This window comes from Lucilia sericata, unplaced genomic scaffold, assembly GCF_015586225.1.
Source record: "Lucilia sericata isolate MDLA Ls3-8-SP2 unplaced genomic scaffold, ASM1558622v1 Contig001055F_arrow, whole genome shotgun sequence".
Lineage (NCBI taxonomy): Eukaryota > Metazoa > Arthropoda > Insecta > Diptera > Calliphoridae > Lucilia > Lucilia sericata.
The window spans coordinates 18,633-162,811 of NW_023995033.1; the positions used below are offsets into that span (position 1 = coordinate 18,633).

General features: G+C 30.5%; 10 protein-coding genes across 12 annotated transcripts; 5 read left to right on the forward strand and 5 right to left on the reverse strand.

Annotated features, from left to right (window-relative positions):
- The first annotated feature begins 9,217 nt into the window (after positions 1–9,217).
- LOC119609756 (FH1/FH2 domain-containing protein 3) lies at positions 9,218–78,708 on the forward strand. The gene is given in 19 exon segments (XM_037964659.1): positions 9,218–9,403; positions 33,078–33,187; positions 43,643–43,701; positions 47,337–47,378; positions 47,381–47,520; positions 47,975–48,202; positions 49,477–49,700; positions 49,778–50,034; positions 50,097–50,246; positions 54,384–54,588; positions 64,427–64,871; positions 64,932–65,078; positions 71,299–71,514; positions 71,599–71,721; positions 71,884–72,039; positions 72,101–72,420; positions 72,482–72,721; positions 74,901–75,127; positions 78,299–78,708. Coding segments are annotated over 19 exon segments (3,549 nt in total). The 3' UTR covers positions 78,373–78,708.
- Positions 54,584–55,155, reverse strand: LOC119609751 (acyl-CoA-binding protein homolog). Its single transcript, XM_037964654.1, has 3 exons — positions 55,099–55,155; positions 54,976–54,994; positions 54,584–54,918 (listed from the first exon to the last, which is right to left on the reverse strand). The coding sequence occupies exons 2-3, from the start codon at positions 54,979–54,981 to the stop codon at positions 54,673–54,675; spliced, it is 252 nt and encodes an 83-aa protein (XP_037820582.1). The 5' UTR covers positions 54,982–54,994; positions 55,099–55,155; the 3' UTR covers positions 54,584–54,672.
- On the reverse strand, positions 57,559–57,981 carry LOC119609754 (acyl-CoA-binding protein-like). Its single transcript, XM_037964656.1, has 2 exons — positions 57,888–57,981; positions 57,559–57,825 (listed from the first exon to the last, which is right to left on the reverse strand). The coding sequence occupies exons 1-2, from the start codon at positions 57,891–57,893 to the stop codon at positions 57,580–57,582; spliced, it is 252 nt and encodes an 83-aa protein (XP_037820584.1). The 5' UTR covers positions 57,894–57,981; the 3' UTR covers positions 57,559–57,579.
- Positions 58,559–58,979, forward strand: LOC119609755 (acyl-CoA-binding protein-like). Its single transcript, XM_037964657.1, has 2 exons — positions 58,559–58,613; positions 58,675–58,979. Exons 1-2 carry the CDS (start codon positions 58,608–58,610, stop codon positions 58,918–58,920), a joined length of 252 nt encoding a protein of 83 aa, XP_037820585.1. The 5' UTR covers positions 58,559–58,607; the 3' UTR covers positions 58,921–58,979.
- On the forward strand, positions 63,072–63,540 carry LOC119609753 (acyl-CoA-binding protein-like). Its single transcript, XM_037964655.1, has 2 exons — positions 63,072–63,127; positions 63,192–63,540. Exons 1-2 carry the CDS (start codon positions 63,122–63,124, stop codon positions 63,435–63,437), a joined length of 252 nt encoding a protein of 83 aa, XP_037820583.1. The 5' UTR covers positions 63,072–63,121; the 3' UTR covers positions 63,438–63,540.
- Positions 78,709–79,227: 519 nt separating the features above from the next.
- Positions 79,228–95,590, reverse strand: LOC119609750. The gene is given in 10 exon segments (XM_037964653.1): positions 79,228–79,271; positions 79,274–79,345; positions 91,592–91,667; positions 91,669–91,820; positions 91,883–92,105; positions 92,107–92,171; positions 92,236–92,363; positions 92,426–92,561; positions 92,617–92,748; positions 95,554–95,590. Coding segments are annotated over 10 exon segments (1,065 nt in total).
- Positions 95,591–102,758: 7,168 nt separating this feature from the next.
- On the reverse strand, positions 102,759–103,471 carry LOC119609758. The gene is made up of 2 exons (XM_037964661.1): positions 103,344–103,471; positions 102,759–103,267 (listed from the first exon to the last, which is right to left on the reverse strand). Exons 1-2 carry the CDS (start codon positions 103,368–103,370, stop codon positions 102,827–102,829), a joined length of 468 nt encoding a protein of 155 aa, XP_037820589.1. The 5' UTR covers positions 103,371–103,471; the 3' UTR covers positions 102,759–102,826.
- Positions 103,472–106,950: 3,479 nt separating this feature from the next.
- Positions 106,951–109,495, forward strand: LOC119609760 (threonine-rich protein). The gene is made up of 4 exons (XM_037964665.1): positions 106,951–107,148; positions 107,208–107,325; positions 107,387–108,143; positions 109,272–109,495. Exons 1-4 carry the CDS (start codon positions 107,134–107,136, stop codon positions 109,393–109,395), a joined length of 1,014 nt encoding a protein of 337 aa, XP_037820593.1. The 5' UTR covers positions 106,951–107,133; the 3' UTR covers positions 109,396–109,495.
- A 3,646-nt stretch (positions 109,496–113,141) lies between these two features.
- LOC119609757 lies at positions 113,142–123,146 on the forward strand. Its single transcript, XM_037964660.1, is given in 8 exon segments — positions 113,142–113,389; positions 113,478–113,589; positions 113,664–113,690; positions 113,693–114,152; positions 115,974–116,067; positions 122,242–122,613; positions 122,675–122,838; positions 122,896–123,146. Coding segments are annotated over 8 exon segments (1,440 nt in total). The 5' UTR covers positions 113,142–113,344; the 3' UTR covers positions 123,062–123,146.
- Positions 115,889–117,471, reverse strand: LOC119609759. Of its 3 annotated transcripts, none has more exons than XM_037964662.1 (5): positions 117,384–117,471; positions 116,917–117,303; positions 116,676–116,856; positions 116,171–116,326; positions 115,889–116,105 (listed from the first exon to the last, which is right to left on the reverse strand). In XM_037964662.1, exons 1-5 carry the CDS (start codon positions 117,408–117,410, stop codon positions 116,092–116,094), a joined length of 765 nt encoding a protein of 254 aa, XP_037820590.1. In that variant the 5' UTR covers positions 117,411–117,471; the 3' UTR covers positions 115,889–116,091. The 3 variants fall into 3 exon arrangements, with proteins under 3 accessions (XP_037820590.1, XP_037820591.1, XP_037820592.1); XM_037964663.1 differs by having other exon boundaries at positions 116,167–116,326; XM_037964664.1 differs by having other exon boundaries at positions 116,913–117,303.
- Positions 123,147–144,179: the final 21,033 nt, after the last annotated feature.

The following is a 144,179-nucleotide window of genomic DNA, read 5'->3' on the forward strand; positions in this document are numbered from 1 at the left end:
TATAGAATAGTCTATAGTCCAGACTATAGAATAGTCTATAGTCCAGACTATAGAATAGTCTATAGTCCAGACTATAGAATAGTCTATAGTCCAGACTATAGAATAGTCTATAGTCCAGACTATAGAATAGTCTATAGTCCAGACTAAAGAATACTCTAAAGTCCAGACTATAAAATAGTCTATAGTCTAGGACTATAAAATAGTCTATAGTGCAGAATGTAGAATAATATATATTCTAGACTGTAGAATAGTCTATAGTCCAGACTATATAATGCTCTAGAGTTCAGGACTACAGAATAGTTATAGTCCAGACTATAGCGTGACTAGACATTTGTTCTGCAAGAAACATTTTTTTATAATTTTTTTCTTTTCGTGTAACTTACTTTGCTGTTAGCTAGTAGGGTGTTTTTCAAAATACAAATATTTTACTTGCCAATCTGTCTGTCCGGCTGTCTGTCTGTCTGTTTTTTTAATTTGTGGTTTCGTTAGAGTAGTCAAATTTATGTTACAAGTTGAAAAACAAGTTTTTGTAGATTTTTTCTTCTCATGCATTTGTTTTTTTTTTTTTTTGGTTTGCAAAAATTTATTAACACAATAACAACATTAAAATTTTACAATAAAATAAAACCCCAAAAACAAGATAATAATAAATGTTTAAAAACAATGTTTAAGACAATATTAGATATTTTTAGATTTTGTAAGTTAAGCAAAAGAACACGTCAGTTAAAATTAAATAAATTGTAATGAAAATGTTAAAAATATTTTAAAATAACTCTTAAAGAAAATTTTAAATAAAATGTAAATAAATTCTTTTAAAACTCTTTGAAAATCAATATTCTCTTTGGTATCTAATTTTTATTAGGATTTTATATATCCCAAAAATATAAAAAAAAATTATTTAATTTATTACACAAACAAATAATTTGTTTTTAATATTAATTTTTTTCTAACAAATTTTGCCTTAAAGCTAATTTATATTTTTTTTGTGAAATTCTCTAATTAAGAACCTGTGTAAGTTAAATTAGAAGCAAAAAAAAATATAAAACTCTTAACAAAACTGGAATTTTATTATACGGAAGTTTTTTGCTGTTTTAAATTTATTTTGCTTGTGTTTTAATTTTTAAAAAAAATTGATCTTTAATCTTTAAAATGCGAAAAAACTTCTTTCATATGTTAATTGAATGTCTTTTTTTTTTGTCATGTTTCTGATTCTGAAGAGATTGCAATCAAAGGTGGTATATAAAGTTATTCTAAACGTTGGTCATTTGGGCAAAAATATAAGTTCTTCAACAGAAATTTTAGCTTAGAAGTTTAGTTGAAACTTAAACCACTTTCCTTGTAATGTGTATTAGTATTGTATTTGTTCTCCTTCTTTATATTAATATTTCTTACAAGAATTGCCATAATTCTAATCCAACCCGTTGTATTCTTATTGACGATTCAAACTAACAAAGTACTTCCAAAATAACTTCTTAGAAGTTAAATTGTAATATTTCAATTTTTAATAATATTCCCCAAAATCGGAATCACTTTAAGTAGAGCACTTAATAACCTTAATAACCCCCTTTGCTTTTTATATCAAAATTTCTTTAAATTTATTCAACAGCTGCCTTAATATGATTACTAATACCCCATTTGCTTTTTCGGGTACCACCTCCAATCTGACAACAATCATCATTAAGCAGTCAGCCAGTTTTTTTGCGCCAACAATCAAAGGAAAACAGAAACCACAACGAAACAAAAACAAGACTTTTTGACAAATTTTAATTTTAAATTTCATTAAATCATGAGAAATATTTTTTTTATTTGGTCTCTAATATTTTTGAATTTGATTTTTCGTTATGATTTTCAGTTGTGAGTGTGAAATTGCACGCACGCAACATTAGCTGATGATGAAGATGCCCCGCGGTAGGTTGACATAGATTGTGTCATCAACAATTTGTGACATGTGTCTTGTCTCGTTGTTGTATGTATTTTATATGACTTTTTTCATTAAGTTTTGGTATTTAATTTGCTATTATTAATAAATTTATGCATAAATGTATTGAAAAAAAAGAAGAAATGAATATTTAAGCCACTTTAGAGACAACAAAAACAAATTCAATTTACTATCATTAATATGAAATATGAAGACATAAGTAACACATTTAAAGTTAAATGAGCAAGATTTCGGTTAACCATTTTCGGAAAATCAATTAAAGCAAAGTCGAGACAATTTAAGAGATTTTAGTCACGATTCTAGCGGAAACAATAGAAGAGTTTACAGTCTAATCTACCACGCAAATTGTAGACAGACGAACAACTAGACCACCGACTAGAAACTAAAATATACTATACTACGGGACTACGCTATAGATCAGACTATAGACACACTATAGGCTAAACTATAGTCTAGACTAAAGGCTACAGACTAGACTTTAGACTTGACTATAAACTTGACTATAAACTAGACTATACACTTGACTATAGACTAGACTATAGACTAGACTATAGACTAGACTATAGACTAGACTATAGACTAGACTATAGACTAGACTATAGACTAGACTATAGACTAAACTATAGACTAGACTATGGACTAGACTATAGACTAGACTATAGACTAGACTATAGACTAGACTATAGACTAGACTATAGACTAGACTATAGACTAGACTATAGACTAGACTATAGACTGGACTATAGACTAGACTATAGACTGCACTATAGACTAGACTATAGACTAGACTATAGACTAGACTATAGACTAGACTATAGACTAGACTATAGACTAGACTATAGACTAGACTATAGACTAGACTATAGACTAGACTATAGACTAGACTATAGACTGGACTATAGACTAGACTATAGACTAGACTATAGACTAGACTATAGACTAGACTATAGACTACTAGAGACTAGACTATTGACTAGACTATAGACTAGACTATAGACTAGACTATAGACTAGACTATAGATTAGACTATAGACTAGACTATAGACTAGACTATAGACTAGACTATAGACTAGACTATAGACTAGACTATAGACTAGACTATAGACTAGACTATAGACTAGACTATAGACTAGACTATAGACTAGACTATAGACTAGACTATAGACTAGACTATAGACTAGACTATAGACTAGACTATAGACTAGACTATAGACTAGACTATAGACTGGACTATAGACTAGACTATAGACTAGACTATAGACTAGACTATAGACTAGACTATAGACTAGACTATAGACTAGACTATAGACTAGACTATAGACTAGCCTATAGACTGGACTATAGACTAGACTATAGACTAGACTATAGACTAGCCTATAGACTGGACTATACACTAGACTAGACTATAGACTAGACTAGACTATAGACTAGACTAGACTATAGACTAGACTAGACTATAGACTAGACTATAGACTAGACTATAGACTAGACTATAGACTAGACTATAGACTAGACTATAGACTAGACTATAGACTAGACTATAGACTAGACTATAGACTAGACTATAGACTAGACTATAGACTAGACTATAGACTAGACTATAGACTACACTATAGACTAGACTATAGACTAGACTATAGACTAGACTATAGACTAGACTATAGACTAGACTATAGACTAGACTATAGACTAGACTATAGACTAGACTATAGACTAGACTATAGACTAGACTATAGACTAGCCCATAGACTGGACTATAGACTAGACTATAGACTAGACTATACACTAGACTAGACTATAGACTAGACTATAGACTAGACTATAGACTAGACTATAGACTAGACTATAGACTAGACTATAGACTAGACTTTAGACTAGACTATAGACTAGACTATAGACTAGACTATAGACTAGACTAGACTATAAACTAGACTAGACTAAGACTTCACTATAAAATACATTATAAACTATAGACTAGACTCTAGACTAGACAATAGACTAGACTAAACTTGACTTGACTAGCCTAGACTTGAGACTAGACTAAGACTTCACTATAAAACACATTATAGAATATAGACTAGACTCTAGACTAAACTCAAGACTAGACTCAAGACTGGACTCTAGACTATAGACTAAACTTTAGACTAAACTATAGACTAGACTATAGGCTAGACCGCAGACTAGATTGCAAACTAGACTAGACCATAGATTAGACTATAGACTAGACTACATACCAAACTATATACTAGGCTATAATCTACGCTATAGACTACCCTGTAGACTACACTATAGATTTAAGTAGACAGTAGTAACTAGACTATGGAATATGCATTAATAAAAGATTTTCTTAAAAAAACTGCACCTACTTTATCTTAAAATTCTTTGGAATAAAAATAAATCCTTTCGTATAATCTCACCCACAATAAAAACAAACAAATTCAACCATCGCCGCTGCACTATTATCAGATAAATTATAGATACACTCGTAAATAAATCTTAATTCTTAATCTTACCCTTTGAGGTGCATTCAATAAACGCAAGATGGTGCCCAATTGTGTGGCCAATGGCAGGGTGGCGGCAAAGGCATACGTTGGTGCTCGTGTTGGTATGGGATACATTGATGTACAATCGAGTGGATCAGTATCGACAAGATACTGCACCCGAAACGTAATCAATTCATCGGGATCCATTTTAACAATCATATTGTTAAAACAAACACTTGAACACACTCAAACACACATAACACGTTTAAGTGTTTCTTTTTATTTTTTGCAAACTTATTTTTTCTTTCTTTACTTCTCTTTAAATAACAACGATTAAGATTTTAGATAAATAAATTATTTTTTACATTTATAGCGTTTTTTTGTGGTTTGCAATTTAAAATTGGTTGGTCTTATTTTTAAAGATTTCACACACAAATTATTACATGTTTAAAATTTGTTTATCGTTGTCGTAAATTTTATGGGTTGGGTATTTAAATTACATTTATATTTTATAAATATAAGACACACTGTAAAAGAAAAATACAATTAAAAGTTAATTTCAGTTTTAAGGAAAGTTGCATAAATATTTATCCTTTAAATTGTTACCAGGTTTGCAGAGAAAGGAAGCGATGATTTTGTATTGTTAAACATAATTTTAAACGCTTTTTATAAAACCTTGCTGATCAAAAACTCACATAAGGGGGTCTTAGTCTATAGACAATACTAGTATATAGACTAACTATAGAATAGAATTTAGACTTGACTATAATCTGGATTATAGATCTATAGACTATATGACTATAGACTAGACTATAGACTATATGACTATAGACTAGACTATAGACTAGACTATAGACTAGACTATAGACTAGACTATAGACTAGACTATAGACTAGACTATAGACTAGACTATAGACTAGACTATAGACTAGACTATAGACTAGACTATACACTAGATTATATAATGGATTATAGACTAGACTATAGACCAGACTATAGAGTAGACTATAGGCTAGACTATAGACTAGACTATACACTAGACTATATACTAGACTATAGACTAGACTATAGACTAGACTATAGACTAGACTATAGACTAGACCTAGACTAGACTAGACTAGACTATAGACTAGACTATAGACTAGACTATAGACTAGACTATAGACTAGACTATAGAGACTATAGACTAGACTAGGCTAGACTATAGACTATACTATAGACTAGACTATAGACTAGACTATAGACTAGACTATAGACTAGACTATAGACTAGACTATAGACTAGACTATAGACTAGACTATAGACTAGACTATAGACTAGACTATAGACTAGACTATAGACTAGACTATAGACTAGACTATAGACTAGATTATAGACTAGACTAGACTATAGATAGTCTAGACTATAGACTAGACTATAGACTAGACTATAGACTAGACTATAGACTAGACTATAGACTAGACTATAGACTAGACTATAGACTAGACTATAGACTAGACTATAGACTAGACTATAGACTAGACTATAGACTAGACTATAGACTAGACTATAGACTAGACTATAGACTAGACTATAGACTAGACTATAGACTATACTAGACTAGACTAGACTAGACTATAGACTAGACTATAGACTAGACTAGACTAGACTATAGACTAGACTATAGACTAGACTATAGACTAGACTATAGACTAGACTATAGACTAGACTATAGACTAGACTATAGACTAGACTATAGACTAGACTATAGACTAGACTATAGACTAGACTATAGACTAGACTATAGACTAGACTATAGACTAGACTATAGACTAGACTATAGACTAGACTATAGACTAGACTATAGACTAGACTAGACTAGACTTAGACTAGACTATAGACTAGACTATAGACTAGACTATAACTAGACTATAGACTAGACTATAGACTAGACTATAGACTAGACTATAGACTAGACTATAGACTAGACTATAGACTAGACTATAGACTAGACTATAGACTAGACTATAGACTAGACTATAGACTAGACTATAGACTAGACTATAGACTAGACTATAGACTAGACTATAGACTAGACTATAGACTAGACTATAGACTAGACTATAGACTAGACTATAGACTAGACTATAGACTAGACTATAGACTAGACTATAGACTAGACTATAGACTAGACTATAGACTAGACTATAGACTACTATTAGACTAGACTATAGACTAGACTATAGACTAGACTATAGACTAGACTAAGACTAGACTATAGACTAGACTATAGACTAGACTATAGACTAGACTATAGACTAGACTATAGACTAGACTAACTAGCTAGACTATAGACTAGACTATAGACTAGACTATACTAGACTAGAGACTAGACTATAGACTAGACTATAGACTAGACTATAGACTAGACTATAGACTAGACTATAGACTAGACTATAGACTAGACTATAGACTAGACTATAGACTAACTATAGTCTGTCTATAGACTACTATAACAGACTAGCTAGTCTAATCTAGTCTATAGTCTAGTCTATAGTCTAGTCTATAGTCTAGTCTATAGTCTAGTCTATAGTCTAGTCTATAGTCTAGTCTATAGTCTAGTCTATAGTCTAGTCTATAGTCTAGTCTATAGTCTAGTCTATAGTCTAGTCTATAGTCTAGTCTATAGTCTAGTCTATAGTCTAGTCTAGTATCTAGTCATAGTCTAGTCTATAGTCTAGTCTATAGTCTAGTCTATAGTCTAGTCTATAGTCTAGTCTATAGTCTAGTCTATAGTCTAGTCTATAGTCTAGTCTATAGTCTAGTCTATATCTAGTCTATAGTCTAGTCTATAGTCTAGTCTATAGTCTAGTCTATAGTCTAGTCTATAGTCTAGTCTATAGTCTAGTCTATAGTCTAGTCTATAGTCTAGTCTATAGTCTAGTCTATAGTCTAGTCTATAGTCTAGTCTATAGTCTAGTCTATAGTCTAGTCTATATCTAGTCTATAGTCTAGTCTATAGTCTATCTATAGTCTAGTCTATAGTCTAGTCTATAGTCTAGTCTATAGTCTAGTCTATAGTCTAGTCTATAGTCTAGTCTATAGTCTAGTCTATAGTCTAGTCTATAGTCTAGCTATAGTCTAGTCTATAGTCTAGTCTATAGTCTAGTCTATAGTCTAGTCTATAGTCTAGTCTATAGTCTAGTCTATAGTCAGTCTATAGTCTAGTCTATAGTCTAGTCTATAGTCTAGTCTAGTCTAGTCTCTAGTCTAGTCTATAGTCTAGTCTATAGTCTAGTCTATAGTCTAGTCTATAGTCTAGTCTATAGTCTAGTCTATAGTCGTCTATAGTCTAGTCTATAGTCTATATAGTCTAGTCTATAGTCTAGTCTATAGTCTAGTCTATAGTCTAGTCTATAGTCTAGTCTATAGTAGTCTATAGTCTAGTCTATAGTCTAGTCTATAGTCTAGTCTATAGTCTAGTCTATAGTCTAGTCTATCTAGTCTATAGTCTAGTCTATAGTCTAGTCTATAGTCTAGTCTATAGTCTAGTCTATAGTCTAGTCTATTCTAGTCTATAGTCTAGTCTATAGTCTAGTCTATAGTCTAGTCTATAGTCTAGTCTATAGTCTAGTCTCTATCTATACTATAGTCTAGTCTGTAGTCTAGTCTATAACTAGTCTATAGTCTAGTCTATAGTCTAGTCTATAGTCTAGTCTATAGTCTAGTCTATAGTCTAGTCTATAGTCTAGTCTATAGTCTAGTCTATAGTCTAGTCTATAGTCTAGTCTATAGTCTAGTCTATAGTCTAGTCTATAGTCTAGTCTATAGTATAGTCTATCTCTAGCCTATAGTCTAGTCTATAGTCTAGTCTATAGTCTAGTCTATAGTCTAGTCTATAGTCTAGTCTATAGTCTAGTCTATAGTCTAGTCTATAGTCTAGTCATGGTCTAGTCTATATCTAGTCTATAGTCTAGTCTATAGTTAGTCTATAGTCTAGTATATAGTCTAGTGTATATCTAGTCTATAGTCTAGCCATAGTCTACTCTATAGTCTGGTCTATAGTCTAGTCTATAATCCATTATAATCTAGTGTATAGTCTAGTCTAGTCTAGTCTATAGTCTAGTCTATAGTCTAGTCTATAGTCTAGTCTATAGTCTATCTATAGTCTAGTCTATAGTCTAGTCTATAGTCTAGTCTATAGTCTAGTCTATAGTCATAGTCTAGTCTAGTCTATAGTCATATAGTCTATAGATCTATAATCCAGATTATAGTCAAGTCTAAATTCTATTCTATAGTTAGTCTATATACTAGTATTGTCTATAGACTAAGACCCCCTTATGTGAGTTTTGATCAGCAAGGTTTTATAAAAAGCGTTTAAAATTATGTTTAACAATACAAAATCATCGCTTCCTTTCTCTGCAAACCTGGTAACAATTTAAAGGATAAATATTTATGCAACTTTCCTTAAACTGAAATTAACTTTTAATTGTATTTTTCTTTTACAGTGTGTCTTATATTTATAAAATATAATGTAATTTAAATACCCACCCATAAAATTTACGACAACGATAAACAAATTTTAAACATGTAATAATTTGTGTGGAAATCTTTAAAAATAAGACCAACCAATTTTAAATTGCAAACCACAAAAAAACGCTATAAATGTAAAAATAATTTAATTATTATCTAAAATCTTAATCGTTGTTATTTAAAGAGAAGTAAAGAAAGAAAAAATAAGTTTGCAAAAAATAAAAAGAAACACTTAAACGTGTTTATGTGTGTTTGAGTGTGTTCAAGTGTTTGTTTTAACATAATGATTGTTAAAATGGATCCCGATGAATTGATTACGTTTCGGGTGCAGTATCTTGTCGATACTGATCCTCGATTGTACATCAATGTATCCCATACCACACGAGCACCAACGTATGCCTTTGCCGCCACCCTGCCATTGGCCACACAATTGGGCACCATCTTGCGTTTATTGAATGCACCTCAAAGGGTAAGATTAAGAATTAAGATTTATTTACGAGTGTATCTATAATTTATCTGATAATAGTGCAGCGGCGATGGTTGAATTTGTTTGTTTTTTTGTGTGGGTGAGATTATACGAAAGGATTTATTTTTATTCCAAAGAATTTTAAGATAAAGTAGGTGCAGTTTTTTTAAGAAAATCTTTTATTATGCATATTCCATAGTCTAGTTACTACTGTCTACTTAAATCTATAGTGTAGTCTACAGGGTAGTCTATAGCGTAGATTATAGCCTAGTATATAGTTTTGGTATGTAGTCTAGTCTATAGTCTAATCTATGGTCTAGTCTAGTTTGCAATCTAGTCTGCGGTCTAGCCTATAGTCTAGTCTATAGTTTAGTCTAAAGTTTAGTCTATAGTCTAGAGTCCAGTCTTGAGTCTAGTCTTGAGTTTAGTCTAGAGTCTAGTCTATATTCTATAATGTGTTTTATAGTGAAGTCTAGTCTAGTCTCAAGTCTAGGCTAGTCAAGTCAAGTTTAGTCTAGTCTATTGTCTAGTCTAGAGTCTAGTCTATAGTTTATAATGTATTTTATAGTGAAGTCTTAGTCTAGTCTAGTTTATAGTCTAGTCTAGTCTATAGTCTAGTCTATAGTCTAGTCTATAGTCCTAGTCTAAAGTCTAGTCTATAGTCTCAGTCTATAGTCTAGTCTATAGTCTAGTCTATAGTCTAGTCTATAGTCTAGTCTATAGTCTAGTCTAGTGTATAGTCTAGTCTATAGTCTAGTCTATAGTCCAGTCTATGGGCTAGTCTATAGTCTAGTCTATAGTCTAGTCTATAGTCTAGTCTATAGTCTAGTCTATAGTCTAGTCTATAGTCTAGTCTATAGTCTAGTCTATAGTCTAGTCTATAGTCTAGTCTATAGTCTAGTCATAGTGTAGTCTATAGTCTAGTCTATAGTCTATCTATAGTCTAGTCTATAGTCTAGTCTATAGTCTAGTCTATAGTCTAGTCTATAGTCTAGTCTATAGTCTAGTCTATAGTCTAGTCTATAGTCTAGTCTATAGTCTAGTCTATAGTCTAGTCTATAGTCTAGTCTAGTCTATAGTCTAGTCTAGTCTATAGTCTAGTCTAGTCTATAGTCTAGTCTAGTGTATAGTCCAGTCTATAGGCTAGTCTATAGTCTAGTCTATAGTCTAGTCTATAGTCCAGTCTATAGGCTAGTCTATAGTCTAGTCTATAGTCTAGTCTATAGTCTAGTCTATAGTCTAGTCTATAGTCTAGTCTAGTCTAGTCTATAGTCTAGTCTATAGTCCAGTCTATAGTCTAGTCTATAGTCTAGTCTATAGTCTAGTCTATAGTCTAGTCTATAGTCTAGTCTATAGTCTAGTCTATAGTCTAGTCTATAGTCTAGTCTATAGTCTAGTCTATAGTCTAGTCTATAGTCTAGTCTATAGTCTAGTCTATAGTCTAGTCTATAGTCTAGTCTATAGTCTAGTCTATAGTCTAGTCTCTAATCTATAGTCTAGTCTATAGTCTAGTCTATAGTCTAGTCTATAGTCTAGTCAATAGTCTAGTCTATAGTCTAGTCTAGTCTAGTCTATAGTCTAGTCTATAGTCTAGTCTATAGTCTAGTCTATAGTCCAGTCTATAGTCTAGTCTATAGTCTAGTCTATAGTCTAGTCTATAGTCTAGTCTATAGTCTAGTCTATAGTCTAGTCTATAGTCGTCTATAGTCTAGTCTATAGTCTAGTCTATAGTCTAGTCTAGTGCAGTCTATAGTCTAGTCTATAGTCCAGTCTATAGTCTAGTCTATAGTCTAGTCTATAGTCTTCTATAGTCTAGTCTATAGTCTAGTCTATAGTCTAGTCTATAGTCTAGTCTATAGTCTAGTCCATAGTCTAGTCTATAGTTTAGTCTATAGTCTAGTCTATAGTCTAGTCTATAGTCTAGTCTATAGTCTAGTCTATAGTCTAGTCTATAGTCTAGTCTATAGTCTATCTATAGTCAAGTGTATAGTCTAGTTATAGTCAGTTTATAGTCAGTCTAAAGTCTAGTCTGTAGCTTTAGTCTAGACTATAGTTTAGCCTATAGTGTAGTCTATAGTCTGATCTATAGCGTAGTCCGTAGTATAGTATATTTTAGTTTCTAGTCGGTGGTCTAGTTGTTCGTCTTGTCTACAATTTGCGTGGTAGATTAGACTGTAAACTCTTCTATTGTTTCCGCTAGAATCGTGACTAAAATCTCTTAAATTGTCTCGACTTTGCTTTAATTGATTTTCCGAAAATGGTTTAACCGAATCTTTGCTCATTTAACTTTAAATGTGTTACTTATGTCTTCATATTTCATATTAATGATAGTAAATTGAATTTGTTTTTGTTGTCTCTAAAGTGGCTTAAATATTCATTTCTTCTTTTTTTTCAATACATTTATGCATAAATTTATTAATAATAGCAAATTAAAATACCAAAAACTTAATGAAAAAAGTCATATAAAATACATACAACAACGAGACAAGACACATGTCACAAATTGTTGATGACAAAATCTATGTCAACCTACCGCGGGGCATCTTCATCATCAGCTAATGTTGCGTGCGTGCAATTTCACACTCACAACTGAAAATCATAACGAAAAATCAAATTCAAAATATTAGAGACCAAATAAAAAAAATATTTCTCATGATTTAATGAAATTTAAAATTAAAATTTGTCAAAAAGTCTTGTTTTTGTTTTCGTTGTGGTTCTGTTTTCTTTTGATTGTTGGCGCAAAAAACTGGCTGACTGCTTTAATGATGATTGTTGTCAGATTGGAGGTGGTACCCGAAAAAAGCAAATGGGTATTAGTAATCATATTAAGGCAGCTGTTGAATAAAATTTAAAGAAATTTTGATATAAAAAGCAAAGGGGGTTATTAAGGTTATTAAGTGCTCTACTTAAAGTGATTCCGATTTTGGGGAATATTATTAAAAAATTGAAATATTACAATTTAACTTCTAAGAAGTTATTTTGGAAGTACTTTGTTAGTTTGAATCGTCAATAAGAATACAACGGTTGGATTAGAATTATGGCAATTCTTGTAAGAAATATTAATATAAAGAAGGAGAACAAATACAAATACTATACACATTACAAGGAAGTGGTTTAAGTTTCAACTAAACTTCTAAGCTAAAATTTCTGTTGAAGAACTTTATATTTTTGCCCAAATGACCAACGTTTAGAATAACTTTATATACCACCTTTGATTGCAATCTCTTCAGAATCAGAAACATGACAAAAAAAAAAAGACATTCAATTAACATATGAAAGAAGTTTTTCGCATTTTAAAGATTAAAGATCAATTTTTTTTAAAAATTAAAACACAAGCAAAATAAATTTAAAACAGCAAAAAACTTCCGTATAATAAAATTCCAGTTTTGTTAAGAGTTTTATATTTTTTTTTGCTTCTAATTTTAAACTTACACAGGTTCTTAATTAGAGAATTTCACAAAAAAAATATAAATTAGCTTTAAGGCAAAATTGTTAGAAAAAAATTAATATTAAAAACAAAATTATTTGTTTGTGTAATAAATTAAATAATTTTTTTTATATTTTTGGGATATATAAAATCCTAATAAAAATTAGATACCAAAGAGAATATTGATTTTCAAAGAGTTTTAAAGAATTTATTTACATTTTTATTAAAATTTTCTTTAAGAGTTATTTTAAAATATTTTTAACATTTTCATTTACAATTTATTTAATTTTAACTGACGTGTTCTTTTGCTTAACTTACAAAATCTAAAAATATCTAAATATTGTCTTAAAACATTGTTTTTAAACATTTATTATTATCTTGTTTTGGGGTTTTTATTTTATTGTAAATTTTAATGTTGTTATTGTGTTAATAAATTTTGCAAACCAAAAAAAAAAAAACAAATGCATGAGAAGAAAAAATCTACAAAAACTTGTTTTTCAACTTGTAACATAAATTTGACTACTCTAACGAAACCACAAATTAAAAAACAGACAGACAGACAGCCGGACAGACAGATTGGCAAGTAAAATATTTGTATTTTGAAAAACACCCTACTAGCTAACAGCAAAGTAAGTTACACGAAAAGAAAAAAATTATAAAAAAATGTTCTTGCAGAACAAATGTCTATTCACGCTATAGTCTGGACTATAGACTATTCTGTAGTCTGAACTCTAGAGCATTATATAGTCTGGACTATAGACTATTCTACAGTCTAGAATATATATTATTCTACATTCTGCACTATAGACTATTTTATAGTCTAGACTATAGACTATTTTATAGTCTGGACTTTAGAGTATTCTTTAGTCTGGACTATAGACTATTCTATAGTCTGGACTATAGACTATTCTATAGTCTGGACTATAGACTATTCTATAGTCTGGACTATAGACTATTCTATAGTCTGGACTATAGACTATTCTATAGTCTGGACTATAGACTATTCTATAGTCTGGACTATAGACTATTCTATAGTCTGGTGTAAAAACAATTCTATAGTTTGGACTAAAGACCATTCTATAGTTTGAACTATTGACTATTCTATAGCCTGGACTATAGACTATTCTATAGTCCAGACTATAGACTATTCTATAGTCCAGACTATAGACTATTCTATAGTCCAGACTATAGACTATTCTATAGTCTAGACTATAGACTATTCTATAGTCCAGACTATAGACTATTCTATAGTTCAGACTATAGACTATTCTATAGTCCAGACTATAGACTATTCTATAGTCCAGACTATAGACTATTCTATAGTCCAGACTATAGACTATTCTATAGTCCAGACTATAGACTATTCTATAGTCCAGACTATAGACTATTCTATAGTCCAGACTATAGACTATTCTATAGTCCAGACTATAGACTATTCTATAGTCCAGACTATAGACTTTTCTATAGATTGGACTATAGACTATTCTATACTCTCGGCTATTGCCTATTCTATAGTCTGCTATATTCTATAGTCTGGATTATAAACTAAACTATAGTCTGTACTATAGACTAAATTATAGTCTGTACTATACACTATTCCATAGTCTGTACTATGGACTATTCTATAGTGTTAGACTAGACTATATACTAGACTATAGGCTAGACTATGGGCTGGACTATAGGCTTGACTATAGATTAGACTACATATTAGACATGAGAGTATACCACTATGACTACACTATAGATTTGAGTAGACAGTAGTAACTAGACTAAGGAAAGCTATAGATCAGAACATAAGGTATATACTAGACTATAAACTAGTCTATTATCTAGACTATATACTAGGTACAAGACTATTGACTAAAGTATATACAAGGCAAGACTATAAACTGAACTATAGACTATTCTATAGTCTAAACTATAGACTATTTTATAGTATTGACTATAGACTATTCTATAGTCTGAACTATAGACTATTCTATAGTCTGGGCTATAGAATATTCTATAGTCTGGACTATAGAATATTCTATAGTCTGTACTATAGACTAAACTATAGTCTGGACTATAGAATATTCTATAGTCTGTACTATAGACTAAACTATAGTCTATACTATAGAATAAACTATAGTCTGTACTATAGACTATTCTATAGTTTGTACTACAGACTATTCTATAGTCTAAACTATATACTATTCTATATTCTGTACTATAGACTGTTCTGTAGTCTGAACTATAGACAATTTTATAGTCTGGGCTATAGACTGTGTTATTGTTTGAACTATAGACTATTCTATAGTTTGGACTATAGACTATTCTATTGTTCAGAGTATCGACTATTCTATAGTCTGGGCTATAGACTATTTTATAGTCTGGGCTATAGATTATTCTATAGTCTGGGCTATAGACTATTCTATAGTCTGGGCTATAGACTATTCTATAGTCTGGACTATAGACTATTCTTTAGCTTAGACTATAGACTATTCTATAGTCTAGACTATAGACTGTTCTTTAGACTATTCTATAGTCAACACTATATTTATAATCAGGACTGTAGAATATTCTTTACTTCGGGGTATAGACTATTCTATAGACTGGACTAAAGACTATTCCATGGTCTGAAATATAGACTATTCTATAGTCTCGACTATAAACTATTTTATAGTTTCGACCATATACTATTCTATAGTCTCTATTCTATAGTCCGGACTTTAGACTGTTGTATAGTCTCGACAATAGACAGTCTGGACGATAGACTATACTATAGTTTGGATTATAGACTATTATAATCAGGATTTAGGCTATTCTTTAGTCTGGTCTGTAGACTATACTATAGTCTGGACTATAGACTATTTTATAGTTTGGACGATAAACTATAAAAACTATAACCTTACCTATAGACTATTAAATAGTCTCTATTAGAGACTTTTCTATATTGTGTATTATAAACTATTCAATATTCTGGGCTCTACTATATACCGTTCCCTTAACTATAGTCCGTAGTTTTTATTTCTTCAACTATGATGTATAATCGTCTGTAATCTTCTCCAATTTTTCATATTAAAAAAAGTTGTCAACTAACCTGCTCTAAAAGGTGTTAAAGTGGCGTAAGCCAATATCATCTCAAGCACAAATCAGCTGTCAAACTGTCAGTTTAAGTATTACCAAATAGTAACCACTACTACTACTACCAATAAAGTATATAACCAAGTCGTACCCTATCGTTTACTTTTATTTCTCTATCTCTGATCTTATACTTAAATCTGTTTATTTAATTTGATTTTTATTAATAATTTTTTTTGTACATTTTCTTTCCTTAATGCAAAAATTATGCACAATAAAAATGCGGTTAAATAATCATATTCAATTTTATTTTTATTTGATTTTAGATTTCTTGAGGTTTGGTTGTGTTATAAAATCCATTTGATTTAGATGATTTTAAAGTATTTTTGTTTTTTATTATTTTCTTAGTTATTGTATTCGAATACATTTTTGTTTATGATTTTTTAAATGAAAATTGATACATTTTATGTTGTTGGGTTAAGAGATTTTTATTTTTACAACCGTTAAATAACCAAATGCTGTTATTTTTGATGTTTAGAATTGTTAAACGGACTGCCAGACGTTAGATTAAGTGGGTGATTTAGAAAAAAATATGTGTTTAGTTTTATGGATAGAAAAAAATGAAAATTTTTATAAAATTATATTTATAAAAAAATATAAATTTTAATTTGATATTATATTGGAGAATCAAACATTTTTGTAGTAAAAATTTTCTAAAAAATTTGGATTTAAAATAGTGTTTTAGTGCATATCTGAAATCTTATATTGTTTAAAAAATTAATTCGCAAAATGTTACCGTACGTAAGAATCAATATCACCTGTTAAAACAAAATATTTTTTTCGGTTTTAAAAACAATATTTCCATATTGCCAACGAAAATGTTAATGAGGGTATTAAATTTCCACCTTTTTTGTGTAATCTAGAGAATTTTTGTGGTCTAACTATAGAAAATAGATTTCATTATGTTTACTATGTTTACTATAATTATTTTTTCTAATTACAATCATTTCTATTTATTTCATTTTTTTCTTTGATAACAAAATCAATTTGTGGGTAATTAAGTTGTAAATACTATACTTTAGTAAACAAAAATCACAATATTTGTTTCACAACAATGTCTTTCTATTTTAAAAATTGCGTTTTAATTTAACGGTACATTGCGTTTTTTTTTCTAAAAAAAATCTACCAAAATTAATTGTTTTGTTTTAAACTCTTTATTTCCAACACGCACTTTAAATTGAAATTATAAAAAAAGTGCTAGCAAATAATTAAATTTTATTTATTTGTTGAATATTTAATGAAGTTTTTTGTGTAATTGTGTTTTTTGTTTGTTTGTATAAGTTTAGAGTGTTAATAACAAGTCACACCCTAAAGTGCGAAAACTTTTTCACACACTACACTTTAAAGCCTTAAATAATTTGAATGTAAAAAATTTATATTTAATTTATGCCAAAAACAATTACTAAGTTACAAACTATAAGCCAACGCCTCTTCTATATTTAATTAAGTTGTCATTAGAACTTTCTAAAGTTTGTTTAAAGCCGACAAGTTTTGAAACTATTTTTATTATTCCAATTCTATATTATATAAATATATAGTTACAAGATTTATATACATTATAAACTAGACTAAAGTCTGAGCTATAGAAAATTAGACTGTAGTTTGGAGTATAGTTTAGATTTAGCCTGTACTATAGACTAGACTATCGTCTGGACTATATACTAAACGATAGTCTGGCCTATAGGCTGGACTATATACTGGACTACATGCTAGCCTCTAGTATAGATTAGACTTTATTATGGACTATAGACTAGATTATAATGTGGACCATATATTAGACTTTATTATGGACTTTAGACAAATTTATAGCCTTGCCTTTAGAATAAATTGTTTATAGTCTGGACTATACTCAGAACTAAAAACTAAACTATAGTCTGGACTATAGACTAAACTATAGTCTGGACTGTAGACTAAACTGTAGTCTGGAATGTAGTCTAAACTATAGTTGTGATTATACAATAAGTAGATTATAATCTGTTCTATATATAAAACTATAGACTAAACCATAGACTAGACCATAGACTAGACTATAGACTAAACCATATACTAGACCATAGACTAGACTATAGACTAGACTATAGACTAGACTATAGACTAGACTATAGACTAGACTATAGACTAGACTATAGACTAGACTATAGACTAGACTATAGACTAGACTATAGACTAGACTATAGACTAGACTATAGACTAGACTATAGACTAGACTATAGACTAGACTATAGACTAGACTATAGACTAGACTATAGACTAGACTATAGACTAGACTATAGACTAGACTATAGACTAGACTATAGACTAGACTATAGACTAGACTATAGACTAGACTATAGACTAGACTATAGACTAGACTATAGACTAGACTATAGACTAGACTATAGACTAGACTATAGACTAGACTATAGACTAGACTATAGACTAGACTATAGAGTAGACTATAGACTAGACTATAGACTAGATATGACTAGACTATAGACTAGACTATGGACTAGACTATAGACTAGACTATAGACTAGACTATAGACTAGAATATAGACTAGACTATAGACTAGACTAGACTATAGACTAGACTAGACTGTAGACTAGACTATAGACTAGACTATAGACTAGACTATAGACTAGACTATAGACTAGACTATAGACTAGACTATAGACTAGACTATAGACTAGACTATAGACTAGACTATAGACTAGACTAGACTATAGACTAGACTATAGACTAGACTATAGACTAGACTATAGACTAGACTATAGACTAGACTATAGACTAGACTATAGACTAGACTATAGACTAGACTATAGACTAGACTATAGACTAGACTATAGACTAGACTATAGACTAGACTATAGACTAGACTATAGACTAGACTATAGACTAGACTATAGACTAGACTATAGACTAGACTATAGACTAGACTATAGACTAGACTATAGACTAGACTATAGACTAGACTATAGACTAGACATAGACTAGACTATAGAGCTAGACTATAGACTAGACTATAGACTAGGACTATAGACTAGACATAATAGATAGGACTAGACTATAGACTAGGACTATAGACTAGTAGACTATAGACTAGAACTACTCCAGACTAGACTATAGGACCTCGACTAGAGCTAAGACTATCGACTAGACTAGTAGACTAGACTATAGACTAGACTATAGACTAGCACTATAGACCTAGACTATAGACTAGACTATAGACTAGACTATAGACTAGACTATAGACTAGACTATAGAATTAGACTATAGACTAAGACTATTAGACTAGACTATAGGACTAGACTATAGACTAGACTATAGACTAGACTATAGGACTAGACTATAGACTAGGACTATAGACTAGCACTAGAGACTAGACTATAGACTAGACTATAGACTAGACTATAGACTAGACTATAGACTAGACTATAGACTAGACTATAGACTAGACTATAGACTAGACTATAGACTAGACTATAGACTAGACTATAGACTAGACTATAGACTAGACTATAGACTAGACTATAGACTAGACTATAGACTAGACTATAGACTAGACTATAGACTAGACTATAGACTAGACTATAGACTAGTATAGACTAGACTATAGACTAGACTATAGACTAGACTATAGACTAGACTACAGACTAGACTATAGACTAGACTATGACTAGACTATAGACTAGACTATAGACTAGACTATAGACTAGACTATAGACTAGACTATAGACTAGACTATAGACTAGACTATAGACTAGACTATAGACTAGACTATAGACTAGACTATAGACTAGACTATAGACTAGACTATAGACTAGACTATAGACTAGACTATAGACTAGACTATAGACTAGACTATAGACTAGACTATAGACTAGACTATAGACTAGACTATAGACTAGACTATAGACTAGACTATAGACTAGACTATAGACTAGACTATAGACTAGACTATAGACTAGACTATAGACTAGACTATAGACTAGACTATAGACTAGACTATAGACTAGACTATAGACTAGACTATAGACTAGACTATAGACTAGACTATAGACTAGACTATAGACTAGACTATAGACTAGACTATAGACTAGACTATAGACTAGACTATAGACTAGACTATAGACTAGACTATAGACTAGAATAGACTAGACTATAGACTAGACTATAGACTAGACTATAGACTAGACTATAGACTAGACTATAGACTAGACTATAGACTAGACTATAGACTAGACTATAGACTAGACTATAGACTAGACTATAGACTAGACTATAGACTAGACTATAGACTAGACTATAGACTAGACTATAGACTAGACTATAGACTAGACTATAGAGTAGACTATATAGAATATAGACTTGACTATATACAAGACTATAGACTTGACTATATACTAGAAAATAGTTTAATTACAATGAAAATGTTTAATTACAGTATTGGTTATTTTATCCAAAGTTTTTTTCATTTGAGATTTCAATTGTTTGCTGCTAGAGTTTTTACACATTTCCCTAATTTGTCTCACAAATCACTAAATGATTAATTGCCTCCTGTACATGTTCCTCATAAAGCTTTCTTTACATTTTTCTAATAAGAATCTTATAACTAAAACCCTTTTTATATTATTCCCCTTTACAAATTTATATTCAATTCCAGCTGCTTTTACTGTTTCCTGTAGTAATTCTAAAACATTTTCAAACTAAATATATTAAGGTATTGTTGGGTGCTGAGAGTAAAACCTGCAATTGTTGTTGCATTATGTATTGCATCTGCATTATTTGTTTGCATATTTGCATGTGTGTCTAATACAAATAATCTTGAATCATTTAAAATTTATGGCAACTTTAGAAAGATTTACGCATCCTTTAAGGCAAACATTTTACTTTCAAATGCAGAAGAAACAGAAACCTTCAATAGTTTCTATTTTAAACAAAAAATTTTAAAAGCTGCATTTAAAGGTAAATGCAACATATGCAGTTTTCTAACCAGGTGTATGGCTGGCTTAAAAGACTGCTGAGGGTATCTTTAAACCAGGAAATAAACTAAAAAATAAATATAATAAAGCAAAAGGGTTCGTTTTGCTTATTTATAACTTTTGCTTCTTTTGCTGTCTTCACATCATCGATTGATATTATTGTTAAATTTGTTAGCTATTCTTTGTAATACTTTTATTGGAGAGGGGGAACGAACCTTAAAGTCATAATAGAAAATATTTTTTTCTTTTTATGGAAAATTTTCGTTAAATTTTCTTTTCATAGAAAATTTTCGTTAAATTTTCTTTTTATAAAAAATTTTAGTTAAATTTTCTCTTTACAGAAAATTTTCTCTTTATAGAAAATGTTCGTTAAATTTTATTTTTATAGAAAATTTTACTATTCTACAGTTCAGACTATAGACTATTCTACAGTTCAGACTATAGACCATTCTATAGTCCAGACTATAGACTATTCTATAGTCCAGACTATAGACTATTCTATAGTCCAGACTATAGACTATTCTATAGTCCAGACTATAGACTATTCTATAGTCCAGACTATAGACTATTCTATAGTCCAGACTATAGACTATTCTATAGTCCAGACTATAGACTATTCTATAGTCCAGACAATAGACTATTCTATAGTCCAGACTATAGACTATTCTATAGTCCAGACTATAGACTATTCTATAGTCAAGACTATAGACTATTCTATAGTCCAGACTATTCTATAGTCCAGACTATAGACTATTCTATAGTCCAGACTATAGACTATTCTATAGTCCAGACTATAGACTATTCTATACTCCAGACTATAGACTATTCTATACTCCAGACTATAGACTATTCCATAGTCCAGACTATAGACTATTCTATAGTCCAGACTATAGACTATTATAGTCCAGACTATAGACTATTCTATAGTCCAGACTATAGACTATTCTATAGTCCAGACCATAGACTATTCTATAGTCCAGACCATAGACTATTCTATAGTCCAGACTATAGACTATTTTATAGTCCAGACTATAGACTATTTTATAGTCCAGACTATATATAGACTATTTTATAGTCCAGACTATGGACTATTCTGTAGTCCAGAGTATAGACTATTCTATAGTCCAGACTATAGACTATTCTATAGTCCAGACTATAGACTATTCTCTAGTACAGACTATAGACTATTCTCTAGTCCAGACTATAGACTATTCTATATTCCAGACTGTAGACTATTCTATAGTCCAGACTATAGACTATTCTATAGTCCAGACTATAGACTATCCTATAGTCCAGACCATAGACTATTCTATAGTCCAGACCATAGACTATCCTATAGTCCAGACTATAGACTGTGCTATAGACCAGAATATAGACTGTTCTATAGACCAGACTATAGACCATTCTATAGACCAGACTATAGACTATTCTATAAACCAGACTATAGACTATTCCATAGACCAGACTATAGACTATTCTATAGTCCAGACTATAGACTATTCCATAGTCCAGACTATAGACTATTCTATAGTCCAGACTATAGACTATTCTATAGTCCAGACTATAGACTATTCTATAGTCCAGACTATAGACTATTCTATAGTCCAGACTATAGACTATTCTATAGTCCAGACTATAGACTATTCTATAGTCCAGACTATAGACTATTCTATAGTCCAGACTATAGACTATTCTATAGTCCAGACTATAGACTATTCTATAGTCCAGACTATAGACTATTCTATAGTCCAGACTATAAACTATTCTATAGTCTAGAATATAGACTATTCTATAGTCCAGACTATAGATTATTCTATAGTCCATAATATAGACTATTCTATAATCCAAACTATAGACTATTCTATAGTCCAGACTATAGACTATTCTATAGTCCAGACTATAGACTATTCTATAGTCCAGTTTATAGACTATTCCATAGTCCAGACTATAGACTATTCTACAGTCCAGACTATAGACAATTCTATAGTCCAGACTATATACTATTCTATAGTCCAGACTATAGACTATTCTATAGTCCAGTTTATAGACTATTCCATAGTCCATACTATAGACTATTCTATAGTCCATACTATAGACTATCCTATAGTCCAGACTATAGACTTATCTTCTATAGACTATTCTATAGTCCAGACTATACACTATTCTATAGACCAGACTATAGATTATCTTAAGCTAGAAGAATCTCACCTTCCCATTCCTGTTTCCTCATAATTTTTGTTTCGAAATTTTCTGTTGCAAATTAGTCGACATTTTACAAATAATTTAACAACCACCATCATCATTCTTTGGATTTTCCTAAGGAAAAAGAAAATTTCCACAAAATATAAATCTATAAAAACTGCACACAAACAACAAACATTTTCAACTACAATTCTATTGGTTATGCGCCTGTAAGCTTACAGTCCGGCAAAAAAAATCTCATTTACCAAACCAACGATCAACGAATGAACAAAAAAAGTTAAAGGAATAAAATGGTTTCTCTCTTTCTTAATAGATACAATTTTAAGATAATTTCAAGCAGAAACAAATAAAAGGGTTTTATGGTTTTTTCTAGAGAAATAAAAATGTTTATAGATTTAGTTTCTACTAAGTTTTGATGATGGCAAGCATTTTACTGGGATTGCCAGACTATGGGACTAGAAAAGAGAAAGGTTTTGTTTAAGGAAGTTTTGTTTTATAAATATTAGTGATGCCTTAAATAAAATTTAATAATTGAAAACAAAATTCATAGAATGAAAAAATTAAAAAAATCTCTAACAAAAGACTCAATATATCTCAAAGTTTCTAATATGAATAACATATGTTGGGTGGCAAAATCGCAAGAACTTTCTTCTGCTTCTGAAAGAAGACTTCATTACCTGTTAATAAAAGAAAAAACAATTTAAATATTTCAATAGTTATTTGTTTAAATAGACAGCAAACTTTGCACATTTTCAAATATCACCAGTATATCTTTTAAATCACGCTTATATTCTAACCATACATAATTATTAACACTTTACTAAACTCCAATAATTTCTTTTAAATTTCAATTATAGAATTCTTTTATCTAGGTGCGTCTTAGTTTAATTTATTCAAAATTTTCTACATATGTTCAATTTCCATTTTAAGGTGTTTACTAACATTGTTTTCTAACTCAATACACCCTACACTCCTTTGGCGGTCGCTAGACGTGTATTTGAGTGTCTGATTGAACCGCGAAAAAAAACTGGGAAAAACTATTATTCACTACAACCATATTTAGTATTCATTGTATTCTTGTAAAAGTCAAAAATTCAAAGTTTTTATCTATTCCTTTTAGACTTTTTAGTTTGTTGTCGTATTGTGTAATACATCATTTACGCAAATAATACAAACAATTGTACAACGAAAGAGAAACACTTTTACTAAAAATGCACTATAAGCTAGACACTTAGAGAAAACCTACCGCTAAGAACAAAACAAACGCACCGATCATTTCAAAACTGATCTTGTTGGATCTCTAATCAAACCTCTTTCAACTCTTCAAACTTCCATAAATATCCCCTTGTTTTTATATTGTAAGACTTTTCTTAAATTTAAATTCTGTTATAACCTCAATTCATAATGCCTTAGTTTTCAACCTGACTTTTTCTCCCTGTGTATGTTTATTATTATTGCATTTTGTTTTCTTTCATCTCACTTTTTTTCGGCGTTTTTTTAACAACATAAACTATGTACAATTTTTGTTTTCATTTGTCTTGTGTTGTTGTTGTTTTTTTTTCTCGAATTTTGTATCTTTAAAACATTCTTGTATATCTTTATATGGTAAACAAAATCCCCATTGAACCAGTCTCCCCATTGTTACATAAATCCAACACAAAATGTTTTTACACAAAAGAAAAAAAAAAAAACAGAAAAAATAAACAATAAAAAAAACATTTTAAAATAAGCATTTAATATAAAGAAAATAAAACTGAACCTACCTCAAAAAATAAATAAATAAAAAACTTTGATAAAAATTTTAAAATTTTGCACTAACAAGTTGTTAAAATAATTTTCATAAAATGTCTTTTTATAGAAAATTTTTAATAAATTTTTTCTATATAAAATTTATAAAAATTGTGAACTATTCTACAGTACAGACTGTAGACTATTCTATAGTCCTGACTATAGACTATTCTATAGCTCTCTCTATAGACTATTCTATAGTTCTGACTATAGACTATTCTTTAGTCCAGACTATAGACTATTCCATAGTCCTGACTATAGATTATTCTATAGTCCTGACTATAGACTATTCCATATACCTAAATATAGACTATTCTATAGTCCAGACTATAGAACTATAGACTATATAGTCTGGACTATAGAACAGTCTATAGTCAAGACTATGGACTATTCTATAGTCTCGACTACAGACTATTCTATAGACTATTCTATAGTCCAGACTATAGACTATTCTATAGTCCAGACTATGGACTATTCTATAGTCCAGACTATAGTCTATTCTATAGTCCAGACTATAGCCTATTCTATAGTCCAGACTATAGTCTATTATATAGTCCAGACTATAGTCTATTCTATAGTCCAGACTATAGTCCATTCTATAGTCCAGACTATAGACTATTCTATAGTCCAGACTATAGACTATTCCATAGTCCACACTATAGACTATTCTATAGTCCAGACTATAGACTATTCTATATTCCAGACTATAGACTATTCTAAAGTCCAGACTATAGACTATTCTAAAGTCCAGACTCTAGACTATTTTAAAGTCCAGACTGTAGACTATTCTTTAGTTCCGGCTATAGACTATTCTATTTCAGACTATAGACTATTCTATTTCAGACTATAGACTATTCTATAGTCCAGGCAATAGACTATAAACTACTATATAATAGACTATAGTCTATTATATAGTCCAGACTATAGTCTATTCTATAGTCCAGACTATAGTCCATTCTATAGTCCAGACTATAGACTATTCTATAGTCCAGACTATAGACTATTCTATAGTCCAGACTATAGACTATTCCATAGTCCACACTATAGACTATTCTATAGTCCAGACTATAGACTATTCTATATTCCAGACTATAGACTATTCTAAAGTTCAGACTATAGACTATTCTAAAGTCCAGACTCTAGACTATTTTAAAGTCCAGACTGTAGACTATTCTTTAGTTCCGGCTATAGACTATTCTATTTCAGACTATAGACTATTCTATTTCAGACTATAGACTATTCTATAGTCCAGGCAATAGACTATTCTATAGTCCAGACTGTAGACTATTTTATAGTCCAGATTTTAAGCTATTCTATAGTCTGTACTATAGAATAGTCTATAGTTTGTACTATAGAATATAGACTATATACTATTCTATAGTTCAAACTATAGACTATTCCATATACCTGAATATAGACTATTCTATAGTCCAGACTGTTCTATAGGCCAGACTATAGACTATTCTATAGACCAGACAATAGACTATTCTATAATCGAGACTATAGACTATTCTATAGTCTAGACTATAGACAATTCTATAGCCCAGAGTATAGACTATTCTATAGTGCTGACTATAGTCCTAACTATAGACTATTCTTTAGTCCTGACTATAGACTATTCTATAGTCCAGACTTTTAGACTATTCGATAGTTCAGACTTTTAGAGAATTCTATAGTCCAAACTATAGACTATTCGACAGTCTAGAGTATAGACTATTCGACAGTCTAGACTATAGACTATTTGATAGTCCAGACTATAGACTATTCTATTCCAGACTATAGACTATTCTATAGTGCAGACTATAAACTATTATATAGTCCAGACTTTTAGACTATTCGATAGTTCAGACTTTTAGAGAATTCGATAGTCCAGACTATAGACTATTCTATAGCACAGACCATAGGCTATTCTATAGTCCAGACTTTAGACTATTTAATATTCAAACTATAGATTATATTAAATTTTTTCATAAAATTTTTCTTAAATTTTGTATTTCTTTCACTGTATTTTATTTTAAATTAAATCTAGATTTGTTAACATACTTTATTTGTTTGTTTGTTTCCTAACGAAATTAAAGTATAACATTACATGTCACAGAGGCATCAAACAACTTGACACACCACACGCGATGTATTTTTCCACTCGTTGACTGACAATTCAGTTTCAGCTAAAAAACGTAAAGGTGTGATGACTTTAATAAGTTTTTTTTTTATAGAGAACGTGTTCAAAGTTGTTTTTTCGACAAAAGGGTTTAGAATTACAAATAAGAAGATTTAAAATTGTAAGCCAAACTTAAGTTTTATGATGGAAAAGAAAAAGAAGGATGCTGAAAACTACGTATTTTATTTGGTTTTTAGCTTTTGGTGGGTGTGACTGTTAGAAAACCAAAAATTTTTTTAAATCTAAACAGGATTTGTGAACTTAATAGTTGAATGTGGTAAAAGTACACGTTTTATAACTTTTGCTATTATTATTTGTCTGAAAAAAAGAGCTAAAATCAAAATCATTACTTTTAATAGTTATTTTGAACTTTATTTATAAAATAATCAAAAAGGGTGGGGTACTTTTATCTGGTTTTCTTTATTAGACAATATTAGATAAATAGAATTATTATTATAGAAAAAAGTATTTAAGGTAGAAATACACTGTCAAAAACTTCGCTTAGCTATTAAAAGAACTTGAGATTTCATTGGCTACAAGTAATGCTAAGGGTAGATAGTGTTGAAAATTTGCATCTCTAGTTCATTCTTAAGTTTAATAGAGACATTCTCCCATAAACTTCATTGTTCAATCCAAATAACTTTCAAAATACATAAAACTATAAAAATTTACTACAAATTACAAATGTTTATTTCTATTACCCCTCTAATACAATAGATTTAGTCAACAACCTGTCAAATTGTTAATTAAAGCTGTTGGCAACATGTTGATTGCTTCATTTTTCTTTTTTTGAAAACATGTTGAAAGAAAATCAAAAATTACATAAACTCATTAAAATAATTCTTTCTCCTTCTCATCCCCCCCCCTCCTTCCCACTTTATTACGTGTTCTCTGTTCTACGAGCATAAATTTAAATAATCACAGCATGACTGATGTTAAAATAAACTGCATGCAGATTTTCCCATTTAATGTCAGTCTTAACTGACACTTGGAAAATACTGATGCCTGACGACTGCCTGTGCTTCTGTTAAACGTACAAAAAAAAAAAAAAAAATAAACAGATTTTGATTTTGAAGAGAAAAACGATCATGGTTAAATATGTATGCCAAATAATAAAGATTGACAGATGTGTAAATTAAAAACAAACTGTAGCAGTAAGAAAAAATGAGTAGATATTTAGTTAGAGGAATTATTGTAAATACGAGGGTTGATGAAGGAGAATTTATCAAACCGGTTTTATAAATAGAGAATTTATGCAAATATTAAAGAATTTTTCAAATATGAATCGCTATTTAGGGAGAACATTTTTCCAAAATTTTTTACAAAGAGAAAAATGATCATCAATTTAGTATAAAGAGAAAAAAATGATCATCAATTTGTTATAAAGAAATGAATGATCACCTATTTTCTCTATAGAGAAGCCGATCATCAATATGCCTAAAAAAGAACGATGATCGCAGTTATAGATTAAACTGATCGACAATTTTTCATAACGAGAAATTTGCTATAAAGAAAATGATGATCACCACTTTACTCTACAGGGAAGACAATCATCAATTTGCTATAAAGAGAAAGATAATATCCAATTATCTATAAAGGCGAAACTGATCGCTAGTTTTAAAGAGAAAATTAATCGGTAAAATTTCTTTAAAAAGAAACTTGATCCCTAAAGAAAAAAATCACTAAAGAAAAATCATCAATTGGAAAGATGATCTCCACTGATCGCCAATTTTTACACTCACCATCAAAAAAGATGGTGTTACAAACGGAATGACATGATCTAAATATTGGTCATAGACCCATAAAAATATATATATTTTGGGTCCTTATTAAATTATAAGACGATCTAGCCATGTCTGTCCGTTCGTCCGTCTGTCTGTCTGTTGAAAGCACGATAGAGTCCGAACGGCAAGAGCTAGAATTTTGAAATTGTCCATAAATATATCCTATAGATAAGGTTTGTTTGGTATTGAAAATGGGTAATATCGGTCCACGTTTTCCCACAGCCCCCATAAAAGTGGCCCCCAGAAAACCAGATTTAACAGTTAACAACTCTTTTAAAAATGTGAGTACAGAGATTCGACATAAATGAGTTTCTTATGAGCAAAAATCTCTCTACCGAATTTTATGATGATCGGTTCAAAACTGATCCTTCTATAAAAAGAAAATATAACGAACATTTTCTATAAAAAGAAAATATAACGAACATTTTCTATAAAAAGAAAATTTAAGGAAAATTTTCTATAAAAAGAAAATTTAAGGAAAATTTTTTTTAAAAAGAAAATTTAAGGAAATTTTCCATAAAAAGAAAATTTAAGGAAAATTTTCTATAAAAAGAAAATTTAAGGAAAATTTTCTATAAAAAGAAAATTTAAGGAAAATTTTCTATAAAAAGAAAATTTAAGGAAAATTTTCTATAAAATGAAAATTTAACGAAAATATTCTATAAAAAGAAAATTTAACGAAAATTTTCTATAAAAGAAAAGTTAACGAAAATTTTCTATAAAAGAAAATTTAACGAAAATTTTCTATAAAAGAAAATTTAACGAAAATTTTCTATAAAAAGAAAATTTAACGAAAATTTTCTATAAAAAGAAAATTTAACGAAAATTTTCTATAGAAAAGAAATTTAACGAAAATTTTCTATAAAAAGAAAATTTAACGAAAATTTTCTATAAAAAGAAAATTTAACAAAAATTTTCTATAAAAAGAAAATTTAACGAAAATTTTCTATAAAAAGAAAATTCAACGAAAATTTTCTATTAAAAGAAAAATTTAATGAAAATTTTCTATAAAAAGAAAATTTAACGAAAATTTTCTATAAATCTATCATTAATAAATATTTTTTTGGCATTTGTTTATATGGACGATTTTCTTTTTCCTTTCTTAAGCCATAAAAATCTAATAATTGTATGAGTGTGTTTTTTCTACTAGACACACGTAGTCGCAACATCATAAAAATGCAACCTCATGCATCAATCAACAACATTAAATGAAAGTAATTATTTGATTTGTTATTGTTTGAAAGCTGCAACTTAATGTGGCAGCAATGAAATGTTGTTCTATTGCTGTTGCAGTTAAGCAAGTCAGTCACTTGTGGCAATTATGACTAACGACGACAGTTTATTGCTTGGAAAAGAAGATTGGAAAAACAATTCTTTTAAAAATAAAGACAGATTTCACTCAATCATCATTTCTCTTTCTCTCACAGTGTTGCGTCTTTTTTTATTTTAGAATAAAAACAGCAACAAACTACAACAACTACAACGTTTTGAAGAAATGAAAATTGCACAAAATATCTTCTGCCACATTACTACATACAACAAGTGGTGACTTGTTTGTATGTAAGTTGTTTGTTAACGTGTGAAATCCACATTTGTTCTTTCTTTTCGTTTCTTTTCTAAATAATTGACTAAATATTTTTTTTTCTATGTCTGAGTCTATATTTTTCTGGCTTTGTTGCTTGTAATCCGGGTAGAAAGATGTTTAGTTTGTATGGATTTTCTTTTTTGTTGAGTTTTGTCGTTATTTTTGTTTTCTAGACTTATTTTTCTTTATTGTTGTTTTCTTCTTTTGTTAAGAATAATTGCCAGGCATTAAGAAAATATGTTGCACGGTTATGAGATTATAAGCGAAAGCTAAATGTCCATAAAAATTCTTAGTTGAACAAAAGAAAAAAAAAGCACTTTAAAACATTTGTTAATGGATGGAATTAAATATAGGTTAGTATCGGCTGAAAAAGTACACTACGTGGAAAATTTGGAAATTTTCGTTAAATTTTCTTTTTATAGAAAATTTTCGTTAAATTTTATTTTTTTATAGAAAATTTTTGTTGAATTTATTTTTTTATAGAAAATTTTTGTTGAATTTTCTTTTAATAGAAAACTTTGTTAAATTTTCTTTTTATTGAAAATGTTCGTTAAATTTTCTTTCTATAGAAATTTTTCGTTAAATTTGCTTTCTATAGAAATTTTTCGTTAAATTTTCTTTTCATAGAAAATTTTCGTTAAATTTTCTTTCATAGAAAATTTTCGTTAAGTTTTCTTTTATAGAAAATTTTCGTTAAGTTTTCTTTTTATAGAAAATTTTCGTTAAGTTTTCTTTTTATAGAAAACTTTCGTTAAGTGTTCTTTTTATAGAAAACTTTCTTTAAATTTTCTTTTAATAGAAAATTTTCGTAAAGTTTTCTTTTTATAGAAAACATTCGTTAAGTTTTCCTTTAAAAAAAACTTTCGTTAAGTTTTCTTTTTATAAAAAACTTTCTTTAAATTTTCTTTTTATAGAAAATTTTCGTTAAATTTTCTTTTTATAGAAAGTTTTCGTTAAATTTTCTTTTTATATAAAATTTTCGTTAAATTTTCTTTTTATAGAAAATTTTCGTTAAATTTTCTTTTTATAGAAAATTTTCGTTAAATTTTCTTTTTATAGAAAATTTTCGTTAAATTTTCTTTTTATAGAAAATTTTCGTTAAATTTTCTTTTTATAGAAAATTTTCGTTAAATTTTCTTTTTATAGAAAATTTTCGTTAAATTTTCTTTTTATAGAAAATTTTCGTTAAATTTTCTTTTTATAGAAAATTTTCGTTAAATTTTCTTTTTATAGAAAATTTTCGTTAAATTTTCTTTTTATAGAAAATTTTCGTTAAATTTTCATTTTTAAGAAAATTTTCGTTAAATTTTCATTTTTAAGAAAATTTTCGTTAAATTTTCATTTTATTGAAAATTTTCGTTTAATTTTCTTTTCATAGAAAATTTTCGTTAAGTTTTCTTTTTATAGAAAATTTTCGTTAAGTTTTCTTTTTATAGAAAATTTTCGTTAAGTTTTCTTTTTATAGAAAACTTTCGTTAAATTTTCTTTTAATAGAAAATTTTCGTTAAGTTTTCTTTTTATAGAAAACATTTGTTAAGTTTTCCTTTAAAAAAAAACTTTCGTTAAGTTTTCTTTTTATAAAAAACTTTCGTTAAATTTTCTTTTTATAGAAAATTTTCGTTAAATTTTCTTTTTATAGAAACTTTTTATTAAATTTTCTTTATATATAAAATTTCCGTTAAATTTTCTTTTAATAGAAAATTTTCGTTAAATTTTCTTTTTATAGAAAGTTTTCGTTAAATTTTCTTTTTATAGAAAATTTTCGTTAAATTTTCTTTTTATAGAAAATTTTCGTTACATTTTCTTTTTATAAAAAATTTGCGTTACATTTTCTTTTTATAGAAAATTTTCATTAAATTTTCTTTTTAAAGAAAATTTTCATTAAATTTTCTTTTTATAGAAAATTTTCGTTAAATTTTCTTTTATATAAAATTTTCGTTAAATTTTCTTTTTATAGAAAATTTTCGTTAAATTTTCTTTTTATAGAAAATTTTCGTTAAATTTTCTTTTTATAAAAAACTTTCGTTAAATTTTCTTTTTATAAAAAACTTTCGTTAAATTTTCTTTTCATAGAAAATTTTCGTTAAATATTCTTTTTATAGAAAATTTTCGTTAAATATTCTTTTCATAGAAAATTTTCGTTAAATATTCTTTTCATAGAAAATTTTCGTTAAATTTTCATTTTATAGAAAATTTTCGTTAAATTTTCATTTTAATGAAAATTTACATTTTATAAAAAATTTTCGTTAAATTTTCTCTTTATATAAAATTTTCGTAAAATTTTCTTTTTATAGAAAATTTAAATTCTCTTTTATAGAAAATTTTCGTTAAATTTTCATTTTTCGTTAAATTTTCTTTTTATAGAAAATCTTCGTTAAATTTTCTTTTTATAGAAAATGTTCGTTAATTTTTTTAGAAAATTTTAATGAAATTTTCGATTTTAAAAATTGTCTTCCCCTTTAAAGAAATCTTTTGTTAAATTTTTCTATTTTTATTTCGTTCAATTTTCTTTTATAGAAAATTTTCGTAAAATTTTCTCTTTATAGAAAATTTATATAAAACTATCTCTTTTTAGAAAAATTTTCCTAAAATTTTAGATTTTTAATACTATTTTGTCTAATTTCACATCCTCTTGTGTTTCATTACAGATCGATGATGCTGCCATACAAGTCTATAAAGATGGTGATTATGGTTCCTATTTGGATTTGGAATCATCATTGGCTGAACAGTCGGAAGAAATTGAAGGTCTTAATTCTAGGTAAGTCGACCTAACAATTCCTAAAAAATTCCTATCACTTAAATGCTAAAAAAAACTTGTTAATTTGTTTTCAAAACGTACTTATACGTTTTCTTTTTCATACAAAAGAAAAAAATAAAACACTTCAAAACCATCAGAATTAAACGTCTGACCAATTTGTTTTTTCGTTGTTCATATTTTTTTGAAAGTGTTGTTTTTACAAAAACTATATTTAACAGCCCGTTTTTATTTTTATTACTTTTCGGTATTAGTTTCACTTTTCTGTGTCGGACACATATTGAAGCTTGATGTAATTTACCTTGAACCCCACTTTGTAAACAACATCAGCAACCGCAGCAACTGAAAACTGCAACATTTTTATTGTTTTTTTTTTGCTTCAGCTAAATGAATGATGATGTTTAGCTGAAGAAATGATGTTAAATGTTAAGTTTTCATTGTATTTGCCGGCTTGATAATTGAGTTTAAATTTTCTTTTCTTTTTGATTTTTTAATTTTTGGCTCATAAATTTTGTTTCAGTTTTATTTTTCGTTTATATGCCAAAATACGTATGTATGCCTATGTTGCAAGTAACTTTTTCTTGTCTTTCTCTGTGTCTTTGGGCCATGATCACTTCGATCGTTTTACAAGTTTATCGAGTTGCAGCAACTGTTTTAAGAAGTTTCGTTTTGCGGCACTTGAAGTCAAATTAAATTTGGTTGGTAGCCCAGAACAATTTCTTTGTGTCAACCTTTTTTTTGTTCGACCTTATTGTGCTAACTTTGGGTCCTAGTAATCATATAATCCAAACCATATAGATTAGACTATAGACTAGACTATAGACTAGACTATAGACTAGATTATAGACTAGACTATAGACTAGACTATAGACTAGACTATAGACTAGACTATAGACTAGACTATAGACTAGACTATAGACTAGTCTATAGACTAGACTATAGACTAGACTAGAGACTAGAGTATAGACTAGACTATAGACTAGACTATAGACTAGACTATAGACTAGATTATAGACTAGACTATAGACTAGACTATAGACTAGATTATAGACTAGACTATAGACTAGACTATAGACTAGACTATAGACTAGATTATAGACTAGACTATAGACTAGACTATAGACTAGATTATAGACTAGACTATAGACTAGACTATAGACTAGACTATAGACTAGACTATAGACTAGACTATAGACTAGACTATAGACTAGACTAGATAGACTAGACTATAGACTAGACTATAGACGAGACTATAGACTAGACTATAGACGAGACTATAGACTAGACTATAGACTAGACTATAGACTAGACTATAGACTAGACTATAGACGAGACTATAGACTAGACTATAGACTAGACTATAGACTAGACTATAGACGAGACTATAACTAGACTATAGACTAGACTATAGACTAGACTATAGACTAGACTATAGACTAGACTATAGACTAGACTATAGACTAGACTATAGACTAGACTATAGACTAGACTATAGACTAGACTATAGACTAGACTATAGACTAGACTATAGACTAGACTATAGACTAGACTATAGACTAGACTATAGACTAGACTATAGACTAGACTATAGACTAGACTATAGACTAGACGATAGACTAGACTATAGACTAGACTATAGACTAGACTATAGACTAGACTATAGACTAGACTATAGACTAGACTATAGACTAGACATAGACTAGACTATAGACTAGACTATAGACTAGACTATAGACTAGACTATAGACTAGACTATAGACTAGACTATAGACTAGACTATAGACTAGACTATAGACTAGACTATAGACTAGACTATAGACTAGACTATAGACTAGACTATAGACTAGACTATAGACTAGACTATAGACTAGACTATAGACTAGACTATAGACTAGACTATAGACTAGACTATAGACTAGACTATAGACTAGACTATAGACTAGACTATAGACTAGACTATAGACTAGACTATAGACTAGACTCTAGACTAGACTATAGACTAGACTATAGACTAGACTATAGACTAGACTATAGACTAGACTATAGACTAAGTAGACTATAGACTAGACTATAGACTAGACTATAGACTAGACTATAGACTAGACTATAGACTAGACTATAGACTAGACTATAGACTAGACTATAGACTAGACTATAGACTAGACTATAGACTAGACTATAGACTAGACTATAGATACTAGACTAAGACTAGACTATAGACTAGACTATAGACTAGACTATAGACTAGACTATAGACTAGACTATAGACTAGACCTATAGAATAGAGACTAGACTATAGACTAGACTATAGACTAGACTATAGACTAGACTATAGACTAGACTATAGACTAGACTATAGACTAGACTATAGACTAGACTATAGACTAGACTATAGACTAGACTATAGACTAGACTTAGACTAGACTATAGACTAGACTATAGACTAGACTATAGACTAGACTATAGACTAGACTATAGACTAGACTATAGACTAGACTATAGACTAGACTATAGACTAGACTATAGACTAGACTATAGACTAGACTATAGACTAGACTATAGACTAGACTATAGACTAGACTATAGACTAGACTATAGACTAGACTATAGACTAGACTATAGACTAGACTATAGACTAGACTATAGACTAGACTATAGACTAGACTATAGACTAGACTATAGACTAGACTATAGACTAGACTATAGACTAGACTATAGACTAGACTATAGACTAGACTATAGACTAGACTATAGACTAGACTATAGACTAGACTATAGACTAGACCTATAGACTAGACTATAGACTAGACTATAGACTAGACTATAGACTAGACTATAGACTAGACTATAGACTAGACTATAGACTAGACTATAGACTAGACTATAGACTAGACTATAGACTAGACTATAGACTAGACTATAGACTAGACTATAGACTAGACTATAGACTAGACTATAGACTAGACTATAGACTAGACTATAGACTAGACTAGACTAGACTATAGACTAGACTATAGACTAGACTATAGACTAGACTATAGACTAGACTATAGACTAGACTATAGACTAGACTATAGACTAGACTATAGACTAGACTATAGACTAGACTATAGACTAGACTATAGACTAGACTATAGACTAGACTATAGACTAGACTATAGACTAGACTATAGACTAGACTATAGACTAGACTATAGACTAGACTATAGACTAGACTATAGACTAGACTATAGACTAGACTATAGACTAGACTATAGACTAGACTATAGACTAGACTATAGACTAGACTATAGACTAGACTATAGACTAGACTATAGACTAGACTATAGACTAGACTAGACTAGACTATAGACTAGACTATAGACTAGACTATAGACTAGACTATAGACTAGACTATAGACTAGACTATAGACTAGACTATAGACTAGACTATAGACTAGACTATAGACTAGACTATAGACTAGACTATAGACTAGACTATAGACTAGACTATAGACTAGACTATAGACTAGACTATAGACTAGACTATAGACTAGACTATAGACTAGACTATAGACTAGACTATAGACTAGACTATAGACTAGACTATAGACTAGACTATAGACTAGACTATAGACTAGACTATAGACTAGACTATAGACTAGACTATAGACTAGACTATAGACTAGACTATAGACTAGACTATAGACTAGACTATAGACTAGACTATAGACTAGACTATAGACTAGACTATAGACTAGACTATAGACTAGACTATAGACTAGACTATAGACTAGATAGACGACTATAGACTAGACTATAGACTAGACTATAGACTAGACTATAGACTAGGACTATAGACTAGACTATAGACTAGACTATAGACTAGACTATAGACTAGACTATAGACTAGACTATAGACTAGACTATAGACTAGACTATAGACTAGACTATAGACTAGACTATAGACTAGACTATAGACTAGACTATAGACTAGACTATAGACTAGACTATAGACTAGACTATAGGCTAGACTATAGGCTAGACTTTAAACACGACAATAGTCTCGACTCTATATCATATTATAAATTCGGCTATAGACCTAACTTTAGCCTCTAGTATAGATCAGGCTACAGAGAAGAAAGATATTGCAACAAGAGATGTTACATTTTCACTCCTTCAAAAAACAAACTTTATTTTTACAAATTCTTCGGCCCCTTTTGAAATTCAAGTTGGTATATCCGTTTTCCTTCAAATTCATTTAAGTACAGGATGTCAGTGTATAGAGCATAAATTTTGTGGGTTGACATTTGATGTGGGCATTATTTGTAAATAAACAACAAAATTTCACTGGGTTTCTGGGCCACCAAAAATATACATATACACACAAACATTGGATCCAGCTACACAAAACACAGTTTGTGGCAAGTTCTCTTTGTTGTTGGGTTTTGTTTTTCACCAACATGTTCACGTTTTCAACTTAATGCCAGTTTTGTTAACTGGACTGGACGTTTAAATGTATAGCGGGATTTGTATGTTTTTTTTAAGATTTTCTAAAGTCGGACAGCTGTGAGTGTGTGTTGCAGTTTTTTTTCAGGTATTTTTATACGTGGGAGTCAATTTCGCTGTATCCCGGCAGCGGTGACTTGTTACCATCATAAAAATGTGCTACAAAAAAACAACCGAAGCAACATACTAAAAAGTAGATTGTTGTAAAAAAGTAACAAGTTGCAAAATGCCTTTCACTTGATAATTTATTAACGATGATTATGTTACAGAGTCGCATGAAAAGGAAATTGAAGACGGACCAACTGACTGGTCGATGGACACATGGACGGACAGTTTGTATAAATCCATACATTTTAGTAAGATTTTTTTTTTCGCTAAAGAGAATGGCCACGTTTTGTGTTCAAAACAACATTTTATGAGCGTTTTTTTTTTCTTTGTTGTTCGTTCATAACTTCTTCATGTCGTCAGTCTTAATTTCAATTTTTTTTGAGCTCTAGAAATAAAAAATAAAAAATGCAGAAAAACTCAAAAATATAAAAACTGACACTGAAAATGTTCAATATCAATGTTTATGCGATTTTTTTGCATAAAAGAAATATTCAATATCATTTGGTTTGTTTTGTTTATTTGTAGTGATTTGGTTTTGTATTGAAATTTTTAATAAAATAATGGCCTGTTCGTTCGAATATATTTAATTCATGTTTTGTATGCACATAAAGTTATTTAATTTGCATTTAATCTGCTTTTTTTAGTTGACCATCTGCAAAAATTATAAAATACATTCTTCATTCGTGCAACGTTTCGGTTTTTTTTTTTTTTTTGGTTGTTTTCTTGTGGATGTGACATAAACATTATTGACCGAAATATAAAGGGTTTGAAGAGACTGCTGTGGTAGACAAGACTATGAACAAATCTGTAGCACTACATTAGACTTCATTATAGTCTGGACTATAGACTAGTCTTTCATGTATATTATATACAAGTCAATGGTCTGGACAATAGGCAGTTCTATTGTCTGGACTATAGATATTTAGGTCTATAACCTGGACAGTAAACAATTGTATAGCCTGGACTATAGACAAGTTCTTAACATGGACTATAGACAGATCTATTGACTGGAGGATAAGCAAGTCTATAGTTTTGACAACAGACGAGTCTATAGTCAGGACAATGGACTAGTCTTTAATCTGGACAATGGACTGGTCTATAGTCTGGTCTATAAACAAGTCTGTAAGCACTATAGACAAGCCTATAGTCTGAACTATGGACAAGTCTATAGTCTGGACAATGGACAAGTCTGTAGTGTGGACTACTGACAAGTCTGTACTATGGACTATAGACAAGTCTATAATCTGGACTAAAGACCACTCTATAATCTGGACTATAGAAAAGCCTATAGTCTGGACTATAGAAAAGCCTATAGTCTGGACTATAGAAAAGTCTATAATCTGGACTATAGAAAAGTCTATAATCTGGACTATAGAAATTTTATAATCTGGACTATAGAAAAGTCTATAGTCTGGACTATAGAAAAGTCTATAGTCTGGACTATAGAAAAGCCTATAGTCTGGACTATAGAAAAGTCTATAGTCTGCACTATAGAAAAGTCTATAATCTGGACTATAGAAAGTTTATAATCTGGACTATAGAAAAGTCTATAGTCTGGACTATATAAAAGTCTATAATCTGGACTATAGAAAAGTTTATAATCTGGACTATAGAAAAGTCTATAGTCTGGACTATAGACTGGTCTATATAAAAGTCTATAGTCTGGACTATAGAAAAGTCTATAGTCTGGACTATAGAAAAGTCTATAGTCTGGACTATAGACTGGTCTATATAAAATTCTATAGTCTGGACTATAGAAAAGTCTATAGACTGGGCTATAGAAAAGACTATAGTTTGGAATGTAGAAAAGTCTATAGACTGGACTATAGAAAAGTCTATAGACTGGACTATAGAAAAGTCTATAGTCTGGACTATAGAAAAGTCTATAGTCCGGACTATAGAAAAGTCTATAGTTTGGACTATAGAAAAGTCTATAGTCTGGACTATAGAAAAGTCTATAGTCTGGACTATAGAAAAGTCTATAGTCTGGACTATAGAAAAGTCTATAGTCTGCACTATAGAAAAGTTTATAATCTAGACTAAAGAAAATTCTATAATCTGGACTATAAAAGTTCTATGGTCTGGGCTATATAAAAGTCTATAATCTGGACTATAGAAAATTTTATAATCTGGACTATAGAAAAATCTATAGTCTGGACTATAGACTGGTCTATTTGAAAGTCTATAGTCTAGACTATAAAAAAGTCTATAATCTATGGACTATAGAAAAGTCTATAATCTGGACTATAGAAAAGTTTATAATCTGGACTATAGAAAAGTCTATAGTTTGGACTATATAAAAGTATATAGTCTGGACTATAGAAAAGTCTATAATCTGGACTATAGAAAAGTTTATAGACTGGACTATAGTTTGGACTACAGAATAGACTATGTTCTGGACTATAGAAAAGTCTATAGTCTGGACTATAAATAAGTGTATAGACTGGACTCCAGACTGGAATATAGACGAGTCTATAGTGTGGAATATAGACAAGTCTATAGATTGTACTACAGACAAGTCTATAGTATGGATTACAGACTATCTTATAGTTGAAATTATAGCCAAGATTGTCCTATTTATTATAAAAACTATGGACCAGACTAAAATCTCGCATATAGATAATAATCTCCTCTTCAGAAAAGACTATAGTCGAGAAATTTATATTTATTAGAGAATTAACAACTTGATATATAAATGAGTAAAGAACACGGATTTGGATATATGACCCTGAAATAGGTCATATATAAAATTGATCTCTTTTGATAATACAATTAACATATGAAAGTAATCTATCTTTAGTACTTTGTTGCAAAAACAAATTAATGTCTGACATTGTTGAAGATATTTTCTTACAACAATAACAACATAATACAATAAAAACAAAACACCAACAACAATAACAACAAAAAATAATAATAATGAAGAACAACTGCAAATGAAACGTGATGTTATTATAAATATCAAGTTAAAAAAAAAAGGATAAACTACACTTAGAGAAAAAGGTTAAGCCGTTATAAAACTTGAAGAATTAGCTTTCCTTTTACATTATTTTCTCAGTGTAAGTTTTACTAAAAATAGTTGATTAAACCATTTAGTTACACACTTATATGGTGCAGTTTTAAATAGAAACAAAAAAATTTTAGTAAAATATTTAAGCATAAACAGTTTAAAGGCTGCATATAGCCTTTTACCATACCCATATACATAGCTGCTACACTTTGTAGCTCCAGTTGTAGTTTTTCAAGTTATTTTAACAGGCCATGAATGTCAAATATTTCATAGTTGTAGTGGTCGACATGCAAATCTAGTGGATTTTTTTTTGCAATTTATAAATTTTATTTAACATATTTTTCGGTTTAAATCATTCATGCCCAGAAAGCAACAGATGAAAAGAGACAAAAAATAAATAGTTAAAGCGAAAAGAAATATTGTAATCAGGATTATCTATTCGTTTAGCTTAAGTATTTAAATTTTAATGCCGGCATGTGAATAATTACGGTGTGTAGTTAAAGAAAAGTTTATGCAAAAAAAAAAAAAAAAAAACAACTTTGTTTGATAAACACTTTAAAGAGTTTTAATGAATAATATGGATGATTTTAATAGGCTGTTGTGAATATTTGCTAGAAGATTAAAAAAGTGCACGTCTTATGGTCATTAATTAGTTTTAGCTACAGAAACTAGAGTCCAGACAATAGTCGAAACAAGAAACCAGACCATAGAGTCTATTGTAAATCAGAATGTAGTCTTGACTATAGGTCAGACTATAATCTTGACTATAGGTCAGACTATACTCTTCACTATAGATCACACCAAAGTCTTCTATAGATCAGACTATAGTCTCTACTATAACTTAGAATATTGTATCGTCTATAGATCAGACAGCATAGTCGAGACTATAACACTTCTATAGATCACAAAAGATCAAATTATTAATTAGACAAGATCAGATTATGAATCACACAAGATCAGAATATAGATAACCCATGATCAAATTATAGATCAGACTATAGTCTCAACTATAGATCAGACTATAGTCTCAACTATAGATCAGACTATAGTCTCGACTATAGATTATGCTAAAGACTCGACTATATATTAAACTAGATCAGACTATACTATCGACTGTAGTCTCGACTGTAGACCTGACAATAGTCTCGAATATGGAACAGACTTAAGTCTCGACTATAGAGCAGACTGAAGTTCCGACTATAGAGCAGACTAAAGTCTCGACTATAGAGCAGACTAAAGTCTCAACTATAGATCAGACTATAGTCTGGACTATAGATCAAACAATACTCTCGACAATAGATCAGACTGTATACCTGACAGTAGTCTCGACTAAAGACAAGACTACAGTCTTGAGAATATGTCAGACTTTATTCGTTACTATAGATCAGACTATAATCCAACTATAGATCAGACTATAGTCTCGACTATAGATTATGCTAAAGTCTCGACTATATATTAGACTAGATCAGACTATACAATCGATTGTAGTCTCGACAGTAGACCTGAAATAGTCTCGAATAGATCATAAATATCAGGCGATAAGATACTAGAACAGTCTATAGTCTCGTTTAAAGATCAGACTATAGTCTTGACTATAGATCAGGATATACTCTCAACTCTCAACTATAAATCAGACTATAGTCTCGACTATTGATTAGACTAAAGTCTTGACTATATATTAGACTAGAGCACACTAAACTATTGACTGTAGACCTGATAATAGTCTCAGATCATAGTCATAGTCTCGACTATAGAAAAGACTAAAGTCTCGACTTGATATAATACTAGATCAGACTATACTATCGACTGTAGTCACAACTGTAGATCTAGCAATAGTCTCGAATATAAATCAGTTTAAGTCTCGACTATAGATCAGACTGTGGAACAGCCTACAGTATTTATTAAAGATCAGACTATGGTCTCGACTATAGATCAGCCCATACTCTCGACTATAGTCTCTACTATAGATCAGCCCTTACTCTCGACTATAGGTCAGACTATCGTCTCGACTGTTGACCTATACATAGCCTACAATAGCCTCGATTGTATGAAGATCATTCTCCACTTTAGATCAAACTGTAGTTTCGACTATAGATGAGACTATATTCTCGACTATAGATTAGACTATATTCTCGAGTATTGAAAATTCTAGATCAGACTATACTGTCGACTATAAAAAAGTCAAGAACAGATTACAGTCTCGAGCATATATCAACTATATATTTGGCTATATGTATCTATATAGGTTTATAATCTCGACTATATATACAGACTATAGTCTCCACAAAAGTTTTATCTATAATCAAAATATTAGAGTATTGACCAGATTAAAGTCCTAAGTTTGGTCTCTAGACTTATATAACGATCTGAAATTATGTAAATTCTGTGATCCTCTCTAATATGGTTCAAATATTAAGATATTGAACTGTACCATGTGGCTGAATTACACTTTGTTTTTGTTATTTTTTTCCAGGAGATTCTTTTTTTTAATTCCAACTTACAAAACAAGTTTCCAATTATCAAGAATAATTCTAATTATTGTTTTTATATAGATTTTAAAATTTATTATTTAGCTTATTATTTTAGACAATCATTAATAATATCATTGTTAATGAAAATGAAAAAAAAAGTTACTCGTAATAATTTTAAATTAAAGAGGTTCTTAAGTGGTCAATGAACCAAAACGTGAACTCGAATTCTTATAAACTACGAATTGAACGAAATATAAAGAATTTAATAATAATAAAGTAATAATTTTTTTTCTACATCTGTAAGCTATATTTATTTTTCTATTCTTTTTGTTTTTTTTTTGTTTAATAATAAACTTGTATTATTTTTTTTCTTCATTTCAGTCGCAAAAATTCTTTAGTGGTACGCACCCAGTTGAGTGTCAGAGTACATGCGATTATTGGTAAGTGTACAGAGTTATAATAAATAAATAAAAAAAATATCCAAATATCAAATTATTTCAAGTTTTTTTTCATCCATTTATTTTTCAAAAATCGTGTTCACAACATAATAATTTTGTTGTTTGAATTCTTTATTTGTTTATTATAAACAATCGGCATTAGTTTGGGGAAAAAAATATAATACAAATATTTTAATTTTTGTATTACTAAATTCATTCATCTATAACGCTTAATTATTGTTATTTAAAATTCCTCTTATTATTTATTATAAATTTTTTAATATTTTGTTTGTTATTGTGTATATTTTAAGAATTGTTTAACAAAAATTTGATGAGTATAAATATTTATTTATTCTTTTGTTTCTTAATTGGTTATAGATATTTTTTCACTTTTTCTTTAAATTATTATTAAAAGTTGTTACCACACACTTTCAAATTGGCGCCTGATATTTGTGCTTTCAATAGTGATGAGACTAGATCAATCCACTAGATAAGGGAGGGATTAATTTAGAGCAGATTAAAGATAAGACTTAATCGAGTCTTAAGATCAGGGACAAAATTATTGGACATCGATCATTATTCTATTAGAATTGCGATCGATATGAAATCAACTAGATCAATTAAGAATAGAGTGAAAGGATTAGTTTAGACCTAATCGAGACTAAAGGCGAGAGATCAATTATGAAACATCGATCGCAAACACATTAGAATTTTGATCAATATAGAATATACATATATAGCAAACGATACTACAGGCACAAGCATAGAGACTATACTATAAAATAGACTTAACAGATAACATTTACATACATATCTACTTATGTAGTAGTAGTAGTAGTAGTTATGTACGATCAATTTTATCTCGTTTGTCAAGGAAAAACCTTACCATTTCTATTTTACAATTCTAGCAATTTTTTTTACATACATACATATTTTGTTTATAAACAAAATTTTTACAATAATTTAAAAAAATTAACTTCAAAGTATAACAGTATATTTTTTCCTGTTATTTTTGTTCGTGTTACACAAATATTTAATCAAGTGTACTCATTCATGATTGCATGATCTCATTCCAAATATTATTATTATTTTGGTGTGATTTAATAGTTTCTATTATTTATATTGTTTTGTTTAAAATTTGTTTTTTTTTTGTTATTATTCTTTTTCTCACTTTTTTTAAATATGATTAATTAAGTTTCAATGCAATACGGATGATGATTTGAAACATATAAAACGATTAATATCAAAATTTTCTGACAGTTCTAGGAATTTTCGAACTGAATAGCGAAATAAATAGTAATTGCAGTTAAAAATTGTATAATAAGGGAGTTAATGAAAGTAATTGGCAAATAAAATTACGAAACAAGTGGCAGGGTTATAGTAGGTTAAGACAACTATATTATACCCTTACGTCTATAGTTAAGCGAGTTTCGACTAAGCTCAACACGATGGTCGAGACTGGTCTACCAGAAAATGATTGAGACTACTTATAGACCATACAATAATTAACATTATAGACCAGACTATAATAAAGTTCCTACTATATAGCATGCTATATTCAAGCCAATAGTTGAGAATATTGAAAAGGCTAGACTACAGACCAGACTATAGTCAATAATATAAGGCAAACTATAGATCAGACCGTAGTCGATGCTTTTGACCAGATGATAATCAATACATTATGACACACTATAAACTAGAATATAAATCAGAGTATAGTGGTCCTTATAGATGGGAATATAACCACGACTGAACTCAATTTTATAGTCAAACCTTAAACGAGATTGTAGGCGACCAAACTATACACCAAACTATAGATAAGACTAAAGTCGAGACTGTAGATCCGACAATTGTTAAACAAAAAGTTAGACTCAAGACCAGACTATAAATTGGAGTGTAGACCAAAGAATAGACCAGACAATCGACTAGACTATAGTCAGAACTGTAGACCAGGATATTGACAGAACTGTTGGACAGGCTATATGCCAGAATGTGAAGGATCGTTAACACTATGTATAGTCGAGATTGTAGACAAGCCTAAAATCATGATATAATCATAGCTAAAGTGGAGTTTATAACCAGGATATTGACCGGACTATTGTGGGTGGACTAGACTGTGGACCAGACTGGAAAGCAGTCTGCACTTCAGAGGAGACTATGCAGAAGAGTATATTTATAGTTAGTCAGTCAGTCAGTTAGTTAGTTAGTTAGTTAGTTAGTTAGTTAGTTAGTTAGTTAGTTAGTTAGTTAGTTAGTTAGTTAGTTAGTTAGTTAGTTAGTTAGTTAGTTAGTAGTTAGTTAGTTAGTTAGTTAGTTAGTTAGTTAGTTAGTTAGTAGTTAGTTGTTAGTTAGTAGTTAGTTAGTTAGTTAGTTAGTTAGTTAGTTAGTTAGTTAGTTAGTTAGTAGTTAGTTAGTTAGTTAGTTAGTTAGTAGTTAGTTAGTTAGTTAGTTAGTTAGTAGTTAGTTAGTTAGTTAGTTAGTTAGTTAGTTAGTTAGTTAGTTGTTAGTTAGTTAGTTAGTTAGTTAGTTAGTTAGTTAGTTAGTTAGTTAGTTAGTTAGTTAGTTAGTTAGTTAGTTAGTTAGTTAGTTAGTTAGTTAGTTAGTTAGTTAGTTAGTTTAGTTAGTTAGTTAGTTAGTTAGTTAGTTAGTTAGTTAGTTAGTTAGTTAGTTAGTTAGTTAGTTAGTTAGTTAGTTAGTTAGTTAGTTAGTTAGTTAGTTAGTTAGTTAGTTAGTTAGTTAGTTAGTTAGTATAGTTAGTTAGTTAGTTAGTTAGTTAGTTAGTTAGTTAGTTAGTTAGTTAGTTAGTTAGTTAGTTAGTTAGTTAGTTAGTTGTTAGTTAGTTAGTTAGTTAGTGTTAGTTAGTTAGTTAGTTAGTAGTTGTTAGTTAGTTAGTAGTTAGTTAGATTAGTTAGTAGTTAGTTAGTAGTTAGTTAGTTAGTTAGTTAGTTAGTAGTTAGTAGTTAGTTCGTTAGTTAGTTAGTTAGTTAGTTAGTTAGTTAGTTAGTTAGTTAGTTAGTTAGTTAGTTAGTTAGTTAGTTAGTTAGTTAGTTAGTTAGGTAGTTAGTTAGTTAGTTAGTAGTTAGTTAGTTAGTTAGTTAGTTAGTTAGTTAGTTAGTTAGTTAGTTAGTTAGTAGTTCAAAGTGAATCGAACCCACGATCTCCGATCAATTGTTGAACTTATAGATCAGTCTGCAGTCAAAACTATTAACCCTACCCTAGAGGATCAAGGTTATATTCGAGACAATCTGCAGTCTATTGTCGAGATTATAGACCAATATAACTGCGATACTATAAACCGAACTACAGTTGAGTCTATACACTAGACTTTAGTCGAGACTGTGGATCTAACTATAGTCGGGATTATAGACTGCAATATAGTAAAGACTATAGACCAAAGTATAATCGAAACTATAAGCCAGAATATAGTCCAGACAACAACCAAGAATATAGCGTAAATCAAAACCAGGACTTTACTCGAGACCATAGACCATTCTATTATAGTAAAATCCATAGCCAAGACTGTAGCCATTTCTCAAGTCAAAACAAAAACAGGATAGTTTTAAAATATATCCCATTTCCTTCAGCTCATAATTTTTTCGTTATTCTTTGTCTTACTTAAAATTTCATTCTTTCTTTAGAAAAACTCTTGTCTGCTGAAGGAAGTGATTTGAGACGTGCCTTATCTCACTAAAACAAGTCTTCCAAGAGGATAAAGATCTTGTGCATGCCTTTGTGGCATTAGGAGGACTCAACTGTTTGGTGCGTGTTGGTAATGGTGCTGATCAAAACTATCAAAATTATATATTGCGTGCATTGGGCCAGGTAAGTGTACTACAACCAGCTAGTATTCTACATACACTGTGGCTATATGAATTACTAAATATTTATGATTATTTTTTAAAAATTTAATTTCAATGATCTATCATTCCATTATAAAACACTGAAACAGTTTTCAAACCGAAACCAAATTGCGTGTTATGATTTTTAAGTTTTTTTTCTTTACTAATAAACCATTGAACCTATATTTATTATTAATATTATTATGATGCATTTAATAATTTTAAACATCTTCACACAACATTGCGCTACACTTAATTGCAAACATTAAATTTTGTTAATTATATGTTAAATGTCGAAAAAAAAAAACAAAATACGTCTCAAAGGCAAAAGTTAAAAACTCGCATTAATCAATAATTATACTTGTGTTTTTTTATTTAATTCATTTTTTATAATTTATTTTCTATTAAAAAAGTTTTGTTAATTTCATTTTTCACAGGTGATGCTTTATGTGGATGGCATGAATGGCGTTATGAAACATGAACCCACAATGCAGTGGCTCTATTCATTAATCGCCTCAAATTATCGTTCAGTGGTTAAGACTGCATTAAAATTATTGTTGGTCTTTGTGGAATATGCTGAATCCAATTGCCATGTTTTGGTTAGTGCCATACATGCGGTGGACAAACAACAAGGCACATTGCCATGGTCAAATATTATGAGGTGTGTAGTGTGTTTTTTTCTTTTTTTTTTTTTTTTGTGTTATCTGGTTTTGTATTTCTCGTTTGTTTAACAAATAATACTAATTTTGTATTATTATGTTTATGAGTTTTATTATTAAATATTATTGTTGTTTTTTTGCATAACTATAAATGGTTAGTGTCGGCGAAATCTTAAAAAAACACTTTAAAAATTTAATGATGTGAATGAGTAATGCGAATTGAATGAAATATTTGAGAAAACAGTAATTTCATTGATAAAGTACTAGTGTAGATCGGTTCAATTGAAATGTGAAGTATACCTTAAGGAGGGCGAAAATAATTGATATGTATATAGCGTTGCCACATGGTAGTATGATCACATTTTCCTTATTAAATAGATCGCTGTTGTAGTCTATAGTCTAGCCTATAGTCTAGTCTATAGTCTAGTCTATAGTCTAGTCTAGTCTATAGTCTAGTCTAGTCTATAGTCTAGTCTAGTCTATAGTCTAGTCTATAGTCTAGTCTATAGTCTAGTCTATAGTCTAGTCTATAGTCTAGTCTATAGTCTAGTCTATAGTCTAGTCTATAGTCTAGTCTATAGTCTAGTCTATAGTCTAGTCTATAGTCTAGTCTATCGTCTAGTCTATAGTCTAGTCTATAGTCTAGTCTATAGTCTAGTCTATAGTCTAGTCTATAGTCTAGTCTATAGTCTAGTCTATAGTCTAGTCTATAGTCTAGTCTATAGTCTAGTCTATAGTCTAGTCTATAGTCTAGTCTATAGTCTAGTCTATAGTCTAGTCTATAGTCTAGTCTATAGTCTAGTCTATAGTCTAGTCTATAGTCTAGTCTATAGTCTAGTCTATAGTCTAGTCTATAGTCTAGTCTATAGTCTAGTAGTCTAGTTTCTATAGTCTAGTCTATAGTCTTGTCTATAGTCTAGTCTATAGTCTAGTCTATTGCCTAGTCTAGTCTATAGTCTAGTCTATTGCCTAGTCTAGTCTATAGTCTAGTCTGTTAGTCTAGTCTATAGTCTAGTCTATAGTATAGTCTATTGTCTATTGTGTCTTCTCTGTTATTTAATCAATAGTCTAGTTTTCAGTCTAATTAGTAGTTTTCTTTTTTGTCAAGTATTAGCCTGGACTAAAGTCTAATCTATAGTCTGAACTATAGTCGAGTATATAGTCATTGGATAATCGGTTGTAGGCAGAGAAAAGTTGCAATTTATTATAATTTTTCAACTCTAATTCCAAAAAATGTATGAACCACTTTTCAAATTGTTCTTTTTTACTCAACATTTCAGACTTTTTTAAAAGACTACGATAATGCCGATGCTGAATTGGTAATATATGCTGCTTCGCTTATCAATAAAACCCTAGAGGGTTTAAATGATCAAGATAGTTTTTACGATGAAAGTGATTTGTTGGAACAACAAGGTATGGAATCTGTGATACAACATTATATGTCCAAACCGGGAACGGATATGGATCTATTAAATCAATTGCAACTTTATGAAGCAGTATTGAAGTAAGTGTGGTTACGGTTTTTTTTATTCCATATTTAAGAAAAGATTATTATTTAAATTTATTTCTATTTTTTTTTAGATTTGAAGACGGTGAATCGGATGGTACCCGACTGCCCGACAACACTTTACGTAAGACTCAACGTTTTCGCAGTTCTACCGATACGGCTGAACGTCGAAAATCAAGACGTCATAGCACGGGCACTAGTCCTGGTAATATAAATAAAGTCCTACCCACTCATATGCGCTTAACACCCACCCAACCGGCCTTGGATGAGGATAGTTCGAGTTCAACGAATTCGGCGGAATTTAGTGGTGGGGTTTTTGCGGAAAAGAAACGTGAGTAGAGAGAAATTTGTTAAACTTCGGAAATTTCTTAAGTGGTTTTTTTTCAATTTTAGCCCGTGATGGTGCTGGTGTTACACCTGGTCTCAGACGTCGTCGTGAACGAGCCGAGAGACATCGTAGTTTCCTTAAAGAGCAACAGGAAGCTGCTGCAGCGGTGGCTGCTAATGGTTATATGAATTCGGCCGATAAAAGAGAAGATATGGGTAAGTTTTCTCCCCAAAAAACAATAAATACTATATAATAACTCTTGTGTTGTTTAAGAAATCATTCTAATTTTGGTTTTTCAAAAAATTTTATAAAAAAAATCAACATAATTTAACCCCTTTATCCTTCTACCGCCATATCATCCATGTGTAATCACTCTACATTTTTTCTTTCTTTTGTTTTGTTTTCGTTTTCGTTTCCGTTTTTTTGTTGTTGTTTTTCCTATTTAAACAAAATAAAATGTCATTTCACAAATTTTGTATTGGCTCGTTTAACGGAAAAAAAATCATGTGAATGCTTATCAAATCCCCCTCGTTCAAAAGGACAACTTGTTACCGCCATACCAGTGACATTGAAAAATGGCGACAGTCCGCCAGAATCATTAAATATCATAAATGAGAATAATTGCAATTACAATAATAACAACAATCATATCACCAATACCAACAACCACAATAATAATAATAATTTCAAACATTCTTATCAAATCAATAGTAATAATAATAATAACAATACAATCAATCATTCTAATGTTAATGCCAATTTAAATGTCATTGTCAATGCAACTGCCAATGCAAATGCTACTAACAATAACAATGCTCTTATAACCAACAATCACAACAACCACCACATCATTACCAATTCCAATACTACAACACACAACAACAATCACATCAATCTATTGAGTCCAACGAAACAATTATTGGGTACCAATACCATTTCAATTATCAACAATTCCTTTGATAAATCCAATACAAATAAATTGCAACATCATCAACACCACCTCAACCACCATGTTAATGCTACCGCAGCTACATCACCAGCGGCGGAATTTTACAATAAGAAAAATCTATTCATGGAACGTAATGCCACTGTCATCAATGGCCTCATGAAGAATATTCAACGTCACAATGTCACCGCAGAGACAAATAATCTGGAGGGAGTTGCAGTCGTTAATGGAACGAATCTTCATGCCAATCACTGTGATAATGTTGTAAATTATAAGAAATTTGAAAATGATGCGAATCGTTTGAACACCTACTACAATCAAATCAACAATAGTACACCAAAGAATCAACTACAACACCAACAATCTATACAGTCACCCACCACCACGACCACCTCGCCTATAAAACACAATTTATCCTCTCTAAATTCAAGTCCAAAGAAAACTTTAAATTCTACCACAACTTCTACAGCAATGACTAATCCTACTTTAGCATCTGGTTTTGATTATATACCTCAAACCTCTACACCCCATACTACGCCTGTGAAAGCCTCAGCAACAACAACAACAACAATGGAGGATAATATAACAACAGCAACAACATATAGTACCCCTTCAACAACACGACAGCGCGTTATGTCACCTACAGTTTCATATCCTGTACAAAATGCTTATAATAACACAATAACGACCACAACATCAGTGGCACCACCGCCTCCACCTCCGCCACCTCCACCACCAGATTTATGGGGTTATGCTAATAATATGCGAATGCCTCCACCGCCTCCACCTCCACCACCACCACCTTATTTTTACCACCAACACAGCAACAATATGAGCTACAATCAAAATACAACTACTAATAATATAATTCCAAATTCCAATCAAGCCAATAACGCGGTAAATACTACTAATAATAATCTTAACAGCAACAGTGATCAACCAGTTGATCTATTACAAATTAATGGTAAGTTCTTTTTTTAGGTTAAATAAACAGGGAGATTTAAAAATTGCAATTGCAAAGACAGGAGATTATATTCGCTTCGCTTCACTTCTATTTCTCTTTTATTGATTTCCCAAGATATATATTTTGTTATAGGTATCTCTCCAGCGATCTTTTTCCTAGAGAGAACTGTTAACTGATCTCTTTAGTGATGTATTTCATAAAGAAATTTATGATCTGATCTTTTCAACCATTTATTATTATTTTTTTTAGCTGATCTCTTCAGCGACACACTATCTAATGAAAATTGTTAGCTGGTATTTTTAGCGATCTGTTTCCTATAGTTAAATTTTAACTGATCTCTTCTGCGAACTGTTTTATTTAGGAAATTGTGGTCTGATCACTTCAGCGATCTTTTCCCATAAAATGTGAGCAGATTCCTTGAGCGATCTGTTTCCCAAAGAAATTGTTAGCGTTCTGCTTCATATAGGAAATTGTAATAGATCTGTTCAGCGATATGAGCAGATTCCTTGACTAATCTGTTTCCCAAAGAAATTGTTAGCTGATCTTTACAGTGATCTGTTCCCTACATGCAATTTTTAAATGATCCATTCCTTGGCCTAAACATGAAGCAAATTTGTGGGCAGAAACTGTCCACTGATCTTTTCAGTAATTTGAGAGCTGATCTCTTCAGCGTTCTATTTCTTATAGAAAATTGTATGCTGTATCTAAAGGAAATTGTTAGCTGATCATTTTAGCGATCTGTTTCCTATAGTAAAATTTAAACTGATCTCTACTTCAAACTGTCGTATAGATAATTGAGTGCTGATCACATCAGTTATCTTTTTCGTATAGAATCAGATCCCTTGAGCGATTTGTTTCCCAAAGGAAATAGTTAGCTGATCTTATCATTGATCTTGTTTCCTATAGGAAATTTTTAGCTGATCTATTTCCAGAGCTGTTTCATGAAGGAAATTTGTGGACTAAAGTTGTCTACTGATCCCTTTAGTGATTTATTTCTTAATTCTAAATTCGAGAGCAGTTCTCTTCAGCAATCTATTGCTTATAGAAAATTATATGCTGATCTCTTCAGCGATCTATTATTTAAAACAAATTATAAGAGAAATCTGTTTTATAAAAGAAATCGTTATCTGATCTGTTTCCTAAAGCAATGTTTAGATTATCTATTCCTCGACCTGCTTAATGAAGGTAATTTATTAGCAAAACTCTTTAACGATCCTTTTACTAAAGGGAATAGTGATCTGCTATGTTCAGTGATCTGTCTCCTATAGGAAATTGCTAGTTGATTTCTTCCACAAACTATTTCCTATAAAAAATTTCAAGGTGATCTCTTCCGCAATCTATGAGCGTATCTCTTAAACGTTCAGTTTCCTATAAGAAATTGTGAGCTGATCTCCTAGGCGATCTGTTCCTTATAGGAAATTGTGATCCGATCTGTTCAGCGATGAGTTTACTATACTAAATTATGAGTAAACGTCTTTAAAGATCTGTTTCCTATAGCAAATTGAGAGCTAATCTCTTCAGCAAACTGTTTCCGATAGAAAACTATGAGCTGATTTCTTAGGTGATCTGTTACTTATAGTAAATTGTGCACTGATCTGTTCAGCGATGAGGTTCCCATAGGAATTTGTGAGTTAATATCTTTAAAGATCTGTATTCTATAGGAAATTGAGAGCTAATCTCTTCAGCAATCTGTCTGCGATAGAAAACTATGAGCTGATCTCTTAGGTGATCTCTTACTTATAGTAAATTGTGCACTGATCTGTTCAGCGATGAGGTTCCCATAGGAAATTGTTAATCTCTTTAAAGATCTGTATTATATAGGAAATTGAGAGCTAATCTCTTCAGCAATCTGTTTGCGATAGAAAACTATGAGCTGATCTCTTAGGTGATCAGGTACTTATAGTCAATTGTGCACTGATCTGTTCAGCAATGAGTTTCCTATAGGAAATTTTGAGTTAATCTCTTTAAAGATCTGTATCTTAGAGAAAATTGAGAGGTAATCTGAGATCTGTTTCTGATATCATTTCAGCATTCTGCTTTCTATAAGATATTTTTTCCTACAGGAAATTGTGAATTAATCTCTTCAGCGATCTGTTTCATTTAGGTAACTATGAGGTGATCTGCAGTGATCTGCTTCTTATAAGAAATTTGAACCGATCTATTTGGCGATCTGCCTTAAAAGAAATTAAAACTCCTTTTCCTTGTCTTTGCAATTGTAATTTGTCTCCTTTTAAAATATTTAAACGTTTTAATTCATTCATATTCATATTTTTTAACTATATTGCGGCTTAATAATGCAATTAATTAACGATCAGCATCAATATATGTTTTAACATTATTTTTACTTTCTCTATAAACTATTTATTTAAAAAAAATGTTTTAAATTTCCTTCCACCCCCCAAAACTATAACTTAAACTAATTATCTATCGATTTCCCACTAGAATCCGATAATGAGGATAAAAAACTGTTACTACAACTAAAACGTGATCACACTGTTAAAGATTTAACCCAGAAACTATGTAATTTACCCACAAGTCCTACACAGGATGATAAATTACAAAACCGTATTGTTGGCGATATGTCGGGTTTAATATCGAAAGCGAAAGAGGGTCTGGCAAAGAGTAAAAGTAAAGGCGAAATGTCAAGGTGAGTGTGTAGTTTTAGAACAATTATTTTATTTATCACATATTTACAGGGTCCTAGTCATTAAAAAGAAGTCTAATCCATAATTTAAGCATAAAGAGGAGCATATTTCTCATAGGCAGCAATATAAGCAGCCTTGGCAGCATCTTGGCTCATGCCCTTATGGCTGTTCCAGGCTTCCCATTTGGCTTTGTTCTTCAAGTCCAAAACACCGGGTTTATCGCTGTTGCAATCGCCAGCGGTGGCTTGTTTGTAAAGACCATAGAATTCCAAGAATACATTATCTGGGGGAGTCTTGGTGAAAGACTTGGCTTTTTCGGTAGCGGTGTCGAACTAGAAAAGAAAATTTTTGCTTTCAAATCAATCAATTTCAGATATGTTCAAACTTACATCCATGTTTGTTTAAATTCTGTTTAGAAAAAGGTCCCCAAATGGTGGCAGGAAATTGAAATGTAAAAATTAATTTTTAAAAATTTATTGGCTTTTATAAAATGTAGATTTCTTTTAACTTACCACTTGTCGTTTACACTAAAGTGTTAATGAATATGTGGGTAATTGTTTCAAATTCAATTATTTATATAGTTTAGTGATATAGCTTTCCTATTAAATTTAATATGTTGTTTAGCTTATCAGGAAGTATGTTGTTGTTTCTTATATGTTTATGATCTTCTATGCTTTTTGTGATAAGTTTTTATTTCCTTTTTTTTTTTAAATTTGATAAAATGCAAAATTGATATTCATAATATTTATTCAAATTGCGATCGATTATTATTAAGCGATAAAAGTGATTATTTTAAGTTTCTTACGTAGTTATTAGAATTTAAAAGATTATTTTAATAGAAAAACATTTGATATAACTAGCTATCAGTTTCCTTTGTGCAATTTTGAGGGGGTCAAGCGATCAGTTTTCTTTAGCGAGCAAGTTCTTTTCTAAGTTATTTAGCAACGTTTGAAATTTTAACGGATCTCTTTATCGATCAATTTGTTTAAGAAAATTTGTATCTGACCTCTTCAGCGATCAGTTTATTTTAGGAAATTTAAAGCTAATCTTTTCAGCGATCAGTTTCATTTAAAAAATTTGCATTTGATTTCTTCAGGAATCAATTACATTTAGTATATTTAGATCTGATCTTTTTAGATATTACTTTCCTTTGAAACATTTTGAGCAGAATATTTAGAGATAATCTTTTCAGCGATCACTTTAATATGGATCTGATATCTGCAGCGATCAATTTCGTTTCGGATATTTAGTTCTAGTATTTTTAGCGATCACTTTCCTTTGGAACATATCATTTAAAATTTTAGCTGATATCTTTAGCGATCGATTTGTTTAAGAAAATTTTTATCTCAACTTTTCAGCGATCATTTTTTTTTTTTTTTTTTTTTTTTTTTTTTTTTTTTTTTGTAAATTTAGAGCATAACTTTTTAACGATCAGTTAGTTTCCTTTAAGAAATTTGCATTTGATTTCTTCAGAGATCAATTTCCTTTAGGATATTTAGATCTGATCTATTTAGCGATCACTTTCCTTTGAAACACTTTGTGCTGATCTCTTCAGCGAGTAGTTTCCTTTAGGGCATTTAAAACATGTTATTCAGTAATCACTATCCTTTCGGAAATTTTATACCATACTTTTTAGCGATCACAATTCTTGAGGAAATCTCTTCAGTGATTATAGTTTCTTAAGGAAATTTAAAGCTAATCTTTTTAACGATCACTTTAATTTGGAAGATTTTGTGTAGATCTGATCTCTTTAACGATCAATTTCCTTCATGATATTTAGATGTGATCTTTTTAGCGATCACTTTCTTTTGGAACATTTCAGCGAACGCTGAGCTTATCTTTTCAGCGATCAGTTCTGTTTAGGAAATTTAGTTCTTATCCTTTTTAGAGATCACTTTTCTTTTGGAAAAAAAATTTAATGTTGCGATCGAATTTCTTTTGGAATAATCTCTTCATCGATCAGTTTTTTTTTAAGAAAATCTTTTCTGCGATCAGTTTGCTTTAATAAATTTTGTGTTGATCTGAGGTGATGTTTTAACGATCACTTTCTTTTGGAACATTTCAGCGACCGCTGAGCTTATCTTTTAAGCGATCAGTTCTGTTTAGGAAATTTAGGGCTTATCCCTTTTAGAGATCACTTTTCTTTTGGAAATTTAATGTCGTTCTTTTTAGCGATCGGATTCTTTAGGAGTTATCTTTAGCGTTCAGTCATAATGAACATTTTGATCGGACCTCTTCATCGATCAGTTTTTTTTTAAAGAAAATATTTTCTGCGATCAGTTTAGGAAATTATATGTTAATCTTTTAACGATCACTAAGCTGCCATTAGTTTTCTTTATGAAATTTAAAGCTTATGTATTCAGAGATAAGTTTCCTTTAGGAAATTTTGAGCTTATCTCTTCTGCGAGAATATTTAGAGCTGCTATTTTTAGCGATCACTAAACTTTTAAAAATTTTGACCTTCATCATTGATCACTTTTCTTTATAAAATTTGAAGCTGATCTCTTCAACAATCATTTTCCTTTGGACTATTTCGAGCTGCTAGTTTTAGCTATAACCTAACTTTTGGAATTTTTGATCTTATCTCTTCATTGATTGATCTTTATGAAACGTTGAGCTGATCTATCTCTAGAATAATTAAATCTGATCATTTTAAAGATCAGATTTATTATCGAATTTCTGCTTGATGCTTTAAACTCTAACTATTTCTTTAAATTTATAGAAATTTTGAAAAAGAAAACTTAAAGTGATCACTTTAATAGAAATTTTAATGTAAACTTCTTTTAATATTTAGTAGCAGACCCTTAACACATTTTATGGACTTTGCCAATATTTTTTATTAATTATCTTGTTTTCAAATTGTGCTTGCACTTAATTTAAATTCTAGATAATGTCTTATCACTTAAAAACACACTTGCAATTTTTGTATTAATAATTAAATTTTAAACAATTTATTAAAAAAATTTCTTTCGACATAAACAAAATTTAAAAGTTTAAGCATATTTAGGAGCATATTTCTGATAGACAGCAATATAGGCCTGTTGGGCGGCCTCCTGAGACATACCCTGATGTCTTACCCAGGCATCATATTTAGCTTTGGCAGTCAAATCGGTTACACCAGGTTTGGCAATGTTGCAATCACCTACAGTGGCTTGTTTATAGAGACCATAGAATTCCAAAAATTCCTCATTGGTGGGTTTCTTGGTGAAGGCTTTGGCTTTTTCGCAGGCAGTGTTGAACTAAAGGTATAGAAATATTTGAATTAAAAATTCGATATATTTTTGGACCCAGAAATACTTACATCCATTTTGAATATGAGTTATTCCTTTGGTCTTTACTATTGTTAGACAATTTTGAACTGTATCTCTTGCTGTGATTTTCTAGAGTTTTTATAGTCGTTTGTTAGAAGCTTTAGTAGCTGCCGTATTATAGGTTTAAATCTTATCACCTGATTATCTATTTGATTTATTGTAACCTAATAAATCATTGCATTTAATACAAAGTTAATAAATTTGATTTTTATGTTGGGTAATTTTGTTGGTTAAAATAAAATGGTCTTTAAATATTTAACTAAAAAGCTATAAGTTCTAGGAAATCATGCTGAACAAATTACATAATTCTTAGCACTACGAATTGATAGAAATTTTCAATATGAACAGTACAAGAAGTTCCATAATTTTGGTTAACACTTTACAGAATAAATATAACCTAGTTATAGGAAATTTAAAACTGATCTTCGCATCGATCTTTTTCCTTTAAAACTATGAGTCGACTTTTTAGAGATCGCTTTCCTATAGGAAATAAAAATCATATTAATGAAATGCAATGATTTATTGAGTTCCAATAAATCAAATAGATAATCCAAAGATAACATTTAACTTTATAATACAGGAATTACTAACACTTCTAGAAATCGAAAACAATGCTATAAAAACTCAAGAAAGTCTTAGCAATAGCTACAGTTCAAAATTGTATTGCAATTGTAAAGATCAAAGTAATTAGTCCAAAACTTTAAAACAAAATGGATGTAAGTATTTTTAGGCCCAAAAAAGTCGTACTTTTATATGAAATATTTACTTTTCCTATAGTTCAATACTGCCTGCGAAAAAGCCAAAGCTTTCACCAAGAAACCTACAAATGAGGAATTTTTAGAATTCTATGGTCTTTACAAACAAGCCACTGTGGGTGATTGCAACATTGCCAAACCTGGTGTAACAGATTTGACTGCCAAAGCTAAATACGATGCCTGGGTTAGACATCAGGGTATGTCTCAGGATGCCGCCAAACAGGCCTATATTGCTGTCTACCAAAAATATGCTCCCAAATATGCTTAAATTTTGAACTAATTTTTACGGAAAATAAAAATTTTGAATAAAATGTAACAAAAATAAAATTACTAAAATATAATTTTACAACAAAACATTTCATAAAGAAAAATCCTTTAAATGCTATACGATCCGCTGCCTCAGAGAATTTATTAGATTTCATATTTAGCTGTTGAACGATCGAAATATCTGAAAGGTATTTTTTTACCTTTTGGTTTAAGAATTCCTTAAGGAAACTGATCAAAATTGATCACTTGAGAGTAACAGCTCAAATAGATCGCTAAACAGATCAGCTAAAAATGTTTCTTAATTAAATTATGGACATTACTATTATGTTCATAGTAAGATTACATTTGTTTCATTCGATCGTTGAATGTAATTCCTATAGAAAATTGAGAGTTGATCTTTCCAGCAGTTAATTTCCTTAACAAAAATGCGAGATCTTTTCATAGTTCTATTGTGAGTCTATCTCTTGAGCGATCTATTTACTAAGGAAAATAGCTAGACGATCGGTTTTACCTTACATATCGTATAAGAAACTGTTTACAATTGTGATACGATCTCTTTAACGATCTTCTTGATTTTCTCATCTTTTGTAAATGGCGGCTATAGAGAATTTTGAGCTGATTTAAAAAAGTATTTACCCAAAATTTTTCCAACTGCCGGGTAAATAACGGGCGGAATACCATGTTACCAAATTGACACCAAACTGTTTATAATTTTTCAATACACTCCGTTGTCAAAATATGTATATACATCAGGCATGGGGGGTAAGATTACACAAAGTAATTAATTACAAGGTCAATTACAATTACTTGTAATGTGTAATTGAAAAATAACCAATTACAATTACTTATAATTGTAATTGAAAATTTTCCAATTACAATTACTTGTAATGTGTAATTGACAAATAACTAATTACAATTATTTGTAATAATTACAATTATTTGTAATTGTAATGGAATTTCTTCAATTACAATTACAAGTAACTGTATTTGGCAAAACTTCAATTACAATTACAAGTAATTGTAATTGGCAAAACTTCAATTACAATTAAAAATAATTGTAATTGGCAAAACTTCAATTACAATTACATGTAATTGTAATTGGTAATGCTTCAATTACAATTACTTCAATTGTAATTGAAAATGTAGTCATTACCCCCAAGCCTGATATACATACGTACGACAACACTATGTAATGTTGACAACATTGTAACAATTCGTTGTCGAAATCTAAATTTTATACACATCCGTTGTCTAAATGTTAACAAACGTAGTAAGCTCACTATTGACAAACAATCCGTTGCCAATAGTGAGCTTACCACGTTTGTTAACATTTAGACAACGGATGTGTATAAAGTTTATATTTCGACAACGAATAGAACGACAACGTTGCGTTGTCAACATTACATAGTGTTGTCGCACGTATGTTGACAACGGATGTTATTGAAAAATTATAAACTCTTTGGTGTCAAATTGGTACCAGGCATGTATATTTCTTTGAAATTATCGGCAATGTGTTTCTTATAGACATTTTAAGAGATCTATTTTCTTTAAGAGATTTTGAGATAAACTTCTCAGCAATCTATTTGCTTTAGAAAATGATCATCAGAAAGTAATGATCTTTATCTTTTTTACAAACTATTTTCTATAAGATTTCATCAGTTCTATTATTTCTTTTAAGAACTGATTTTCTTCTATAGATCTCCTATATATTCATCACAAATGAATATGACTTTTAACTAAAAAAAACTTTCTTTTCAAACTCACTGTATGTTATAATAACCTAACTTCTCTTTTAAGTTTTTTTTTTAAATATTTATCAACTACTGTCATTTAATTGCTTCCAATTAGTCTAATCAAAATCTTATCAAACTCAAATCTAAAATAAATATACACATATCTACCTATAAAACATTCGCAAGTTTACACCGGCATTTCAATAAACCGGTGGTTACCAATTCTCTTATCTCTGCAGAAGGCGGTGATAGTTCCAATAACGACTTTTAGCCTAAAGACATGTGGCCCTGCTAAGGCTTATCAGGTTTTCGAATATGTACTAGTATATATATACAATGCAAGTGTTTTTATTCATATGTGGGCAAGAAAGTAATAAATATATTGTCATCATCATTATTATTTCGACAACTTGCTATCAAAAAGTTTGAAAATTTAGTAAAGGAAATACATTGAAATTTAAAAATAAACTTGTGTATGCAATTATACATACACTCGAAAAAAATAGATGATAATTTAAGAGAAAATTCTGAAAAAATTATAGAAGAAATGATTTTAATTTTACAATTTTAATTCCAAATCTCTCATGCGATCTATAGCATAAGGGTGATCGTACTGTAAGCTACTAGAAATTGTTAGTTGTTTTCTCCTGCGATCTACAATGTATATCGTGCAAGTAAGTGAGTGCTGATCGTTACAGCGATCTATTTCCTATATGAGCTTATCTTACCATCAATCCACTTTTAATGGAAAAAGCGAACTAATTTTTATCGTGCAGGAAAGTATGAGCTGATCGTTTTAGCGATCCACTTCTTATATGAGCTCTATCTTTCCTTCAATCCACTTTTTATGGAAAATTATGAGATGATCACTCAGATCAGATCTATAACATATTGTGGGCTGATCGTACTGTGATCTACTTGTTCCAGCAATCTGAATAATTTGATTTCTCCTGCGAGATATTGAGCTTAATTCATCAGCGATCTACTTAGTATAATACAAATTAGTTGATCTTTATAGCTATCTTTCTTATATAAAAAATGGTTGACTGTTCCCTTCAGCGATCTACTTTTTATTAAAAATTGTTCGTTAATCTCTCCTGCGATCTATATTGTTTTGGAAAATATGAGCTGATCGTTACAGCGATCTACTACCTATATGAGCTTATCTTTCCATCAATCCACTTTTTATGGAAAAAGCGATCTCATTTTTATCGTGCAGGAAAGTGTGAGCTGATCGTTTTAGCGATCCACTTCTTATATGAGCTCTATCTTTCCTTCAATCCACTTTTTATGGAAAATTATGTGCTGATCTCTCATGCGATCTATAAGATATTGTAGGCTGATCGTACTGTGAGCTACTTATTCCAGCAATCTACAGGGGAATGATGAGTTGATCTCTCCAGCGAGATATTGAGCTTAATTCATCAGCAATCTACTTAGTATAATACAAATTAGTTGATATTTATAGCGATCTTTTTTATATAAAAAATGGTTGACTGTTCCCTTCAGCGATCTAATTTTTATTAAAATTTGTTCGTTGATCTCTCCTGCGATCTATATTGTTTTGGAAAATATGAGCTGATCGTTACAGCGATCTACTTCCTATGTGAGCTATAATCTCTCCAACGATCAACTTTTTATGGAATATTATGAGCTGATCTCTCTCATCTATAAGATATTGTAGGCTGATCGTACTTGATCTACTGGGAAATGATTAGCTGATCTCTCCTGTGATATATTTCGTATTCTAAGCTATTTTTTTGCCAGCGATCGCGATCTATTTTAATTTAAATTTTATATGAAACTTTAAGCTGATGTCATTTACGATATATTTCACTTTGGAAATTGTGTACAGATCTTTCTAGGAATCTCCTTTCTTTAGGAAGTTTTGCGCTGATCTTTTCAGTGATCTTCTACCTATTTCCAGTGATCAATAAAATCATCGAAAATTGTTTACTGATCGTGGGAAATCTGTTTTTATCACACTTTTCAATTCACTTAAAAGTTTGTCCCCCACATATTTCCGTTACTTCTTCGTAGTCACGTTTCCTTAGCAGTCCCAAACAGTCTCACATAAATACCAAACTGTTATAAAGTTAAGATAAAAAAATCTTATCAATCTCAATAGAAAACTATTTTGGCAATTTATTAAAATGAAATCTAAATTTTAGCATTTTTTTTTATTTTTAGCTGAAATGCAGTTTAACCTTTTCCCCTTTTTTTTTTATCAAATTCTGTTTCGATTATCTATATTTTATAATACTTTATCTGGGGGGCACTTTTGTTATAATCTATTAAATAATAAAGTTTAAACATTATATACGTTTATAAAAAATATAATGAATTACTAATTAAAAATGTGAAATTGCATTTGGTGAAAAATTTTGCTATAAATTAGCAATTTTTTAGCAGTGTAAACATAGTACTTTCGTTGAATCCAACTAAGTAACATCTAAACTAAACATAAAAATGGATGTGAGTATTTCATATTAACAAAAATGTTTAAAGAATTTTTAATTTACTAAATTATATCTTAAAGTTTGCCACCGCCTCCGAAAAAGCCAAGTCTTTCACCAAGAATCCTCCAAATGAGGTCTTCTTGGAATTCTATGGTCTCTATAAACAAGCCACTGCTGGTGATTGCAATATCCAAAAGCCCAGTGCTGTTGATGTTAAGGGTTCCGCCAAATGGACTGCCTGGAATGCTAATAAGGGCATGAGCCAAGATGCTGCTAAGGCTGCTTATGTTGCTGCCTATGAGAAATATGCTCCTCAATATGCTTAAGGCGATATATAGCTTGAAAGTTCTAGTCAAATTTGGTCTCTATCCATCCATTTCCCCTTTTTTATTGTGAAATAAATTGTTGTTTTATTATTTAATAAATTAATTTAACGTTTTTTTATTCAAGTTTAAGAAAATCTGTAAAAACTAGAAACTATAGTCAGGCCTAAGATCTTCAATATAGTCTGGCCTATTATAGTCTTAACTATAGCATCGCCTAAAGTGTGTGCTATAGTCTTGACTATATTTTTCTCTTTATACTGGCCTAGAGTCTTGACAATATTCTTGACTATAATCTGGCCTATAATCTTGACTATAGTCTTGACTATAATTTGGTCTATAGTCTGGCTTATAGTCTTGACTATAGTCTGTCTTATAGTCTTGACTAAAGTCTGGCCTATAGTATTGTCTATAGGTTGGGCATCAGTCTGGCCTATAGACTTGACTATAACCTGGCCTATAGTCTTCACAATAGTCTGTCATATAGACTATACTATAGTCTGGCCTACAGTCTTGACTATAGTCTGGCCTATTGTCTTGACAATATTCTGGCCTATAGTTTTTACTATAGTCTGACCTAAAGTCTTGACTATAGTCTGGCCTATTGTCTTGGCAATATTCTGGCCTATAATCTTGACACTATTCTGTCCTATAGTCTTGACAATATTCTGGCCTATAGTCATTACTATAGTCTGGCCTATAGACTTTACTATAGTCTGGACTATAGTTTTGACTACAGTCTTAACTATAGTCTGGCCTATAGTCTATCATATAGACTAGACTATAGTCTGTCATAGTCCTATGTTCTTGACTATAGTCCGACATCCTCTCGCCTATAGTGTGAATATTGTTTGGTCTAAAGTATTGACTATAGTCTGGCCTATAGTCTTACGGCGATTTCGTGTTGAACTTTCTAGTCAAATTTGGTCTCTATTCTTTTCTCCAAAATTCTAAAATATTTTAATCAAATCTTCATTAACCTTTCCTTTCAGATCCTCTAGTGTCGATCAGGAAATCAAAAAACCCGAACCGAAAAAATCCGAAAACGATCTACAATGGGAAGAATTGGTACGCAACATTTCAAGACCACTCAATTTGTGTGATCTCGACTTTACCGATCTGAACTCGGAAGACGAAAAGGATATATTAGCTCCCAGAGGCTTTGGTAGAGGCATACCACCACCACCTCCCCCAATAGGAGGTGTGGCGCTACCACCACCCATGATGCCTACACATTTAGTGTGTCCACCACCCATGAATCATCCCATGTCCATGTCAAATACCAGTAATGGTAGTGGTGCTCTTATACCACCACCCATGTTTAGTTATAGTGGTTATGGTAATGCCAGTCTAACGAATAGTTTTAATAGTTCCATGAATGGTTCGATAAATGGTGATATGAGTAGTATGAATACGATTAAGAAAAATAAGAAAACGGTAAGTTATAGCAGAAGTTATCGAAATAGTAGAGATTTATTTTACTTAATATTTTCTTAGGTCAAACTCTTTTGGAAAGAGGTTAGAGAAGATTTAATACCCGTATCTGTGGGTAAAACTATTTGGGATGAATTACCTGCCGCCAATGTTGATACACAAAAATTAGAACATTTGTTTGAGTCCCGAGCCAAAGATTTAATGACAAAGGTAAATTTTGCTATTTTTTTTAAATAAGATCTATAGGTACTTATAATGCTAGTCTAAGGGCTGTGCGATATATGCAAAGAGAGCCTTTTAATTTATGTATGTGATTTACTAAACTGCTATCTACCTAACGGCTAAATATTATAGGGCTAGTTTTGGTTTAAAGTTGATTATAATTTTTCCTTCTACTGAAACAAAAATATCGCTTTGGGTTATTGAATATTTTATTGGAATCTGAATGGAATAAAACACAAATAAACCGAGAACAGAACATAGAAGCATTTTGGGTTGTAAATTTTATTAGGTCTGCCTAAGTCCATAATTTTTACTATAGTCTAGTGTAAAGTCTTTAATATAGTAAAGTCTAAAGTCTAGTTCATAGTCTAGTGTGTAGCCTAGTCTATAATCTAGTCTATAGACTAGTATGTAGTCTAATCTATAGTCTAGTCTATAGTCTAGTCTATAGTCTAGTCTATAGTCTAGTCTATAGTCTAGTCTATAGTCTATTCTGTAGTCAAGTCCATAATATAGTCTAAGTCTAGTCTATAGTCTAGTATATAGTCTAGTCTATAGTCTAGTCTATAGTCTAGTCTATAGTCTAGTCTATAGTCTAGTCTATAGTCTAGTCTAGTCTAGTCTGTAGTCTAGTCTAGTCTATAGTCTAGTCTATAGTCTAGTCTATAGTCTAGTCTATAGTCTAGTCTGTAGTCTAGTCTATAGTATAGTCTATAGTCTAATCTATAGACAAGTCTACTGTCTTGCCTATAGTATAATATAAAACATTGTATAGAGTCTAATCTATAGTCTAGTCAAGTCTACATTCCAGTTTAGACTATAAACTATCTATTGTCTAGTATATAGTCTAGTTATAGACTAGTCTAGTCTATAGTCTAGTCTATAATCTGGTATATAGTCTAGTCTATAGTCGGGTCTTAGTCTAGTCTATGTCCAGTCTATAATCTAGTCTATAATCTAGTTTATAGTCTAGTCTATAGTGTAGTCTATAGTCTAGTCTATAGTCTAGTCTATAATCTAGTCTATAGTCTAGTCTATAGTCTAGTCTATAGTCTAGTCTATAGTCTAGTCTATAGTCTATAGTCTAGTCTAGATCTAGTCTATAGTCTAGTCTATATCTAGTCCTACTAGTCTATCTATAGTCTAGTCTATAGTCTAGTCATAGTCAATCTATAGTCTAGTCTATAGTCTAGTCTATAGTCTAGTCTATAGTCTAGTCTATAGTCTAGTCTAGTTAGTCTAGTCTATAGTCTAGTCTATAGTCTAGTCTATAGTTCTAGGTCTATAGTCTAGTCTATAGTCTAGTCTATAGTCTAGTCTATAGTCTAGTCTATAGTCTAGTCTATAGTCTAGTCTATAGTCTAGTCTATAGTCTAGTCTATAGTCTAGTCTATAGGTCTAGTCTATAGTCTAGTCTATAGTCTAGTCTATAGTCTAGTCTATAGTCTAGTCTATAGTCTAGTCTATAGTCTAGTCTATAGTCTAGTCTATAGTCTAGTCTATAGTCTAGTCTATAGTCTAGTCTATAGTCTAGTCTATAGTCTAGTCTATAGTCTAGTCTAAGTCTAGTCTATAGTCTAGTCTATAGTCTAGTCTATAGTCTAGTCTATAGTCTAGTCTATAGTCTAGTCTATAGTCTAGTCTATAGTCTAGTCTGTAGTCTAGTCCATAATATAGTCTACAGTCTAGTCTACAGTCTAGTCTACAGTCTAGTCTATAGTCTAGTCTGTAGTCTAGTCATAGTCTAGTCTATAGTCTAATCTATAGACAAGTATACATTCTTGGCTATATAATATAAAACATTGTATAGAGTCTAATCTATAGTCCAGTCAAGTCTACATTCCAGTTTAGACTATAACTATCTATTGTCTAGTATATAGTCTAGTTTATAGACTAGTCTAGTCTATAATCTGGAATATAGTCTAGTCTGTAGTCTGGTCTATAGTCCAGGGTATAATCTAGTCTATAATCTAGTTTATAGTCTAGTCTATAGTCTATTCTATAGTCTAGTCTATAGTCTAGTCTATAGTCTAGTCTATAGTCTAGTCTATAGTCTAGTCTATAGTCTAGTCTATAGTCTAGTCTATAGTCTAGTCTATAGTCTAGTCTATAGTCTAGTCTATAGTCTAGTCTATAGTCTAGTCTATAGTCCTAGTCTATAGTCAGTCTATAGTCTAGTCTATAGTCTAGTCTATAGTCTAGTCTATAGCCAAGTCTATAGTCTAGTCTATAGTCTAGTCTATAGTCTAGTCTATAGTCCAGTCTATAGTCTAGTCTAATAGTCTGGTCTATAGTCCAGTATAGTCTAGTCTATCGTCTAGTCTATAGTCTAGGTCTATAATCTAGTCTATAGTGTAGTCCTATAGTTATTTTGTAAAATTGTTTCCAATTTTATTTTACATGTACCTTTAATTAATACCAAATACCAAAGGCCTTATTGGACCCCTAATTTGATCAGAAATTTGTAAACCCAGTTCGTTTTTTGATAGATCCTCTATGACCTAATTTAATCAGAAATTTTTAAATGCCAGTTATTTATATATCTATAGAGTCCACTATGACCCCTTATATCGCACAGCCCAATTTTGAATACATTAATGAAATGACTTTTTAGAAGACAAAAAACAATGACTAATTTGTATGTTTATTGTTAACAAATTCGGCCTAAGGTTTTTTAAATTAAACAAAAAAGTATAGCCAGCAAGATGATAATGTAGAAACGTTCTACATTTTACTGATAAACGAACGATCAAGTTTCAATTTCGAAATATAAAATTTTGCTGGTTATATTTTTTTCTATTTAAATCTTTTAATTAAATTTAAAATTTATAACTGTCAAATACTATATGTTTTCAAAATATTAATGTATTCTTTCTTTTTTTTCTCTGTATTTTTTATATATTTTTTTTTATAATTTGTGCCTACCAACGGAATGTTTCTATGTTTATTATTTATTATTATTCTAAAACAAAAAAATTTAAAACTCAATCTTCTCAAAAATAATAATAATAAATTGAATATTATATTTGTTAAATGTTTTTTCTAAAAAAACTCCTTTAGGAGGTGAGTGCAATTTCAAATTCAAAAAGAAAATATAAATTATAAATTCATAATTTTTGTTAAATTGTTTAAATGTTTTCATTTATTGGTGTTGGTTTTATGTTATTTATTTAAAAAAAATACTTTGCACACACACTCATATAAACACATGAACTATTTTGCACTTGGTTTTTGGTTTTAAAAATAAAAACTTTTGTTAAAATATGAAATTAAAAAAAAAATTTTACAATTTTATAAGTTCAACACTCTGAAACCTTTAATTATGTACTCTTACTTGCTTCAGTATTAGTATAGTATATTGTTAACTTAAACCCGTCACACCTATTGTTGATTTTTATGTTTTTGATTAAATATTTGTTAAATGTTTTTCATTTCGTTCCTTATTGTATAATTCATTTTTTTTTTTTTGTAAATTTGTTATTACATATTTGTTCCTAAAAACTATACACAATTTTCAAACAAATACTATAATGAGATATCTGCTGAAAACGAGTACCATTACCTATTCAAACGTAACAATATTGTGACACTTTTTAGGAACCAGGGTATTTTGATATCCGTCATCTTTACCACATAATTTTTAAAAATATTTGTATTATAGTTTACATAAGTGTAAAAAATTTTGATTTAAGAGGATCATATCGTATTTTGGCCCATAATTAGAAAGTAATATAGTAGAAAACTTTTTTACCTAAAATTAATTTTGCATGGGTAACTATAAATTCTAATTACGGGATTACCTATTCATCGGTATAATGTCATATCTCATGAAAACTTTGAATTATGAACAATATATGTAACTAGCATAAGATCATTTCCAAAATAAGACTATTGTCAGAACTTTAGACAAGACCTCAGGGTGGACTACCGATATATCAACTGGCAGGACTAAAGAAAATACTACTGTCCGAAATAAAGACAATACTATAGGCAAGATTATAGCCGGGACTATAGATACCATAATCTGACTACAGACAAGACTATAGTCTGAACTATAGACACGACTATATTCTCGATTATAGACAATACTATATTCTGGACTAAAGACAAGACTATATTCTAGTCTATAGTTTGGACTATAGACGAGACTTTAGTCTAGACTATGGACGAGACTTTAGTCTGGACTATAGATGAGACTATAAACAAAACTATAGTCTGGACTATAAACAAGACTATTTTCTGGACTATAGACAAGACTATAGTCTGGACTATAGACAAAACTATAGTCTGGACTATAGACAAGACTATAGTCTGGACTATAGACAAGACTAAAGTCTAGACTATAGACAAGACTATAGTCTGGACTATAGACAAGACTATAGTCTGGACTATAGACAAGACTATAGTCTGGACTATAGACAAGACTATAGTCTGGACTATAGACAAGACTAAAGTCTTCACTATAGACAAGACTATAGTCTGGACTATAGACAAGACTATAGTCTTGACTATAGACAAGACTATAGTCTGGACTATAGACAAGACTATAGTTTGGACTATAGACAAGACTATAGTCTGGACTATAGACAAGACTATAGTCTGGACTATAAACAAGACTATAGTCTGGACTATAGACAAGACTATAGTCTGGACTATAGACAAGACTATAGTTTGGACTATAGACAAGACTATAGTCTGGACTATAGACAAGACTATAGTCTTGACTATAGACAAGACTATAGTCTGGACTATAGACAAGACTATAGTTTGGACTATAGACAAGACTATAGTCTGGACTATAGACAAGACTATGGTCTGTACTATAGACAAGACTATGGTCTGGACTATAGACAAGACTATGGTCTGGACTATAGACAATACTATAGTCTGGACTATAAACAATACTATAGTCTGGACTATAGACAATACTATAGTCTGGACTGTAGACAAGACTATAGTCTGGACTATAGAGATGACTATAGTCTGGACTATAGACAATACTATAGAAAAGACTATATTCTGGAGTATAGGCAAGACTAAAGTCTGGGGTATGGAAAATACTATACTGAATTATGGACAAGACTGTAGTCCGGACTATAGAAAAGACTAAAGTCTGGGCTATAGATAAGACTACAGTGTGGCCTATAGACAAGACTGTAGCCTGAACTGTAGAATAGACTATACTGAACTATAGATAAGACTGTAGCCTGAATTATGGAATAGACTATACTGAACTATATACAAGACTATAGTCGAGGGTATAGATAATAGTCTGGATTTAAAATAAGATTATTTTGTGGACTACAGACAAGATCGTAGTCAGAACTTGAGACAAGACTACAGTTAGAACTGTAGACAAGTCCATAGTCAGAACTTTAGACAAGTCTATAGTTTTGACAAAACTAGAGCCTATAGACAAGAATTAACGAGAATATGGTCAGGATTATAGGTAGAACTATAGACAGGTCTATAGTAAATACTTTAGAAGATGCAATACGGACAAAACTATAGCATGTACTACAGGCAAGGCGTAGGTCTGGACTACAAATAAGAATATAGAGGATACTGTAGATGAGACTATGGAAGATATTATATTCAACACTTTAGTCGGGACAAAAGCCAAGACTATAACCGAAACAAAATCCAATAGATAGTTGGTAGAGGCTATAGACAAGATTATATGGAATTTTGTTTCTTGATAAGCAGTCGAAACAGAAAATAGTCTGGTCTATAGACAAGATTTGTAATAAATTATTCGAAATTTATACTATAGTTTGGACTATAGAAAATATTGTATTATGAATATTGTACTGGACTTCAAACAAGTTATTATTATAAATAACATTATGCTTTCATTATCGGTGTAGGACACCGCCATTATCGGATTTAATAATAGTTAGAAAAATCACATCAGTAACATCAATAGTTCCTTCCTTGGCTAAAAACCAAATAATTATTGGGTTGGTAATATGTATAACTCATACAATTTCAGTTATTCTTTTATTTTTCCTCTGGTTTCTTTCATTCCTACTTATATACTACAAATATAATCATTTCAACATTTACACTTTAGAACCACATTGTTGCTATAATGTTTAATGTTTTTTTTTACCAATTGCTTTATATCCATTTTAAAATCTCATACCTATTCATTAATCAAAAACTAAACTTTATTATAAAACGGCAATTTTCTTAAACCAACTTACAGAAACAACAAGAAATGAATAAAAGCAAAGAAGTCATTGTACTCGATCATAAACGATCGAATGCTATCAATATTGCAATGACAAAATTGCCACCACCGCGAGCCATTAAGGCGGCTATTTTGAAAATGGATGCTACTGTGGTGACGCGAGAGGGTATCGATAAGTTGTTGAATATGTTACCCACTGACGAGGAGAAGGGTAAAATACAAGAAGCTCAGGTAAGTAATTATCGTCAAGTATTTGGAATCCTTGTGAAATTGAAATTTTTGAATTTATTGAATAATCTTGGATGTGTTTTTCAGATGGCTAATCCAGAGTTGCCTTTGGGCAGTGCTGAACAATTCTTATTAACTTTGGCTTCAATCTCCGAATTGGCTGCTAGGTTAAGATTATGGGCATTCCGTTTAGATTTTGATAATAGTGAGGTAAGAAGATCCATGCTTGTAATCTCTGGTTGAACAACTTGAAAATAATTCAAAGATGTTCCGAAATTTGTTGTCCTTTTTTTAAAATTTCCCTAGGATTCGGCTTTAATAGATCTGCTTTGAAAATACATTAATTTTGTTTCTTTTTTATATTTTTTTCAGAAAGAAATTGCTGAACCTTTAATGGACCTAAAACAGGGCATTGAAATTCTTAAAAATAATCGTACATTCAAATGTATTTTGTCAACTTTACTATCAGTGGGCATCTTTTTAAATGGTGCTCCCGTTAAGGGCTTCCAAATAGAATACTTATCAAAGGTAACATAACCATTTCAGCATCTTAAACAAACTGCAAATAACTCTATATCATGCACTCTAGGTTCCCGAGGTTAAAGATACCGTGCATAAACATTCACTACTACACCATATGTGTCACATGGTCATGGAGTCCGGTAATGAAACTACAGATTTATATTCCGAAATTGGTCCCATTACCAGAGCCTCTAAGGCTGATTTTAATGATTTGGCTCATAATCTATCCCAGTTGGAACATGAATGCAAAGCTTCTTGGGATCGTTTGAAGTTAATAGCTAAACACGATTGTCCACCTCAGTTGAAACAGAAATTGGTCGACTTTTTAGCTGATTGTGCTGAGAGAATTATTATTCTACAAGTTGTTCACCGCAGAATTATGAATAGGTAAGCTAGGGTTTTATAGGGATCTCATCGAAAAATTGTAATTCTTTTGTTTTTGTTCTAGATACCGCAAATTTTTATTGTGGTTGGGCGTGCCTCAACATAGTGTGGCCGATTCAAGACCTAATGAATTCTGTCGCATTGTTTCCGAATTTGCTTTAGAATATCGCACCACTAGGGAAAGAGTTCAACAGCAAATCGAAAAGAAAGCCAATCATAGAGAAAGAAATAAGACTAGAGGCAAATTGATTGTCGATATTGCCAAATTTAAAACCAAAGAAGATAAACAAGATGCTGAATTAAAGTGAGTAGAACAATAAATCATGGTCTGGATTATAGACAAGACTATAGTCTGGACTACATACTAGACTATAGTATGGACTGTAGATAATTCTATAGCCTGGACAATAGACTAGACTATAGTCTGAAATATAGACTCGACTATAGACAAAACTTTAGTCTTAGATAGAGCTATAGAGTCTAGGCAATAGATAAAACTAATATGTGGACTATAGGTACGACTATAGACTAAACTATAAACAAGACTGATCTGGACTCTAAATAAAACTATAGCCTAGACTATAGCCAAGACTATATTCTAGGCTGCAGACAAAACTATAGACTTGACTATAGATATGACTATTGTCTGGACTTAAGATAAAACTATAGTCTATAATATAGATAAGATTATACTATGTATAGACAAGATTTTAGTCTGGACTATAGATAAGACTGTAGTTTGGACTAGTATGTACTTTAATCTCGACTATACATAAGGCTATTGTCTAGACTATGAACAAGACTGTAGCTTGGACTACAGACAAGACTATAGTTTGTACTAGACAAGGCTTTAGTCTGGACTATAAACAAGTCTGTGCTATTGACAGGATGATAGACTGGACTATAGTGTGGGCAATAGACAAGACTATAGTCTGGACTATATACAAGACTGTAGTCTGGACTATAGACAAGACTACAGTATGGACTATAGACAAGACTATAGTATGGTCTATAGACAAGACTATAGTCTGGACTATAGACAAGACTATATTCTGGACTATAGACAAGACTATAGTCTGGACTATAGACAAGACTGTAGTCTGGACTATAGACAAGACTATAGTCTGGACTATAGAAAAGACTTTAGTCTAGACTATAGACAAGACTATAGTCTGGACTATAGACAAGACTATAGTCTGGACTATAGACAAGACTATAGTCTGGACTATAGACAAGACTATAGTGTGGACTATAGACAAGACCATAGTTTGAATTAAATATAGTCTGGGCTATAGACAACACTATAGTCTGGACTATAGACAAGACTATAGTCTGAACTATAGACAAGACTATAGTCTGAACTATAGACAAGACGATAGTCTGAACTATAGACAAGACGATAGTCTGAACTATAGACAAGACTATAGTCTGGCCTATAGACAAGACCATAGTCTGGACTATAGACAAGACTATAGTCTGGACTGTAGACAAGACTATAGTCTGGACTATAGACAAGACTATAGTCTGGACTATAGACAAGACTATAGTCTGGACTATAGACAAGACTATAGTCTGAACTATAGACAAGACTATAGTCTGGACTATAGACAAGACTATAGTCTGGACTATAGACAAGACTATAGTCTGGACTATAGACAAGACTATAGTCTGGACTATAGACAAGTCTATAGTCTGGACTATAGACAAGACTATAGTCTGGACTATAGACAAGACTATAGTCTGAACTATAGACAAGACTATAGTCTGGACTATAGACAAGACTATAGTCTGAACTATAGACAAGACTATAGTCTGGACTATAGACAAGACTATAGTCTGGACTATAGACAAGACTATAGTCTGGACTATAGACAAGACTATAGTCTGGACTATAGACAAGACTATAGTCTGGACTATAGACAAGACTATAGTCTGGACTATAGACAAGACTATAGTGTGGACTATAGACAAGACTATAGTCTGGACTATAGACAAGACTGTAGTCTGGACTATAGACAAGACTATAGTCTGGACTATAGACAAGACTATAGTCTGGACTATAGACAAGACTATAGTCTGGACTATAGACAAGACTATAATCTGGACTATAGACAAGACTATAGTCTGGACTATAGACAAGACTATAGTCTGGACTATTGACAAGACTATAGTCTGGACTATAGGCAAGACTACAGCCGGAACTATAAACAAGACTATAGTATGGACTATAGACAAGACTATAGTCCAGCCTACAGACAAGATTATGGTTTGGACTATGGGAAGACTATAGCAAGACAGTAGTATGGACTATTGACAAGATTATAGTCTGAACAATGGATCCGGCTGTAGTCTATATAGTTTGTAGTCTGAGCTATACAGAAGACTATAGTGTCGAATAGTAACTGGACTATATAGTCTTGACTACATATATACTGAAATTTTTAAATGTAAATTCATTTTATTAATCTATAATTTCCCTTCAGATCCCTTTTGGGCACACCCAACGCCGATACACCCGATGGTACTTTAACCTGGCGACGTCGACGTGCCGAAAATTTACGTTCACCCGTTTTGCGACAAAGCGAAGAGAATTTCACCGATGGTGATGACGAAATCTTAGAGTCTTTAGTAAAAACCGCCACCAAAGCCCCCGGCACTAGAACAACACCCAGAGAACGTAAACGTACTCGTCATGCTGATAGAAAATCATGTAAGTTTTATATTTTCTTTACTTTTTATAGTACGATTTAAATAAATTTTATAAATATTTCTTAATTTGGGTGATGGTTTTTTAAACGAATATAATTTCATTATTTTTTTTTATTTTTATCACACTTTAGGTTTTAATTTTTTCAATACACAACACTCTCAAGATTAGAACTCAATAAATTAAAAAAAAAAATATTTCCAATTTTTATAAAAATTATCAAAATTTACTAGAAAACATGTTAAAAAAAAGTAATTTTTTGTGTTTTTATATAAGAATCACAGCAGATAATTCCAAATTCGAAATAATTTTAAATTAATCCTTAATCAATTTTCTGCTGTGATTACTTTTATCTATTTGTCAATTTAACTACAATTTTAATCGATATAATAACGCCCATTATCTCAGTAACTGGTTAAGTTTTTGAAAACTTTAAACTTGTTGTTGAGTTAATGGTGTTTTTATTTTCTTTAAGTATTAATTTATTTAACCTTAATGTTTTTAATTTATTTTTAATTTTGTTTTCTATTTTTTTTATTTCCTTTTCATTTCACAACATTGGCTTCAATATCCATTGGTTATTCTAACTGAACTCTCTTGTCATTCACTATTTCCTTTCTAATATTTTGTTAATATTTCTATGGGGAATTTTAACTTTATCATAAATGTTTTAATACAAAACTTCATAATACTAATTTCCTTAAAAAACCAACCATTTTCATCATACTCATACTGTGTTCCCCCGACCTCCCCAAAAAAACCAATTGGAAAATTCATTTAACTGAAGTGAAGCGTTCACGTACCCGCGAAGGATTTACAGTTGAAAGAGTTCCATCGCCATAGATTTTTTTAGAGTGTGTTGCCAATAGAGAAATGTTTTTTTTCGCGTCAATTACTCATAAATATAATTTTATTTTAGTTTTTTAATGGTTAGTGGATTTTGTTTTTTTATTAAAATTTTTTTTCTTCATATTTATTGTTTGTTTTTTGTGTAAATTTTTGCATGAGTTTTTAATTGCTTTTGGTATATATTTTTGTATTTTATTTAAATTTAAATTAAGAAAACCCGTTTTGATTCTTAACGAATGCGAAGTAAATTTTTTAAATGTTTTTATTTATTGCATGTAATTTGTTGTAATTTTAGGAAATGTTAAAGAGAGATCCATTTTCGAACCACTTTTTTTTCTACAGGCCAGAATATAGAGACAAACTATAGACCACACAAGACTATACTATAATCTGCACTAAAGGCTAGAATAGACAATACTATAGTTTGGACTATAGACAAGACAATAGTCTGGACTACAGACAAGACAATAAATAGTCTGTACTACAGACTAGATATAGTCTGTACTATAGGCTCTACTATAAGCAAGACTATAGTCTGGACTATAAACAAGACTATAGTCTGGACTATAAACAAGACTATAGTCTGACTATAGACAAGACTATAGTCTGGACTATAAACAAGACTATAGTCTGGAATATGAACAAGACTATAGTCTGGAATATAGACTAGACTATTGTCTGGACTATAGACAAGAATAAAGTTGGGACTATAGACAAGACTATAGAGAATTATAGTTATAGTCTGGACTATATACAAGACTATAGTCTGGACTACAGACAAAACAATAGTCTGGACTACAGACAAAACATAGTCTGGACTACAGACAAGACTATAGACAAGACTATAGTCTGGACTATAGTCTGGACTATAGACAAGACTATAGACAAGACTATAGTCTGGACTATAGACAAGACTATAGTCTGGACTATAGACAAGACTATAGTCTGGACTATAGACAAGACTATAGTCTGGACTATAGACAAGACTATAGTCTGGACTATAGACAAGACTATAGTCTGGACTATAGACAAGACTATAGTCTGGACTATAGACAAGACTATAGTCTGGACTATAGACAAGACTATAGTCTGGACTATAGACAAGACTATAGTCTGGACTATAGTCTGGACTATAGACAAGACTATAGTCTGAACTATAGACAATACTATAGTCTGGACTATAGACAATACTATAGTCTGGAATATAGACAAGACTATAGTCGGACTACAGACAAGACAATAGTCTGTACTACAGACAAGACTAAAGTCTGGAATATAGACAAGACTATAGTCGGAACTATAGACAAGACTATAGTCCGGACTATAGACAAGATATAGTCTGGACTATATACAAGACTATAGACAAGACTATAGACAAGATTGTAGTCTGGACTATAGACAAGACTATAGTCTGGACTATAGACAAGACTATAGCTGGACTATAGACAATACTATAGTCTGGACTTATAGACAAGACGATAGTCTGGACTATAGACAAGACTACAGTCCGGAACTATAGACAGAATATAGTCTAGACTATATACAAGACATAGACAAGACTATAGTCTGGGCTATAGGCAAGCTATAGTTTGAATTATATATAGTCTGGACTATAGACAAGACTATAGTCTGGACTATAGACAAGACTATAGTCTGGACATATAGACAAGACTATAGTCCTGGACTATAGACAAGACTATAGTCCTGGACTATAGACAAGACTAAGTCTGGACTATAGACAAGACTATAGTCTGGACTATAGACAAGACTATAGTCTGGACTATAGACAAGACTATAGTCTGGACTATAGACAAGACTATAGTCTTGGACTATAGACAAGACTATAGTCTGGACTATAGAAGACTATAGTCTGACTATAGTCCTGGACTATAGACAAGACTATAGTCTGGACTATAGTCTGGACTATAGACAAGACTATAGTCTGGACTATAGACAAGACTATAGTCTGGACTATAGAGAAGACTATAGTCTGGACTATAGACAAGACTATAGTCTGGACTATAGACAAGACTATAGTCTGGACTATAGACAAGACTATAGTCTGGACTATAGACAAGACTATAGTCTGGACTATAGACAGGACTATTGTCTGGACTTAAGACTTAACAAATGCATGTTGTAATCAAATTTTTCCTTAAATATTTTTTACAAACTGAATTAAGAAAATTAACAGCTTTTCTACTCTAAGAATTTTATAATAACAATTTAAATTTTTATAACAATTTGCACAGTTCTGTTAAATATTGAAAAAAAAAACTTATTATAATAAAAAACTTATTTATTTCCAACTTTATTCCATTCCAGTGCGTCGTACTCTTAAGAACGGTTTAACCGAAGAAGAAAAACTACAAGTAGCAGCTTTAATAAAAACCTATTAAGAATTTTTATAACAAATTGACTGATTTTTAAAGATTTTGCTAAATATTTATTAAAACAACTGATGCTAAAATCAACAGCAGACTGAATACGGAAAAATTTTGAAAATCAAAGTTGGAAAAAAATAAGCCAACCACAATTTAAAGACGATCTCAAGCAAAAAAGGATTTATATAAATGGTTTCAAAACTATAAACAAAAGGTGGATACAGGAATTGAAAAGATGAAAAAACAATAACCAGTTTGAAAATAAACTAGAAAAAATACGATAAAAATGTAAAACTTTTAAAACAACGATTAAGAAATCGAAAAAAAAAGATTTCAAAATGTATAAATTATGAAAAACAAAAGAATAGTTTTAGTTTTAAAGAATTATTCCTAATGAGATTTTATTATTTTAAATTTTTATGTTTTGTTTTCATTTTTTTTTTTATTAAAATTCAATAATTTCATTTAAGTATTCTAATTCATAAGTAATTTTGTTAAAAATTAAAAATATTAAGCTAATATATTTATAAATATATACAAATTAATTTGTTTTGTTGAGTTTTTATTTAATTTTTTTTAATAAATTTTTTATTTTCTTCTTTTTTTTAAACCAAAAATATTACAAAAAAATTTAAAGTAAAAAGCTTAATTATATTTATAATAATATAAAAAAATTATAATTTATTTTCAATTATACTGTATATTAAATTAATTTAAACAAAAACTATTTACTACTTTATAGAAACTATGTCAAAAAATAATTTCAATAATTTAACGAAAACTTATAATTATTTAAATAAATATAAAAATTATTAAAAATAAAAGTATTTAATAAAAGTTTAATTTAGATAAAAAAAAGTTTTAAAGGTTTTAGAAACCATTTGTACAGGGTTGTTGAACATAATCCAAACAAAGCCACGATTATCGATATCGGTGGGTGCCTCAATACCATCGGTATGGAAGTATAAACGAAAGGGTCGTACACTGGCTGTAAATATTTAAAATTTCAAAGAATATAATTTTATAATAGTTTTTAATAAAAATAAAAATACATAATAATAATTCAGGATGGGGAATTTATTATTCTATATTTTTACATAGTTATAGTCAAGTTTAAGTTCAGTTCTAGTTCAGTTCTAGTTCAGTTCTAGTTCAGTTCTAGTTCAGTTCTAGTTCAGTTCTAGTTCAGTTCTAGTTCAGTTCTAGTTCAGTTCTAGTTCAGTTCTAGTTCAGTTCTAGTTCAGTTCTAGTTCAGTTCTAGTTCAGTTCTAGTTCAGTTCTAGTTCAGTTCTAGTTCAGTTCTAGTTCAGTTCTAGTTCAGTTCTAGTTCAGTTCTAGTTCAGTTCTAGTTCAGTTCTAGTTCAGTTCTAGTTCAGTTCTAGTTCAGTTCTAGTTCAGTTCTAGTTCAGTTCTAGTTCAGTTCTAGTTCAGTTTCTAGTTCAGTTCTAGTTCAGTTCTAGTTCAGTTCTAGTTCAGTTCTAGTTCAGTTCTAGTTCAGTTCTAGTTCAGTTCTAGTTCAGTTCTAGTTCAGTTCTAGTTCAGTTCTAGTTCAGTTCTAGTTCAGTTCTAGTTTCAGTTCTAGTTTCAGTTCTAGTTCAGTTCTAGTTCAGTTCTAGTTCAGTTTCTAGTTCAGTTCTAGTTCAGTTCTAGTTCAGTTCTAGTTCAGTTCTAGTTCAGTTCTAGTTAGTTCTAGTTTAGTTCTAGTTCAGTTCTAGTTCAGTTCTAGTTCAGTTCTAGTTCTAGTTCAGTTCTAGTTCAGTTTCTAGTTCAGTTCTAGTTCAGTTCTAGTTCAGTTCTAGTTAAGTTCTAGTTCAAGTTCTAGTTCAGTTCTAGTTTCAGTTCTAGTTCAGTTTCTAGTTCAGTTCTAGTTCAGTTTTAGTTCAGTTCTAGTTCAGTTAGTAGTTCAGTTCTAGTTCAGTTCTAGTTCAGTTCTAGTTCAGTCTAGTTCAGTTCTAGTTCAGTTCTAGTTCTGTTTTAGTTTAGTTGTACATAGTTCTAGATGAGTTCTAGTTCTGGTAAGTGATGTGATTACATATTAAAATTCAAAATACATATTCGTTGACCCACACAATTGCCTACAATTTTTACTTTTAGAACTTTCCAATAATCGAAAAATAATGCCCCATTTATTGCAGTTCTGAAAAAAATTGAGGCTTGTCTCTGCTAATTCTAACAACAAAAAATATTTAGTTCATTATAAAAAAATAAAACACCACCATTTAACAATAACCCTTTTGCAGATATTCAAATAATTTTTCATTTTCCAGCAACCGAAAACTACTTAAATGGGCATTTCTCCCATTAAAATGCCTTTAATATCATATGTAGATTAGCGAAGACACTTACCATTTAGTATTAAATAATTTAAGCCCCAAAAATGCAACACTGCCTACAATAAGAAACTTATTATTTACTTCAGTTTTCTTCTATCCTTAATAAGCGGAGCTTGTGTTTGCAATACGCTGTTGCAAATTAATTAATTTCTTTATTAAAAAGTATTATTTTTTAATAAAAGTGCATAAAACTATTAATAAAAGTGTGTAGTTTGTGAGTATGTAAAAATATTTATGGAAAGTGAGAAAATAAAGGAGAAATATTTGTGTAAAGTTTAGTCGAAAATGTAAGAAAAGAAATTGGCAAATTTTCATTTTGTTATTAGTGGTGTGTGTTTTTTGTTTATCACTAGTGATGTGTAAAAGTAAGTGCAGGCGATAGCTGTTGATAAATAAAAAGAAAAGATGTTAAATTATGAATGGAAATAAAAAATTCAAAAGTGAAATAAAAAGTGTATATAAAAAAGTATGTAATAGAAAATCATTTAAATGCAAATTAAAAATCTTTTAAGTAAATACAGATTTAAAATGCGCAATATAAATACTAATAAAATGTAAATGTGTACCTATGTATGTATATCAATAGATATGTATACATAAATAAAATTAAATACAAACTAATTTAAATCATTGATTAAAGTTAAAGTAATCAATTAGTTAATACACATCAAATTAATAATAAAGGAATAATTAATTCAGCAGGTATGTATGTCAAATATATGTAATTAAATTCATAAATTAACATACTTATTTATTTACATACATCGCCCACATTTTAATATTCAAAAGATATATAACGTAGGATTAGACTACGTTATATTTAAAGGGCGTAATGTCAGGTGTGAATCAAATTAAATTTTTGCAAGTATGTATGTATGTAATCATTTCTAGTTCGAAATGTTAAATTAGCTCTCTACAGTGCTGTCATTGAGCCCTTAATTATTCCTCTTGAGCCCTTAGGATGTCGGCTTCAGAATTCAGTTTTAAATTAAATTTTAGATTTTTCATATAGAAATTGACTTTTGGTGATCACAAATTTTCACTTTTTTCTCAATTGGAGTGTTTTTAAAGAATCTACAGTCAATTTTAGATTGGTGGGAAATAAGAGTGATCACAGATTTCACTACTTAGTTAATTGGAACGTTATTTAAGTAATGACGATCGATGATTTTTCATATAATTTTTCTTTTGGTGGAAACTATGAGTGATCCCAGTTTTCACAATTTTCTCAATTGGATGATAGACCAGCTAATAGACTAAAATAGGCTGTGATAAATTAGTTCATTAACTAATTAAGTTCAGTTCTAGTTTTATTCTAGTTCTGTTCAGTTCTTGTTTAGTTCTATTTCAGTTCAAGTTCAGCTCTATTTCAAGTCTAGTTCAGTTTTACTTCAGTTCTGGTTCAGTTAAATTCTTTTTTAGTTCTAATTCACCCCTTGTTCAGTTCTAGTTCTGGTTAGTGCTGATATTATTGGAATTCAAAATATTCTTTAAAATTGTTTAGAATTTTTACTTTTTAGAACTTTCCAATAATCGAAAAATAATGCCTTATTTTGTTGCAGTTCTAAAAAATTGAGGGCTGCCTCTGCTAATTCTAACAACAAAAAATATTTATTTAGTTCTTTATAAAAAATAAAACCCCACTATTAAACAATAGCCCTTTGCGACAAGCAACAGAAACAAACTTAAATGGGCATTTCTACAATTAACGGGCCTTTGCTATCACATGACACTTAGCCAAGACACTGACCATTTAATATTAAATAATTTAAGCCCCAAAAATGCAACACTGCCTACAATAACAAACTAATATTTTTGATTATTTACATCAGTTTTCTTTTATCCTTATTAAGTGGCGCCTGTGTTTGTGGTACGCGGTTGCAAATTAATTAATTTCTTTGTTAAAAATTATTATTTTTTGAAGTAAAAGTGCATAAAACTCTTAACAAAAGTGTGTAGTTTGTGAGTATGTAAAAATATTTATGAAAGTGAGCAAATAAAAGAGAAATATTTGTGTAAAGTTTGGTCGAAAATATGAGAAAAGAAACTGGCAAAGTTTATTTGTTTATTTAGTGGTGTGTGTTTTTTTTTATCACTAGTGATGTGTAAAAGTAAGTGCAGTCGATTGTTGTTGATAAATAAAAAGAAAAGGTGTTAAATTTAAAAATTAATTAAATAAAAGAATAATAACATAAAAAAGTATATATGTAATTGAAAATGCAAATTAAAATCTATTAAAATATATAAAGAGCAATATATACACAATAGAAATAATAAAATTTAAAATTATTAACATAAATAAAATTGAAGACAAACTAATTTAAATTAATGTTTATGGTTAAAATAATCAATTAGTTAATACACAACCAATTAATAATAAAGGAATAGTTAATTCAGCAAGTATGTCAAATATAATTAAATTCATAAATTATATTTATTTACATACATAAATCCTCCCACAATTCATTATTCAAACGACAAGAGGACGTAATGTCATGTGCTAGGGAGAATAAATATTATGCGAATCAACTAAAGCTGTGACAGATTTTCACTATTTTCTCAATTGGAGCGTTATTTAAGAAACTACAGCCGATTTTAAGTTTCTCATATAAAAATTAGATTTTTGGTGGGAAATATGAGTGATCACAGATTTTCACTATTTAGTCAATTGGAGCGTTATTTAAGGAACTACAGCCGATTTTAGGTTTCTCTTATAAAAATTGATTTTTGGTGGGAAATATGAGTGATCACAGATTTTCACTATTTAGTCAATTGGAGCGTTATTTAAGGAACTACAGCCGATTTTAGGTTTCTCATATAAAAATTGATTTTTGGTGGGAAATATGAGTGATCACAGATTTTCACTATTAGTCAATTGGAGCGTTATTTAAGGAACTACAGCCGATTTTAGGTTTCTCATATAAAAATTAGATTTTTGGTGGGAAATATGAGTGATCACAGATTTTCACTATTTAGTCAATTGGAGCGTTATTTAAGGATCTACAGCCGATTTTAGGTTTCTCATATAAAAATTGATTTTTGGTGGGAAATATGAGTGATCACAGATTTTCACTATTTAGTCAATTGGAGCGTTATTTAAGGAACTACAGCCGATTTTAGGTTTCTCATATAAAAATTGATTTTTGGTGGGAAATATGAGTGATCACAGATTTTCACTATTTAGTCAATTGGAGCGTTATTTAAGGAACTACAGCCGATTTTAGGTTTCTCATATAAAAATTGATTTTTGGTGGGAAATATGAGTGATCACAGATTTTCACTATTTAGTCAATTGGAGCGTTATTTAAGGAACTACAGCCGATTTTAGGTTTCTCTTATAAAAATTGATTTTTGGTGGGAAATATGAGTGATCACAGATTTTCACTATTTAGTCAATTGGAGCGTTATTTAAGGAACTACAGCCGATTTTAGGTTTCTCATATAAAAATTGATTTTTGGTGGGAAATATGAGTGATCACAGATTTTCACTATTTAGTCAATTGGAGCGTTATTTAAGGAACTACAGCCGATTTTAGGTTTCTCATTATAAAAATTGATTTTTGGTGGGAAATATGAGTGATCACAGATTTTCACTATTTAGTCAATTGGAGCGTTATTTAAGGAACTACAGCCGATTTTAGGTTTCTCATATAAAAATTGATTTTTGGTGGGAAATATGAGTGATCACAGATTTTCACTATTTAGTCAATTGGAGCGTTATTTAAGGAACTACAGCCGATTTTAGGTTTCTCTTATAAAAATTAGATTTTTGGTGGGAAATATGAGTGATCACAGATTTTCACTATTTAGTCAATTGGAGCGTTATTTAAGGATCTACAGCCGATTTTAGGTTTCTCATATAAAAATTGATTTTTGGTGGGAAATATGAGTGATCACAGATTTTCACTATTTAGTCAATTGGAGCGTTATTTAAGGAACTACAGCCGATTTTAGGTTTCTCATATAAAAATTGATTTTTGGTGGGAAATATGAGTGATCACAGATTTTCACTATTTAGTCAATTGGAGCGTTATTTAAGGAACTACAGCCGATTTTAGGTTTCTCATATAAAAATTGATTTTTGGTGGGAAATATGAGTGATCACAGATTTTCACTATTTAGTCAATTGGAGCGTTATTTAAGGAACTACAGCCGATTTTAGGTTTCTCATATAAAATAGATTTTTGGTGGGAAATATGAGTGATCACAGATTTTCACTATTTAGTCAATTGGAGCGTTATTTAAGGATCTACAGCCGATTTTAGGTTTCTCATATAAAAATTGATTTTTGGTGGGAAATATGAGTGATCACAGATTTTCACTATTTAGTCAATTGGAGCGTTATTTAAGGAACTACAGCCGATTTTAGGTTTCTCATATAAAAATTGATTTTTGGTGGGAAATATGAGTGATCACAGATTTTCACTATTTAGTCAATTGGAGCGTTATTTAAGAAACTACAGCCGATTTTAGGTTTCTCATATAAAAATTGATTTTTGGTGGGAAATATGAGTGATCACAGATTTTCACTATTTAGTCAATTGGAGCGTTATTTAAGGATCTACAGCCGATTTTAGGTTTCTCATATAAAAATTGATTTTTGGTGGGAAATATGAGTGATCACAGATTTTCACTATTTAGTCAATTGGAGCGTTATTTAAGGAATCTACAGCCGATTTTAGGTTTCTCATATAAAAATTGATTTTTGGTGGGAAATATGAGTGATCACAGATTTTCACTATTTAGTCAATTGGAGCGTTATTTAAGGAACTACAGCCGATTTTAGGTTTCTCATATAAAAATTGATTTTTGGTGGGAAATATGAGTGATCACAGATTTTCACTATTTAGTCAATTGGAGCGTTATTTAAGGAACTACAGCCGATTTTAGGTTTCTCTTATAAAAATAGATTTTTGGTGGGAAATATGAGTGATCACAGATTTTCACTATTTAGTCAATTGGAGCGTTATTTAAGGAACTACAGCCGATTTTAGGTTTCTCATATAAAAATTGATTTTTGGTGGGAAATATGAGTGATCACAGATTTTCACTATTTAGTCAATTGGAGCGTTATTTAAGGAACTACAGCCGATTTTAGGTTTCTCATATAAAAATTGATTTTTGGTGGGAAATATGAGTGATCACAGATTTTCACTATTTAGTCAATTGGAGCGTTATTTAAGGAACTACAGCCGATTTTAGGTTTCTCTTATAAAAATAGATTTTTGGTGGGAAATATGAGTGATCACAGATTTTCACTATTTAGTCAATTGGAGCGTTATTTAAGGAACTACAGCCGATTTTAGGTTTCTCATATAAAAATTGATTTTGGTGGGAAATATGAGTGATCACAGATTTTCACTATTTAGTCAATTGGAGCGTTATTTAAGGAACTACAGCCGATTTTAGGTTTCTCATTATAAAAATTGATTTTTGGTGGGAAATATGAGTGATCACAGATTTTCACTATTTAGTCAATTGGAGCGTTATTTAAGGAACTACAGCCGATTTTAGGTTTCTCATATAAAAATTGATTTTTGGTGGGAAATATGAGTGATCACAGATTTTCACTATTTAGTCAATTGGAGCGTTATTTAAGGAACTACAGCCGATTTTAGATTTCTCTTATAAAAATGATTTTTGGTGGAAATATGAGTGATCACAGATTTTCACTATTTAGTCAATTGGAGCGTTATTTAAGGAACTACAGCCGATTTTAGGTTTCTCATATAAAAATTGATTTTTGGTGGGAAATATGAGTGATCACAGATTTTCACTATTTAGTCAATTGGAGCGTTATTTAAGGAACTACAGCCGATTTTAGGTTTCTCATATAAAAATTGATTTTTGGTGGGAAATATGAGTGATCACAGATTTTCACTATTTAGTCAATTGGAGCGTTATTTAAGGAACTACAGCCGATTTTAGGTTTCTCATATAAAAATTGATTTTTGGTGGGAAATATGAGTGATCACAGATTTTCACTATTTAGTCAATTGGAGCGTTATTTAAGGAACTACAGCCGATTTTAGGTTTCTCTTATAAAAATAGATTTTTGGTGGGAAATATGAGTGATCACAGATTTTCACTATTTAGTCAATTGGAGCGTTATTTAAGGAACTACAGCCGATTTTAGGTTTCTCTTATAAAAATGATTTTTGGTGGGAAATATGAGTGATCACAGATTTTCACTATTTAGTCAATTGGAGCGTTATTTAAGAACTACAGCCGATTTTAGGTTTCTCATATAAAAATTGATTTTTGGTGGGAAATATGAGTGATCACAGATTTTCACTATTTAGTCAATTGGAGCGTTATTTAAGGAACTACAGCCGATTTTAGGTTTCTCATATAAAAATTGATTTTTGGTGGGAAATATGAGTGATCACAGATTTTCACTATTTAGTCAATTGGAGCGTTATTTAAGGAACTACAGCCGATTTTAGGTTTCTCATATAAAAATAGATTTTTGGTGGGAAATATGAGTGATCACAGATTTTCACTATTTAGTCAATTGGAGCGTTATTTAAGGAATCTACAGCCGATTTTAGGTTTCTCATATAAAAATTGATTTTTGGTGGGAAATATGAGTGATCACAGATTTTCACTATTTAGTCAATTGGAGCGTTATTTAAGGATCTACAGCCGATTTTAGGTTTCTCATATAAAAATTGATTTTTGGTGGGAAATATGAGTGATCACAGATTTTCACTATTTAGTCAATTGGAGCGTTATTTAAGGAACTACAGCCGATTTTAGGTTTCTCATATAAAAATTGATTTTTGGTGGGAAATATGAGTGATCACAGATTTTCACTATTTAGTCAATTGGAGCGTTATTTAAGGAACTACAGCCGATTTTAGGTTTCTCATATAAAAATAGATTTTTGGTGGGAAATATGAGTGATCACAGATTTTCACTATTTAGTCAATTGGAGCGTTATTTAAGGAACTACAGCCGATTTTAGGTTTCTCATATAAAAATTGATTTTTGGTGGGAAATATGAGTGATCACAGATTTTCACTATTTAGTCAATTGGAGCAGTTATTTAAGGAACTACAGCCGATTTTAGGTTTCTCATATAAAAATTGATTTTTGGTGGGAAATATGAGTGATCACAGATTTTCACTATTTAGTCAATTGGAGCGTTATTTAAGGAACTACAGCCGATTTTAGGTTTCTCATATAAAAATTGATTTTTGGTGGGAAATATGAGTGATCACAGATTTTCACTATTTAGTCAATTGGAGCGTTATTTAAGGAACTACAGCCGATTTTAGGTTTCTCTTATAAAAATAGATTTTTGGTGGGAAATATGAGTGATCACAGATTTTCACTATTTAGTCAATTGGAGCGTTATTTAAGGAACTACAGCCGATTTTAGGTTTCTCATATAAAAATTGATTTTTGGTGGGAAATATGAGTGATCACAGATTTTCACTATTTAGTCAATTGGAGCGTTATTTAAGGAACTACAGCCGATTTTAGGTTTCTCATATAAAAATTGATTTTTGGTGGGAAATATGAGTGATCACAGATTTTCACTATTTAGTCAATTGGAGCGTTATTTAAGGAACTACAGCCGATTTTAGGTTTCTCATATAAAAATTGATTTTTGGTGGGAAATATGAGTGATCACAGATTTTCACTATTTAGTCAATTGGAGCAGTTACTTAAGGAACTACAGCCGATTTTAGGTTTCTCTTATAAAAATAGATTTTTGGTGGGAAATATGAGTGATCACAGATTTTCACTATTTAGTCAATTGGAGCGTTATTTAAGGAAACTACAGCCGATTTTAGGTTTCTCATATAAAAATTGATTTTTGGTGGGAAATATGAGTGATCACAGATTTTCACTATTTAGTCAATTGGAGCGTTATTTAAGGAACTACAGCCGATTTTAGGTTTCTCATATAAAAATTGATTTTTGGTGGGAAATATGAGTGATCACAGATTTTCACTATTTAGTCAATTGGAGCATTACTTAAGGAACTACAGCCGATTTTAGGTTTCTCTTATAAAAATAGATTTTTGGTGGGAAATATGAGTGATCACAGATTTTCACTATTTAGTCAATCGGAGCGCTATTTAAGAAATACAGCCGATTTTAGGTTTCTCATATAAAAATTGATTTTTGGTGGGAAATATGAGTGATCACAGATTTTCACTATTTAGTCAATTGGAGCATTACTTAAGGAACTACAGCCGATTTTAGGTTTCTCTTATAAAAATAGATTTTTGGTGGGAAATATGAGTGATCACAGATTTTCACTATTTAGTCAATTGGAGCTTTATTTAAGAAACTACAGCCGATTTTAAGTTTCTCATATAAAAATTGATTTTTGGTGGGAAATATGAGTGATCACAGATTTTCACTATTTAGTCAATCGGAGCGTCATTTAAGGAACTACAGCCGATTTTAGATTTCTCTTATAAAAACAGATTTTTGGTGGGAAATATGAGTGATCACAGATTTTCATTATTTAGTCAATCGGAGAGTCATTTAAGGAACTACAGCCGATTTTAGGTTTCTCATATAAAAATAGATTTTTGGTGAGAAATATGAGTGATCACAGATTTTCACTATTTAGTCAATTGGAGCGTTATTTAAGAAACTACAGCCGATTTTAGGTTTCTCATATAAAAATTGATTTTTGGTGGAAAATATGAGTGAACACAGATTTTCACTATTTAGTCAATTGGAGCGTTATTTAAGGAACTACAGCCGATTTTAGGTTTCTCATATAAAAATTGATTTTTGGTGGGAAATATGAGTGATCACAGATTTTCACTATTTAGTCAATTGGAGCATTATTTAAGAACTACAGCCGATTTTAGGTTTCTCTTATAAAAATAGATTTTTGGTGGGAAATATGAGTGATCACAGATTTTCACTATTTAGTCAATTGGAGCGTTATTTAAGGAACTACAGCCGATTTTAGGTTTCTCTTATAAAAATAGATTTTTGGTGGGAAATATGAGTGATCACAGATTTTCACTATTTAGTCAATTGGAGCATTATTTAAAGAACTACAGCCGATTTTAGGTTTCTCATATAAAAATTGATTTTTGGTGGGAAATATGAGTGATCACAGATTTTCACTATTTAGTCAATTGGAGCATTATTTAAGGATCTACAGCCGATTTTAGGTTTCTCATATAAAAATTGATTTTTGGTGGGAAATATGAGTGATCACAGATTTTCACTATTTAGTCAATTGGAGCGTTATTTAAGGAACTACAGCCGATTTTAGGTTTCTCTTATAAAAATAGAAATATGCGAAATATGAGTGATCACAGATTTTCATTATTTAGTCAATTGGAGCATTATTTAAGGATTTACAGCCAATTTTAGATTTCTCGTATAAAAATAGACTTTTGGTGGGAAATATGAGTCAATTGGAGCGTTATTTAAAGAACTACAGGTTTTAGGTTTCTCTTATAAAAATTGTTTTTTGGTGGGAAATATGAGTGATCACAGATTTTCACTATTTAGTCAATTGGAGCGTTATTTAAGGAACTACAGCCGATTTGAGGTTTCTCATATAAAAATTGATTTTTGGTGGGAAATATGGGTGATCACAGATTTTCACTATTTAGTCAATTGGAGCGTTATTTAAGGAACTACAGCCGATTTTAGGTTTCTCATATAAAAATAGATTTTTGGTGAGAAATATGAGTGATCATAGATTTTCACTATTTAGTCAATTGGAGCGTTATTTAAGAAACTACAGCCGATTTTAGGTCTCTCATATAAAAATTGATTTTTGGTGGGAAATATGAGTGATCACAGATTTTCACTATTTAGTCAATTGGAGCGTTATTTAAAGAACTACAGCCGATTTTAGGTTTCTCTAAAAATAGAAATATGCGAAATATGAGTGATCACAGATTTTCATTATTTAGTCAATTGGAGCATTATTTAAGGATTTACAGCCAATTTTAGATTTCTCGTATAAAATAGACTTTTGGTGGGAAATATGAGTCAATTGAAGCGTTATTTAAAGAACTACAGGTTTTAGGTTTCTCTTATAAAAATTGTTTTTTGGTGGGAAATATGAGTGATCACAGATTTTCACTATTTAGTCAATTGGAGCGTTATTTAAGGAACTACAGCCGATTTTTAGGTTTCTCATATAAAAATTGATTTTTGGTGGGAAATATGAGTGATCACAGATTTTCACTATTTAGTCAATTGGAGCGTTATTTAAGGAACTACAGCCGATTTTAGTTTCTCTTATAAAAATAGATTTTTGGTGGGAAATATGAGTGATCACAGATTTTCACTATTTAGTCAATGGAGCGTTATTTAAGGAACTACAGCCGATTTTAGTTTCTCTATAAAAATAGATTTTTGGTGGGAAATATGAGTGATCACAGATTTTCACTATTTAGTCAATTGGAGCGTTTTTAAGGACTACAGCCGATTTTAGGTTTCTTCATATAAAAATTGATTTTTGGTGGGAAATATGAGTGATCACAGATTTTCACTATTTAGTCAATTGGAGCGTTATTTAAGGATCTACAGCCGATTTTAATTTTATATAAAAATTGATTTTTGGTGGGAAATATGAGTGATCACAGATTTTCACTATTTAGTCAATTGGAGCGTTATTAAGGAACTACAGCCGATTTTAGTTTTTGATATAAAAATTGGTTTTGGTGGGAAATACGAGGTCACAGATTTTCACTTTAGTCAATTGGAGCGTTATTAGGAACTATAACCGATTTTAAGTTTCTCTTGTAAAAATTGGCTTTTGGTGGGAAATACGAATGATCACAGAATTTCACTATTTGCTGATCTGAAGCATTGTTTAAAAATCTACTGCTAGTGATATTTTTATTATCTTTACATATGATGCTTTTGCAGTGCTGCAAAGAGTTATTTTTGTTACTTACTTTGTACTGTTTTCTGAACCATTCCAACTTCTGCACTAAACGTACCGCCGCAAACACGATCCTCACAAGCGCTCAACTGGTGGTATACGATCTGCCGAACGCATACAACCAATCAAGAGCCAATCTTGTATGCAAGTATTTTGTGTAACTTGAGTACCTCCGCCAACCATTGTACCCACCGGATTGTTAGTATTACCCGATATTGTAAATGATCTCGAACGATTGTTTTCTGGAAAAAAGTATTTTTAAAACGATTCAACATTTTTCACACAATATTAAATTCGCACTTACCCAAATCTGGGCAGGCATTATATTGTATACCACAGAAATTCCTTTCCGTACGTATACAAATACTATAATCTTGATTTGATAATTGTCTACCCGAAACGGTATTAAAATTGAAACTACGTACACGACCACTTATGCCGGTATAATACTGTAGGCAGCCTTGATCGGCACGACTTATACTGCCGCAATGTATTTGTGAGACTCGTATACGCCAAATGCGAGGGAAATGTATTACTGGTTATAACCGATATAACAATTGGATTACTTTGACCCAAGCCAGCATCGATATACACTACAAGAGGAGAAATTTTAATTAGTTAAAAGATTTTTTATTTAATATATTTAATAAAACCTACTATGATCTCCCGAAGAGGTGCCACATATGTTGGGTACTGGACTGCTGCCAGATATGAGTAATTGATCTTGATTGCACAAATGATTAGCTGCTTCCGGAGGGGCTATAGAAAACATTTCTAAATCCAATCTAGATAATAAATATATAAATGATTTCGGGAATATAATGAACGAAAATAATAAATAATTTACCTAAATTGACAAATATCTGGATGTACTTTGTGTACTGTTACTTGACAACTACCGGTACCATCATAAGTATCCGGATGATTAGGATTTACAAAATAGGTGTTATTTTCTCTTATCATGCCACCACATGTTTGTAAAACTATAAGAATTTTATATGTTAACTGTAATTGGTCTTCGGTTTTAAAAAGACTTACAAACACAACATATTCCATAACCACCGCCACACTGACCAGCCGGTATACCTCCTCGTATTGCACAATCTTTATTGGGTAAACAATTTCCCACCTCACCAGACGGTGCTGTACATTGAGCCGGTCCAATGGGAACTATGTTGAATAGGGGAAGAACTTAGAAAGAAAACTAGGCATTATATTTACAGTAGTTGATATATGATTTAAATAAAATATTTGAAATAGTTTCTAAAAAATATTTCTATAACTTTTAGATCGACATAAAATGCAATAAAAGGTCTTTGTTCTTTTCCTTCAGCGTCTTTACTTTCCAAAATAAAGGCTTTTAAAATTTTCACTCGTCGAAGAAACCGATCGCAAATTGTCATTCTGGTGCTCTAACACCTCAAATTTATTTTGGCTCTTCTATGTTTTCACTCAAAATATCTAAACAAAGTGTAAGCTCTTGACTAACTACTTCGTTCTTAATATTTTCACCAGATCTTGTTTTCTCTTATAAAAATTGATATTGTTTTCTCTTATAAAAACAATTGATCACAGATTTTCATCCTTTTGACAGTAGCGCATCTAAGTTCACCAGAAAACAAACTTTTATGTTTTCTATACAAATGGAATTTTGTTGGGAAATAACAGTGATCACAGATGTTCATTCTTTTGGCCGTAGCGTCTCTAGTTTTCCAGAAATTGCACTTGTATTACATAGAAAGTCGTTTAGGAAAAAAAAAACTGAGCCTTCCCCCTGAATAATCTTACACTTGTTTAATGAGATCCCATCTATAACAACTCGTATAGTTTGATCTCTGAGAATGTTCGAAATAAATAAATAATATAAGTCCACATTACCACACTCCACCGATCGCCACACTTTACTTTTGTCAAAATGGTGAATGAAATGAAATAATTTTTCCGAAAAGTAGGAAATGGAGCGACCTCTACTATAGCCACGATGGCGATAATTAAATAAATTGATGGCTTCTAAATACCTAATAAGATGGAACAGATTGTAATTGGGCGATAATTTTCAGGGTTATTATATTCTTCCTTTTTAGTCCCCCGGGGGGCATGTTACATTGCAGAAATCTCCATTGCAATATCCCGAGGAAAAGAGGTGGTACCAATACCTCTAGCCGGGACTATAAACTGGTGATGATCAAATGTATCCCCGGCCTTTCCTTGGAATGGTTTGACATACGGTCGAACTAGACCACCATATAATCTGGCATTACGCAGGACTTGTCCTGGCTGGTCAGTTGGTTGAGGTTCCTTCGGGATCCACGTAGTGGCTGTGGTTTTAACCCAAATTCGCGGGGAGAGATTGTTGGTTTAAAGACTGATATATTCTATGGCTTCGGTGCTGTTGCCATCTCAACAGATGTCACTGGGTGATTTGACAGAGCATCTTATGCTGAATTCCTGAACCTGTTGAGTATCTCTTACTCTTCGCGTAGTAGGGCGCCAGTATAGGTTGGGAAATTTTCAGGTTGGCAATTGGTAGTTGCCTGTCATTCTGTAGATCGTTCTTTATGGTCTGAGAATGGAACTAATGTAAGTTGGTGAACGATCGGTAAAGACTTATCTGTCCGATAGGAGACTAGTACTTATTTAGTAGACCTTTTACTTCAGAGAAATTCTCAGTGCTGTTGCCATCTCAACAGGATCCATATTGTTTCATGCTACGCGACTTATGGTTGAGGTCTTCTACTCGACTTGGAAATTCGACTTTTAAAATTCCTACATTCCTACATCTTTCATAACATCCGGTATACCGGAAGATTGATTTCACCAGATGTTAGGGTTGTCTCCCCTTGTTGTATTGACTTTAGACCAGTGATTGTTTTTTCCTTGTCGGGGTTTGCATTGAGATTGATCCCATGCTGCCTTTCGCAACGGGGCTACAATGGCAAGAGATTCGATAGCTCGAGCACTTCAGTAAAGTGCTTTTGCATGGACCGGCACAGCCATGTAAAAAAATTGCCACCTGAGTTCTTCATAGAAGGATTATGGGGCGCTTGGTAGACCGTTCTCAAGTCTACCAAGTGGATGAAAAAGACCACCATGAAATAAGGCCATCAAGGCAGTTGTTCACGTTAAGCAATTAGCATTCTCCATTTTTAGGGATTGGCATTTCATTAGCACTCTTCCAGCATGCTGTGAATTTCCCAACATGATATAAAATACTGAAAATATTAGCTAAAGGACGAAGTAGTGTCGATTAGCTTTGCTTCAAGACCAATGTCGATATGGCATCAGGTCTAGATGTTGATATCCGCTAAAACTATTTTAGAAATTTGACATAGTTACTGATACTCTTTATAACTCCGGCAGTGGTTGATTGCTTTTGGGAAGCAAGAATTACTTGTACATAATTCAACTAAAGAGTTAGCTTTATCAGTCGGGTCAGTTAAGTCTTCGAAATTGGAGAACTAGCAATTAGTGAGCCTTTTCGTAATAATAATTTGTATCCTATTGTGAAACCTTGTGAAGTTCAGAGAGCGAAAAGGAGACGATTCGAATATAGGTATAGGAACATTGACTTGCATAACGAAGCCATAAGGAGTTGTGAACATTGAAATCGCACGTACATTACAATGCCCCGAAAAACGATACAAATCCTATGTATCAGCATTCTCAGATATCTGTCTTTTACATAATGCGAAAACATCTGTCCGATTAAAACAAAAAGTGTGTATATTGAGGAAAATTTGCGCTGTACCCGCGTATGTAGGTTTTTGTTGTTATCCGATTGGTAAATAATTTTTTTAGATTTCCAAAAATTTATTTTTTTTTAAAGAAAAGTTTAAATTTTTACAGCACATAATATTTCATTGCATAATAAAATTAGTTTATTTTCGTAATATATTTCCGTTTCATTCATTTTATAAGTTTTATTATGTAATTTTTTAAACAAAATTATTTTCATTTCCCGAAATCTTCACCTACATCTACTATCACGAGCTGAAGGCGGCGCTGATGGCATTTTCCATTTAGAGCCAAATAGAAAATCCTTCCAAGAACTATTTTCCACTTTTGAAGCCACCACACTGAACACAAAAATCGCTATATAAACAAAAGCAACATCCGATTTCCAAGATCTAAGAAACATCCTATAAAGGATATGCATGTTGTTAATAACAAAATCACAATTTCGATTAAATAACACAATTCTTTTTTCCGGTTTGAAGTTAACGGTTGTAAATAACGCGAAAAACTGTTAAGCTTGCGCTTTAAAGCCAAATTATTTATATGAAATTATTAACTAAAAGTTTAATGACCGAAATTAAATGAAAATGAGAAAACAAAAAGACTTTTGTTTTAAAAAAAATTCCAATGAAAATTTTATACAATTTTTAATTCATGTCGCTTTAGATTTTTATTTCGAGTTGTTGACAATATGTGTTTGCAGCAATTAGTTAAGCCAGCAATGGCAACAATTAAATGCGTGAAATGTGTTGGCGGCTTTATTCTCACTCACAACTGGAAATTTTTAACAAAAATATATATTTTTCTTTTTGTGGCTTTAATGTTGTGATTTTAAGTGTGACAGTAAAAAGTCATGTGAGACAAGTGTTAAGAGATGTTTTAGCATTGGTAGTGACATTTATTTTTAATGTTTAAAATGTTAACGTAATACATACTTTCATAAACTATAAAAGTAATTTTAAAAAAGCCCTTAATTTTTTTCTCTCTGCAAAATGTTTTTTAAAGTTTTATATAAAATGTTAATTTCTGTGTTTGGTAAAATAAATCTATGTTGACAACTTCCTGGTGCAAATAATTTTGCAGTTTTTAAAATAAAATTTACACATTTGTTTGATTTTGGTGGCTTTTATTTTTTTGCCGGTTTATTTGATTTTAAATAAATGCAACAAACAACAAGTCGCCAGCTAAAAAATTAAAAATACTATACGTCATGCTACTCACAGTGTTTTGAAATGAGTAAAAGGGATCAAAAAATATTTTTTTTTAAGAAAAATATGTGAGATCACAAGGTAGCTAGCTAGTTAGTTAGTTAGTTAGTTAGTTAGTTAGTTAGTTAGTTAGTTAGTTAGTAGTAGTTAGTTAGTTAGTTAGTTAGTTAGTTAGTTAGTTAGTTAGTTAGTTAGTTAGTTAGTAGTTAGTTAGTTAGTTAGTTAGTTAGTTAGTTAGTTAGTAGTTAGTTAGTAGTAGTTAGTTAGTAGTTAGTTAGTAGTTAGTTAGTTAGTAGTTAGTTAGTTAGTTAGTTAGTTAGTTAGTTAGTTTAGTTAGTTAGTTAGTTAGTTAGTTAGTAGTTAGTTAGTTAGTTAGTTAGGTAGTTCGTTTAGTTAGTGTTAGTTAGTTAGTTAGTTAGTTAGTTAGTAGTTGTTAGTAGTTAGTTAGTTAGTTAGTTAGTTAGTTAGTTAGTTAGTTAGTTAGTTAGTTAGTTAGTTAGTTAGTTAGTTAGTTAGTTAGTAGTAGTTAGTTAGTTAGTTAGTTAGTTAGTTAGTTAGTTAGTTAGTTAGTTAGTAGTTGGTAGTTAGTTAGTTAGTTAGTTAGTAGTTAGTTAGTTAGTTAGTTAGTTAGTTAGTTAGTTAGTTAGTTAGTTAGAGTAGTTAGTTAGTTAGTTAGTTAGTTAGTTAGTTAGTTAGTTAGTTAGTTAGTAGTTAGTTAGTTAGTTAGTTAGGTAGTTAGTTAGTTAGTAGTTAGTTAGTTAGTTTATTAATTAGTTAGTTAGTTTAGTTAGTTAGTAGTTAGTTAGTAGTTAGTAGTTAGTTAGTAGTTAGTTAGTTAGTTAGTTAGTTAGTTAGTAGTAGTTAGTTAGTTAGTTAGTTAGTTAGTTAGTTAGTTAGTTAGTTAGTTAGTTAGTAGTTAGTTAGTTAGTAGTTAGTTAGTAGTTAGTTAGTTAGTTAGTTAGTTAGTTAGTTAGTTAGTTAGTTAGTTATAGTTAGTTAGTTAGTTAGTTAGTTAGTTAGTAGTTAGTTAGTTAGTTAGTTAGTTAGTTAGTTAGTTAGTAGTTAGTTAGTTAGTTAGTTAGTTAGTAGTTAGTTAGTTAGTTAGTTAGTTAGTCTAGTTAGTTAGTTAGTTAGTTAGTTAGTTAGTTAGTTAGTAGTTAGTTAGTTAGTTAGTTAGTTAGTAGTTAGTTAGTTAGTTAGTTAGTTAGTTAGTTAGTTAGTTAGTTAGTAGTTAGTTAGTTAGTTAGTTAGTTAGTTAGTTAGTTAGTTAGTTAGTATAGTTAGTTAGTAGTTAGTTAGTTAGTTAGTTAGTTAGTTAGTTAGTTAGTTAGTTAGTTAGTTAGTTAGTTAGTTAGTTAGTTAGTAGTTAGTTAGTTAGTTAGTTAGTTAGTAGTTAGTTAGTTAGTTAGTTAGTAGTTAGTTAAGTTAGTATAGTTAGTTAGTTAGTTAGTTAGTTAGTTAGTTAGTTAGTTAGTTAGTTAGTTAGTTAGTTAGTTAGTTAGTTAGTTAGTTAGTTAGTTAGTTAGTTAGTTAGTTAGTTAGTTAGTTAGTTAGTTAGTTAGTTAGTTAGTTAGTTAGTTAGTTAGTTAGTTAGTTAGTTAGTTAGTTAGTTAGTTAGTTAGTTAGTTAGTTAGTTAGTTAGTTAGTTAGTTAGTTAGTTAGTTAGTTAGTTAGTTAGTTAGTTAGTTAGTAGTTAGTTAGTTAGTTAGTTAGTTAGTTAGTTAGTTAGTTAGTTAGTTAGTTAGTTAGTTAGTTAGTTAGTTAGTTAGTTAGTTAGTTAGTTAGTTAGTTAGTTAGTTAGTTAGTTAGTTAGTTAGTTAGTTAGTTAGTTAGTTAGTTAGTTAGTTAGTTAGTTAGTTAGTTAGTTAGTTAGTTAGTTAGTTAGTTAGTTAGTTAGTTAGTTAGTTAGTTAGTTAGTTAGTTAGTTAGTTAGTTAGTTAGTTAGTTAGTTAGTTAGTTAGTTAGTTAGTTAGTTAGTTAGTTAGTTAGTTAGTTAGTTAGTTAGTTAGTTAGTTAGTTAGTTAGTTAGTTAGTTAGTTAGTTAGTTAGTTAGTTAGTTAGTTAGTTAGTTAGTTAGTTAGTTAGTTAGTTAGTTAGTTAGTTAGTTAGTTAGTTAGTTAGTTAGTTAGTTAGTAGTTAGTTAGTTAGTTAGTTAGTTAGTTAGTTAGTTAGTTAGTTAGTTAGTTAGTTAGTTAGTTAGTTAGTTAGTTAGTTAGTTAGTTAGTTAGTTAGTTAGTTAGTTAGTTAGTTAGTTAGTTAGTTAGTTAGTTAGTTAGTTAGTTAGTTAGTAGTTAGTTAGTTAGTTAGTTAGTTAGTTAGTTAGTTAGTTAGTTAGTTAGTTAGTTAGTTAGTTAGTTAGTTAGTTAGTTAGTTAGTTAGTTAGTTAGTTAGTTAGTTAGTTAGTTAGTTAGTTAGTTAGTTAGTAGTTAGTTAGTTAGTTAGTTAGTTAGTTAGTTAGTTAGTAGTTAGTTAGTTAGTTAGTAGTTAGTTAGTTAGTTAGTTAGTAGTAGTTAGTTAGTTAGTTAGTTAGTTAGTTAGTTAGTTAGTTAGTTAGTTAGTTAGTTAGTTAGTTAGTAGTTAGTTAGTTAGTTAGTTAGTTAGTTAGTTAGTTAGTAGTTAGTTAGTTAGTTAGTTAGTTAGTTAGTTCTAGAACTCCTTTCTGGTTCTGGCTTAAGTAAGTTGTATATTGACTAAGTGCAAACGACTATAGACGTATTAGCTATTAAAGAGATATCCTTCAATAAAACATCTTTACTAGAATTACAAAAGTATGGTCTTAGCTTGGGCAAGAATTCACCAATTCCTTCAATGCAGTTTTTATTAAGACTTGGGTCTTTCAATGATACTGACATCCTTTAACCATTTAAGGCCATTATATGCAACAAGGATATCATTTTTGAACATCTATAGGAGCACAAGGTGTTAGATTTTTACTTCTTTGGTTCAAATCGATATTTTCTTATGTGAAATTTTTTTGATTTAGCCAAAGTAGTGAAAACTAGCACTAAGTTTTATTTTCCACCAAATCAAAATTTGATCATTAAACACATTACGTTTCACTGTAAACAATTTTTCACCACAACCTACGCAATTAGCCACTCATCCGTTAGAATGAATGAACCACTAATGTGGGATACACAAAAATTATGATAAACTCTTTTCTAAATAAATACTTATTTTGTAAATCGTACACCAACAACTGACTATATAATCATTTCACACTATAATTATTACACTTTGTTATTATTATTTCAGTTTTTTTTTTTTTTAAATTTCAGTTGTTTTTACTTGTGATGAAACTGTAAAATTTTAAATAAATATATTTTATTACACAAATACGAAAGATAATGGGAATATTAAATGAAAAATTTATACCAAATTATGTCTACTATTATAAAATTTCGTCATAATTTAGGTGTAAAAAAAGATAACTGAAAAAAATACTTAATTTAGGAAAATTGACATTAATGAAATTAAAAAATTTAGGTTAAGGTTAATATTTTATTTAATTTATTACTTAACTTTTAATTAAATTATTGATTTAATTAGGCATAAAGGTTGTTGAACAAACAATTTTATGTATGTATTTATAGAAACTGCTAATTAAAACTAAACACGGACTACATAAAGAACTAGAATTGAGCTGAATATAGTTAAACTTAGACTTATTAAGATCTGTAATTAAAGCTTAAGATTGCCTACAGAAAGACCGACTATTTATCGGGACAAGAAAATCTAAGTGCTTAACGTGAACACCTATCCTAACGGCCTCATTTCCCATTTTTTTCATTCACTAAGTAGACTTTAGAACGGTTTACTACACGACCCTTAATCCTTCTATGAAGAATTCAGGTGCCAATTTTAGTACATGGCTGTGCCGGTCCATGTACAAGCATTTTGCTGAAATATTTGAGCTATCTATCTGCGGAATGACAGGCAACATGGGATAAATCCCAATGTATACACCGACAAGGAAAAAGCAATCACTGGTCTAAAGTCAATAGAAGGGGCAACCCCAACACTACGTGACATCAATCTTCCGGTAAACCGGAAGAGAATGTCTTTAGAATGCATCAACTAATGACCCATTCCAGTGCATTCCGTAAACTCTTAAAGCCCGCGCTACAACACTACTGAGATGATCCTGTTTATTCGGCAACAGCTCCTAGAGACGTATTTGGTATTCCGTAATATCCAACCAATAAATCAGGATACCTCCGTGACAAGGGAGTCTTTCTCGATCGTTCACCAGCATACATCAGTTCCATTCTCAGACCATAAAGTACGATTTACAGAATGACAGGCAACTTTCAAGTGTCAACCTGATAATTAATAGCGCCCTACTACGCGAAGAGTAAGAGATACTCAACGGGTTCAGGAATCCAGCATGTCACATCACCCAGTGACATCTGTTAATTGCCAACTGCACCGGAGAGAAACCAGATATATATAGCATAGGATATATCAGTTCTTAAACCAATATACTTTCCCTTCGAATTTGGGTTTAAACCACAGCCACTAAATGGATCCTGAAGGAACCTCAACCAACTGACCATCCAGGAAAAGTTCTGCGGGCAACTGGCCACCCGTAGTGCCACATTATATATAGTGCTCTGGTTCGACTCCATCATTCCAATAGACCCGGCAGAGTAGAGGTAGCATCTCTTTTCCCCGAGATATTGCAATAATAACAATAAGATGGAGATTTCAGCGGTATTGATCGGGACAGTTACATAGAAATTGTTATGACCGTGGGTAATCCATACAATCGGACATAATCTTATTAAACAATGCTTCGTAAATGTATACGAAACCCAAAGAGTCAAGGTCATTTTCTTCGATACACAGATCCAAAGTGTTTTTCCACAGAACTATACTTTTCAGCTATTCTGGTTTCCCCTTTAAAAATGTGACGATAGTAGTCCTAACATTTCGATTTATTGTTTCTTTTCACCATGTTTACAAGTTTTGCGTAATTTTTCCTTAGCTGCATTATTATTGAATTCCTTTGTTGCAGGATTTTCCTATAAACTGAGTCATAGAAAGGCGGTTTTAGAGTTCGAGATCTCGTAGGTCGTCTGAACTAACCAATGTGGGAGATGATGTGTTTTTAACGAGGCTTGAAATGGAACAATCAATTTTTCTAGGATTTCATTAGGGTACTGGCCTTTGTTAGTTGTATATTTAATAATTGCAAACGACTATTCAAAAGATATCCTACAATCAAAAATGGTTATGGAGTTATATCACTGATGTCTTTAAAAATAGTCGACCTATATTTATATACCAAAAATATGGCAGTAGAAACTCTCTTCTCTTGATAAGATCACGACTTTTTGCTAGATTTACAAAAGTGCAGTCTTGGATTAGAGCCAAATTTTCCATTAAATAAAACTATCCATCTGTTGTTGGCAGTGATGGAAAATAATTTTAACCATTTAGATTCGTCTATGGTTAAGCTGAGGTTATTAGGCCCATATTTATTCACACCTTACGAAATGCCAAGGAGTCAGAGGAACTCGGTCCCTCATGCGATCTTGTTCAATCGTCCAGTTTACTGCTCCAAGATAGATAAGTGTTAGTGCTGTTTCAATATGTATATCTTTGTGTTGGGCAAGAGTTTACCAATTCTCCCAATGCAGTTTTTATTAAGGCTTGGGCCTTCTAATGATAATGATGATTTGTAACTCAGATAATAATGTCAAGCTAGTTGATGATTTCAATTACTAAACTTCAGACACTTGGGTCTCACTTGATCTTTGTTGCTTTATAACTTTAGCGTCAACCGCCTAAAAATTAGTTCAAGGTGCTTGTTTGCCGTGACCCTGTATGATATTTTTGAAGCATCTCTAGATGAGCTGGAGATCAGATTTAATGCTGACATATAGCACGGCTTTAGTCATATACACATGCCCGCTTCACTTCTGATTAGTCTCTGTATGGGTTCAAAGCAGGATTCAATATTTACTCATATTTAGGTATATCTTAAATGATTGTACCCTTAAAGTTTTAAGTACCGGATCTCGAGCACCCAGCTACCTATATACTAACACATATATGTATATCGAAGAGAGCGCCAGTTTTTTTCGGTCAACTTTCCATCCTAAAGCTCTTTATGTTTACAAGGAAAGCTTTTTATCTTTTAACAGTTTGATAATGTCAGGTTCTGGTCCCCCAAATTACCTTAAGTCGAAAATTGAGTACGTTTTCTCAATTTCGAAAATAAATAACAACTAATTAAATATTAAAAAACGCAAACATGTATTTCATAAAGTCATTAATTTCACAAATATATAACACAATATTTACAATGGTGTCTCTCTATCGCATTCAGAAGTAGTTGGCCTCTCGCACTCATTTACGCATATTTCGATACTTTGTGTACTACATGTTAAACCTTTGGGACAATTTATGTTCTTTTGACTCAAAGTTTTATCAGGATTACATTGAGCGAAAGTTGTGCGACTTGTACAGGCAAATAATTTGAAACCATCACAAATTCCGCATCCTTTATTAGGTTCACAAGCGGGTTGTGCGCTTCCAGAGACATTTGCGCATTTTAAGCTTGTGGCACTGCAAACTTTACCCGGAGGGCAGCTGTAAACGTTGCTAGTATCTGGTTTGCCTCCAAAGCACATATTGAAAGCTGTTTCATTGACACAAGCAATACCATAATCAGTGCATAAATTGCATTTAGCTTTAGTGTAAGTGGGGGCCAGGATAAAGGCAGCAGCCAAAAGGAAGGACTATTGCAACACAAATACATTTTTTTTATTAAATTTAATTCTGAAAATATTAGCATGGTTTTAATTAAATACTTACCAATTTTAACAAGGTTGATTGAGCCATTTTTCTAAAATTTTATTTTCTTTTTGCTGTTTTTAAATTGAAGTATTGTTGTGAATGATCTTAAAGTTACTAAATAATTTTATCAAATATTCACACGTTTTTATATTAAATTAAATGCTTTCATTTTCTTACTGAAATTAAGAAAATGATATTTTATCTTTGCAACAGATAAGATAATTTAAGAGCACATATTCTGAAATAGAAGCAACATATTTTATGATTTACCATTGTTTCGGTTATAATCCATAAGTAAATAAATAATACTAAATATTATCTTCATAGAACTTACCTTGAGCATATTTTGTAATTTTCTAACAAATTTTAATAGACAGAGTACCAAACTCTATCTAAAGTGTTACTTTTGCAATCTTGATTAGATCGTGAGAATATTAAAGAGTTATTTTAACACTTTAAAATGAGTTGATGCGGGTCAAGGTTGTCACTTGTATTACAGATTTTAGGGGAGTGTATCTTAATGTTACAGGGTTTTTTTATATATAGGTTACTTAAACATATGTCTTTATAAAGGCTTCAGCTTCTGCGAAACTTAAAATCGGTTAAGATTAAACTATGTTACTGAGTTCCATTGGATCCATTACAGTGGTTATAGGTATGAAAACCCGCATCTCAAGATTTTGGAGGTGTTTGGCAAATTTCAAAATTTGATTATTGTTCTACTCGGATCCAACTTTCAGAAAAATAGTATAATTTCCCAGGAATTTCAACTTTCGTTTATTTTGTCTCCCTGTGTAATAGTACCAAGGGTTTTCCGTTCTATATGATTTCATAAAAACGCTTTGAAATGTAAAGAAATGAAATTGATAGTCATTCTGATCACATACATATTTAACATTTACATAATACATATAATTTAAATTTAAGTTAAAAAAGTATAATTTAAAAACGTATAAACGTTAAGATGTCCCGTGGACCAATTTTTTATGGGACTACGTCTCTAACTATGCCGACTAATATACTTAATAAAAAAAATATATGTATATATTTTTTGAAAGAGGCCTCAGTTTCCTATACATACATATATTGCATGGGATGGAAATTCTTGATGTACGCGCAACATATTCAAAGAAAGTTCTGCAATCTTTTCGAAAAGGGTTTCAAACATTTCGTAATTTTGAGCTTATCGCAGGAAAAATAGTTAAATTTATTATTAGAGTATTTTTGGTCCAAAATGTATATGTATATACATTAGGGATATAACTAATTTGGCGAAATTTTTGGCATACCACCACGAGATGGCCAATGTTGTATAATTATTGAAAATATTTTTTTAGGTCATTTGAAATCAAAAACATCACGCACCAAGCCTAATTTCTAATATAAACCATTTTTTTTTAAATTTTTAATTTTTTTTAATTTTAAGATTAAAATATTTATAAATGGGCATTTCTACCTAGAAGTATATTTTTGTCACATCGCGACTCATCATTGCCTATATCTCCGAATTTTTTGATTTTTCGCAAATATACTATTTTATATCCCTAAATCAAAAAGTCCATAAAAAATTATTTGTTGATCATATTTGTTTTGGCCATATCTCCGATTCTTATGGACCGATTTTGCGGGTTTTAAACAACTAAAGACATATGGAGCCTTCAAAAAACTGATTATAAAAAACAGACGGACAGACATTTGGAGCGTGAATTTTTTTAGCCAACCGCGAAAAAAAATTAATGTAGTTTCTCATAGTTTTTAATACTCTATTCGACTATGATATGCCAACTTGCATATTTGTAAAGAATATCAATAGTTATATCCCTAATATACATATGCGAAACATTTTTTTAAATATTATTCGTAGTAGTTAGTTAGTTAGTTAGTTAGTTAGTTAGTTAGTTAGTTAGTTAGTTAGTAGTTAGCTGGTTAGTAGTTAGTTAGTAAGTAGTAAGTTAGTTAGTTAGTTAGTTAGTTAGTTAGTTAGTAGTTAGTTAGTTAGTTGTTGTTAGTAGTTAGTTAGTTAGTAGTTAGTAGTTAGTTAGTTAGTAGTTAGTTAGTTAGTTAGTTAGTTAGTTAGTTAGTTAGTTAGTTAGTAGTCAGTCAGTTAGTTAGTTAGTTAGTTAGTTAGTTAGTAGTTAGTTAGTTAGTTAGTTAGTTAGTTAGTTAGTTAGTTAGTAGTTAGTTAGTTAGTAGTTAGTTAGTTAGTAGTTTTAGTTAGTTAGTTAGTTAGTTAGTTAGTAGTAGTTAGTTAGTTAGTTAGTTAGTTAGTTAGTTAGTTAGTTAGTTAGTTAGTTAGTAGTTAGTTAGTTAGTTAGTTAGTTAGTTAGTTAGTTAGTTAGTAGTTAGTTAGTTAGTTAGTTAGTTAGTTAGTTAGTTAGTTAGAGTTAGTTAGTTAGTTAGTTAGTTAGTTAGTAGTTAGTTAGTTAGTTAGTTAGTTAGTTAGTTAGTTAGTTAGTTAGTTAGTTAGTTAGTTAGTTAGTTTAGTTAGTTAGTTTAGTTAGTTAGTAGTTAGTTAGTAGTCGTTAGTTAGTTAGTTAGTTAGTAGTTAGTTAGTTAGTTAGTAGTTAGTTAGTTAGTTAGTAGTTAGTTAGTTAGTTAGTTAGTTAGTTAGTTAGTTAGTTAGTTAGTTAGGTTAGTTAGTTAGTTAGTTAGTTAGTTAGTTAGTTAGTTAGTTAGGTAGTTAGTTAGTTAGTTAGTTAGTTAGTTAGTTAGTAGTAGTTAGTTAGTTAGTTAGTTAGTTAGTTAGTTAGTTGGTTAGTAGTTAGTTGTTAGTTAGTAGTTAGTTTAGTTAGTTAGTTAGTTAGTTAGTTAGTTAGTTAGTTAGTTAGTTAGTTAGTTAGTTGAGTTAGTTAGTTAGTTAGTTAGTTAGTAAATGAAGATCAGCTTCTGGTGGGAATTGAACCCACGACATCCCTATTGATAGCCTACAATGGAGGCACACAAATAAAACTCTACTCTACTGTACTCAATCCTTTCTTGACATTAACATAATCGAGTCTTTTTTATTGTTTTATTTACAGAATACTTCGCAGTTCCACATATAAAACGGTAAGTCCACTAATTTTTAATTTTAATATTCCGATTACAACAGATCAATATCGGTACACAATTGAGAATCACTTTATAATCAAAACATATATTATTAAAAAATTAAAAACCTATTCCGAAAATCTCCCTGATTTTCATATTAATATTGATTAACAAAGATAACAAAATACCATAATACATAGCCCTGGTAGTTAATAACCAAAATATCTACCCATAAAGACCCATGTCAATGAGTTGGAAATTTCGAAATATGCGTAGATCGAATACTTTTAAACATTTTTAAAGTTGGTTTTGCATACATCCAATTTGTACATACAAAATTTCATCCCTTTTAACGAGTTAAATACTTCGACATTGAAAAGTTGTCAAAAATTTGGCAATAATATTTATATGTGATAATTTTTACACACTTTCCCAAGAATATTGAGATAACATTATTGAGTTAGTAGGAAAAGATTTTCAAAAATATTGTCAACAAAGTATTAATGGAACTTTCGAATATTATCTTCAAACACGCGGTAATAATTTTATTTGGTAGATAAACATATTCTTAAAGAAAACATGGTTCAGACGAAATATATAATCCCATTGACATTGAACAGTGTGAAGATTTGATGCAATAGTATCAAATAAAAGATAACAAAAGTCTGTGAAAATCGTAAAAAGATATAAAAACAAAAAATATATCTAGAAAACATTCAATTGGGACAAAGATTTTAAGCAGAAAAGTTTACGTTTAAAATTAAAGCTAGAAAAAAATATGTTAAAATTGGTGGTAAGTTTTGAAAATATAAAAATTAAAATTTTTTAAAACTAATAAAATTTGTAATTTAGTTTATTTTTGCCTTAAGTATTGGATGTATCCAATATGCTAAAGCAGTTTGTCATGTATGTAATGAACGAAATGGTGTGGCCTGTATAAGTGAAACCGAGTTTCATCCATGTTTTGGAAGTAAAAATATTTTAAAAATATTTCCTGTAAAACAAATCAATTCAAAATTTTTTTGCTTTAGATGTTCCCGATACCTCATTAAAGTTTTCGTGTTTAGGAGAGAATGAAATATGCACAATAAAAGGTAAAGCTTGTATGGATAAAGACTTACCCGTCTCTCCTGCTTGTGGTGATACCTCGAATTGCGGCAAGTGTAGTAAAGAGCCAAATGCTGATGGAATGTTTGCCTGTACAAGTCGTACAACATTTACCATGTGTCTTGATGGTGAATTAAGTGATATACGCTTAACATGTCCAGAAGATCAAATCTGTGATATAAGTAAAGGAAAAAATAAGGAATATCCATGTGTTCCCAGCTGTAAAGAGAACGAAATCGAATTTTGTGATCTTTACGATCCAATTGATGTGCCTGTGACTACAACACCAGAACCAACGACAACAACTGAATTACCCACAACAACGACAGAAATGGGTACAACAATGACAACAACAGAAAAGGATACAACCACAACAACAGAAAAGGATACAACGACAACAACAACAGAAAAGGATACAACGACAACAACAACAGAAAAGGATACTACAGCAACAACAACAACAGAAAAGTATACAACAGAACCGATTACCACAACTACAGAAAAAATTACCACAACAACCGAAGAGATCACTACAACAACGATATTTGCTCCTACACCTCCAGAAGTCATTACAACAACTACAGAAGAACCCACCACCACAGAAAATCCAGCTGAACTTGTATGCTCACAACAGACAGCAGCTGGACGTTATCCCTATCCAAATGATACCACCTGTAAAAAGTAAGTTTTAATCAGGAAACTATTAAGAAAATTATATTTCGGTTTAATCTCTAAGACTCGTTGAATGATTGAAATCCATTAAGTGGAACTAAATGAGATATAACCATGTAGTAGGTTATATTGGATCGCCTGTCAATATACTATTGCATAGACTAGTCCATATTCTAGCTAATAATAGACTAACCAATAGATAAGTTCATAGACTAGTCCACAGACAGGTCAAGTTAATAGTCTAATCCATATATATAGTTCATTAACTACTCTGTTGACTAGTACAGAAACTAGTCAATAATTTAGTCCATAAAATAGTTAATAGAACAGTCCATAGACCAGGCCATTAACCAGTTCCCTAAACGTGTTCATAGACTAGTTAATAGACTATCCTATAGACCATTTACTTTACTAATCCATTGACTAGTTAATAGTCTGATCCATTCAATAGTCATTAGACTGATCAATAGTCCATAAACTAGTTTCGACCATAACGTGGGATAACTGGCATTGAAACACACTAAGAGGAAATGAGATAAAACCTTTTAGTAGGTATTATTGGGTCACCTGTCAATATACTATAGCATTGGCAAGTCCATAGTCTAGCAAATAGATTTGTCTATAAACAAGCCCACAGATTAGTTCCTAGACTAGTTCAGAGACTAGTCAATGGACTAGCCCACAGACCAGTCCAAAACTGATCTTTAGACATAGACTAATCATAGACTAATTAATAGATTTTCCTATATATCATTTGGTTTACTAGTCCATTGAGTAGTAAATAGTATGATCCATTCATTAGTCATTAGATTAGTTTATAGATAACCTTATAGACCAGTCCATAACTAGTTAAAAGATTCATCCATATACTATAGCATTGGCAAGTCCATAGTTTTCAATATATTTTCCTATAGATCATATACTTTACTAGTCCACTGACTAGTAAATAGTCTGATTCATTTATTACTTATCTAAAGATTCATTCATATACTACTTAATAGAGTCCGTGGATTTCTTCCAAAGTCAAGATCTTTGACTAATCAAAAAACAAGTCCATAGACTAATCGAAAGATTGTTCTATTGCTATATAGAGTCATTTAAATGTACTCATTTTACATTTAATTTTTCTACTTCCAGCTACATCTACTGCTTCAAAAAAGGTGGAGCTATGCAAACGACTTTCCTGAAATGCCCTCCTGAACTTTATTTCAATCCTTCGACAAGCTTGTGTGGTCAAGTTAAGCCTGAGGGTTGTCTCTAAATGTAATTGTTTTTTTTTACGATTTAAGATTTAGTATTTAGCTCTTAAAGCTAATTTTAGTAATAAATATTAAAGAAAGTGAATGAATGAAAGACAAAGAGACATATAGTGTTTATTTATTGTTTCCATATCCATTATAAAGTCTTAATATTTTTCCAGTAAAAGTCTGTGTTACGCTCCATTGTTTCTCACTTGGGTGATAATTGATAATATGATATTTTGTGTGCGAGTTCTAAAGTTCTTTTAATTTTTGTATAATTTTATGACTTTTAAAGATTTCTGTTATTTATTTAATGGTTTAATAATATAATCGAAAGGTATTTTTATGGTTTTAAAGTACCCTACGTTGGGGGGAGAATTTATTCAATGTTTGTTCAGATAATAGACGAAACTAGTCCAAACTAGAGATGAGACTACGGTATATAATTTAAACGAGATTATAGCATAGATTATATAGATAAGACTAATATAACACAGACTATACATGAGTCCAAACTATAAACGAGAAAATAGTCCAGACTATAGACAAGACTATTATAGTCCACACTATAGACGATACTATAGTCCACACTATAGACGATACTATAGTCGAGACTATAAACGATACTATAGTCCAGACTATAGACGATACTATAGTCCAGACTATAGACGATACTATAGTCCAGACTATAAACAATACTATAGTCCAGACTATAAACAATACTATAGTCCAGACTATAGACGATACTATAGTTCAGACTATAGACGATACTATAGTCCAGACTTTAGACGATACTATAGTCCAGACTATAGACGATACTATAGTCCAGACTATAGACGATACTATAGTCCAGACTATAGACGATATTATATTCCAGACTATAGACGATACTATAGTCCAGACTATAGACTATACTATAATCCAGACTATAGACGATACTATAGTCCAGACTGTAGACGAAACTATATTCCAGACTATAGACGATACTATAGTCCAGACTATAGACGATACTATAGTCCAGACTTTAGACGATACTATAGTCCAGACTATAGATGATACTATAGTTCAGACTATAGACGATACTATAGTCCAGACTTTAGACGATACTATAGTCCAGACTATAGACGATACTATAGTCCAGACTATAGACGATACTATAGTCCAGACTATAGACGATACTATAGTCCAGACTGTAGACGAAACTATATTCCAGACTATAGACGATACTATAGTCCAGACTATAGACGATACTATAGTCCAGACTATAGATGATATTATAGTCCAGACTATAGACGATACTATAGTTCAGACTATAGACGATACTATAGTCCAGACTTTAGACGATACTATAGTCCAGACTATAGACGATACTATAGTCCAGACTATAGATGATATTATAGTCCAGACTATAGACGATACTATAGTCCAGACTATAGGCGATGCTATAGTCCAGACTATAGACTATACTATAATCCAGACTATAGACGATACTATAGTCCAGACTGTAGACGAAACTATATTCCAGACTATAGACAATACTATAGTCCAGATTATAGACGATATTATAGTCCAGACTATAGACGATACTATAGTCCAGACTATAGACGAGACTATAGTCTAGACTATAGATGAGACTGTAGACGAGACTATAGTCCAGACTATAGGCGAGACTATAGTCCAGACTATAGTCCAGGCTATAGTCCAGACTATAGTCCCAGGCTATAGTCCAGACTATAGACGATACTATAGTCCAGACTATAGACGATACTATAGTCCAGACTATAGACGATATTATATTCCAGACTATAGACGATACTATAGTCCAGATTATAGTCTAGAATAAACTATAGACGAGACAATAGTCCTCATAAAGACGAGACTATAGATTATAAACGAGACAATAGTCCAGACTATAGACGAGACTATAGACGTGACTATAGACGTGACTATAGTCTATAGTCCAGACTATAGACGAGACTATATTTCAGACTAAAGTCTATTGTCTGGACTATAGTCTAGTCTATAGTCTGGACTATAGACGAGGCTATGGATTATAAACGAGACTATAGTCCAGACTATAGGCGAGACTATAGTCCAGACTATAGACGATACTATAGTCCAGACTATAGGCGATGCTATAGTCCAGACTATAGACGATACTATAGTCCAGACTATAGACGATACTATAGTCCAGACTATAGACGATATTATATTCCAGACTATAGACGATACTATAGTCCAGACTATAGACTATACTATAATCCAGACTATAGACGATACTATAGTCCAGACTGTAGACGAAACTATATTCCAGACTATAGACGATACTATAGTCCAGACTAGACGATACTAGGACGATACTATATTCCAAGACTATGATGATATTATAGTCCAGACTATAGACGATTTCTATAGTCCAGACTATAGACGATACTATAGTCCAGACTATAGACGATACTATAGTCCAGACTATAGGCGTGCGATAGTCCAGACTATAGACTATACTATAATCCAGACTATAGACGATACTATAGTCCAGACTGTAGACGAAACTATATTCCAGACTATAGACAATACTATAGTCCCAGATTATAGACGATATTATAGTCCAGACTATAGACGATACTATAGTCCAGACTATAGACGAGACTATAGTCTAGACTATAGATGAGACTGTAGACGAGACTATAGTCCAGACTATAGACGATACTACAGTCCAGACTATAGACAATACTACAGTCCAGACTATAGACAATACTATAATCCAGACTATAGACAATACTATAGTCCAGACTATAGATGATACTATAGTCCAGACTATAGACGATACTATAGTCCAGATTATAGTCTAGAATAAACTATAGACGAGACAATAGTCCTCATAAAGACGAGACTATAGATTATAAACGAGACAATAGTCCAGACTATAGACGAGACTATAGACGTGACTATAGACGTGACTATAGTCTATAGTCCAGACTATAGACGAGACTATATTCAGACTAAAGTCTATTGTCTGGACTATAGTCTAGTCTATAGTCTGGACTATAGACGAGGCTATGGATTATAAACGAGACTATAGTCCAGACTATAGAAGAAACAATAGTCCAGACTATAGCCAAAACTATAGTCTAGATTATAGACGAGTCACGACTATTTACGAGACTTTAGCTAAGACTATAGACGTGACTATAGTCCAAGCTATAGTTCAGACTATAGAAAATACTATTGTCCATACTAGAGACGAAACTATGATTCAGGCTATTGACGAGACTATGGACTAGAGTATAGTTCAGACTTTGGACGAGACTGTTGTCGAAACTATCGAGTAACGAGACTGTTACCAGACTACACGATCACAATATCGTCCAAAGAAGTAAGGGCTTTAAAATGGGCAAAATGCTGAAAAACGAGCGATCCTAACCTCACATCACCCTCTTTTCGACTAAACAAATGAAGTAATCCAACTAGAATTCAACGTTTTAAAGCAAAAAATCCACTTTCTTTAAACGCCATAAAGATAAGGGATTCCAAGAAGTCTTTATTACCCAAACAAACTAATCATATTTTCAAAATAACTAAATCCATAAATTTATACTGCTACTAGAGGCAAATCCAGACAACAAGTTTCCAACATTTATGATATTTTTACTAGTCATAGAGATATTTTACTATTTATTTACACAGCATCAGCGTAAAGAAAAGACAAATAAAAATTCAACAAAAAAGAAATGTTAACATATAAATTAACACCATCATCAAAATAGAATTGTCAACATGGAGAGTATCTACGGAAGACACAGAAAAACATTCTTAGTTTAAGTTTTTTTTTAACTAAAAATCAACAAAATCATGATCATGGACAAGTAGTAGCAAGGCAGTCGTCAAAACGTTCGGATTAAAACAGAAAGTTAAGTGAAATTGGTAAAAAAAAATTACTCGAAAAATTTAAAATTCAAAAAAGTAAAAATGTTTATAAAAAAATTTGGAAAGTTCCATTTAGTGATGTGGCAAGTAAGTGTTAAAAAAAATTTTCTACATAAAATTAAGTTTATCTTTTTAAAGTTTTTTATAACAAATCCTTTTTTGCACTATTTTTAAGCTCATTTGTCTCATATTGGCGTATATCAACTACTCATCAGCGGAGTGTAATGTCTGTCAGGCAAATCAGGCGGCCTGTGTAAATTCCACCTCATTTTATTTGTGTTTTGGAAGTAATTTCTCTTTTTTTATTTCACATATCACAAGCAAATTAATTTCATTTCCTTTTTTTGTTCTTTTGCTCCAGATAATAAACCCAATACAAATGTTTTATATCATGTAAAGATGGTTTTGATTGTACGGATTTAAGTGCCATTTGTGTTCAAACTTCATCACAGCGACCGCCCAGTTGTGGTGATACATCACTGTGTGGCATGTGTGCGGCCCATCGTAATTATTTGTTTGCTTGCCTCAGTCGTACCACATTCCAAATGTGTTACGGTGCCATACGACCCACCGGACAAATTGGTTATTGTCCATCCGGTTATGTTTGTGACGGTAATAGCGATGCTGTTTGTGTTCTAGAGAATACAGTCGATAGTGTAACCTGTGATATTGTGGACGATGGTGGAGTAACATCATCATCGACTTCGAAACCGTCAACAAATACACCACCCACAGATCCCGAAACCACAGATAATCCTGGTAGTGGTATGTTAACACCAACCGAGGTGTGTGAACAAAAACGTTCGTTGGGCTTATATCCGACTGTTCCGAATGATCCGTATTGTAAAAGGTAATTGAGTACATATTTGAAATTATATATTCGTACATATTGAAATTCACACTTAACTTAGGGTTAAAGTTTTTAACTTTGGGTTAAAAATAATCACTTAACCGTTTCCTAGCTGACTATAAAGTGAAAAAGCTTCCGATTGAACTACAAGCCTTTGATGGTATTATTAAACTTATTAATAAACTGGTGTGATCAGATAATAAAAGTTCGATATACCGTGGAATATTGAATTTGAAGAACCTCGGTACAGTAGAATTTGTAGGGAATTACTTTTGATAAGCAAATACTAATGTTTCTTTGTAAATGATAAGCTCAAAACAAGGGGTATGGTATATTCAAGAAAAGTTTTAATACGTCCGATAGTTGGCATCGTAGTTTTTAAATTTAGTCAATTAAACTTAAACCGATTATTTTAAAATTTTAGAGATTTTTAGACCTTTACTTGGAGTGTGTCATATATCAAACTTGGGTATTAGTGGGAAAATATTTCTTAGAAACTTTTATATACATAAATCCCAGGTCATACAGAGCTTTAATCTTATTTACTTCTCATGTCTAGAGCAACCATTAGAAAATTACTTAAATGTATGTTCGATTAGGAAGATATTAAACTAAACTAGGAAGAGATTATGCCGAAAACTTAAAAGAGTAGTTTTTTTCTGAATATGTGAAACTAATGAATTAGATCACGATAAAATTCAGACCCCTTAAAATGCTTTCAAAAATATAACTGGATTTGGAGTTCACTTTTAGGGTGTACCTTCATTGTTTTTATGGTAGAATTGTTGACGATGGGTCTCCAATACCTTCTCGATCAATAAAAGTCATATAAATCAAATTTTAAACTTTCTTTAATGAATTTAGCCTTTTAGTGTTCACTAGATTTCCAGATATCTATAACGTTTTCCCGTCTTAATTTCGATATAACCCCGAAATTATTAATATTTATGTGTCCATTCTTGCATTAGCCAATCTGAACACTACCATGTTAAATAAGACAAAAATCAATTGTTCTAGAGTTACTTTATTGAACCATAATTATCTTTGCTCTAACTTACTGGGTACTTGCTCGGCAATACCGAAAAGTCGAGATGTTAAACAGACTTAGATATCATAAAAAAGACTCTTTATGATATGATCATGTTTAATAATATAGTTTGTAGGAATAAGCCGGTTTATTTCTGTTCACCAAGGACCTTAATTCATAAAATTCGAATTCTTCTTAAAATGGTTATAGAACTAGTTTTTTATTCATCAATTGGAATGGAGATTATCAAGAGAAAGTAATTCCACGGAAACTTAACGATTGAATATCAATTGTCATTTACTGAACAAGAACTTTATCTATTCTCAGAAATTTTATATAAATTAGTCTTTACCCAACAAAAAAAAAAAGAACTTAAAGAAGCAAAGAAGTAGAATTTTCTCTATGGAAGTACTGGAAAAGACCTGTAGAAGCAATGATCTTGATGCTTGTCATAGAAGAGTCCTTTTTCTGATTCCAAATTCATTACTTCTGAATTACTTCCAGGGGAGTCATTTTGCAGTATCGGTAGATATGACACATCACTTCCAGGGATGTCCTATTAGAAGTACTTCTTCAAAAGATACAATGGATTGATTCTTAAGTACCTAATGTAGTAAATGTGTTAGAAGAAAATTGTAAATGAAACGGGAAATCGGAGCCGGATGATATAATAGAGTTCGATTCGGATATTTTAAAATGATTTAAAAAATTATATTTCAGAATTTTTTAAATAGTTATTTTATTATTTCAAATATTTTGAATACATTTAATTACAAAAAAAATTTCCTTTTCAGATACATTTATTGTTATCATTCCAATGGCATTATGACGGGTATGGAATATAACTGCTCCTCGGGTACATACTTTCACATACAACAGGAAAAGTGTGTCTTCAACAAACCGACTTATTGTTTATAATTTAAGTTCTGAAAATAATTTTTAAAAGATATTTTATACATTTTGTAAATATTTCAATAAATATATAACTTACTTTTTCTAAACTTATGAAAACTTTTAATAAACTTAACAACTTGAAGGTCTTGAGGCCACGCAATAAAGTGATACAGGATCAAAGTAGGTGGAACCAGCACAGGTGTAAATTTGTCCAGACCAAGTGCCAGCGTTAGTTTTAAAGCAGTAGATATATCTGAGAATGAAAAAAAGACCCATTACTAGGGGCTAGTTCCTTAAAATTTAACTATAAATTAATGAACATTTTCAATATTAAGATCTTTGTTTAGTTCCATCTGTGAGCTAAGAGTAGATTTTTAATGGAGGTTAAATGTAACCGATTATATCAGACACAACATATCCAAGAGGTGTCAATCAACCATGACATGAACGATTTGTCAAACAGATAGATCTCCTTTATATAAAGCGAACTAAAATCGGTCTGTTTCTATAAATAACCTATCATGAAACTGATTACGATTGAGGGCTCATTGTGGCGGATATTTGTACCAGCCTTAAGATATTAAGAGATAAACTATTTTTACCTTCTACATGATGTATCAAATTCAGAAGGAACTTGGAAACGTTTGTTAATACGCATAACTTGGCAAAAATATTGAGCATAAGTGGGCACGGTAGGGGGAGTCGTAAAAGTGGGGGTCGCTGCCGTAGTGGTTGTAGTAGAAGTCGTAATAGTTGATCCTCCAGTAGGACAGTAGCTGTTAACTAAAAAGAGAAGAAGTAAAAATTTGCCCCTGATCTCTGATAAAAACCATTTAAACATACTCCTGCCGAAGGTGTGGTACATATTTGAGCCGAATTTATATTGCACACTTGACCTGCACCACAAGTTCCCGTCACCGCTGAAGGTGTAGTTTGACCCAAACACAGCGCATAAGTGCTGACACCCGTACAGGCGAATACCAAACTTAAATCACATTTATTACAATCACTACAAGTGGCCGTTACGCCCGCTGAATTCGGCAGACAAATGGTGGCTGTCGCTGTAGAGCAGACATAGTCCGTGGGACAGGTATTGACTGCACCACTAGGCATATTATTCACACAGAATTGATACTCTGTTTGAGAAACACAAACCATTTGATTAACAGCCGAACATACGTTACATTGCGCCTTCAAATGTTCGACATAAATCAAAATTATTGATAAAATCTATAAGAGTTGTAAAAGATATGATTATGAACTAGATTATTATCTTGATCTTTCGTTCGAGTAATTAAATTAATATTTACTTGGAATAGTAACACCTTTGCGTTCATGTTTCGTTTCACTTACAAGTCTTGCAACTAAAACATTTTGATCGTGTTGTCGTTATATTTAATGCAAATATTATAAAATATTTTTTTTACTTTATTTATTTTGATCTTTATTTTCAACTTTTATCTAATCTATAGTTTTTTATGGTCATTATTTATTTATGGAATTTTTGCGAATGAAATGATGGAGAAGGTGTTTGTGATTATTTTATAAAAGAACAGAAGTAATAAAATTAGAAAAGTTTGAGATCGAACTAGGAAAAAGTGAATGATATACCAACTTAAAGTTTAATTACAAGTTAACATGAACGTAAATAAAGAAAAAAATTGAAAAATATCTGAAATAGTTAAAAAATCTAAAATTCCCAAAAAATTTAAAATAAAACTGATGACGATCGATAAGTTGTCAAAATTTAAGAAATCTAATTTTTATTAATTGAATAAAGTTGAAAGATCGGATTTTTTTTTAATTATAAACCCGTACTTTTAAATAACATAGGACCCATAAACTTCTCACTATGGTAGTGTAGGGTACAAAAGCTCATAAATACTTTGTAAAGTAATCTGTGTTAGCAACAAAATTTTAAACACTATTAACAAGTTATTACTAGGATTTCTAATTTTCGACCTGTTTTCATTCTCGGGAAGTGTTAGGGTGGCTCTTCAATATAAGTTTAATATAACAATTGGAGATTTATAACTAGAGTTTTGATGCTTTCTGATGTTTTCTCCAAATTTTTGTAATAAACACTAAGTACTTAAAATATGAAATGGAGTACTTACAATGTTTTCCGAAGCTAAAATATGCTTATAGACTAGTTTATAGACTAGCCTATAGTTCTTTAATAGTTTTAGCCTATAGTCTAACCTATAGACTTCTCTAAATTGTAGTCTATAGTTTAGTCTATAGTTCTGTCTATAGTTTAGTCTATAATCTATTCTATAGTCTAGTCTATAGTCTAGTCTATAGTCTAGTCTACAGTCTAGTCTATAGTCTAGTCTATAGTCTAGTCTAGTTCTGTCTATAGTTTAGTCTATAATCTATTCTATAGTCTAGTCTACTCTAGTCTATAGTCTAGTCTATAGTCTAGTCTAGTCTAGTCTATAGTTAGTCTATAGTCTAGTCTATAGTCTAGTCTATAGTCTAGTCTATAGTCTAGTCTATAGTCTAGTCTATAGTCTAGTCTATAGTCTAGTCTATAGTCTAGTCTATAGTCTAGTCTACAGTCTAGTCTATAGTCTAGTCTACAGTCTAGTCTATAGTCTAGTCTATAGTCTAGTCTATAGTCTAGTCTAGTCTAGTCTATAGTCTAGTCTATAGTCTAGTCTATAGTCTAGTCTATAGTCTAGTCTATAGTCTAGTCTATAGTCTAGTCTATAGTCTAGTCTATAGTCTAGTCTATAGTCTAGTCTATAGTCTAGTCTATAGTCTAGTCTATAGTCTAGTCTATAGTCTAGTCTATAGTCTAGTCTATAGTCTAGTCTATAGTCTAGTCTATAGTCTAGTCTATAGTCTAGTCTATAGTCTAGTCTATAGTCTAGTCTATAGTCTAGTCTATAGTCTCTATAGTCTAGTCTATAGTCTAGTCTATAGTCTAGTCTATAGTCTAGTCTATAGTCTAGTCTATAGTCTAGTCTATAGTCTAGTCTATAGTCTAGTCTATAGTCTAGTCTATAGTCTAGTCTATAGTCTAGTCTATAGTCTAGTCTATAGTCTAGTCTATAGTCTAGTCTATAGTCTAGTCTATAGTCTAGTCTATAGTCTAGTCTATAGTCTAGTCTATAGTCTAGTCTATAGTCTAGTCTATAGTCTAGTCTATAGTCTAGTCTATAGTCTAGTCTATAGTCTAGTCTATAGTCTAGTCTATAGTCTAGTCTATAGTCTAGTCTATAGTCTAGTCTATAGTCTAGTCTATAGTCTAGTCTATAGTCTAGTCTATAGTCTAGTCTATAGTCTAGTCTATAGTCTAGTCTATAGTCTAGTCTATAGTCTAGTCTATAGTCTAGTCTATAGTCTAGTCTATAGTCTAGTCTATAGTCTAGTCTATAGTCTAGTCTATAGTCTAGTCTATAGTCTAGTCTATAGTCTAGTCTATAGTCTAGTCTATAGTCTAGTCTATAGTCTAGTCTATAGTCTAGTCTATAGTCTAGTCTATAGTCTAGTCTATAGTCTAGTCTATAGTCTAGTCTATAGTCTAGTCTATAGTCTAGTCTATAGTCTAGTCTATAGTCTAGTCTATAGTCTAGTCTATAGTCTAGTCTATAGTCTAGTCTATAGTCTAGTCTATAGTCTAGTCTATAGTCTAGTCTATAGTCTAGTCTATAGTCTAGTCTATAGTCTAGTCTATAGTCTAGTCTATAGTCTAGTCTATAGTCTAGTCTATAGTCTAGTCTATAGTCTAGTCTATAGTCTAGTCTATAGTCTAGTCTATAGTCTAGTCTATAGTCTAGTCTATAGTCTAGTCTATAGTCTATAGTCTAGTCTATAGTCTAGTCTATAGTCTAGTCTAGTCTAGTCTAGTCTAGTCTATAGTCTAGTCTATAGTCTAGTCTATAGTCTAGTCTATAGTCTAGTCTATAGTCTAGTCTATAGTCTAGTCTATAGTCTAGTCTATAGTCTAGTCTATAGTCTAGTCTATAGTCTAGTCTATAGTCTAGTCTATAGTCTAGTCTATAGTCTAGTCTATAGTCTAGTCTATAGTCTAGTCTATAGTCTAGTCTATAGTCTAGTCTATAGTCTAGTCTATAGTCTAGTCTATAGTCTAGTCTATAGTCTAGTCTATAGTCTAGTCTATAGTCTAGTCTATAGTCTAGTCTATAGTCTAGTCTATAGTCTAGTCTATAGTCTAGTCTATAGTCTAGTCTATAGTCTAGTCTATAGTCTAGTCTATAGTCTAGTCTATAGTCTAGTCTATAGTCTAGTCTATAGTCTAGTCTATAGTCTAGTCTATAGTCTAGTCTATAGTCTAGTCTATAGTCTAGTCTATAGTCTAGTCTATAGTCTAGTCTATAGTCTAGTCTATAGTCTAGTCTATAGTCTAGTCTATAGTCTAGTCTATAGTCTAGTCTATAGTCTAGTCTATAGTCTAGTCTATAGTCTAGTCTATAGTCTAGTCTATAGTCTAGTCTATAGTCTAGTCTATAGTCTAGTCTATAGTCTAGTCTATAGTCTAGTCTATAGTCTAGTCTATAGTCTAGTCTATAGTCTAGTCTATAGTCTAGTCTATAGTCCGCCTAGAGTCTAGCTAGAGTCTATGCCTACAGTACAGTCTTTAGTCTAGTTTGTAGTCTATAGTGTATATAGTCTAGTCTATAGTCTAGTCTATATTCTAGTCTATAGTCTAGTCTATAGTCTAGTCTATTGTTTAGTCTATAGTCTAGTCTATAGTCTGGTCTATAGGCTAATCTATAGACTAGTCTATAGTCCAGCCTAGAGTCTAGCGTAGAGTCTAGCCGATAGTCTGGCCTACAGTACAGTCTTTAGGCTAGTTTGTAGTCTATAGTGAATTATATAGTCTAGTATATAGTCTAGTCTATATTCTAGTCTATAGACTAGTCTTTAGTCTAGTCTATTGTTTAGTATATAGACTAGTTTATAGTCTGGTCTATAGGCTAATCTATAGTCTAGTCTATAGTATAGTCTAGTCTACAGTCTAGTTTATATTCTAGTAAATAGTCTAGTCTGTACTCTAGTCAATAGAGTAGTCTATAGTGTAGTATATAATCTAGTCTATAGTCTCTAGACCAGACTGTAGTATATAGTCTAGTCAATAGTCTGGTATATAATCTAGTATATAGTTTATTCTATAGTCTAGTATATAGTTTAGTATTTAGTATATAGTCTAATCTATAGTGTAGTCTATAGTATAGTCTAGACTATAGTAGTCTATGGTCTAGTCTATGGTACAGTCTATAGTCTACACTATAGTGTAGTCTCGTGTATAGTCTAGTATAGTGTATATTCTAGCTTGTACTCTAATCAATAGAGTAGTCTATAGACTAGTCTGTAGTCTGGTCTGTAGTAGATAGATAACTTTGCCATTTTCTAGCGGATTTTGCAATAATCTTAATCTGTCGATTTTATGTGACATTGGTAGCTAGTCGCAAAATTTAGAATTGTAAAATTAAAAATATATGTATGTATTCCGATGAAAACGGTAACAGTATAAAATATATTGTTTTAATATAGATGGATTTACATATATACGAAATGGCTTTATCTTTATCACTTATTACGGGATCAAAAGTAAATATTTTTGTATCGTAAATGCAAATATACTTTTCTTACAAACTAATTTTCTCCACAAATAAAATAAAACTTTAAAATTTACTATAAATAATAAAAACAAGTACCCTATAACCGATAAGCACTAATTTTTTAAGATTTAGAAACCTATAAGAGAAAAATAATTAAATTCAGATAAGAATTTTATAGTTCTAGTCAATAACAGATATTTTATTCTAGAAATTACTTTAATTTATTTTTGACTCAAGCACTTAATAAAAAAATAGTTAATAAAAAAAATATTATTCTATATAAAATATGTATGTTGTACTCTCGGTTCGTGTTGTCAATGTTCGTCGATCATTGACGTAAAGTATGCAATGGTATCTGTAACGTTATTTATAGGTCGTTGTTGTCGACTACTTTCTTTTTTCTCATTTTCATATAAAAAGTTAACAAAATCTTATTTCTGTGCATTCGTCTTGCCAGTATCTTTAAGATTGTTTAAAATTTTGGAACAAAAATGAAACATTTACTGCTATTTACTTGCGTAAGTAAAAAATTAAAAATTCTAAACAATTTTAATTAAATTTGCTTAATTTTCTACAGATATCAATAGTTTTACAACTATTGAACCAATCTCTTTTAGTTCATTCCGAATGTAATATTTGTAATGCCCAAACCGGTAAAGCCTGTATATCAGAAACGGAATTTCAAGAATGTGATGAGAATAGTAAACCATTTGGTTACAAATACTCATGCAATAACGGTTATTACTGTTCCATGCTGGGAAACTGTACGAAATTAGAAGATTTCAAAGATTGTCAATTATGTGGAGAATGTGATGAAAATAAGATATTTGCGTGTAAAGGGACAAGGACATTTGCATTATGTTTGGGTGGCGATACACCTTCTGAAATAACTGGGGAATGTAGTGAAAACTATGTGTGCAATATAAATAATGCCCAAATCTGTGGTGTAGTAAGTTAAAAATTATAATTTTTATATTTATTAAATTTATAATAAATTCTATTAATAACAGGATGGACCTACTTGCTCCTACGCTGAAGAACCAGCAACTACCACTACAATTGCACCAACAACTACAACAGAATCACCTAGCCAAGATCCCAATGCTTTTTGTCAAAGCATGCAAAAAGCAGGACGTTATCCTGCTGGTTCAAATCCACAAACTACTTGCCGCCAGTAAGTAAATTTTTGTATAAAAATTAAAAAAATATTTAATTTTTCTCTATATTTCAGATACATTAGTTGCGTTAAAGTCGGTAACGATTGGTATGGTCCTATTTATAATTGTCCCGGCCAAACATTTTATGATCCTACGAAAAAAAATTGTGTTGCTGAACAACCAAATACTTGTGGTGGAACGGTCGGACGTTTAGCTTTTCGCCATATTTTATTGGAGTAATTTAACATTTGGTTAGAAAATGCTGAAATGATTGTTATATTCAACATTTTTCGTTTTTGGTTTTAATAAAATAATAATTAAATTTTATCAAAAGTATTTTACTATCAGGAAATTTTCTTTAGAAATTTTTATTTGTTCATTAAAATAATTATGTATTAAAAAATAGAAAATCTTCTATTTTTTCAAAAATTCTCAATTTATAAAATTTAAAATTTTAGGAATATGTTTATTATCTATTTTTAGGAAATTTAATATAAATTTTCGAAAAATAGAATTTTTTAAATTCGCAATAATTTTTAAAATTATTAAATTTTTCGAAAATTTTCAATAAATTTTAAGAAAATTGTCTACTTTTTAATAAATTTCCTAGTTATATAACATTTTCAATAAATTTTCTATTTTTAAAAATAAAAAAAAATTAATTTGAAAATATTTTCCAAAAATTTTTAATTTTTACAAAAATTGTATTAAATTTTCTATTTTAGTTAGTTAGTTAGTTCGTTAGTTAGTTAGTTAGTTAGTTAGTTAGTTAGTTAGTTAGTTAGTAGTTAGTTAGTTAGTTAGGTTAGTAGTTAGTTAGTTAGTTAGTTAGTTAGTTAGTTAGTAGTTAGTTAGTTAGTTAGTTAGTTAGTTAGTTAGTTAGTTAGTTAGTTAGTTAGTTAGTTAGTAGTAGTTAGTTAGTTAGTTAGTTAGTTAGTTAGTTAGTTAGTTAGTTAGTTAGTTAGTTAGTTAGTTAGTTAGTTAGTTAGTTAGTTAGTTAGTAGTAGTTAGTTAGTTAGTTAGTTAGTTAGTTAGTAGTTAGTTAGTAGTTAGTTAGTTAGTTAGTTAGTTAGTTAGTTAGTTAGTTAGTTAGTGTTAGTTAGTTAGTTAGTTAGTTAGTTAGTTAGGTTAGTTAGTTAGTTAGTTAGTTAGTTAGTTAGTTAGTTAGTTAGTTAGTTCGTTAGTTAGTTAGTTAGTTAGTAGTTAGTTAGTTAGTTAGTTAGTTAGTTAGTTAGTTAGTTAGTTAGTTAGTAGTTAGTTAGTTAGTTAGTTAGTTAGTTAGTTAGTTAGTTAGTTAGTAGTTAGTTAGTTAGTTAGTTAGTTAGTTAGTTAGTTAGTAGTTAGTTAGTTAGTTAGTTAGTTAGTTAGTAGTTAGTTAGTTAGTTAGTTAGTTAGTAGTTAGTTAGTTAGTTAGTTAGTTAGTTAGTTAGTTAGTTAGTTAGTTAGTTAGTTAGTTCGTTAGTTAGTTAGTTAGTTAGTAGTTAGTTAGTTAGTAGTTAGTTAGTTAGTTAGTTAGTAGTAGTTAGTTAGTTAGTTAGTAGTTAGTTAGTTAGTTAGTTAGTTAGTTAGTTAGTTAGTTAGTTAGTTAGTTAGTTAGTTAGTTAGTTAGTTCGTTAGTTAGTAGTTAGTTAGTTAGTTAGTTAGTTAGTAGTTAGTTAGTTAGTTAGTTAGTTAGTTAGTTAGTTAGTTAGTTAGTTAGTTAGTTAGTAGTTAGTTAGTAGTTAGTTAGTTAGTTAGTTAGTTAGTTAGTTAGTTAGTTAGTTAGTTAGTTAGTTAGTTAGTTAGTTAGTTAGTTAGTTAGTTAGTTAGTTAGTTAGTTAGTTAGTTAGTTAGTTAGTTAGTTAGTTAGTTAGTTAGTTAGTTAGTTAGTTAGTTAGTTAGTTAGTTAGTAGTTAGTTAGTTAGTTAGTCTTAGTTAGTTAGTTGTAGGTTAGTTAGTTTAGTTAGTTAGTTAGTTAGTAGTAGTTAGTTAGTTAGTTAGTTAGTTAGTTAGTTAGTTAGTTAGTTAGTTAGTTAGTTAGTTAGTTAGGTTAGTTAGTTAGTAGTAGTTAGTTAGTTAGTTAGTTAGTAGTTAGTTAGTTAGTTAGTTAGTTAGTTAGTTAGTTAGTTAGTTAGTTAGGTAGTTAGTTAGTAGTTAGTTAGTTAGTTAGTTAGTTAGTTAGTTAGTTCGTTAGTTAGTTAGTTAATTAATTATTTTTACACTCCAACACTGTCTTTTTATTTATAACAAATCCGGTTTCATTTCTTTTTCCATAACTGTTTCCAACATGTTTGATTGCCCCCTACAAATTGGGGCATCAAACATGTTAGCAAAAATGAAAATTACGACAGCTAGAGCTTTCGTAAACGTATTTACGAGGTTTGAAGGGGTTGTTGTAACCAGTCAAAAAGTCGTTTTTAAATTAATAAAATTACTTAAATTAAACTTTTAAGTTTCTGCTACCAAAAAAAGAACATATTTAAGTAAAAATTTCATATTGTAATCTCACTTGTAACTAGTAGTGTTGCTCTGCTACAGTTGTTGCAACTATGTTGTATGCACCCAATTTGTGGTGACTTGATCTCTGCTGCAGTAAAAAACTCATAAACCAGGAAAACCTTGAAAGTTGACAAATAATTTCTGTTCTAAAGTCATGTTAAAAAAACTTGTAGAAAAACTACAAAAATAAAACTTATGGAAAGTTTTACTCATTTTATATTATTTCTTTTGGAGAAAATTATAATGAATGAAATTTGGTATGTAGGTGAATTTGGCGACAAATTTTAGGGGTAGCTTAGGCATCAGGTGTGTATAAAAACTGTGTCACAGGAAAAACGCACTTACACAAGTATAAAAATACTATAATTGAAGAAATTATAATAATTGGATAATTGTTTTAAATTAGTTTTAAGGAATATACATATTTTGTTTTCAACATTAATTGCGGAAAGTTTGTTAAATAAAGTGATTATTAGGGAAAATATTGGGGAAAATTTATTTATGGGAAATTTATTAAGGGTGCTAGGTAAATTAAGACTAAGACTTGGTTTACTTCGTTCTTAAGATAACCACATAGACAGGTTTAACCAACTCAGATAATGGGAAGTGGGAAATCTGTACATTTATTTAAGGGCTAGTTGAAATAAACCAACAGACAGACGGACTTGCCATAATGATAATGATTAGGTGATAGTGTAGCTTTCAACAAGTAATTTATAAACTTAAAACTCCAGCCAAAACAACTTGCAGTAGCAAAGTAAATAAAATCTAAATCTGATATAAAATCTTTTAAAATTCCTCCAACACCAATTTGTTTACATACCAATCTAACACTTGAATTTATTAACATTTTTATCTTAAAAAATTTTATTTAATACCAATAACAACACCAATAACTACAATAAAAAAGTACTATAATAATAAAAATAACAACAACAAATAACATTTAATACGATAAATAAACCAACCAACAACTACAACCGAACAATAAACCAAACAAATAACAACAATATTTAGAAGAATCAGAAAAAGAATATTTATTATTTTTATGTAAATGATTTTCAATAGAGCTTAAAGTGAAAGTTAATAAAACAAATTGTTTTTATGGTCCCCCCCAACAATAGGAGAATGTATGAATGAATGAACGAATGACTTCTTCAGGCACTCACTCATTCATTCAGACTTCTTCTGTTGATTTTATTTCTTATTTTTCTTTTTTCGTTGTGGTAGTTTGTTCGGCGATTAGTTACGATTATTTGCATTTTTGTTTGTTTTGTTTGGTCGAAAGTCTTCTATGGACTTGTGTATGTGTTGTGTGGGAGAGTTTTTATTTCCTTGTAGATTCCCTACAGTTTTAGGGGGGTTTTGGGGTATCTTAGACGATAAGTAAGTTAAGTAGATTTATGGGTCACAGACATTGTTGCCAATTTGACATTTTCCCGTCAAATCTGACGTTTTTGACATGGCAATTGCGGGAAAAAATGCGTTTTAGCGGTTAGCGGGAAATTTGACGATTTTTAACCAGCACTTGAAGATTTTTTATGTTTTTTTCACGTATAAAATGTAATAATTACATATGTCTATAGTCCATTCTATGGTCTAATCTTAATTCTAGTGTGTATTACAGTGTATATTCTAGTATATAGTCTGGTCTACAGTATATTCATAGTGTAGTCTAAAGTCTAGTCTATAGTCTAGTCTATAGTCTCGTCATAGTTAGTCTATAGTCTAGTCTATAGTCTAGTCTATAGTCTAGTCTAAGTCTAGTCTAGTCTACAGTATAGTCTAGTCTAGGTCTATAGTAGTCTAGTTCATCGTCTATCTCTAGTATAGTCTATAGTCTAGTATAGTCTAGTCTGATAGTTCAGTCTGTAGTCTAGTATCTAGTCTAGTTCATGTTAGTTATAGTCTAGCTTAGTCTAGTCTATAGTCTAGTCTATAGTCTAGTATAGTCTAGTCTATAGTCTAGTCTATAGTCTAGTCTATAGTCTAGTCTATAGTCTATCTATAGTCTATAGTCTAGTCTATAGTCTAGTCTATAGTCTAGTCTATAGTCTAGTCTATAGTCTAGTCTATAGTCTAGTCTATAGTCTAGTCTATAGTCTAGTCTATAGTCTAGTCTATAGTCTAGTCTATAGTCTATATATAGTCTATAGTCTAGTCTATAGTCTAGTCTATAGTCTAGTCTATAGTCTAGTCTATAGTCTAGTCTATAGTCTAGTCTATAGTCTAGTCTATAGTCTAGTCTATAGTCTAGTCTATAGTCTAGTCTATAGTCTAGTCTATAGTCTAGTCTATAGTCTAGTCTATAGTCTAGTCTATAGTCTAGTCTATAGTCTAGTCTATAGTCTAGTCTATAGTTAGTCTATAGTCTAGTCTATAGTCTAGTCTATAGTCTAGTCTATAGTCTAGTCTATAGTCTAGTCTATAGTCTAGTCTATAGTCTAGTCTATAGTCTAGTCTATAGTCTATTCTATAGTCTATTCTATAGTCTTGTCTATAGTCTAGTCTATAGTCTAGTCTATAGTGTAGTCTATAGTCTAGTCTATAGTCTAGTCTATAGTCTAGTCTATAGTCTAGTCTATAGTCTAGTCTATAGTCTAAAGTCAATCTATAGTCTGGACTACTTTTAATAGTGTTGGCAACACTGGTCACAGAAGTGTCGTCATTGTATTGTATAGGAGAACTTGTTTGTATGATTTATTACGTGCGTTATAATGCATAGTTAATCACTTTATTGTCCCTAAGTAATGTAGAGTGTAGTCAGCTTAATATTATGTTTGTAGCATTTCGCTTTAGTTATTTTTCTCGATTTAATCACTTTATCGTCTCTAAGTAATGTAGTATTCTGTAGGCAATTCAGCACAAATATTCAATGATTACAATGTAATGACAAATTATTTTTGTTTGAAAAGCAAAGAAGTCACCCAAACCTGCAGGTCTTTATGTTCGTTCTACTCCTATAAAATTTGTTGTACAAGGACATTAAGAGGAAATAAAATTGTTATTTCTGATGAAGGAAGTCATTGAAAATGTCTTTATTTCTTTCTTTTCTCCTATAAATAACTTAAACTCATGGCAATTGATACAGAAATATTTAAGTATAATTGATTGAGTTTATTGATTTTTTAGATTTCTAAATAAGATTATTTTTTAAGGTACATATTTAGTTATTAAGGAATTTGGTTTGTTTTTACACAAATTATATATAGAAATTTTTAGGCGCACAATTACATAGGCTGACATAATTTATAACAAATTGTTTGGAATTTATCTATAGATGTTACAAACTTTAGTCGGGCGTGGCCGATACCCTACACCAGTCATTAATATAAACTTGTTTCTGATACATATAAGCAATTTATGGACGAAAAACTAACTTTCTGAAAGAGGGTTTTATGGGGGCTATGGCAAATATGGATCGCTCCCGATAAATTAGTGTTTATATGTGTATTTTGGACATTCAAGTCATTTTCTGAAGGGGACTTTATATAGGAGGCCCGATCTTTATGAAATTTTGCAAGGTCATCAAGGCTTTTATAAAACTTATGGGTGCCCGTATCTTTTTATCGAGATACAAGTATATTTATCATAATTATGAACCTAAAGGCCATTTTCGGGGGTTTTGTTGTATGGGCGCTAGGTGAAATAATAAGCCGATTTTAACCATTTACAATAGACTTCGTCCTTGAGCGCTTGTACCAAATTTCATCCAATTATATTGAAAATTGCGACCTGTATCTTAAGCATAAGGTTTACATGGACAACCAGCCAGACAGACGGACATAGCTGATGATTATAAGCCGATTGGTATACTTTAAGGTGGATACAAACATCTACATATGCGTTTATGCGTTTGTGCTGATGTTTGTAAAACCCAAAAATATTGGTCCTATCAATTTGTTTAAAACTTCGTTACATGGAATTTATAGTATACGCACAATTTGGACGAACGACGAATTTTTCGGAACGAATATTCGTGTATATGAAAATGTACACAATCATTGCGTATGACGAAATTCGTCGTACGTAACGAACTATGCGATAGGTTCATTTCTATTTCTTACGCAGACGAACGACGAATATTAAAATTGTTTTAAAACCAATGCCGGTAGCCCGAATTTCGAAGTTATGTTCGAAAAAATTTTTATGCTCCTAAAATAATCTCTGGGTCATAAAAACTAAAAATAAAATTTTCGAAAATTCGAACTTAAGTTCGAAAAATTTTTAAAGCCATTAAAACCAGTTAAAATAATGTCAAAATTGGGGATATTCACAAAAATATAATTTTAGTTCATTTCGAGGCCAATTTCTTACATTTTCTAATTTCGAAATAATGTTCGAATAAATTTTAAAGCTGTTAAAATTATCTCAAAATCGTGGAGATTCACAAAAATATAATTTTTGTTCCTTTTTCTTACTTTTTCCAATTTCTAACAAACAAATTTTGAAGCGAATTCGCAGTACGAATAATTTGATTGTGTTCCATTCGACGAATTTACGCAACGAATTTTTGTCGACTAGTTCGTCGTGCTATACGAAATTCGTCGTTCGTCCCAATTGTGCGTATACTATTAAATTTGAAAAATATCTTAGTTTCCTTAAATGTATAGTATCGATTTCCATCAAGTGTCACATATCTAGAGAGGAAGTATTGTCGACGTTTAGTTTTGAATTTACTTCTCATAAACCATCCGGGCTGGATACAAAGGAACGCAATGTAGGCTATTTTGTATTTAGGAAACGTTAAGAACGATGTGAATTCTTTCTGATCCATTTTAGAAGATCGTATACTTAATATCTTTGGTCAATTGGCTGTAATTTCCTTGAAAAGTATTTGAAATGAAATCGGGACTTACTTGGTAATTCAATTCAAAAATTGATTTATTAAAATTTGTCTTAAAAATATTTTCAAAAGTTTTTCAAAACGTTTTCAACTCCATAGATCTTAAAATTTAGACTATAACTAGTTTCCATTGGTTTTGAACGTTGAATGCTTGTTTTTGATCAATTTATGAGGACCGTTATAGCCTATTCTTAAAATTAAACAAACCTTATCAGCAAGGACCGCTTCTAAACTATTTTATCTCTCTAGCTTCTCTTGATTAGGTTATATTTTGACTAAATAAACTTTTGTATGTCTGCAACTAATATTTCAATGCATCGCCCAGTAAAAATATAGTAGTACTTACTCAATAACTTACTTTTCAAAGACTACTACATACCACCTGCATTACTTAGAAGGAATCTAGTAATGACTTACTAATAACTACCTTTGAAGTATTTACTTTTAAGCCTTTACATTTTGTTTTGGAATATTGTTTTTACAAAAACGAAAAACTCGACTTACTTGCTTAAATTCTTATATACAGGCTTACCTAACTCCCTACTTGTCAGTGAACGTAGTAAGTTCTAGCTCCAATGTTAGCATCGAGCTAAAATAGCGATATAAAATGATATTGTATAAGTAACTTTTAACATTCCAACCCCTTACTGTTCAAACTTAGTGTTCGCTGGATGTATCTCTTTAGCTACTCCCTTTTACTCTCTAGATTTCCCTCACTAGACGGGAAAACAGATATTGTTATATCGTTAAAGAATCTTCTAAGGATGGTCCCAGAATATAGTCTAGGACCAATATTCCCATGTATTCTAAACGGAATGACAAAATCCTTAAAAAAAAGTTTCTGATTCTGATATTAATATTCTCAATTTCCTTTCTTATCTATAACCCGCCTAACAACGATTAATTTTCTAAATGTTTTAATACCGCTCCCTCCATTTACGCTTAATAATTGTTCATTAATATTTATTTATAATTTTATTATCTAAAGTAATATTTTATGTAAAAAATTCGCAATAAATGATATTAATCAAAAAAACGTATCGCAACATTTACAATGAAAAATAAATGACAGCTTTTCGAAACAGAAAGTAGAAACAATTTATTCTCACCTTCTTGTCATGGTGCATATTCAAAACACCTTCTGCGCCTACATTATAAAAAAAATCAATTCAAATCAGAGTTTTTCGCTTTGGTCTGATACCTGTCAGAGTACAAAAAAATTGTTAATACTTGATTGAAAATGGCCAATTAACATTAAGAGAACATTAATGTTTAATAAGAAATTTCTAATAAACACACTTAAGTAACAAAAATAAACTTTTTTTCTTCACAACACTTGCCACAAAATCTTATATATGGAAGCAATGAACAACAACAAAAAAACTGCTGCAGACAATCTGTGGTAGCAGCAAGCAGCAGCAGCCAACAGTAACTTAAACTGTGTCTATACAACATCAAAATGAATGCTAATGATGTAATTAACAATAATTTATTAATTTATACATTACATTAATGTACAAAAACAATATTCGTAAATGTACAATCAATTGAAATTATAATTAACAAGGAAAGTAACTCGACGAACACATAATAAAAAAAATTAATAAAAATAAATCAATGAATATTTAGTTCAGATCATGAGAATCGAAGTAGAGTCAACGCTTGGGAAGTTTATTAACAATAATGTGTAGGTTGTAATATTGGTAATCTGCGCAATTTGTTTACAATAAGATAAAGAAACCAATTCATGTGGATAATAACATTAATTTTGATAATAAACACCCAACATAGTTATTGTGATTATGTAGAGACTAAGGAGTAATATTAACAAGGTGATGAAATTAATTTGAATAATTTGAAAGAGAGAGACTATTAGAGTTTTATAAGTATTTCATATAGATCAGTGGTCGGCATCTACAAACAGAAATAAATAAGTTATTTACAATGTCTTATGCGTCATCAGTGTACTCTTTGTACAGACAGTCGAGACTTTAGTGTCTCTTTGGTATGCGAAAGCGAAGATAGTTATCACTTTACTGTCCCCAAAGTAATCTAGAGAGTAGTCCTTACAAAATAAATTAAGTGAAAAAATACATTTTCCATGTATTTTTTGACTCCTTTGGACGATATTTATATCCTTCAACGTTGGGTGCATTACATTTTTTATCACGATTTATTCATGCATTAGACTATGCTGAATTGTATTATCTTATATCGATACGAGCATACCCTGGGTGCTTCGCTACCCTAACTTAAATTAAATACATACATACAAAATTTTGTTTACTTTTACAGAAAATTAAAATTGATTCAACATTTTTATAATGTTTCAGTTTTAAACATACATTCAATATCACGTGTTTAAATTCGCATACAGTAAGAAGCTTGCATTTGAGTGTCATTCATTAGCTTCCACATTATAGAAAATTTCGAAAGTACTATTTAAAAAAAAGTACTATAAAATACCTCTAATAGATTATCATTTAATCACAAATTATATGTTTCTGTGTTCAATATTATATACAATTCAAAAAATATAATTTTAATGAATGAAAAAGTCCCTTTCAGTAGATTCTAATTCACTGAGGTCCCTACATTTTAAATTTTATTTTCGATATCTATGTTCAATATCGTAAAAATATCAAAAAGTACCATCGTAAAAACGAAAAAGTACAAAAATCTCTCTCAATAAATTCTTATTTAATAAGGACCGTGTGTTCCGGTTAACCATTATAGATAATCCAAAAGGTACCATTTAAAGAATGGAAAAGTACCAAAGAGTACCCACTTACAGAATATTATTCACTCAAGACCATGTGTGTTAAAATTTATGTCCCTAAGTTGAATATTTTAGAAAGTTCAAAAAGTACCATTTATAAGATAAAAAGTACTAAAAATTTCTCTATTAAAGAATCTTATTCAATGAGAACCGTGAACTAAGTGGAAAGTATTAATAAAGAATACAATTTTCCCCTTTTCGCTTAGAAATATACTTTTTCGAGAATTAAGTTTACAAAATGTTCCGTATTTAAATCTATATATCACAGATAAAACTCAAACGATTCAAATCTGCATTCATTTGTTCCAGAAAAATAGAGCTTTCAAAAAGTACCAAACAATTTACTCGAATTTGATCATATATAGGCCTTAGTACTCGAATTCCAAAATAATATACCAATAACTTATTTTGTGTGAGTAAATAAACTACATTTTCAAATTTTATAAAAATTAGCTCAATGAGTTTGAATAAAACTAAATTTCCCGTTTTTCCCCTTTTTGGTACTTTTTTCCCCAGTGAAATAGCAAAAATTTTGTTTTAACAAATATTACAGATTTAGTCCGTAATTTAATAGGAATAATTCAATAAACCGAAAAAGTTTTCTTAATGTGTTAAAAAAAAGTACCATAAATACAGTTTTCTCCCTTTTACACCCAAAAATGACTGAGTATTAAAAAAGTACGAAACATGTGTCTCATAATTTTGGGAGACGTATCCAAAATATTTATAAAAATTTTATTATGTTAATTAGTTCAAAAGTTATAAAGGGCCAAAAAAGGAACCAAAAACACATCTACTGTCAAAACTTCATGATTCTAGGTTCAGCCGTTTGGGCTGTGCGGTGATGAATCAGTCAGTCAGTAACGCTACTCTTTTATATATATATAGATTAATATGAACATCAGAATAATTTTCGGAGTAGGTCCTTTAAAGGGAATTTAGTCAATAGTTGACCGAAGTCAAAAGTACAAGTAATTTTTCTCAAATTTTATCTTAATAACATAATTTTCCAAACAAACCTTATCAATAGAGAAACATACAGTACGACATACGGACGGAGGAATGATGGACTGACATAGCAAGATCGTTTAGAATCTAAAACAAGAATATATGCATTTTTATAGGAGTACAATCAATTAATTGAATTGAAATGCCTGTTAAGAATCAGTTTTCGAAATTTGCCAAACACCTACAAAATCTTGAGATACGGGTGAAAACGCGGTTTTTAACTTTTAAGCATTTATAAATCAGTAACTTAGTTGAATCTGAACGTATCTGTATAACTAAAGGTGACTTCTCCCTGTGACAAAATTTGTTTTGATACGAAATACCGCAAAAATAGTTCCATAATAATCCTTCAATTTAAATTCGGTAAATTTAATTTTTGTTGTAAAATTATTTCCAAGATTTCTTTGTTTAATGATTGTAATTTTTATCTATTTTGAACTGGTTACAAGTTTTTTTTTTTTCCATAAAAAGTTCATTTCACTTAATTTCTTTTCATCTCATGTCACTTGTCATATTAAGGAAAATGACACTTACATTAAGTTAAATAAATATAGCATTCATTAAATTAACTACGAATGAAATGTACGCTACATATACAAGGTAATAAAGGTATTTAAATAAAAACATCGTTTGTGCATAGATGATTGATCTATTAATTTTGATCTATTCGCCCGTTGTAGTTAAACAGACCCAAGTGTCTGGTAGGAAAATTTTCAAACCATGAGTTTGCTATAGAAAAATTTGCATCCTTTACACAACTCTTTTTTACGACTTTTCATACGATCATTTTTATATAGAACATTTTTGTTAGATCAACCGAAAAGTTTTCGTAAGATCAGTTTCTATTAAAAGCTTCTCTTAATTTCAGTTATCTTTCAAAATTTTTTTCTTAAGATCTGCTTTCTACATAAAACTGTTCATAAGATCAGTTTATATCGTATGTTCTCTAAGTTTTCGTAAGATCAGCTTCTATTAAAAGCTTCTCTTAAGTTCAGTTATCTTTAAAATTTTTTTTCTTAAGATCTGCTTTGTACATAAAACTGTTCGTAAGATCAGTTTATATCATAAGTTATCTTTTTATTTAATTTGTTTCTATACAAGATTTAGCACACGATCAGTTTTCTATAGTAAAGATCATATGATCAATTTATATCATAACTTCTCTGCAGAAAAGATTTCGTATAATTTAGAAAACTCTTTTGTATAGAAGATTTTTCTTCTATATAAAATTTCTACCGTAAATATTTCGCACGATCAGTTTTCTATAAGAAATTTCATACGATCAGTTTTATATAAAAAGCTTTATATATGATCAGTTTTATATAAAAGGCTTTTTATATGATCAGTTTTATATACAAAAATTTTCCTAAGATCCGTTATCTATAAAAAACTTTCGTTTCTATAGGAAACTATTCATATGATCAGTTTTCTATAGAAAACATTTGGCGCGATCTTTTTTATATAGAAACATTTTTGTAAAATCAACTCTCAATATAAACGTTTTCGTAAGATCAGTTTCTATAGAAAGTTTTATATAAAAAGCTTTTTATATGATCAGTTTTATATACAAAAACTTTTTCTCCATAGAAAACTTTCATACGATTCTTTTTCTGTAGAAAGCTATTAATATGATCAGCTTTCTATAGAAAACATTTCGTGCGATCATTTTTATATAGAAACATTTTTGTAAGATAAACTCTCAATATAAAAGTTTTCGTAAGATCAGTTTCTATAAAAAGTTTTATTTAAAAAGCTTTTTATATGATCAGTTTTATATACAAAAACTTTCATACGTTTTCCATAGAAAACTTTCATAGGATTAATTTTCTGTAGAAAGCAATTCATATGATTAGTTTCCTATAGAAAATATTTCGTGCGATCATTTTTATATAAAAACAGTTTTATAAGATAAACTCTCAATTTAGAACTTTTCGTAGGATCAGTTTCTATAGAGAGCTGTTCTATTTAAAGCCTTTCTTAAGTTTAGTTATTTTTTGAAGAACACTACAGAAAACTCTTCGTATGATCTGTTTCTATTATAAGTATTCTATAGAAAAGTTGTTGTACAATCGCTTTTTAATATAAAACTTTTCGTAAGATCATTTTTTTTTCGATAAAAACATTTTGTAAGATGAGTATAGGGTATTCAGTTGTCATATACAGCTTCTTATGTAAATAATTTACATCCTAATCTCTCTAATGACATTTTATACACATTTAAAAAAAATCTTTACACATTTCTAAGCTAGTTTTCTTTGTATCTTGTATCTCTGTTGTTTGCACTTGAAAACATTAGTCAAATTTGTCCATTAATCACACATACTTACTGATACAATAACAAAAAAGAGAATATTTTTTATCATAGAACAATTTCCCCCCAAAAAATACAACCCAGAGAAAATACTTAATAATGTTTTGCATAATCGTTTTCAAACCTCAAATATTGCACATCGCTAGCGAGCACTCGTAACCGCACAACCAACAACTTGTTTGTGATAAACAAAATTCTTAATTGGCGGAAGCTTTAATAATAAATCACCAACAGCGAAACCGAAAAAAAAAAAACAAATCACAGCAGCAAAAACATTTTCAGTTGTAGTTAGATACACTTTTTGTAAGTACTTATGTATATGGAGAAATTGAAAACACAAGTGAAAATTGCTTTTTATTCATTTTTTAATTTCGTTTCACTCTATTACAATCCGTGTACAAAGCGCGCGGTACCACATATATTTATTGTATTTAGTATGCAGATAAATGATTTTGATTATTTTATATAAGTCAGGCCTACCGCGCAATAAAAAGGTCAATGTCAAGTTCAGAATAATAAATAACATCATCATCACCGCCACCATCATCATGATTTTTATCTACATAGAGAGAGGATTAAGTGCTAGTAAATCAAATTTAATTTTAAGATTTTTTTCACACTAATTTAACCAGCACAAAATTAGTTAAATTAAAACAGAAATAAATAAATATCAAACAGACAAAGAGATTCTTTTTAAAACATTTTGTGCAACCAATCACTTACTGAAATCATGTGAACATTAATTAGATATTGATATTTTTCTTCTTTTGTTGTTGGTAACCATTGTCACATTTCCTCCTAAAAAAAATTGTTCTTTAAAGTTGTTCAACAAATTTATTGTCGCAGCATGTTGAACAAATTATCACTTTGTTAAAAATCAATTTTGATTTAATGCAACATGCAATCTAAATAATTGCATAGACAAGGATTTAATTTAGAATATAAATTAAGTAATTCTACGACAAAATACCGTGTTTAGGTGAACAGCGACACTATCATTATTAAGTGATATGTTTTCGAGACTGACTAAAGTAGGAGCAATAGTAAAAAGTAGGGGAAATTACTATGAAACTTAATTTATGTTTTAAAACTGAATCGGAACTTTAGTGGAACCGAAATGGAACTGAATTTTAACTGAACTAGATATGAACTAGAACTGAACTAGAACGGAACTAGAACTGAACTAGAACTGAACTAGAACTGAACTAGAACTGAACTAGAACTGAACTAGAACTGAACTAGAACTGAACTAGAACTGAACTAGAACTGAACTAGAACTGAACTAGAACTGAACTAGAACTGAACTAGAACTGAACTAGAACTGAACTAGAACTGAACTAGAACTGAACTAAATGACTAAACTGAACTAGAACTGAACTAAATGAACTAAACTGAACTAGAACTGAACTAGAATTGAACTAGAACTGAACTAGAACTGAACTAGAACTGAACTAGAAATGAACTAGAACTGAACTAGAACTGAACTAGAACTGAACTAGAACTAGAACTGAACTAGAACTGAACTAGAACTGAACTAGAACTGAACTAGAACTGAACTAGAACTGAACTAGAACTGAACTAGAACTGAACTAGAACTGAACTAGAACTGAACTAGAACTGAACTAGAACTGAACTAGAACAGAACTAGAACAGAACTAGAACAGAACTAGAACAGAACTAGAACTGAACTAGAACTGAACTAGAACTGAACTAGAACTGAACTAGAACTGAACTAGAACTGAACTAGAACAGAACTAGAACTGAACTAGAACTGAACTAGAACTGAACTAGAACTGAACTAGAACTGAAGTAGAACTGAACTAGAACTGAACTAGAACTGAACTATTTAATAGAAAAATTCTTATTTTGTAGAAAAATTAATTTATAAAAATATTCGATAAATTCTCGATTTACAAAAAATGTTCAATAAAATTCATTAAAAAAATACAGAAATTCGTATTTAAAGATTTTGCAATTGTTTTTGACAAATTTCTTGTACAGTGTAAACATACATATATTTAAATATTTTAGCATTTCGTGCCTTCAAATAACAATCAACACAATTATTTGTTTCAAATTCAACCAAATGGCATTTTAAATATAAGATAAATAATTATTGTCATAAAATATCAAAATATATATATGTAATAATTTTTTTATTAATTTACAATTCATTTGTACAATTTTATTATAGAAATATAAAAAAATTGTTGTGTTATTTTTTAATTATTTTAAACAAGTATGAGTTGAAAACAATAAATTTTATTGTTTATATTATTGTTATGAGTGCTTATAACTTTTACACACAATGTAGAATTTTTTGCTAATAATTTATTTGTTTTCTACTAGACATAGTGCCAATGTATTTATTAAAAATTTATTTCTATAATTTTTCTTTGATCTCGTACTGAGGTGTTCGAAAAATTCTATGGAAGTGTTTTAAATTATTTTCAATTTTTTTTATTTAATATTACTTGATAAAACTTATTCAAATGGGTATCACGGTTATTAATTCATTCAGATAAGTTTTCTGATATTTAGTCCTTAACCCCTCAAAATGTCTGCCACTGCTTGAAATTGTCATTAATTTAAGTACCACAAACGGAAATTACAACTTAATTACTCTTCGTTTCTATAAATAGTTTTGAGACCAGAAAAGAATGTACAAATAACTTTTTTGCCATATTTAATGACATAATTAACTTTAATTAAACGAAATAACACAAATAGTTTTTTAACACGTTTAATATGAACAAGCAAAAACAATGGCCCATTTATTTAAATGAAAGTAAGAACAAAAAAGAAAAAAAAAAACATTAATTACTCTATTTGTAAAACAAACACAAAAAAGACACTTTTTGAAATGACAAAAAAAGGTTTATTACGTGTTCCCATGCATTTTAGCAACATAAATACCGAAAGAATAATAGGAGGCAACAAGGGAAAGTAGGAAAACTGGGGAAAATATTGTAAAGTACTAGGAGCAACATGATTTGTTTAAATGTCAACAAATATTATCTGCAATTCTGTAAGCGTATTCTAGGGTATTTCATACTACAAATACAAAAGATAATCCTAGACCATACTACATACTACAGACTAGACTATAGACTAGACTATAGACTAGACTATAGACTAGACTATAGACTAGACTATAGACTAGACTATAGACTAGACTATAGACTAGACTATAGACTAGACTATAGACTAGACTATAGACTAGACTATAGACTAGACTATAGACTAGACTATAGGCTAGACTATAGACTAGACTATAGACTAGACTATAGGCTAGACTATAGACTAGACTATAGACTAGACTATAGACTAGACTATAGACTAGACTATAGACTAGACTATAGACTAGATTATAGACTAGACTATAGACTAGACTATAGACTAGACTATAGACTAGACTATGAACTAGACTATAGACTAGAATATAGACTAGACTATAGACTAGACTATAGACTAGACTATAGACTAGACTAGACTAGACTAGACTAGTATAGACTAGACTATAGACTAGACTATAGACTAGACTATAGACTAGACTATAGACTAGACTATAGACGAGACTAGACTAGACTATAAAGACTAGACTATAGACTAGACTATAGACTAGACTATAGACTAGACTATAGACTAGACTATAGACTAGACTATAGACTAGACTATAGACTAGACTATAGACTAGACTATAGACTAGACTAGACTAGACTATAGACTAGACTATAGACTAGACTATAGACTAGACTATAGACTAGACTATAGATTAGACTATAGACTACACTATAGACTAGACTATAGACTAGACTATAGACTAGACTAGACTATAGACTAGACTATAGACTAGACTATAGACTAGACTATAGACTAGACTATAGACTAGACTATAGACTAGACTATAGACTAGACTATAGACTAGACTAGACTAGACTATAGACTAGACTATAGACTAGACTATAGACTAGACTATAGACTAGACTAGACTATAGACTAGACTATAGACTAGACTATAGACTAGACTATAGACTAGACTATAGACTAGACTATAGACTAGACTATAGACTAGACTATAGACTAGACTAGACTATAGACTAGACTAGACTATAGACTAGACTATAGACTAGACTATAGACTAGACTATAGACTAGACTATAGACTAGACTATAGACTAGACTATAGACTAGACTATAGACTAGACTAGACTAGACTATAGACTAGACTAGACTGTAGACTAGACTATAGACTAGACTATAGACTAGACTATAGACTAGACTATAGACTAGACTATAGACTAGACTATAGACTAGACTATAGACTAGACTATAGACTAGACTATAGACTAGACTATAGACTAGACTATAGACTAGACTATAGACTAGACTATAGACTAGACTATAGACTATAGACTAGACTATAGACTAGACTATAGACTAGACTAGACTATAGACTAGACTATAGACTAGACTAGACTAGACTATAGACTAGACTATAGACTAGACTATAGACTAGACTATAGACTAGACTATAGACGAGACTATAGACTTGACTATAGACTAGATTATATTTTTAGCGAACACCCTACAGCATAAATTTTATGTACAAATACGTGCATATTTGTTGAATTGTTGTAAATGTATTTGTTGTTTGTTTGCAATAACATGGCCTCTGAACACACACACATTCAAGCAAACAATATGTGGCAGCAACAACAACAAAAACAGTTCCACATAATTTGTTGAAATTGTGGTTTACCACAGTGATACCTCTGCCTCCACTGTGGCCAAGTCTAACTACTACACACTATCACTATTAAACAATTTAAAATATACTAAAGGACACAAATGTCCTTGTTTCGCATAGATCCAAATATGTGTAAGTAAACTTGTATGTTAGTGTTAGTACGTATCTCTATATGTTTGTTGCTCTATGCGTTTTATTTTTGTTGTTGGTGCTGTTATTTTTATACAAAAAAAATTTATAAAATAAAGTATGAAAATAAATCAACATGTTGTTTGTCCTTGTTTTACGTGTCCTAAATTAAATGTTTTTTTTTTATAGAAATATGTATATGTGTGTGTTTTTTACACATTTTATTATTGTTATTTGTTGTTTGTTGTAGTCGTAGATGTTGTTATTGTTTTGATTGTGGCATGTTTGCTGTTTTTGTTGTAGTTGCTGTAACCTCATTTCCGGTAGCCATTCCCAAATCAAAACAATAAACCTTTTATCCTGACTATATGAAATGGTCCTTTCGATGTTGTTGTTTGTTGTTGCTGCACGTGCTGTTGTTGCTGTCAGTGTTCCTTGTTTGAATTTCTTGTCATGTACTTGTTGTTTAATATTTTATGTATTTTTTTATAATTTTCTATGTTTGAGAACACTCCACAGAGAGTGATTAGAATTGGGAGTTAATATTTAAGATTTTATCATAATTTTAAAAATGGGGGATTTCAAATTTGCTTTAAGAGGAGGAAGTATTGAATCTGAGAATCTCCATAAGGGTATAATGAATACAATTTGATCATATTCATGGAATCGTTGCTGATGGAAATTTCTGGTCGTTAGATAATATCGATTTTGAATTCAAAAAAATTAATCTAACTTTTGCAGCAGAATTTGAACATTGTCCTTACCTCTTTCAAAATTAGAGCTAAACTTAAAGGTATTTCTATTTTAAATATTTTTGCAAATAACTAAGTACACGTTAATGTGGTAAACTGTTCTATTTATGTGAACTACATAAAGTATATTACAAAAATTGTGTGTTTTAGCAATTTTTATTTGATCTATATATATACTTATACACATTGTGGTCACGTATATAGTTGCGTGCACATTTTTGTTTGTTGATGTTTTTATAAACGTTTCCTGTTGCAAATATCACAAAAACAAAAATTATATAAATATCTCACTCTCTAATCTCCATACTCAAACCAAATAAAACTCTAGCATTTTTTGCAAATTGTTCAAACACAAATGAGTGTGTAATGTTGACTCATTGTACATATTCATTTGCTTCCTCGTTGACCAGAGATATTATGACCAAATAACAAGTCATTTTCACACGAACTTTGTTGGTGACTTTTACTTTTGTTTTGCGTCTTTTTTTTTGGACTGTTGACACTTATTTGAACTAAAAACATACTTAGAAATACAAGACTTATATTAATCATGAGAAAACTATTATAATTATTTTATGTGTCTAGTCTAGTCTATAGTCTAGTCTATAGTCTAGTCTATAGTCTAGTCTATAGTCTAGTCTATAGTGTAGTCTATAGTCTAGTCTATAGTCTAGTCTATAGTCTAGTCTATAGTCTAGTCTATAGTCTAGTCTATAGTCTAGTCTATAGTCTAGTCTATAGTCTAGTCTATAGTCTAGTCTATAGTCTACTCTATAGTCTAGTCTATAGTCTACTCTATAGTCTACTCTATAGTCTAGTCTATAGTCTAGTCTATAGTCTAGTCTATAGTCTAGTCTATAGTCTAGTCTATAGTCTAGTCTATAGTCTAGTCTATAGTCTAGTCTATAGTCTAGTCTATAGTCTAGTCTATAGTCTAGTCTATAGTCTAGTCTATAGTCTAGTCTATAGTCTAGTCTATAGTCTAGTCTATAGTCTAGTCTATAGTCTAGTCTGTAGTCTAGTCTATAGTCTAGTCTATAGTCTAGTCTATTCTAGTCTATAGTCTAGTCTATAGTCTAGTCTATAGTCTAGTCTATAGTCTAGTCTATAGTCTAGTCTATAGTCTAGTCTATAGTCTAGTCTATAGTCTAGTCTAGTCTAGTCTATAGTCTAGTCTATAGTCTAGTCTATAGTCTAGTCTATAGTCTAGTCTATAGTCTAGTCTATAGTCTAGTCTATAGTCTAGTCTATAGTCTAGTCTATAGTCTAGTCTATAGTCTAGTCTATAGTCTAGTCTATAGTCTAGTCTATAGTCTAGTCTATAGTCTAGTCTATAGTCTAGTCTATAGTCTAGTCTATAGTCTAGTCTATAGTCTAGTCTAGTCTAGTCTATAGTCTAGTCTAGTCTAGTCTAGTCTAGTCTATAGTCTAGTCTAGTCTATAGTCTAGTCTAGTCTAGTCTATAGTCTAGTCTATAGTCTAGTCTATAGTCTAGTCTATAGTCTAGTCTATAGTCTAGTCTATAGTCTAGTCTATAGTCTAGTCTATAGTCTAGTCTATAGTCTAGTCTATAGTCTAGTCTATAGTCTAGTCTATAGTCTAGTCTATAGTCTAGTCTATAGTCTAGTCTATAGTCTAGTCTATAGTCTAGTCTATAGTCTAGTCTATAGTCTAGTCTATAGTCTAGTCTATAGTCTAGTCTATAGTCTAGTCTATAGTCTAGTCTTAGTCTAGTCTATCTAGTCTATAGTCTAGTCTATAGTCTAGTCTATAGTCTAGTCTATAGTCTAGTCTATAGTCTAGTCTATAGTCTAGTCTATAGTCTAGTCTATAGTCTAGTCTATAGTCTAGTCTATAGTCTAGTCTATAGTCTAGTCTATAGTCTAGTCTATAGTCTAGTCTATAGTCTAGTCTATAGTTAGTCTATAGTCTAGTCTATAGTCTAGTCTATAGTCTAGTCTATAGTCTAGTCTATAGTCTAGTCTATAGTCTAGTCTATAGTCTAGTCTATAGTCTAGTCTATAGTCTAGTCTATAGTCTAGTCTATAGTCTAGTCTATAGTCTAGTCTATAGTCTAGTCTATAGTCTAGTCTATAGTCTAGTCTATAGTCTAGTCTATAGTCTAGTCTATAGTCTAGTCTATAGTCTAGTCTATAGTCTAGTCTATAGTCTAGTCTATAGTCTAGTCTATAGTCTAGTCTATAGTCTAGTCTATAGTCTAGTCTATAGTCTAGTCTATAGTCTAGTCTATAGTCTAGTCTATAGTCTAGTCTATAGTCTAGTCTATAGTCTAGTCTATAGTCTAG

What these genes read in the sequence shown, in the direction of transcription:
- LOC119609758 (XM_037964661.1), bottom strand. Translation starts at nt 103,370, where the DNA reads ATGGCTCAATCAACCTTGTTAAAATTG. An exon ending in AATCAACCTTGTTAAAATTG is followed by an intron (nt 103,268 to 103,343) that starts GTAAGTATTTAA and finishes GTGTTGCAATAG; the next exon opens with TCCTTCCTTTTGGCTGCTGC.
- LOC119609759 (XM_037964662.1), bottom strand. Translation starts at nt 117,410, where the DNA reads ATGAACGCAAAGGTGTTACTATTCCAA. An exon ending in CAAAGGTGTTACTATTCCAA is followed by an intron (nt 117,304 to 117,383) that starts GTAAATATTAAT and finishes CAACTCTTATAG; the next exon opens with ATTTTATCAATAATTTTGAT. An exon ending in TTTGATACATCATGTAGAAG is followed by an intron (nt 116,327 to 116,675) that starts GTAAAAATAGTT and finishes TTTCATTCTCAG; the next exon opens with ATATATCTACTGCTTTAAAA.
- LOC119609760 (XM_037964665.1), top strand. An exon ending in GTTTCATCCATGTTTTGGAA is followed by an intron (nt 107,326 to 107,386) that starts GTAAAAATATTT and finishes TTTTTGCTTTAG; the next exon opens with ATGTTCCCGATACCTCATTA. An exon ending in AATGATACCACCTGTAAAAA is followed by an intron (nt 108,144 to 109,271) that starts GTAAGTTTTAAT and finishes TTCTACTTCCAG; the next exon opens with CTACATCTACTGCTTCAAAA.